The following is a 130009-nucleotide window of genomic DNA, read 5'->3' as shown; positions in this document are numbered from 1 at the left end:
GTTCAAAAATCAACATAAAAATACAGAGGAAAAAAAGGGGAGGGGGGGGGGGGGTCGTCTGTCTACAGGGAGCCCGGTACTAGCTCCTCTTTTGGCCTCCAGAAAGATGAGTTTTTAGGGCTGTTTTGAATGAGCCCAGCGAACTGCATTTTTTGAGGGATGGGGTTAGACTATTCCAATCCTGGGTGGCTGTGCTGTAGAAGGAGAATTTGCCCATGTTTGTTTTATGGGTGGGTGGTACCAGATTGTTGTTTACGCTCCCTCTAGTTCCGTGACTGTGGGTGTCACTAACTTTTTCGAGGTATTTATACAGTATGCGGGTATAGGGGGCATTTCGGGCAAATCTGCATTTACAATTTTGAAGACCAGTCCCATTTTTTGTTGTTTAACCCTGTCTTCCACCCTGAGCGAGCCTAGGCTGGCAAAGTGAGTGGGAGAGAGGTGGGTCATGGGCCCCAGTCCGAGAAGTAGTCGAATCAGTTTGTTTTGGGATGTTTGAAGCTTAGTCTTCAGTGACACTGAGGTGTTGGAGTACCAAGAGGAGCAAGCATAGTCAAAAAGGGGCTGAATCAGGGCCCCTGAGAGGGTCCTGAGGGTTGACAAAAGAGGAAACTCTGCCCATATGTTACGGCCAGCCGTATTTGTATTTATTATTATATATTTGTATTTGGTTTATTTAGGTAATTATGATGCTTTGGAATATTGTGGGATTATTTGTGGCTTGTTTTATATTGTTTTTCTATGTTCCATATAAGGTCATGAGTGGTGGTGGAAGCTGTGAGTCTGAGTCTGGGTGTGGTGCTGGTATGAGTGAGTGATTGACTTCCAGCTGTCCAGATTGACAGGTCCAGCCTCTGGCCCTGTTCCCCTGCTCCCATTCGTCGTCCCTTTGTCTCCGCCCAAGCCAGGGTTGGCTGTTCTCTGAAGCTCACCTACAAAAGCTCATTCTGCCCTGACTGTCATGGGGACTGGTCGCTCTCATTTGAAAGAGCAAGCAGAGATTCAATCCCTCTGTCTCCCCGAACCCATGTAGCCTGTTTGTTTGTTCCTTTGTCCTTCAGTTACTTTGTTTGATCTTTAGTTATCTTATAGTTAAACCTGTTGATTTCTGACCCGTATTATTGAGTTAGTTACTTTGTATATATTTGCCTATTTCATTCATTATTGTATTTATCTGTTCACTTGCCTTGTAGGGGTGTTTGGTCTTTTTTATTTGGTTTATCCACTTCCTTGTTTCTGTTGATTCTTTAGTTAGGAAAGTAAGTTTAGTATTGTATATTTTCTTTTGTTAGGTTTAGGTCAGGGGGTAATTTTCTTTAATAGGTAGACATTTTGCCAATGTAAACCGACACCCTGAAGTTTTTGGCACTTATGAAAAAAAAGACAAAAAGAGCTTGAAATCTCTGCACAAAAAAAGGAAAATAAAATCAATTCATTTTTGAAAGCGACTTTGTCCTCCATTATTATGTCACCTCCCCTACCCTAGACAGGGGGTCGTAACACCATATATCTGGTTCTCTGGTTTACTCCTTTGACCACCTTTGTTGCCATGCTTTCACCTGTCAGGTATTTGTCAAGAATACATCCCAAATAGGTAATCTCTTCTTTGCTCTTTTGCTCGATCTCTTCATCGACTTTGACCTTGAAGTCATTTACCTTCATTTTACTGAGGGGATGTTTGGTCCCAAAGAGAATGGATTCAGTTTTCCCAAGGTGTAGTGACAGTTTGTTATCGGTAAGCCAGGTACGGATTTTTGAGAGTTCAGAGCTGAGAGCTTCCTCAACTTGCAACTTGTCCTCACCCGAGATCAGGAGTGCCGAGTCATCAGCGAACAGGAACAGTTTGCAGTTACAGGCAGCATTCATGTCGTTAATGTATAGAAGGAACAGTAACGGCCCTAGAATGCTGCCTTGATGTATAGCTAGTAGGGGTGTAACGATACGTTTTAACAACGATTCGATACGTATCACGATACTTGGTTGTCGATACGATACATGAACGATACAGGTTAATTTAGAACGATACGATACGTTTCGATTCAGCGATTTAGTCGATACGATACATGAACGATACAGGACAGGTTAATTTAGAACGATACGATTCGATTCAATGATTTAAAATCGATATAGTAACTATTTATTTACCCAAAAATTCTGTGTGAAAAATAAATACCTGGATACTGGATATAAACCCCTCTTTCTCTTTTCTTCTTCTTAAAAGTACTTAGTATTGATATAATTGATTATTTGCATTGCAGAACGATTCGATACGATTATTTGCATTGCAAAACGATTCGATACGATTCAAAGTCAAACGATACGATATTTAGCTGTTTGCATATCGATATAGTAGATCGTTGAAAATTCAAAACGATGCATCGATGCAGTTACTGTATCGTTACGGGCCTAATAGCTAGCCAATATCAGAGATGTCCGCCTACTGATATGTCTGGTGGCATCTACATTCAGTGAATGGGCTTGGACGCCAGACAAAACCAGTAGTAATTACAAACCTACGCCTATAACCAATCCTGATACTGTCCCATGTAAAGGACCGCCCCCTAAAGTCTTTGCATTTCTGAATTGTTTCCACCCAGTTTTAACCAAAAACGTTTATAAAGGTTTTTGAGAATTTAGCTATTGCCTGCAAAACAATATTTTTTACAAAAATATATTCTAAAACTTTTTTTTGTTTTTTTCCCCGTTTTTCCGTTTGTCACAAAGAACCAGGAGAACATTTTCCAAAAAGTTGCTGCTCCAGTCACTTCAATGTTAAAAAATTAAGGGAAAAAAAAATCTAAGTAGGCTAATAATAGCTTAGAAAAGACTGGCAGTCTGTGAGGGTAAAAAAAAAACTCTGGCAGTTTAAGAGTTAAGCAATTCGCTGAATTTAGACCACCAGACGTTTCAGCAGGTGGAGATGAATGACTTATTACCTGACTAGCGCTGGTGGGGATATGTTTTATCCCAGCTTTTGGTCAGTTAATTAAATGGGCCTACATGCATTTCCTTTCAGGAAATATGGTATGATACAGTATGTTTGATATTTATGTTGTTTATATGACACTTTGGCAATTTAATTAGAAATGTTTGTTAAGCACATTAACCCTTGTGTCCCTAGATTAAAAACAAAATCGTCAAAATGAGTCACAGTTTGTCAAAATGTACCAAAGATTTAATAAATAAAATAGTAGATCTACAAGGTGTTATGTACCAACGCATTGTGAGCTTGTAGACAGGCTATTTTCTCCATTTGTCATACCACAAAGTATGCTGTATACAGTAGGGCTTAAATGTTTAAGAAAATGTCGTCGTCGCCCCCCCCCGTTTTCATTTTTTCTTTGAACAAATCGAACCCTGGACATGGGGAATCAATACTCAAATTAAGTTCCCATCAACATGCCAATCAGTCAAGCGGAGTGAACGCTCAATCAGTGAATCAATGATTCACTCAATCAGTTCAGCACCTCTTGATTGTTTCTGAGAAGTCCTCCAAAGCCCTAATCAATGGAGCAGCTCTCCTCACCCCAAACATCAAATGCTGCCTCTATCCCTGAAGCTCCTCCTACTGTATGAACTCTGTACTGTAACTGATGACTCGGATTCCCATGTCTGGAAAACGTTACATAGCAACCCTGATAAAGTCATAAATGGCAAAATGTCTACAATAGGAAAATTCAATTTGCACTTTTTGGAGATGGCGATAATACAACAGTATTTTTGTGACCTTGATCAACAGAGGTTTTACTTTCAACAATCTCGATTATACCTGCCAAATAAATACGATTAATTATTGCTACAGGGCTTTTGCAGTATCGGGATCCCATTCTCAGGAAAGCCGTCATTCCTTCCATCCATCCATCCCCCCCTCCCTACCTCCCTTTCCTTCCTTTCCTTCTGTCTTTTCAGCCATATGCTGCTGATCATTAAATGAATCTATTATACGTGACTATATATTGACCTTATTGTTATGTGCACAGCAGCAGCAATCAGGGGAAATTGTGTTTTACTGTTACAGACAATGTGTGGAAAATAATTGCTACAGTGTGTGTGTGTGTGTGTGTGTGTGTGTGTGTGTGTGTGCCTGCGTGCGTGTGTGTAAGAGAAAAAGAGAGAGAGACACTGTCTGTCAGTCTGTCTAACTGTGTGTTTGTGCTTTTAAATACTGAATGACCATCAATAGTGTTTCCTGGAAATGCTGCATGGTGTGGGTGGGGGATAGAGAGAAATGCCCATTTCATTTCATGGCCATTAGTCACTATAATGTGAGTTGTAAAAGACAGCAGCATCTAATGCCTGGCTTATAAAGACACAGGCTCATATTGAGCTCTATTTCCTTGCTTCAATCACATTACGTACATTTCTCTCTGTCTTTCTCTCTCTCTCTTTCTCTCTCTCACGCACGCACGCACGCACGCACTTCACCTTCCACATTTGCTGTCATGATGTAGACTGCTCCTCCATTACCACCAGAGATAATTGTGTGTGTGTGTGTGTGTGTGTGTGTGTGTGTGTGTGTGTGTGTGTGTGTGTGTGTGTGTGTGTGTGCGTGCGTGCGTGCGTGCGTGCGTGCGAAAGGTGATTTTTGTTCTGTCCTATTGATTGCTGCCCGACATTCCTGAGGTGTCAGTGTTGACCAAGGGCCCAGCTTCCTGCTTTGAGATTGAATCGAATAAGGAAGAGAGTTCAAGTGACAGTTCATATGAATGGCCTGTAGTTTCGCTGTTTTACCCCTGCTGGTGTCAGAAAGAAATTATCTCAACGCAAGCGGATGGGTTTTTGACGAACTTTAGACTTGATTTTCTTACCTTCAGAAACATTGTCATAAATACTATATGCTTCCAGTCGCTAGTTTAAAGTCTCCTTTCAATCATCATGATATGCGTTTTGGTAAATTATGGTCCCATTTATTTTAAAATTGATTATAAAGTTGATTATAAAGTACAAAAAAACATTTTCTACCAGGGACCCCCATACAATATTTGTGTTGTTAAAATATATATATATATTTTTTAATCCACGTTTTTCACATTTTCTTCAATATTTTTTTGAAAATAGCAGATCTAAGTTGTTTCTTTTGGACTTGGTTTTCCTAGACCCAGTTGCTTATTTCTCACGCAAAATCTGGCAACACTGATATAAAGATTTGCTACACAACGTATTGTTTCGCGGATGTGCGACCAGCACACACTCCCGACTGTAGTGGGCTGGAGAACACACACACATACACACACACGCGCACACACACACACACACACACGCACGCACGCACGCACGCACACACGCGGCACACACACACACACTGATTATAAAGTAGGCTATGCTCTAGGAGGGGCGGAATGATTTGATTGACAAGCTACACAACCAATAGCATTCATTCCCCGCCCCGCTCTTGATTGACAAGCTATACCCAACCAATACTGGTCTGGTTGCATTCTGCAGGATATGACGCGATATGACACGATATTGAAAGATGGCGGATTTGAAATTCCTGAACAATCGGCTTCATTTACGGTCTGTAGAAACCAATGGCGTAGCTTCGTCCATTCTTTATATACAGTCTATGGTGTTGACATGTCATCACAGTTTCATCTACGTAGGTTGCTGGGGGTTGTTATGTACAATGCATTTCCCAAAAACTATTTTTTTTAAAACCACGGTTCTAAGAAGCAATTCCTTGATGGAGCTGGTGACTCAATATCACAGTCATATAAGGAGATTGATTTTTGTTCTGGGCACCCAACACTGTAAAATCCTAAGTCTTCATTTAAAGTGTATATGGTATGGAACCAAAGGTTACCCTATACTGGTCCATACTAGACCATGGACCCGTAAAGGTCCACTTTCAGAGCTAAATTAACACTCAGGATTGTATTTGAAAATGTCTGACTCCCTCACTGCTGGAACAATGCACCAAATAATTGTGAATGATAGTAGGCTATTTGGGAAAATGTTCCACAGCAGTTTTCATACATTGATTGATGTTTTTATTGAGAAATAATGCACATACATGAACATATGGTATATTTGTACGTACCTGTCATGAACATATTTGTACATATCGTGTCGTGATATCTAATACTTTGATTATCTGACTTTACACTGTTTGTTTGTTTACTGTCGTTCCAGGCGGAAACACACGCACCCACCCGAGCACGCGCATGCATCCGTGTGCGTGCACACACGCGCGCGCGCATGCACACACACGCACGCACGCACGCACGCATGCACGCATGCACACAAGCACACCTCAAGACACCTCATTCCTTTCTCTAGTCTAGATTGATCAGAATCTTATCTATCTCCCTGACCTCCAGTTTAAATCAACAAAGGCATGCATGCATTCTGTCTGAAAACCAAGAGGGTGTCGTTTGCATCACAATTTCTCACATTTTATGATAATACATGTAGTTATTGTTTAACCACTTAAACCCCATATATATATATATATATATATATATATATATGTATATATATGTGTGTGTGAAAACAAAAGTCATTCAAAAGTAAAAAAGGAATGTGACTTTTATTTTAATATGTACATTATATCATTAAAATCATGTCAATTATTTGGGGGCCCACTTGCAATATCCTCACGGCCCACCAGTGGGTGAGAAGAATCTCTGCTCTAAATATCTTCATTTCAAATAGCTGTTAGCAGCACCCTGCAGTAGTGATTTTTAGTGTGATGGTTGGTTACAGTTTATAAGGCAGTATACACCAACAAGAAGTTGTATTTTAGTCATGGGGCCTGACAAGTTTCTTCTTTTTAGTTCCCCTCTTCACACTTTTAGAACTACCGGGAACTTTTATGTTGTGCTTTTGTCTTTTTTTTATGTTGCCATTTGATGTGTTTCAGGTCTACTACTTCTACTACTGTCATAAAATCTTTAAAAGTGTATTATTTAGTTCAGGGAACTCCATTTAAAGGTAGGGTAAGTGATATTTTTTGGTTAAAACAAAAAGGCTTTTGTGTTAAAAGGTTAAATATATATATTGTGATATTAATCGTTGCTATAGAGTGTATGTTCAGTACATGTTTTTATGAAGAGCTGGAGAGACATGGAGACGCCTGACTGTACTGAAAAAAAGACTATATAGCAATGAGTACTATATGAACTATCAGAAGTATTACCTTTAATATTCTTAAATATTCTTCACCTGTTGCTTTATCATTGCAAGAAATCTAGATAAAAGTTGGAAAGAGTATTTCCAATTTTCTGTACGTTTACTTACTACTCCACTAGGCTACATCTCAAAAGGCAAATATTGTACCTTTACTCCACTACAAAAAAAACTTTAGTTACTAGTTAATCTGTAGATTTTTGATTACAAAACATACAGTAACCACTTCAGCCATACATTTGGGCCAGCCGATCTACAAGCTCACAATGTGTCACGATGCAACACATTGTGAGCTTGTAGATCTGGTATTTTCAAAATATTTGTATACATTTTATACATTTGAAAACTTGTGAAATGGGACATTCTGCATAATGAATACTTTTTGGTACTTTAGTACATTTGATACCAATACTTTTATACTCAAGTACATTTTGAATTCCGGACTTTCACTTTTATTTCTACACTGCAGTACTTTACTTTTACTTAATAAGTAAAACATGTGAGTACTTTTTCCACCACTGGGAGTATCCCTTTAAACAACTCCAACCGCGACATAACGGAACAGTCCATTCTAGCCAAAAAAGGGAGACCCTACGTCCTACGACAGCTTTCTAACGCCTCCCAACACTGCACGCCAAATGTCAGCTTTTTTCAAACTAGGTGAATATTTTACATGCATATTTCCCCCCTAATTAATACAACTATATTCCGTGAAATTGAGACATTTGTCAATATAAATCCTTTTTTTTTAAAGGAAAAAGAGGGCCACCCCTTCAGGGCTATTCTATTTTTAGTATCAGCTGTTGCAATATAAAGCAGTGTTGCCATGTCCGCTTATTATAAGCGACTTTGGGCTCATTTCTCTGTAGTAAAGTTGCTTGTAGATATTGGTTAGTAGCGAGTTGCGTTTTTTTTTGGCCTTGTTTCTAAAGTGTGCAGTTGCTTATTTTGGGCTTGTTTCCTCATGTTGTTTAAACCAGTGGTTCTCAAACATTTTCAAGTCAAATATCCCCAAATTAAAATTGTCTGCACTCTGCAGACCCACTCGATCTGAAAACATTTTCTACCAGGGACCCCCATACAATATTTGTGTTGTTAAAATATATATATATATATTTTTAAATCCACGTTTTTCACATTTTCTTCAATATTTTTTTGAAAATAGCAGATCTAAGTTGTTTCTTTTGGACTTGTTTTCCTAGACCCGGTTGCTTATTTCTCACGCACAATCTGGCAACACCGATATAAAGATTTGCTACACAACGTATTGTTTCGCGGATGTGCGACCAGCACACACTCCCGACTGTAGTGGGCTGGAGAACACACACACACATACACACACACGCACACGCACACACGCACGCACGCGCGCGCGCGCACACACACACACACACACACACACACACACACACACACACACTCCCGACTGTAGTGGGCTGGAGAACACAAACACACACAGAGATGTGGAATAATATGGAATAACGTGAAGCAATTCCTTTTTACACACGATATATCGGTAAGTGGCTCTTTTTTCTCGTTTTCTTTTTTTTGCTGAGAGAGAAAGGATCGTGAATATGGACAGCTATGGCCATTAAAATCCCGTATATATATAGGCTACAGTACAGCGCCTCATAAAATCATCAACTTATCACCAGCATACACTGTATTATGTGAAGGCTTTAGATTACATTCACCTGATGATTCATTTCCACGGCAAAAAAAAAAAAGGCGCAGTTCAAGGCATTTTAGTTTGATTCAAGATAGAATATGGACGCCTAATATTCCATTTGCGGAAATTGCTTATTGCTGCAAAAACTTCTGAGAAAAGATGAAGCAACCGAAATCCGTTATTCAGGGGCGGTTCTATCTTTTTTTCCCCCCATACTGTCGCACACATAGAAACACGGGCCTTGCCTTTCCTTTATAATATATATATATATGGCCAAAGACATTTTCCAGAGGGCTGTGCAGAAACCTCACGCGTCTTCCTTAACCACTTAAACCCCAAATGGGTAACTGACTGTGGAGTCCCCCGGGGCTCAATACTAGTGTCTTTTCTCTTTTCTGTTATTGAGGGGAAAGCTTTTGCTGAAAACAGCAGATCGACAAGCTCACAATCGGCTTGTCCATCGGCTATTTTCCGCGAAAGCTTTCCGCACAATACCGATGCTGGGGTTTAAGTGGTTAACCTGGTATGTTATTATGGTGTTATTCGCCAATCGCAATGATCGACAGTAATCTATTTCTGTGGTTTTGTACGAATTTGACTCGCTGCTGTGCAAAAAATAAACAAATCGTGTGTGTGTGTGTGTGTGTGTGTGTGTGTGTGTGTGTGTGTGTGTGTATATTTGTATGTATGTATGTATGTATGTATGTATGTATGTATGTATGTATGTATGTATGTATGTATGTATGTATGTATGTATGTATGTATGTGCTGTATGCACTGTATGTATGTATTAATGATGTATGTATGTGCTGTATGTATGTATGTATGTATGTATGTATGTATGTATGTATGTATGTGCTGTATGTGCTGTATGCACTGTATGTATGTATTAATGATGTATGTATGTGCTGTATGTATGTATGTATGTATGTATGTATGTATGTATGTATGTATGTATGTATGTATGTATGTATGTATGTATGTATGTATGTATGTATGTATGTTACTGTTGAGGAAAATCTGTGGAGATTCTTCATGTATCAGATCATAGGATGAGATCATTCAGAAGCACCAGGCAGTCTACACACACACACACACACACACACACACACACACACACACACACACACACACACACACACACACACACACACACACACACACACACACACACACACACACACACACACACACACACACACACACACACACACACACAGAGGCATATTCATCACTATTAATAGCATAGTGAAATCACCAGATAATTTGGCTATTAGGGGGCATGAGGAGTCACAGACCCCTCTTAGCCTCTCATCGCAGCTTCATGAAAATGTCAGACCTTGTCAAACCCCGCTGACTGAGGATGATGAAGTTTCAGAAGACGATGACGCTGTTCTGACTTGTGAAACATCGACTGAATTAATAATTGCGTTATTAGGGATTTTGGTCACTTGAGCCTACCGTAGCACAATTGCACTGCTGCCTGAAACTGCCTGAAACCTCGTAAACCTATGTGCTTTGCAGAGAGGAATTCCCCTTAGAATGACTGGTAGATGTTTGGTTTCCACACAGGGAAAGGTGGAGCTTGGTTGAAAATCTCATCACTTCTTTAACTATTCATACCAGTCGGTAATGGATACCTCCCTTTACAGAGTATTACATGAAGGAGCTCTGAAAGAATGTCTGTGAAATGGCATAGCTCCTTTAAGTATGGGGTTATGAATACAAGCCGGCATTGGTCATTGGGCTACATATTTTAATAGCTGGAGTGAAGTGATGGGAAATGGGCCACTATACAAGTCAGAGATTCAAGCTTTGAGCTTCCAGTCCACACCTAAACATTTTGTCCTGCTATCAAGTGAATTTCTGTGGACCACTGCTACAGTAGATCTCCTCCTCTTGAGTATACTGCCGCATTTGATCAGATTAGGACTACAATGGAAACAAGTCCCCAGGACTTTTTGGGTTATGCTTTTAGCCTTAATGTCTTACTGTACCACGTGCTGTTTACATTTCTGACTGATAATGTATTCAATCAATCAATCAATCAATCAATCAATCAAAAAGATTAAAGATTTGAAGTAGCATTTAATCCTGAATTAACTTCATTTACAATGTCAGTTCGCCAATACCCTAAAACCCTTTTTACTGGTAGGATTCCATTGATTGTCTGTAGTATAGATGAAACATTTACATTTTTGATTTTCAAAATGGACCCATGATGAAAAATGTAATTTAAAGTAGCCTATCTCCTGCCAAATGGGAGCTCACCAGCAAAAGATCTGATTCAATGTGAGGAACCCACATAGTTTGAGTAAGCAGGTTGTGGGGTTTCACTGAATTGTCTGTACCAGTGGTTCTCAAAGTAGGGTCCAGGGACCCTCAGGTTTCCTTAAGGGGGTTCTATTTGGTTCCACACTCTCAGAGTTATGGAGGTCTTTGAAATTAAGAAGTTTGAGAACCACTGGTCAGTGGGCTGTTGCCTGTATTTCAGTGGCATTGTGTGCTATACTGGGAAGTGAATGTTATATAATGGTCTACTGAGACCACAAAGTCTGCATCACATCTTGTGCTACAGTATTCTGCCCGATATCTTGACACACAATAAAATCCTTAAAACTGAGGATTTGACTTTGCAATATTCTGAAGAAAACTAAATGGCATTCTCATTATATAATTGCATGTTTATTTTTTTAAAATATATTTTTGGGGTCTTTTCTGCCTTATTTATAGTGGAAAGTGGAGATGGACAGGAAACAGGGATTGAGAGATGGGGAGAGACATGTAGTAAAGATCGCCAGGAACGTGACTCGAACCCGCAATGCACTGTCAGGCTACTTTAGAGCCTAGGTGCCCGGAACGTCACGGTCCGGGCCAGGACCGTGGATGTTTTTTTAAAATAACTATTTTATTTCATAGTTAGAAGAAGTATTCATATAGAAACAAAGCACTTTAAGGACGACTTCACCCATTTTTAACCTATTTTCGTATAATTGGCCCATCACTAATGCTCTATGGTACAGTACCATTTTTGTTAGCCTCGTTCCCAGCCGTTACTCATTTCCGAGGAGAAAAGCCTGGTCACAACCTAAAGCAGAGAGTGATTATAGGTGCAGGACTTCCGTCATACATATTCCCCCTGGAAACTATCTTTTTAGAACAATCGCCAACACTCGTTTCATTCACAGAGAATGTAAACAGATTTGTAAAGCCTCCACGTCATTTCCTTGGGCGGTACTTCCGCCAAGTTCCGGTACTTCCGTTTAGACACTGAACCAGCTAGGTCTTGCCCAGCGTGCATTTTTATCTACTCGGTCGGTCTGTGTCTCAGAGGAGGGCTGTGGACAGTTCAGAAACCCTTCTACCAGTGACATCATTGATGGGGAATCCAAACTAATAGAAACAGCAGGCCTGAAAAGTTAGCATGCTATAATAGAAACCATTGTTCTCGCATAAAAAAAACCCCCAAAACATCTTGTTTGAAATGACCAAACCTGCATACCGATGACCGCGTGTGTGTGAGTGTGCGTGTGCGTGTGCGTGTGTGTGTGTGTGTGCGTGTGCGTGCGTGCGCGGGCGAGAATTAAACTAGGTGTAAGCCAATCTCTCACATTTGACAATTCAATCAATGTCTACTTTGTATGAAGAAGATATCAAGGACATGCGTGTGAGAGACAGCTCATTTTCCCTGGACAGCCACGTTATTCTTTAGATTAAAAAACAACAGCAGCATGTGGGAAGTGGCTAAATTATTGCATGCTGTGAAGTCAGGTGACATCTTTATCAGGACCGGGCCGATCAGAGAAGTTATGATGTGATATACTGGAAAGCCACCAGTCATGATGAAAACGTCATAGTTTATACACAATGTATCACACACATTTTCATGATTTCTTAAAAATCACTTTCAACTTGGCATCCCTACTTTAAGGCAGTACATTTTTGCCTCTTTCTTAGGTAATATTTGACAATTTGGCCACTTTTATAGTAGTTTGTTGATTGCTTTTGACACAGTAATAGTCTTATTTTTTGCCTCTGTACAGGCAAATCGCAGATTTGCTGTTTTGATAGTATTTTCACTATTAGTAAGCAGGGCTTAAGTGGTTAAATTACACTGTGGATTTTAAATTCAATTCATGAACTCGGGGTTCATAAATGATATTCTCCAAACCATATCGGGTCAGGACAAGGTCGGCTCTCAATTCAGGTCAAAAACCATCAAAATAACAGTTATGAGCTTTTGCTTTAACTGCTGCACTGAGATAAGGAACAGTTTGAACTCATTGAACTCATTGTACTAGCACATAGTTGCTAGTACAGCACAGCCTAGGGTGTGCTCCATGTTCCCCTGTTACATGAGCGAAATAACTGCTCTGTTCCCATGTGAACAGGGAAGACCCCTTATCCTTCCCTGTGATCAGCCGGTATTCAACAGCAGATTTAAACTGGAACTTTGTGGGTCCACAGTAGAGCCAGACCGCTGTCATTATAGGCACATTTTTTTCAAAAGTTTTCGATCATTTTGTTTTCATACACAAAATATTGGTCAAAACATCAGTAATCGGTTGTCTAGGTAGGACTATCCAAAATCGGGCCTGGCATCGGACTCCGAATTCTGGCATCGGTTAGGCTCTAGTCCACGGCTAACAAATTAGGCTACAGAAACTATAACTTAGATGGAAATCTTGGGTGGGTTATTTGACAACATAGTCCAGCTGATGAATCAACTCTCTTGGCAACTAGATGTACAAAGACATGAAGAATGAGTAAGCTGTAGCTGGTCCTGTTTGGCTTTCATGAGGAAACCCCATATCCTTTCCCACGACAGCCACAGAGTCGATAAGGCTACAGGACCACAAGCACGATGACTGATCAGCTGGCTGGCTGGAGGATGTTGGATGGTTACATGCAATCTTTTTCTGCATCCATGCTTAAAGGACGACTTCACCCATTTTCAACGTATCTTCATATAATTGGTTCTCGCTAATAATGCTCAGGATAAAATTGTACCATTTTATTTTTGTCTACTCACTCTATCTCAGAGGAGGGCTGTGGACACTTTGGAAACCCGCCTACCAGTGACATCACCGTGGTTGTTTTTTCAAACAAGATTTCAAATTTTGGATTTTTATTATCGCGAGAACAATGGCTTCCATTATATGCTAACTGTCCAGGAATAGAAATCCTGCAGTTTAAATGAGCTTGGATTCCCCATTGATGATGTCACTGGTAGGCGGGTTTCTGAACTGTCCCCAGACCTCCTCTGGGACACAGACCGAGTAGACAAAAATGATACCATATTATAATGAGCATTAGTGAGGACCATTTATGTGAAGATAAATAAAGAAAATTGGTGAAGTCCTTTCATCTAAAAATGAATTTACCAACTGGAGAACTTTGCTGTTGCTGGTTTCTGTCGAGTTTGGTTGTCACTTTAAGATGTCTTCTCCACCAAGACGAGGTTAAGAATAAAAGACTAAGGGCGCGCTCCCACCAAGAGTTGGCTGGCCGCTGTTAAACGCAGGTTGTGCGCGGCCACAGTTTTTTGCAGCCAGCGGATTCTAAAAAACGGGAGTGTCGCGCCTGTCACTCACTTTCAGGACCCACTGCCTAACCTCGCATCACCAGTCTTTCCACCTCGGAGGAAAGCCTGGTGTCTGTTACTAAAGACCCATATGATCCGGTCTAGGCCACGCCTACTGAAAAAGAAAAAAGAAAAAAGAATCCTGTTTCCGGATTGTCGCGATCCGGTTTTGCGGTGCCGCTTTGTTTTGGTTCCCCAATCCCTATTTAAATGGAATAGAATTTCCCCGTGGGATAATACGGATAATACAGACGCTAAATAGTCTCCGGAAAGTACAATCACATTTATATTTAAAAAATAAGCTAAACTACGCCGCATCAAGGATTTTATAGGACGGACCTATTTTGGGGTGAGACGTGTTTCCGGTTTGTCGCGATCCGGTCGCTGATGACGCGGATGACGTAGAGCTCCCGACCGGATCATATACCCGAAAAGGAATGGTGCCCAGGCTACCCACTGCCTGCTGCCTTGAGCACCATGTTGCTTCCTGAGTCTTGAGACAGTCCGCCTTCCACTCACCCGATTGGACAGAGGGAGAAAATCGGCTCCTGCCTCCAGCACTTTTATGCTTAGTCGCGGAGAGCAGATAAACGCAAGGTCTGCGCGACTGGCGGAAAAATCTGCTCTTGCGTGAATCAACGCATTTGCATTGACAATGCATTGGCAGATTCTGCAAACAGCGGCCAGCCAACTCTTGGTGGGAGCGCGCCCTAAGGGCGCGCTCCCACCAAGAGTTGGCTGGCCGCTGTTAAACGCAGGTTGTGCGCGGCCACAGTTTTTTGCAGCCAGCGGATTCTAAAAAACGGGAGTGTCGCGCCTGTCACTCACTTCGTAGCCCGCACTGCCTGCTGCCTTGAGCACCATGTTGCTTCCTGAGTCTTGAGACGGTCCGCCTTCCACTCACCCGATTGGACAGAGGGAGAAAATCAGCGCCTGCCTCCAGCAGTTTTATGCTTAGTCGCGGAGAGCAGATAAACGCAAGGTCTGCGCGACTAGCGGAAAAATCTGCTCTTGCGTGAATCAACGCATTTGCATTGACAATGCATTGGCAGATTCTGCAAACAGCAGCCAGCCAACTCTTGGTGGGAGCGCGCCCTAATGGGTCATATAGCATTCTAACTAAACCACCGATTACCAATGTTTTGACCCATATTTGATGAACAAGAAAACAAGTAAAATATGCACATGAACTGCACTATTTTATTTAACGACTTAAGCCCTGTTAAAGAAAATAATCAAAAATAGCCAAACCACGATCTTGAAGATTTCCTATTGTTGGAAAACTTTTGAAACTTAAAAAAATAGGGGTGCCAGTTTGAAAGTGTTAAAAAAATTGGGACACATCTGCATAATTACCAATAGGCTACCGATGTCGACGTCAAATGATGGCCGATATAATTGCCATTGCAAATTACTGGTGTGAAAAGCAGGACTGATGAGAGAATCTCAGTTCACGGTGCTGTTCAAGAGTAGTTTTTTTCATCTACTGACAGGCTGGCTTTATGAGTGATTGACTGAATGACTGCGATCAACTGGCTGGCTCTGAGCGACTGGGTGTCTGGCTGATAGCTTGAAGTAATAGAAAGGTTGGTTGGCCGGTCGCAACTAGCTGCATCATGTGCAGCAGTTTCCCAAACAGTGGGTTGGGACCCATGTTTGGGTCGCGGACCACTTTTTATGGGTCGCAAGTTAAAGGTAGGGTAAGTGATTTTCTTTGGTTAACATAAGTGTTAAATAGCTCTATATTCTGATAGTACTCATTGCTAGAGTGTTTGTTCAGTAACAGGAGTCGCTAAGTCTTTACAGCTGTTGAAAATGCATTTTCAGGTCGGGACACCAATTTTATCCAATCAGGATGGAGAACTCAGTAAGGATACAGATTAAACAAGTGAAATTGGAAGTGATGACACAAAGAAATGAGCAGACAAAATTGGAGCTGGAGCACTATAAAAATGAAGCTGATAAATGGGTAGGCTACTCTCTCCTGATTGGCTGACATTTTGTCACCTACCTGAAAATGTATTTTCTGTTTATTAAAGAGCTGGAGAGACGCAGAGACCCCTGTTACTGAACAAACACTATAGCAATGATTACTATCACAATATAGTGCTTTAACCTTTTAACAAAAAAACGTTTGTTTTAACTCAAAGAAGATCACTTACCCTACCTTTTAATGTCCCCTTTGTTTAAAATATGTATATACTGTATTATTTCAAAAGATTAAACAACGTTTAAACCAAAACAATCACAACTTTTCATCAATTAAAAACAATTAGAACATCTTTCAAAAGTATTTCATAAATAAAATCAAACAATCAAAATGTGTCCATAAATAAATAAAAACAAAACGTTTGAGAATTAGTGTAAATAGCAGATCTACAGGCTCACAACACGGCACGAAATGACGCATGGTGAGCTTGTGGATCTGCTGTTTTCACAATTTGGGTCCCGGGCAAACGTCTAATGTCTCTTTTGGATCTTTATTTCAGCTAAAAAGTTTAGGAACCACTGATTTACAGTATGAAAGGAAGTCTGATGGGGGAACTCCAAGAACACTCAAGACGGGCAAGGACAGTTATATATTGGATATTTATGTTTCAAAATTATGTTAACCACATTAACCTTGGTAACCTTGGCAAATTTTCAAAACACTTTTCTAGGGTCAGGGTTTAGCGAAAATGTTTGTCGTACAAAGAAGTGTACAGGGCTTAGTGTGTTAAAGGTTTCATGACGTTCAGTTTTACCACACATTAAAAGTCTTTGTCATGGTCCTTCAAACGTGTATAGAAAGTTTTAACAAAAAATTCCACTCCATTGATCCATGGCAGGTGTTTTTCTCTCACATTTCTAAAGCCTTTTCAACTGCAATGAAAAAAGAAATCTTTGCCTGCGGGTGTCGCTGGTGAGGGATTTTGCCTGTCAATCATCGCCTCTGCTCCGCCCCCCCCCCCAAAGGAAAGGATAGGGGAGGGGAGGGGCGAGGAGGAGAGTGGGCGGGATTAATCGGCTGTGACCTCACTGCCGAAGGGCCAAGCTCAGATTACTTTTCAGCCTAATTATTCAGAAAATCCCAGACCACAGAAAATCCACTGAATGTTCAAAGTTCAGATTTTTTGGGTGTAATTGAGGTCATAAAACCCCCCAAAAAACATAATAAATCACACCCAGTGTGAAGTGGGCGGTGTGGTCACAGTGGTCATCACAGTGATGGAAGTTCACTTAAAGAAAAGTAATATTGTGGACCAACCATTGTACACCCCTAACTTAAAAAAAACAACATAAATGTGTTTTTTTTAAGTGCATAGTCCTATTTATAGGGCTATGCACATGTGTCATGTTTCACTAGCCAATCACAGTCCTGAATAGACTGTGATTGGCCAATCACGGTGCAGGGTTAGGGGGGTACAATGGTGGCCAATCACAGCGCAGGGTTGGGGGGGTGCAATCGAATGTCGATGTCCAAACCTCACATATAGGGGCGGTTTCACCGCCCAAAAATAAAAAAAAAGTGAAAATGAATGTCATAGAACCTTTAAGAAAATGTACCCCCAGTGTGTGTTTTCTTTTAAAACATTTGTTTTTAACAAACACTGGTTGGTTGGTTGGTTGGTTGGTTGGTTGGTGGTTGGTGGTTGATTGACTGGCGCTGACTGACTGGTCGGTTGACTAGCTGGTTGGCTGTAGAAAGGAAGGAAGCATCTTCCTTCCCTCCATTGTGCAGGGCAGGAAGGGGCGGACTGTAGCCATCTGACAGCTGTTTCCTGATGGATGAAGGAGGGATGTGGGAGTGGTGCTGCTGGGCCTAGTTTGACAGTCTTTTCATCTCTCTCTAGTTGTGTCCACTTGCTGCTGCTGTTGTTGTTGTTGTTGTTGTTGTTGTCAAACTTTGCCTGTGTGTGTTTAATGAATAGAATGGGATGGTCAAGGTTTTCATATTTTGATATCACCCCTCACATTCTTCTTGTCAAATAGGTCTAGGTGAAAGCGCTTGCCGCTTTTTAAGTCTTTTACTGATAAATGAGTTTGGCCAAAGGAGAAATATTAAAACGATCGATTCAATAATAATAATGTCTCCTCTAATCAAACAAATGGCTAGCTTTTTTTAAAGTCTGGGTCTGTGCTTTGTGCGACACAGCATCATGTTCTGTTTAACCCTATTGTGTTATCTTTCATATTGCAATCCAATCATATCCATAACGTAAACTACTCCGGAGCGCAGAGCATATTAAAATCTTATTAATCAGTATGGGGAAAAAAATATCTATGATCATCCCTTCAATCTGGGATATACGATCCTTACACCAGTTGGCACGAGCCTGCTCTAGAAGGCCTTGACCATATAGGATGGAAGACAGTCAATGAAGTTTGTTAATGATGATTATTGTGTTTATAACACACAATAATAGCAATTGACATGAACAAATTCAAATAATTTAATTTAATTAATAATGGTTGCAGTCCTAATGCACCTGACCATGGCCGCATCAAGTAAATTATGATAAAATGATAAGAAAACAACCGTTATTAGGATAGATTACTTCCCATAGCCTGGAGGGACTATTACTCTGCGATTGGCTAGTTTGTTGTTAGACCAACTGGCTAACCAAAGGTCTAAGTTGATCACTCAACCAGTCATTCACATTTATAGGGTTAGCTCCACTGTTGTGGTCCAGCCAAAAACCTGAACTATTGCTTTAAATGTTGACATGTATGTGTCAAATTTCTTGCATCCCAGCTGAAAACCCTAAGACTGTGAGTGTCATTTCTTAAAAGACTGTGAATGTGAATACACAATTTCTTAAATCCTAAACAGCTAAATTGAGGGAGATGAGAGGAACAGAGTAGGTTAATATCAATTAGTTTGATAGAATGATAGATATGATATGATAAGGTACAAGGTATGTTTCGCTTTGATACTTTATGCCAACAATAAAGGACTCTCCCTCACCCCTTTGGTATTGTAGGTTATAGGTGTAGGAGTGCAACAGTTAGTTGAACAAACATTGCATTGCATTTTAATGCAAAAATAAGATTTTGGGGCAAAAGCAACATTTTTCTTTTTCTTTACGCAAGCTTGTTGCTCTGTTATTTTCACTAAAGCGGTTAATCAGACTATTCGATTAAGTCAATTGCAAAAAAGATTTTAGATTTTTTTTCACGTTGACTCAGAATGTAAAATATAAAACAAATTATATGAAAAATGTGCTTTTTGTTATTTAATATTAACCAAAAAAATAATATTAATAATCACTAAGAAAATAACCGATAGTTACAGCCCTGATTGTTGGCCATAAAGAGCTTAATCTCTCCCATCATGTCTGCCGATTGCCTCATCATCACCATGCTTGTGTCTGTGTTCGCTTCAAGCCTTTGTCCTCACTTGCCCCCTCTCTTTCACCCTTCTCTCCTTCTGCGAACCTCTCTGTGGTGAGAACGACAACCCTTTGCCATACTAGCAGCACGGTATCCCGTGAAAATGGGCGAGGATCCACAACACAAAGAACAAAAGCCCTTAGTCATGCTCCCTAGGAGATGTGATGACCATGTTGTATTTCTCAAGCTTTCCCACAACACAAGGACTTTCCCCTTCAGTCGTAGGTGTAGATTATGGTGCAAACGGAGACACTAAGATGGATTTTTATCAGGAAGCCTGCATTTCAGTTTGCAGCATGACAAACAAAGCCCTGACTCCAGTCGGTTTTCTACATCTACAGTAACCACTCATACCGTACCAATGTAGACACTTTTATTTTTGTTTTTAAAAAGCCATAATTACAAACTAGTGTAACCCATTTGTCTGAACCGTCATATTTCTCCACTGATTCTGTGGTTGTGGTGGGCTAAACGAGGAGACAGGGAGGAGTCCATGGCCTGGTTTCCTCTATGGGGACAAAACGGGGCTATAGCCAGGGCATATTCATTAGCCTGGGTTCAAATACTGGGACTAATTGAACTAGGCTGGGCTTAGCCTATTCATGTGGTTTCCAATAGGGCTGCAACTATTGATCTACAAGCTCACACCGCCTTGCGTTGCACGGCGTTGTGAGCTTGTAGATTGGCTATTTTCAAATCGTTTGCCTCTTTCTTACATTATTTGACAATTTGGCCAATGTTTGACCAGTTTGTATGCTATAGTTTGTTGATTACTTTTGATGCAGGTATCAACAAATCTTAAAAGTCCTTAAATTGTCACTTTGTTGTCATCTGGGGACCCCCCCAAAATCATGTGGGGACTCTCCTGGGGGTCCCGACCCACAGGTTGAGAACCACTGACTTAATCGATAGAAATACTTAATTAATCAAGACTATCGGTTGGCCTGGTTCGTTCCTGCACTGGAAACCAGGCTAATGAATAAGACCTGATAAAGAGTTGTTTCCTACAGGGACTAACGAGGCTAGCCAGGGCTAATTCATTAGCCTGCTTTCCACTACAGACAATTAGTGTAATTAACCCTAGCGTCCCTATTCTGGGGTGAATGGTTGCCTAAAATAGCCGATCTACAAGCTCACAACGCGTCACAATGCAGTACTCGAGTAAATGTACTAATAGTTATGGTCCACCACTGACTTATTGGATAGTAAGATAAGTAGTATACAATAGTGGATACTATTCCAATAGTTCCAATAGTAATAAAAAATGCTCTTTAAAGAAGTTTTCTTACAAAGAAAGTAGACAGACATTATGTACATTAAAGAAATTCTACTTGAAATCTTAATAGACATAATGTGTATACTGTAAGGTTCTGTGTCTGAAGGATGGTGTGTGGTGATGTGTTGTTTTGTGTGGTGTGGTGTGTGGTGTGATATACATTATCCAAGAGGCTTATGAGCCCTCTCGCTCTCACTCTCTCTTTTCTGTTTCTCTCTCTCTCTCTCTCTCTCTCTCTCTCTCTCTCTCTCTCTGGGTCTCTCTCTCTACTTTGATCCAAAAACCATGCTGTGGTTCAGGGTGTCCATAGTGATGAATAAGCAGCGGCAGCAGCAACAACAACAACCATAACACCTCTCTCTCTTTCTGTTTTTCTCTCCCTCTCTATCTGTCGCTCCCCCATCCTTCCTACCCCTGCTTGTCTTCCCCCCTTCCCTACTCTTCTCTCGCCCTCTCGCCGTCTACTCCCCCCTCTGCTCTCTCTAGTCTTCCCTACAGGTGCGTCTCTCTAGCCACCTACTAGCCTGCCCACCCACCTTTTACCACGGTTTGTGGCGGTAGGTAGGTAGCCATGGCAACCAGCGCAGTGCCTAGCGACAACCTGCCAACGTACAAGCTGGTGGTGGTGGGAGACGGTGGCGTGGGGAAGAGCGCGCTCACCATCCAGTTCTTTCAGAAGATCTTTGTGCCAGACTACGACCCCACCATAGAGGACTCCTACCTGAAACACACAGAGATAGACGGACAGTGGGCCATACTGGACGGTAGGTAGAGGTGTGTGTGTGTGTGTGTGTGTGTGTGTGTGTGTGTGTGTGTGTGTGTGTGTGTGTGTGTGTGTGTGTGTGTGTGTGTGTGTGTGTGTGTGTGTGTGTGTGTGTGTGTGTGTGTGTGTGTGTGTGTGTGTGTGTGTGTGTGTGTGTGTGTGTGTGTGTGTGTGTGTGTGTGTGTGTGTGTGTGTGTGCTACAAACCATGCAGAGATCCCCTCCCTAAATCGACAAGGTAGTCAAGACCAGGGATTCTCAACCTATGGGGTGGGTCCCTAAGGGATTTTGGGGGGTCCCCAGATGATTTGCTGAGCAACATTGTTTCACTCAAACCATAAGTGTATACAGGGGTATCTGCATTTCTGCGTCAAAAGTAATCAAAAAACTATACTATAATACATTTTCAAACATTGACCAAATTGTGAAATATTACCTGAGAAAGAGGCAACAATTGTGAAAATAGCCGATCTAAAGCTTGCATCTGTGGAACTGAGTCAAACTAAATGTATTGCCTCAACTCCTACTATTCCAAGTGATTGTCAGGGTAGCTATAACCATTATTTTATACTTTGACTATTCAAAAATAGCAGATATACAAGCTCATAGCACGGCGTAGTGCCGCGCTACGAGCTTGTATATCTGCTATATATTTTTTTTTAATCTTGAACATTTGTGCAAATCACACCCAAAATGATATGTATTTGGCCGCCGACCCCCATCTCAAAACATTTTGTTCCAGGAACCCCCAGAAGCAAAGATTTGAGTTAAAAATGTTGTTTCCAAAAATATATATACTCAAAGATTTGCACATATTTTCACAATAAAATAAGAAATAGTAAATCTTCTATTTTTGAATAGCCAAAAGTATAAAATAATGGTTATAGCAAAAAATCCAAAATGACCCAATGCGTTCCCGGAGTGAATGGGTTAACAATAACATCAGGAAGTTACAGGCAACCTCTAAGCTGACCTCTGACAATATGATGGAGCTACTGTATGCTGACGATTGTGCCCTGGTAGCTCCACACATCAGAGGCCTTACAAAACATTCTCTCAGCAGCTGTAACTACTAACTACACACCGTACATTGGGACTGACCATCAACACAGAGAAAACAGAAGCAATCTGTCAGTTGATTGCCGACTGCCGACCTTCCTCCACACCATGCAACAGCGTTCACAACAGAGGGGCAAACGTTGCTCACTGTTCCTACCTCCAAATATCTGGGAAGTCATAATATTTGACGCCTGCACAATGGATGATGAGATCCAAAACCGCCTTAAACAAGCCTCAACATAATGTGGTCGTCTATAAGGTTTTTCAAAACAGCAACCTCAATCCATACCAAAGCGCTGGTTTACAGAGCAGTATGCTTCCTGCTGAAACAAGGACAATCAGCGCACACAACACCGTGCAGCAAAGCGTGCAAAGAGCATGCTCGCAAAGCCCCCCTGCTCCCCTCGGTGCTGCTTTTACATGCCCAGTCTGCAACTTCAACTGTCGGTCCAGGATCGGCCACCAAAAGACTCACAAATAGAAGATGGTCATCATCGGTCATGATGGACACACAACCAGCAAGCAAGCAAGCTAAAGTGTGTTTGTACAGATATATAATATAATGTACATGTATTTATACTGTATACTGTATGTGTGTAGGTGGGTTGTGTGTGTGTTCGTTCAGTCAGAAACACTCCTGAGATAAGACTATGCCATTTTAGATGGTACGGGTGAATGCATGCCTGTGGGGTGTTCTGTATATGTGAAAGAGATCGATGAAGATTGTGTGCATTCATCATCTGTACTGCCTGGGTGCTAGAATTGGACGTGATGCATCTAGGGTAAAGGTTAGGTTAAAGAGAGATGGGGAGATGAATGCAATCAATGGAATGTTGACACCTATGCCGGCAATGGTCAGAGACGGTGCAAGTAGCATACCATCTGGGTGTTAGAACTGGGATTGTAGAAACTGGAATGTTCTCTCTTGTGTGTGAGCTCTCAACTTTGCAGTTATAGGATTGATTGATTGACTGACTGAATATTTTATTAGTCAGAAATGTAAACAGCATGTGGTACAGTCAGACATTAAGGCTAAAAGGATAACACAAAAAAGTCCTGGGGACTTGTTTCCATTGTGGTCCTATGTATTCAATTAATCAACATAGCATAAAAAAAATACACAATAATATGTGTCATCAACAAATACAAAACACTAGGCCTACAGTACAAAGGAGAAAAAGGAAAAACGGCAGCAGTGAATTTACCTCACCTTATGGTCTCCTGAGTCCTGAGAGATGTTTTTTTCAGGGCAATTTTTAAAGAGACCAGTGATTCACATCTTTTAATGGATAGTGTCAGGGAATTCCCTATTCTAGGAAGAGTTAGAATAGGGAAGAGAGAATAGAGACAAAAGTAACACATGCAGAACAGGTCAAATAATAGAAGGCACAGACAAATCAAATATACAAAGTCCAATATACTCAAGGGGCACGATTAAAACATTTGCAATGAAGAGTTGGCACTACAGAAGGCAGAAATGCTTCTCGTGCAGGTGGACAACATATCCAGCATGTAAAAATAGCAGCAGGTAGGCTGTATGAAATCACAGTTTCATGTGCTTGGTTAAGTGGCAATACAACACAGTGACGGGGCTCAGCGCTTGTTCAGCATTTATTATCAAACTGGTCAGACAGAGTACTATGACTCAGAGTGTCAGTTAACTCGACTAGAAGTGTAAAAATTGACAAATAATTGGGATTTTACTGTGTACCATACATTTATGTCTACACGTTTGTTGGTCCCTCCCTCCTGCTCCACAGTGCTGGACACGGCCGGTCAGGAGGAGTTCAGTGCCATGAGGGAACAGTACATGAGGACAGGTGACGGTTTCCTCATCGTCTTCTCGGTGACGGACAAGGCCAGCTTTGAGCATGTCGATCGATTCCACCAACTCATACTACGGGTCAAAGACAGGTAGGACAGTTAATTCCTACAGTTCCGTCAGATATCTGGGGTATGTTGGGGTGGTGGTGGGAGCAAAACAAAGCACATACAACATCAGTGGCAGCACTGACAGCAAGAGGAAGTGCGAAGAATCAGGTAAGCTTAAGTAGAGCGCCAATTTGGTCACCTGCTTGACACGTCACATACAGTACTGTACATCGCCCATACAGTATATTGCTGCATAATATGCATTATGCATCCATATAAACCTCTCGAATCTGCCTGGCTCGCAGGCTACGCATCATTCAAGTGAACTAATCGATTGAATTGATTTTAATAAAATAATCAATTTTAAAATATACAGTATATAGCCAATCTGCTTTGTACAAGCTCACAACGTGTCTTGATGCGATGCGTTATGAACTTGTAGATCAGCTTTTTTTTTTTTTTTTGCGCTACACCGTGACGCATGACGTAAGAATAAACTATGGATTAACTGGTTAATCGATTTTAACGATTATTTAGAACATCTATAAAAAATAATCCTGTTGATCTGTTTATATTAAAAAAAAAAATATATATATATATATTTATTTTTTAAACAAGTTTCTCGGTTATTTGATTAATTCAAAAAGTTATCCATTGAATTATTGCTACGATAGTCCTAGGCTAGAACTAACAAAAAAAATTCTGCCAGTGCATCAGTCCAATACCATTTGTGTCTTTCTCTGCTGAGATAGATAGTAAAACAAAGAGAGAGATGTTGCAAGAGCAGTGATTCTCAACCCTTTTAATTTCAAGGACCCCCAGTTTGACCCCCTATGCATTAGGCCATGGACCCCCGTACAGTTTCTTATTCTGGTCGCGGAATTCACATTTCATTTTCATTTGCTGAATGACCGGGAGGGTTTACCTGGCAGGTTCCATTTGTACACTCTCAGAGTAATAGACCTTTTACGGGTCATTTAGTTGAGGCCCCTTAAGGACCCCTGGGGGGTCCCGGACCCCACGTGCTGTAGATGAAGCACGATGAAGGTCACTGGAGGGATTTGATCCTAGTCGGGAATGGGATGTAGCCCTGGAAAATGGACCCGTACTGTACATTATGGTTCAGACAAAAACAGAAGTAGACACCTTAAACTCATTCAGTGCCATGCTTATTTATGGCATTTTGGCTCTGAGTGCCACAACCAAAATTCATTGTAAAAAAAAAGTGCTTAGGAGCCGAGATACAGCCTTTTTTAGTAAGTAGTTAAACAAAGAGTGAATGGAGCAGCAAATCTTCAAATCATCATATCTTGGGTTCTGAACAAAAAATTGGCCTGTGGCACCCAGGGCTATTTAGACGTCGGACGTCTTAGACGTCCTGTGGCACTGAATGAGTTAATTAACACCTTAATTTCATGGCAAATTTTACTAGCCATAAAGTTTGAGAACCACTGCCCTAGGGGTGACACGGCATGTATCCACTTTGAGAAACCCTACAGTAGGTCATTAAAGTAAGAGTACTGCAAATCTTCATGAGAAAACTAAAACCGTGTGACCCATTTTAAAGCTCATCACGTAACACAGTCTCATGCCTAGCCTGGCATGGCCAGACTAATATCACTGCTTAGATATTAGTCTGGAATCTCTGTGTGGAACCTGCATATCCGAGGGGCAAATAAATAAAATGCCTGTGGTGATAAACCCGCCCTCATATTTGGATACTGGGCCCTGATTGGTCCCTCACAACTTCGGAGGGAGAGAAATCCAATCTCTATTGAGAGGGGCCAGACCTAATCTGCCAAGGGCAATTATATTTTGCAATGGCAGATTCGTCTGGAACCAGGCTATCTCATGCCGGCGTTGAAACTATTTCCACAACTTGACGCGCAAGGATTTTTTTTTAAAAGACTACATTTAAGAATGTAAAGCGAGGCAGAGCGCAACAGAGCAGCAGTGCATTGATCATATATGGGTTGCTTGAAGAGGGTTCCAAATGGACCCTTACAGGTCTGTAACTCTGAGAGTGTACAAATGGAACCAGTCCATTTGGTTCCATTTGTGTTCCACTATCAGAGTTATGGGGGTCCTTGAAATTAAAAGGTTCGAGAACCACTGGTGTAGACCAGGAGGGCGAGTTTTGCCAGGAGGGGGCGTAACATGTGTGGAGAAACACGCTCCTTCCCAGGTCCGCTCCCCGCTGACCAGTTGCCCCAACGTCGCTAGTGAAGCGACAGAGATCACCCTGCCCTCCCGGCTTCCCACCCACGAACACAGACTATTGTGTTCGTTGGAGTGCCCAGCTAAGCTGGAGGCACTGTGGAGGAATTAACCCATTCAATCCGCGAACGCATCTGTGTCATTTTAGATTTCTTTGGCTATTCAAAAATATCAGATCTACAAGCTCATAGCGGGGCACCAAGAGCTAGAAACTTTACCCCTGTGCCACACAGATGCCTGATGAGAAAGAAATGTTATGCAGAAATGTCATTAACCCATGGTAGACAAAGAATACATTTCAGCCAATAAGAATGGATGTGTGTGTGCTCTTCCTTTCAGAGAGGCGTTCCCTATGGTGCTTGTGGCCAACAAAGTGGACTTGGTCCACCTGAGAAAAATCACCAGTGAGCAGGGCCAGGAGATGGCTGCCAAACACAGTGTAAGTAGTTGTAAGTAGACGTTCAAAATATAATTTGAACCTAGCTTTAGTCCGGAGAGGGAAACAAGACCCTTCATTACCGGCAAAAGAAATCCGACGCCATTCATGCCAAAGCGTCCACGTGAAATAAACTCTGCTCATAGAGGAGATAAGTCTCAGTTCCTGGAGGGCGAACGCTCGCTACTCCGACCACGGAACTACTAGCGACTTTAATAATAAGATCGGTTGCATAATAATGCATTGTATAATAATGCATTGTAGCTCAATGCAAAGTTTGCAAACTCTGTGCGCGAGAAGAAAAAAGGAAAAGATCTCTTGATGATCCCTGGAAGATATAGTCTCTTCCGGGTCATCCAGGGGTCACAAGTGACATTGTTGGTACAAATACTCGAAGTGCGCATGCTCAAAGGGAATATTCAGTGCTCTTTTATAGATGTTGTTTGGGTGAGAAAAATACTTGACATTGGCATTATTGATCAAACATTTATATTTCTGACGAAGTTTGGATGTGTGAACTGCAACTTTAAATCATTTGAGAAATTATAAAGATAACTACTGCACTGTAGGGTGCTTAGGGCATGGGCACAAGGTTATCTATATTTAGACTATTTTGGTGTATCATATCTTTTGTATTTGATGTTAATTAAAACAGTAAACACTGCTGCCTGCAGCAAGCAGCAGTGCAATGCGTACACAGCCATGTCATTTTGCTTCAACTAATGATCAATATAATAAATAGAATACCAACGGTTGCTTCAGTGGTTTTACAGACCTTTTTCGCCTTAAAGAAAAGCAGGACTGCAGGAGTAAGTGCTTATGATATTGATACGTTAAAGATAAGGCATATTATACACTTAGTTTTGTTTCAGAGAAAACATGACAGCTGACAGCTGGTGTTTAAATGAGACGAGCCACACACGCGCACATGTGCGCACACAGTCCCACGCTTTGTGCCTGCATTTTGAGCACACATGCAGCTGTAGCAATATTTATACCATGGACAATAAATGTATTGCGAGGCCTACCTCTGTATTGCATTTTGTGTCCCCGCTTGCGGCCAACCAGAGAGCTCTACCTCCTCTCAGCAGCCCTCTACAACTTTTTACCCTACGTGAGTCGCGACAGTGTACCCACCGGCCATTCAACAGCAGATTTTCGGCACCTGCACTTTCCAACACTTAACCGCCGCCGACGTCGGTTTGGTGGGGAGCCACCTTTAGTATACAGTATTTTCCACACAGCGCACGTTGCAGCAAAAACAGGTCCAGTTCTGTACTCAATCTGATAGATTCCTGTTTTTCTTACTTTATCCTCAATTACTGTGTTGTCCTGATCTCATGCTGGGCGTGACGTTTAACACATTGACTGCCAGAATTATTTCAGATTTTTTGCAGATACATGCCAGGGTTTTTACATTGAAAAAAAAAAAAGTACTCAGGAGCTGAGATACAGAATTTTTAAGTTTTAAGTTAACAAGGAAGTGGATAGGAGTCTAGATCTTCGAAAAATCATATCTCCTTGGTCTTTGGGTAAAAAAAAAAAATTTCCCCCCTTTTTTTTTTTTTTTTTTAAACGAGTTAACTCGATCTTGGCAATCAAGTGATGGATTTAAAAAACGAGTAAAAACGAGTTAACTCGTTCTTGGCAATCAATTGTGTGCAACACCCATCAACAAGGATGTTGATGTAAATGCCATGTATTGGACAATGATGGTGGGGGGGGGTCTATGCCTCTGCTTTTAATATCCCCTCTATTATCAGTAGTCACTCGTTGTAGTTTTTTTAATCACTGGTCAGACTGAATTAAATACATGCATTTCCTTTTGGGAAATGTAGGGATTGTCTGATATGTTTAAAATGTATGTTTGATAATTTCATTAAAAAATATATGTTAACCACATTTACCATGGTGTCCCTATTTTGGGCAACTGTTCAAAAACGTTTTTTTTAAATAGCTGATCTACAAGCTCACAATGCGCATTGTGAGCTTGTAGATAGGCTCTTTTTGCTATTTGCCATATGATGAAGGACATCGTATGACACAGTACACTTAAGTGGTGAACTGTAGTGAGATTCTGTGAAGTGCTTTGTTATGAGTTGTTTTCACGTTTGATTGATTGATTGATTGAATATTTCATTAGGCAAAAAAATTAAAACAGCACTGTTACATTTAAAATACTTTGTCTTAAAGGTCCGTTCATAAAAGTCCTTGCGGTCTTGTTTCCAATGAGGTCCTTGATATTCAATTCATAAATGATTATGACGTTATGATTTAAAATGGTTTATCTTAAAGGGCAAGACTTTGGAAGAGGTTTGGGTTGTGTAGTTACCTTGCCATGATGTAACTCCAAAGGTGGACAAGAAATCAAAAATAATTGCTCCAGTGATTAGAAATTGATCATTTAAAAAGATTTATTAGAAAGAAAACCCGGAATGGATCCGTGGATCCGGATCTTCAAATAGTAAAATCAACAGGAAGTAAATATTTGTATTTAAACAAAAAACAGTACTGGGTTTGGTGATGTTCTATATTGTCTGAATCAACTTTGTTTGTGTTCATTTACATGCTAATAGAGTGACTTTGAGAGCTGTTTCAGCGTACCATGTAAGTCAATGAGGAGCATATTTTTTATTATCAATTTCTAATCAATGGAGCAATTATTTTGTATTTCTTTTCCACCTTTTGAGTTACATCATGGCAAGGTAACTACACAACCCAAACCTCTACCAAAGCGGTCTTGCCCTTTAAGACACAATACTGATGATAATCTTTCCCTTCACGTGATGCTTTTCTTTCCTTCTTACAAAACGGCAACACATTCATTGCATACATTAGTTTTATTCTACCACGCAGGTCAGTTATGAACATATTCTTATATTTAGCAATATCCTGACAATGGCCTTTTGAACAGAACAGGGTTTGGGGATGGACGCATTATTATCCATATAGAACATGATGACAGAGAAAACTGCACAAGGCAACACAGGGAGAGAACACAAAAACAGGAACTAATAATAAGCAACAATCACACAATAACCGGACAATATTCAGCGGCCGAGTCAGACAGTCTCAACCAAACAATAGCCAAGTATTGTCTCTCTCTGCCTGTCAATAACTCTTTGTCTTTCCCATAACACATGGATGCATATTTTTGTCTCTCCAGATAACATATATTGAAACTAGTGCCAAGGACCCTCCCATGAACGTTGACAAAGCCTTTCACGAGCTGGTCCGCGTTATAAGGTAAGTCAACCTTTATAATTAATTATATTGTTAATTGTTTTGATATGTTTTTAGCACAACTTTTAAACTGTGATCCGATTGTTTTCCTGTCGTGTTCTTTGGCTTTAAATAATGCAGTGTCTTTTCTAAATGGACCGATCATTCCTTTCATGAAATTAGCTCAAAATTCACAATGCACAGTAAAATCCTTGATGTTAATTTAACTCTGAAGAGTGTGAAACAGTTTTTACAGTCTTTGGAGTGAGAGCAGAGCTCACTTTACTTTTCCATTGTGGCATCTTTGAGAAACAGATTTGAATGCATCAGATTCACTAGGAGTCTAAAGTGAAAGTGCTAAAAATAATGGCTACTTCTCTTACAGGGTGAGTGCAGGGAATTTTCTATTTTTTCAAAGCGAAAGGGAGAGGGAGTGAGAGGATGAGGAGAGAAAAATCCCAGAGTTATTTCCTGTCTGAACAGACGTGTAATTTCTGAAGAATTTGGTTTATGTTGATGTTCACTGTGTGGTCATATCCTGTCTGAAGTCCCACTACTGCCACTGCAAGGGGGGAATAACAAAACATGGAGTGGTTGTGTGCCATGGGGTTCACAAAACTGAGACACTCTTGATATTATACAACAGCTGAGCTGTGGTGTTTTGTTTTCTTTTGGCATTCTAATGTAGCAAAAGATTATTCAGAATAGTTTAGGCTTTAGGGTGATTTCTCATAACCTACTGTCTGAGTCTGGAAATGACTCTGCTAGCTACAATGTGTGAGACTGAGGAGAGTAGATTAGTGGATCCACATTGCCCCCTTGTGGCCATATTAATGAAACCATGTCCCTTTCTTTCTTTCTGTCTTTCTTTCTTTCTTTTTCTCTCTCTCCCGGCATCCATCCATCACCACAGACAACAGGTGCCAGAGCGAAGCCTAAAGAAGAAGAAGAAGATGAAGTGGCGAGGGGAACGCTCCACTGGGTCTCACAGGTTCCACTGTGTTATATTGTGACTTTCCTGTTCTTCTGTGTCCCTCAATGACATAAACCCACAGACACGCACGCACGCACACACACGCACACACACACACACACACACACACACACACACACACACACACACACACACACACACACACACACACACACACACACACACACACACACACACACACACACACACACACACACACACACACACACACACACACACGTCAGGGAACACTGCACCCCCCCTGCAGGCAACAACAACTACTGGAGCACAAATGGAAGGGAGGGACAGATGGACAGACGGATGGATGGATGGATGCACTGAAGGATGGATGGAAGGAAGAACGGAAGGAGAGCGAAATCTGTTTCCTACCTTGGAACGATCGCCATGTTTTCCTTTCCTGAATGGGGTGGAGCCCTCACCCCCATCCCCACTACAGGGAACTGCAGTGTTGCCGAGTTGGAAGTGTTTCTGTTTCTCTATCAAGTCTTTCGTCTCAGAAGCAGATTGGTGAGGAGGCGAGGAGCTGCACAAGACCACAGACTGGGTTACCGGAGCAAAGAGATCACGAACGCGCTGTTCTGTCGGAGACAGTCTTTGAGGAGAAGAGAGGGAATGGGGAGGGGGCCATGCAGGAGGAGGTTGGCGGAGGTGCAGTATTTTCAGGGATGTGTCCGTTCCACTGTCCCTGCTGTTCCTCCTTACCTTTCTATCATTTTGGGTGTGGAGAAGGGGGAAAAAAGAAAAGAAAAGCACCCATGTCAAACTTCTCAGTTGTCTGTTTTTGATCCACTGTGTTGAGATTGCACTTATTCCGCATAGGGGACATTTGAAGTGCAACGATGGATGGATGGACGGACGGAGGTGATGATGTCGTTCCCGGGGACCCATGAAAATGAATGTTTTGCCATTGTCAGTGGGTGACCTGTGAGTTTTGTGAGTGTAAACTGTACATTATGGTTGTGTGGTATTGAAACAAGGCAAGTTATACATGATGGGAAAAGGGCAAATGGTTAAAGGAAAGTTGCTTGATGCTGGCAAAACGGGTGAGAAAGAACAATCATATTGACCAATGTTGTTGATGATTAATTAATGGGGAAATGCCATTCGTCATTGTGTGTGTGTGTGTGTGTGTGTGTGTGTGTGTGTGTGTGTGTGTGTGTGTGTGTGTGTGTGTGTGTGTGTGTGTGTGTGTGTGTGTGTGTGTGTGTGTGTGTGTGTGTGTGTGTGTGTGTGTGTGTGTGTGTGTGTGTGTGTGTGTGTGTGTGCGACTGTGCGCGTGTGTCTTCAGGCCTCTATGTAAATCTAACAGGGCTACCTGGGCTGCGTTGTATTGGACATCTCAGCATCTTGTCTGTTTACACACAATTGTAGGATTGGATCTTTCCCTCCATATGTGATACAAATCAGAGCCCACTTATTGATGTAGTGCACAAAAATATGAATGATGGAGAGAGCAGCTTGCCTGTCCTTTCATTGAGAATTTAGCAGTAATCCGTACTACTTCTGCACTGTATGAAAAGGGCCCTGATATATTTTATTTCCAATGTTGTCTAAGCAGATAATCCCTTTTGTATGTAACAGGTAAATATTCAATGTGACTTTTGTTCTATACAGATTGTATCTGTATCAATGTAGGTCGGATGAAAGCTGTTCCAAGAAAGATTTAATTTAAGTTACATTCTTACACAACAAACTAATGAGGGCTACATGAATCAGACTGGAGAAGCTGTTGATTTGCACTGGTCACTCGCCAAATGTGATGTCCATTCATAGCAGGGCTGTATGAAAGAAGTCTGTTTTCTGTTGATGGTAAAATACTTAAAAGTGCTGTTCACAATAGCGTTGTTAGCCCATGATTAAGGATAACTCTGGGCTAACCCAAGCATTGTGAGGCAATGCTATCGCAAGGCTAACTTAGCCCCACTTTCACACTGCACCAGTCCATGACTATGTCCTGAAATGTTATGTTAATCCTCTATAAATCAGGAATATCCCTGCTATACAGCTGGGCTTTCTACCCCTGGGCTAAAGTAGGACTTATGCCACTTTGGAACGTGCCATTCTGTATATTCTGGTAGCCCAGGCTATCAGAAAATACTGTATGTATTCAATGTAAGTTAGTTTTTTAAGGGGACCACAAACTAAGCAACAAGACATTCAGTATGTATGTAGTCAGACAGGCGAATGGCAAGGTTAATGTAATAATAGCCTATGGAACAATGTAATAACCTATGAAACCTATGAAATGGCTTGTACTGTTAACACACTAAAAGATTTTGGGGATTTTGTCTGGAGGCATATTGTCACTTGAAGGAAGGAAGCTTTTGCACTTTTAATAGAATTTCTGACTTTCATATTGGCATGTTATTTTCTTTACCAATCTGCAAATGAAAGGGATGGCATTGAGAAAGTATTCTGAATGTAAAAAAAGAAAAAAAGAAAAGAAAGATGTAATAGCTAAATACGCAAGTAGAGTTGTAGCCCTATCTGCCTGTGCGTGCCTGTTGCAGTTGGGTTGGAGGGTAGGGGGGCTGTGGGTTTAAGGGAAGCATAAAGTACAAAAAGCCTATGTGAAGTTGTAAATTTATATTTGAATTGCAACGATTGAAATTCAACGTGGAAAAATGCTATGTGGAAGAAAATACATTTGAAGAATTGTAAAGAAAACCTGCAGCTCCTTTCTGGAAAGTGGATAATTGATTTTCAACAGAGGAATAGACACAGTACGGATCTAATTATATGTTGTTAAAGGGACTTTTAAACGATCAGAAGTTTAAATGAGACAGAATCAAACAAAGTGCCGCTTGTTTGGCTGCGAACCAACTGACTCTGGGGATATGGGGGGGGGGAATGTGATTAAGAAAATGTTATATCACATCATGTATGTTTGATACTTTTTTGTATTATTGATATGATTCTTGCAAAGTGTTTTTTAAACGACTGAATAATTTATTACTGTCCATGTTACCTCAGTGTGTCCCAGACCTGGTAAAAAACACAACATCTCTGTTTTGAGCTGCTCCTGGTATGTTGGAGTCAAGTCTGAGTTGTAATTATTTGCGAGCTTGTGTTGCAGTGACAATATCAGATCTACAAGCTCAAAACATGCGAGTTAGGATCTGATATTTTTGGTAAGCAACGCCGTCGAGCGACTAAGTATAAGTCAGGCTTTGCAGCAGTCAACAGTGGTTCTTAAATTATCGATCGGGACTCAAAATGGGGTTGCAAGCCTTCAGTCCCCACATGCCAAGTGAGTTATACTAAGCTTTAATGAGCCTGGGGAGTTCGTTGAAGAAACCAAATCACTCAGTTTGGGTCCCTTTTGTTAAAGGTTTTAAGAATCTATGATTCAGTCCCCAGGATGAACTCAAAAGTGAAAACCACATCTATAAACTTACCTGGGTTAAATCAATGTCCTTACACAGTAAGAAGATTATCAGTGTGAATGTAACTTAGAGTTAAACTCTGAGGATTTTGCTGTGTATCACAAACAGGCAGATGACCCTTATGAGGCTTATAATGGCTGTTGTATATTTTGGGGTAAGAAAGTATTATGCATCAATTTGCCACTGTCTATGATATAGCCTGCCTACTTAGAGAGCTAGTTCAGTTATCTTGACTAAAGTATAAATTGGTATTTTGAAATTGTCTCCGTTAAGATTGTTCATCTAAGCTGGCGCAATGACTAACTTGTGTTTCCCTGCTTTTCATTGCACTTCTGGCATACCAAAGCAGATGCTATATTGAATCATCTAGTATCAATAATTTGAACCAAGTTGCCAGTGTGCTTGGCAAGTTGAACCCTAGCATCTATTCTGGGGTTAACATGTAACATGCAGATCTACAAGCTCAAAACATGTCACAAAGCGACTTGTTGTGAGATCTAGAGCGACTATTTTCTGGCAAAACTATTTGTGTAGACTCTAGAGTGAAAACAGGAGGGTATGGAGCCCTTGGGAATCCAGTCAACTAAGTATAGGATTTAAGCATTTTAATTGAGTGTATGTCAATTCCCCCCCTTAAAATAAAATGAGAGGTGTCCAAGTAAAAAAACGCAGTCAGGTTGAAACCATCTGTCATATCTCCAAAAGATTATTCTCAGGCATATCAAAAGGCTCTTTTTAGGTAGTCACATGGACATTATAAATTATATAACTTATCATTATATAAGCCAGATCACTTCTTAAGCCTGTACAGGATAGATTGATAGATAGATACATCAGCTCACAAGGACTGTGTAAACTTTATGATTGGACTTAAAAAGCAAAGCTAAAGCGATTTTCATGGCAGTGGTGAAATGTTTTTGTCCAGGTCTGTTGTGTTCTAACTGGCTGTGTCAGACTGAAGAGCTAGACGAGGCGCAAACAACTAAATTATGGCCTTTCTATCTAGCCTCAGGGGTCGATTATATTTCAATAAAGAAATACAAGTATTGTGATTTCGAACATATTTGGCTGTGTTTATGTTTTGTTTAATAACTCTACTTTTGCTCGTATTTAATGTAACATTACATGGGTGAATGGATGGTTATACATCATTGTAAAGTTAATATCTGGTAAATGCTTGCATGTTTGACCTTTCGCAAGTGTCAGAAGTGTTCTGAGAGCAACTTTCAAGGTCCATTGGTTTAAACACTGTTGGAGTGATGAAAACTCAATTTGTCTCTGTTGATCTCCATCCCTATCTCCATCCGGAAATCTCATTTCCATTCAAATGGAAATGAGATTTCCGGAGGGAGGGTTTACCAGGCTACTCCATCGCAGTCCTGGATAGAAGTCAGGCTAACACAAGAAAAAAGGGCTGCTAACAGTGATTAATTTCTTTATGTGCCGATCAAAATGACATTGATAAGCAGTGGTGCATAAGACGATTTATACAGTAGATAAGTGAAGATATCTACATGTAAATCATAGACTGGATGTAAATATGTAGTTGCAATGCGACGCGTTATCGAAAACTGGTGTTTTCAATAGATTCATCGAAAACACCCGTCCTTGATTGATTGATTGATTGAAGCACTTTATTTTTAAAGACATGGAAACAGTACAGGGAAGTACAATTCACAATAATAGGTCCTCTAAACTGGATCGCTCATAAAAGCACAATGGCTTATTTAAAATGAGATCCCCACGCACTCAAATCATGATGACATATAAGAAAACAGACAGATATACACTACTATGCAGAACATCATACAAACAGCTTACAGGTTACTGGAATGAAAAACAAGAAATATACACAGACAGTTCGAGGAGAAGGAGGGGGGGGGGTTAGGTTAAGACTTTGACAGGGGCCAGTTTGGAATTGCAGCCTCCTGAAGGTGTTTTTTTTAGGGCTGTTTTGAAAGTGAGTAGGGTTTTACACTCTTTTACTCCTTTTGGTAGGGCATTCCACATTTTTGTTGCATAGCATGAGAAAGAGTTCATTCCCTTGTTTGTGCCAAATCTGGGTTGAACATGATCAGTGGAGCTGCCTCTGGTGTTGTGATTGTGGACTTCATTAATGTTTTTGAAGTATTTTGACAGGTACATGGGTATCCCAATGTTGTGGTGTGTATCTTGTAGACCAGGCCCATTGCAAGTTGCCGTACTCTGTCCTCAACCCTGAGCCATCCAACCCTAGCAAAATGAGCAGAGGTTAGATGTTTGAGGTCAAGAAGTAGCCTTACCAGTTTGTTTTGGGATGTCTGGAGCCTTATTTTTAAGGCCTTGGTGGTGTTGTGATACCTTGAGAAGCATGCATAGTCAAAATGACCTTGGACAAGGGCCCCTGTAAGAATACTCAAGGTATTCTTACTGACTAGAGAGTAAATCCTATACGTGTTCTTTGATTGACCTTTTTGATGACTCTTTCTGCCATTTTATCACCGGAGAGATTTGCCTCCATGATGGAACCCAGGTAGGTAATTTCCTCCTTTCTTGTGATAACATCACCCGCTTTGATTGAGAAGCTCTCAGCCTTGCTAAGGTTAACACTAGACCCAAAGAGGATGGATTCAGTTTTACCCAGGTGTAATGATAGTTTGTTGTCAGCGAGCCAGATGCAGATCGTATCTAGTTCAGAGCTGAGGGTTTTTTCAACCTACAGCCTGTCCCTGTCCGAGACCAGCAGAGCCTTGATTCTGGTGACTTGAAAAAAACACGGCCCCCTCACGTACAGTATTAGGAGGGCAGTATGAGTCACTAGAACCAAGGACGGGTGTTTTCAATGAATCTATCATGGTTAAAATGGAGTTTGAAGTTACAATGGGTTAATTGTGTTTATATAGGAAGGGGGCGTGTCTGATAAAATGAATATCAAATATCTAAATATTGAATCAAGCCACTTAAAAACTCTGGGGTGCTCAAAAGAGACATGATTGAAAGTGAAATATCCCTTTAAAAGTCATTAAATTGTAACTTCAGAAATCTGCAGATACCCTTATTTATGTACTTATGTAATTATTTTATCAACTGACATTGTATTTTGCACGTGGAGTGTCAGCACTAATGGTGACGTTCAGTTTAAAATACATCTTGGTAAAAGCCCTTCTGTCGGGGTGACATCTGTTGACAACGTTGAAAGGGAGTCGAAGCATTGAATGTTGGGCCAAAGAAACCGGCACTGTCTTTTCGACTTTTCAGTGAAAGTTCAGAAAAAGACGCCCTAGGATTCCCCAATTTCCCCAATATGACATCCTGCTGTCTTAATCTTAGTTTGCCCTATGTCAAGTATGGCTGCTTCTTGTACCCAAGCCGGTACAGGCGAGGAACCCAGGGTTTGGTGGATAGGGGTTATTGGGGATGAACTTCATTGGAGTTTTTCTGCTGCTTTCTTCTTTGACAGAGGGCCACACCCAATTAATTAGCCTCCTCAAATGCTTACCACTACAAAGGAGCAAGACACAAGGAAATAGTAAAGGGTTCACCATAGATGTGTTTTTTTCCCCCCAATTATTGTGGACTGTTAAAGGAGAATTTTGGACTAAAGTTTTCTTACCTTTTCTATGACGTTATGATATCTTAGGATGAATGGTACAGTAGAAAAATTTCATAACTCCACCCCTGAGCCGCCACAGCTTAAAAGGTGCGCGGATAGGCCTTAGGTTAGATCACATATTTTAATAGGGTTTTTTTTTTTTTTTTTTTAGATCTGACGTTCATAGTGACAGAACACTATGCAACCAAAAAAAAAAAAAAAAAAAAAAAAAAGTCTCGCTAGTTCACATTGAAATCTCGAGATTTCAATCTCGTCTAACGAGCCTTTTTTTTTTTTTTTTTTTTTTGGGACAGTGTTCTGTCACTATGAACGTCAGATCTCAAAAAAAAAAAGAAAAAAAAAAGGCCTATCCGTGCACCTTTTAAGCTGTGGCGGCTCAGGGGTGGAGTTATGAAAATTTTCTACTGTACCATTCGTCCTAAGATATCATAACATCATAGAAAAGGTAAGAAAACTTTAGTCCAAAATTCTCCTTTAAGTTAGACAGATCAATAATAAGCATGAAAGAAGTTAGAAACCTATTTAAAAAGCAAGTATAAACAATATAATTCCAAATTTGACCTCAATGAAGATGCTATTGTACGCATGTTTATGATAGAGTTGCCTCCGACCTATATGACGAAGTATAAATCAGGCTTTACGGCCTCCTGCGCAGCTGCGGTAGTGTAGTGATCACAAGATCCTCCGCCCTCCTGGTGGAGATAAAACCCATATAGATATATATAAAGGCTAGATGGCTCAAGGGGGCGTCGCAAGCGTAGCTCAACCGCGGCCATCTTGCAACAGTCATTCATAACATTATGTCTATGGTGCATATACTTTGAAATAACCATAGCGTGCTCAATTTTCATCCGATTTTCAAACGGTTTAGTGTGTTGTAAACACCAAAGATGTAGTTATGATACTGCATACTTATAATTATAATCATGTTTTTTTTAAATATAATATTAAGTATGCAGTATCATAACTACATCTTTGGTGTTTACAACACACCAAACCGTTTGAAAATCGGATGAAAATTGAGCACGCTATGATTATTTCAAAGTACATGCACCATAGACATAATGTTATGAATGACCGTCCCAAGATGGCCGCCATCTGGCAGTGGCAACGTCGTACTCCATTGGCCAGCAGCGCGGGTGAGTCATCTAGCCTTTATATATATCTATGATAAAACCAAGCAAAGCTAGTTTGGGGTCAATGCTTGATGTTTCAACAGGGGGCGTCATACTGCTGTTCTATGTTACAGCATGAGAGGGACTGTAAAACTGACCACTGCTTGTTATTCTAAGGTGATGAGATAGTAGTAAGAGGTGATATCCTGTAATCAGTTCATTTTCAAGAATATAATATTGATTCATTAACAATGATTTTGATCACACACACACACACACACACACACACACACACACACACACACACACACACACAGAGAGAGAGAGAGAAAGAGGGGGAGACTGGGCCTAGTTGCTAATCCTCTAAGTAATCACAAGGTTTGACTTGAACAGATCAAAGTTCACCTCGTCAACAGCAGTAGTAGAGGTACCGTATTTCTCTGCTAGAGAGGGAGACAAAGTGAGACAACTAATTCCCCAGACAAACTAGATGACATTTTTTGAGAGTGGCACAACTTTTGGAAGTGCTCTAGGCTTAGATTGTGTTTCCAAGAAATCAAGGTTGTCTAGTTCAACTTCTTGAATTTGAGCTGTCTTTTCCCCCTGTGGAACAATATCATCTGTGGATTATTTCCCATACTGCTCCACAACTAGAATGTAATGGATGGAATCTAGTTGAATCAGATGTCACATCTTAAATGCAAAGGTAGTCTTAATGTCTTAATATGCATTAGACTGGTGGTACTACTGTAGGTGACTTTCTAGTAATTCAATTCAGCTGCATTCAAAGTCTGGATAATAAAAAGTACTGTTGTGTACTAGCAAGGACAGTTTGCAAGGATTCTACACTAAAGTCCATTAATCTCCATTGACTTCCATTCAGATTCTGCTCACTTGGGTGCATCAAAACAGTGAGTATACATACTTTTGCTTTTGTCTGGTTCATGTAATAACTAAAGGAGATTTTGAGTGTTTGTAAATTCTCATATGGCCCAGAGGTTCTCATCCAGAATAAAAGTACAGCAAACAACAGGTTAGCAGTCTGCAGTCTGCATGTCTAAGTCAGTGGTTCTCAACCTTTTCAGGCCACGACTCCCCAAAATAATCATATTTGAACTGGGGACCCCCCACCCTGCATGACAAGCACTTGGAATGTAGGAGTTGAGGCATCCCATTTAGTTTGACTCCACAGATAAATATTGTGAAGATAGCACATTGTGAAGAAGCTCACAACGCCTCGCGTTGCGAGGCTTTGTGAGCTTGTAGATCGTCTATTTTCATATTGTTTGCCTCTTTCTTATATTATTTGAAAATTTGGCCAATGTTTTATAGTTCAGTTTGTTGATTACTTTTGATGCAGTAATGGTCTTTTTCTTTTCTTTCTATTACATATATTTTTAGGTATTAAAAAGGTCTTAAAATTAATTGTCTCTTCACTGTCACCTTGGGACCCCCCCAAAATCACGTGGGGACCCCCCTGGGGTTCCCAACCCACAGGTTGAGTACCACTGGTCTAAGTCAATGCTTAACCCAAACTAACCTCAACTCGTTAAAACAACTGTTCTACAATTCCACTGATCATAGGAACAAGAAGGACTGGAGACTGCAGCATCAGACATTAATGAGGATTCAGGGCAAAACTGCCACAGAGAGTTACTGAAATACCACTGGAAATTAATATGCAGGGGAAAAAAATTAACCTATAATGAATCCAGTGTTTTGGATTTTTAACATTTCAATATATTCTATTATATGAAGTTATACGGATAGCACCCTGAACTGAACATACTGTAACGCACAGTCAAAGCATACTGTGACAACAACTGTAAATATAACTACAAGTTAAATTAGACCTCTTGTACTAGAAATATTACCTAATATATATAAATGTCCCCAGCCACAATTTGGGACAAATTGTGTAAAGTAGCATGACATCATATAGAATCATAATATATCTCTGCTGTCCGGCAGAAACCAACTCCAAAATGTTCATTTTTCAGGAAATGACAAAAACAAAACAAAAAGTGGAGTTAGGAGGTTTTGTTCGTCATTGATAAGAACAGCTAAATGGATGGACCTCCAAGCTCACAATGAGGTTGGAGGTCAAAAGGGGGTGGAGCCTGGAGTCAACAAAACCAGCTACTCCACCCAGACTTTCGTGGATCCAATGGAGTCAGCTGGTTTTGTCAGAAGCGCTTTTTAATACTTTTAATTGGTTCAATATTTTTTTAATCAACACACAGACGTAAAGGGTGTTCAATAGCACTGATTTATGGAAAAGAATGCAAAAGCGGAAAAATGCAGTGCTGGTTTCTGCCGGACAGCAACGATATGCGTCTTTGGGTACTTAGAAAAGTGCAATATAAATTTAAGATATTATTATAATTGTTATTATATGATGTCTCTGTGTCCCATACAGAGACAGTATGCAGGTGCTGAGTGGACCCTGGGCTGACCTGGCTCTGCTCTTCAGACAGATAGACAGTCAGAAAGACAGCTCTCTACCTGTCTGTCTGTTAGTCCTGCTGCTGTTTCTGTCTGTCTGCCTCCTACTGGTACAACTGATTGTCTACCTCACATGGAAACTCAGAGAGGGTGGGCTCATGACTCCTGTCAATGTATTCACAAGATAAATGTGTAGATTACTGTACAGGCTTTGACATACCACTGCTGCACACTATAATACATGTCTGTATTCAGAGAAGCTTTGGGTAATAATGTCTCTTTACATTTAAACTTGACATTGTTCCACAGTTACCAGGCACTTCACTTAGAGCCACTTCAAAGTGCAAACAAACTTCTAGCGTTAGAAAATGTGTTTCCTGTCATGCCGAAAATAACTGACATACAAGCTCACAGCGCATTGCAGGGGCCCTCAATAATGAAGCACTAACCATGTAGAATGATGTCATTTCATTCTGTGTTGTTTTAGTCAAGTCACTTTTAACCACATCCTCTGTCAAACTTGGCCTTCCCTCTGTAGGCTTTCATTTCACAAAATACTGTTGACATGTTACCTCTAGTTTCTCTTCTACTCCAGTTAAAGGTAGGGTAAGTGATTTGCGTTGGTTAAAATAATTGTTAAATAGCTCTATATTCTGATAGTACTCATTGCTATAGAGTGTTTGTTCAGTATTAGGAGTCTCCTTGTCTCTCCACCTCTTTATTAAACAGAAAATGCATTTTCGTTTCAGTTTCAGTTTCATTTCCAATTTTATCCGACAGAGAACTCAATCAGGATATAGATTAAACAAGTGAAATTGGAAGTGATGACACTTAGAAATGAGCAGACAAAATTGGAACTGGAACTATACAAATTAAGCTTAAAAATGGGTACTTTCTCCTGATTGGCTGAGATTTTGACACCTACCGAAAAATGTATTTTCTGTTTATTAAAGAGCTGGAGACTCAGGGACATCTGTTACTGAAAAAAGCACTCTATAGCAATGATTACTATCAGAATATAGTATTTTAACCTTTTAACAAAATACTTTTTGTTTTAACCAAAAAATATCACTTACCCTACCTTTAATATAAACCACAATAAATACTTTAATATGACTTAAATGAATTAACAATTTAATTGAACTTAAAATGTGTCATGACTAACAAACTGTAAACACACCTACATATCTCCATTAATCTCCTCAGTCCTCATTGTCTTTCCTCTGTCTCTTAGTTGAAGCTCAGCTGTCAGACCTTTCACAGGAGAGAAGCACCACCATCTGGCCACTAAACAGAACGACACCCCCTAGACATAGAAATGGCACTGGGTGACAGTCACCCACATGACAGAACACACACAAGACACTTCATGAAGCTGCTACTTAAACTACTGGTGATGGTTGGTTGACTAAGGAAACCACGGAGAGAGATGTGTTGTTATAAAGAGGACCATAGCTTCTAATATTATTGGTGAAAACAGGGGTCTGATTTACCAAACCTAATTTGTTATTGAAGACACTTTTCCAGTTTTAATCTGTATAGCATCCAGCAGTGAGAATGTACTAGGGCTGGTAAATTAATATTTTAATTTTGAATATTCCTCGAATATGGGGGAAATATGTATATATATTTTCCATGCTTATTTGACAGGAACAATACAAAAAACAATGTATTATTGGATCCAAGCACTTGATACAACATTTTGTCCAATAAAAAAAAACACTGATCAGAAGTAGCCTATATTTCCGGGGGTACATGATACCCCCTTCTTCCCAGTCTAGATGTTATGCAAGCATTATTACATATAGGATGTAATGTGCCCATCAGTCCAATAGGTGGCAGTATTAAGCCTACTTTATACAGTGTAAGACTAGCCATGGCTGTGTGTAAATGCTGTCTGTCTGTCTGTCTGTCTGTCTGTCTATCTCTGTCTGTCTGTCTGTCTGTCTGTCAAGCAGTGAGGGTGTGGTCCACTCCTCTCACTTGTTCAACACAAAAAAAACTCGAACTCGAGTTTGAATTTAAATGTTTTTCATTCAATTATAAATGGTGGAAAATCAAAAGGGTCAGAGGTCAACGGTCAAAGTGGCAAAGTTGTTCCTCATAAGGGGAGCATATATGAAGTTTCAGGGCTGTAGCTTCAACAGGGAACAACAAAATAGGCTTGCACACTGACAAATGAACATTTAGGCTCTTTGGATGCAAAAAAGTATTTTACTTTACTTAACATGGTGAAGCAAAAGTGACATAGAGCGGACGTCCTCAAACCATCAACAACACTGAATGTAGGTTGCCCATGTTGGCTATAAGTAGGCAGTAGGCCTGTTAGAAGTAACCAATGGTAATGAAGCTGATCGAAGGCAATCACAGAGTGCCGCCAATCAGCCCATCACCACTGTTGAGGCCCAAGGGCCTGCATGAAAATGAACAAATAGACATAAATTACGTACATTTTGTCACGATGGATGTCTTATCATTATACATTGACATACCTCATACAGAGGGCCTCAAGGCCCTGAGGTACTTTTTAGATTGCAGACCTTCCCCTTTATCCACCTACAGAATTTCTTAATAATAAACATTGTGGCATTGCTACTTTAGGGCAAAACATCTGAGTACCACTTCTTGGGAGTGAATACATCTCAATCTCAAATTTTCTTCTGTTTACTTTAGAAAATGTCAATTTTTTATGTATTTAAAAATATATGTATTTAAAAATGCATTATTATTTTATCATTATTTTATTATATATGATAGGCTATATATTATAATGTGTTGTGTATTTTATTATAAACATTCTATTCATACATTTTATTTGATTAAATGTGTTTAGAGGAAACCACACCTACAAATAATGTGTCACATAACCTACTTGTTTTTAATCAGAGAATCAAACAAAAATGAAAAATGTATTACAATGTATTAATTTATCATAACTATTTTTAATGAATGATATACAATATATTGTAATTTAGTATGTTATATAACATTTTATGATAATAAAATTCTTACACACACACGGCTCATAATAACCAAATAATACAGTGGTTCTCAATCTCAACCTTATCAGGCCGTGACCCCCCCAAAATAATCATATTTGAACTGGGGACCCCCTCCCTGACAAACACTTTTTAGGAGTTGAGGCATTCAATTTAGTTTGACTCGGTACCACAGATAAATATTGGCGTTGTGAGCTTAGATTGGCTATTTTCAAAATGTTTGTCTCTTTCTTGATTTGACAATTTGGCCAATGTTTGACCAGTTTTTATAGTATAGTTTGTTGATTACCTTTGATGCAGTAATGCTCTTTTTCTTCTATTTTTTTTAGGTATTAAAAAGGTCTTAAAAGTCATTAAATTGTCACTTCACTGTCATCTGGGGACCCCCCAAAATCATGTGGCGACCCCCCCTGGGGTCCCGACCCACAGGTTGAGAACCACTGAAATAATACATTAGAGGAAGCCCCGCCCATAATGCGCTGACGTCACAGTGGTCCCTCCCGTGACCTCTGGAATGTGAACAATGCAGCAACTTTGTATCCAACTTTTTGTACTGGATTCACATCAAGCCCTCAGAACCGCAGTAGAACGGTGAAGCTGCCGTCGCTTGGTGGTCAAATCTGAGATTGCGGGACTTCTGCATTTAAAACGCTACTGCGCGTGCGTCCACCGTCTGAAACGCCAGTGCGCCTGCTCAATTGGCTCCAACGTTGGAGCCAATCCAGGAAGTACAGTAACTTCCGGGTGCTTCATGCGCTTGGGAGCAACTTTCATTGAAATGATTAGATGGGGGCGGGGCAGTCCGCCCTCTAGATATATTATAACTCTATGGTTCACATTCTAAAGCTGCAGGACTAGAAAATGGACGCGAGTTTTCACCATATTTACCCCGTAACGTCGCTCTCCCTCCAACTTGACTGAAGAAAGAAGGAATCGGATATATACATAAAAAAGAAAGTTTAACCCGAAAAAACAAGAAGGAAAAGAAAGAAGGAACGACTTTTTTTTCTGGAGGAGGGGATTTTTTTTTTTCCTTCTCTTTTCTAACTTTCCCGAATCTAAGACGTTTTTATTCTCATGCCATTTACATCACATGGTAAGTTTATGATCTCGTACCTCATATATGGTGTATATAAACTGTACATATGACTTGTTATCGGGGTGTAAAGTCATGTTAAGGGGGGTGTATTTCAGTGTTTGAAGCAAGGAATGTAAGTAAAAGAGACGGGAAAGCCTCAGGGTTGCCATGTCCGCTTATTATAAGCGACTTTGGGCTTCTTTTTCTGTAAAGTTGCTTGTAAATATTGGTAGTTGCGGGTTGCGTTTTTTCCTATTGTTGTTTAAACCAGTGGTTCTTAAACATTTTCATGTCAAGGACCACCAAATTGATATATATTTGTCTGCGGACTGAAAATATTTTTTGTAAGGATTTGTGTTAAAATATTCCACATTTGTCAAACAAATTCCAAGATTATTTTGAAAATAGCAGATCTATAAGGTGCGACGTGTTGTGAGCATGCAGATTGGCTATTCTCAAATATCCAGTGTATACAGTATATAGGTTTAAAGTGCTCATGATGTGTGCTTCTTTTGGGCTTGTTTTTATAGACCTGGTTGCTTGTTTCTCTCACAAAATCTGGCAACACTGGAAAGCCTCGGGTTTTCCAGTCCAACACAAACCAAGCTTTAGGACCATGGGGACCATTGCTTGGGTGTCGCTCGCTGGCCAAGAAAAGAACAGATCTACAAGCTAACAACGCGTCGCGGTGCGATGCGTTCTTAGCTTTGTAGATCTATTCATTTTTTTTGGTCAGCGACACCGCGGTCCGGCGGACTATACATTCTCTCTGCGTTGGAATGTCGGGACCAGGGTTGCCATGTCGGCTTATTATAAGCGACTTTGGGCTTGTTTTTTTGGTGAAGTTGCTTTTAAATATTGGTAGTTGCAGGTTGCGTTTTTTTGGGTCTAGTTTCTAAAGTGTAGTTGCTTATTTAGGCTTGCTTCCATTTTTTTAAATTATTTAAATAATAAAATATAATATTTTCATGAAAATGTTTTGTGCAAGGGAGCATTTGTGTTGTTATTCAAAAATAAGTTTGCCCTGAAACTAGCGTCATGTGAACCATGGCTAAAAAAAAATATTCCAAATATTCCACATTTTATTGTTAGAGTTTTTGTAGCCCTGAAACGTCATGTTAACCATGGCTAGAGTTTTTGATACTAGCAAATCTATTTTCAAATAGCCGATGCATAATAGGTTGAAAGTGCTCATGTGGCCTATTATAGTTGCTTCTTTTGGGCTTGTTTTGCTAGACCTGGTTGCTTATTTCTCTCACAAAATATGGCAACACTGGTCGGGACTGCTCCAGACCTCCTCCTCCAGCCTGCAGGCCCCAATCTGAGCCTTTACACTGTCTCATTTATTATGGGTTCTATGATAAAACAAATACTCCTTTTCCCTAGTAGGGCATCTCGTGTGTGTGTGTGTGTGTGTGTGTGTGTGTGTGTGTGTGTGTGTGTGTGTGTGTGTGTGTGTGTGTGTGTGTGTGTGTGTGTGTGTGTGTGTGTGTGTGTGTGTGTGTGTGTGTGTGTGTGTGTGTGTGTGTGTGTGTGTGTGTGTGTGTGTGTGTGAAAAGATGCCATTAATAAAATCATATCAAGAGAGGCTGATATGAACAACTTAAATCTGTGAGAACCCCATTCGATATTTTTTTCTTTCTTTTAATCTCAGGGACCCTAGTCCAAGAACATACAATTTTGGTCCAGAATTGCTTCACTGTGTATGTACTGTGTAGGTACATACAGAGGTAGCAGTGAAACTCTGATCAAAATAGACATTCCTTGTACCTTCTGTAGTTGTATTTAGCCTATACTTGTATGTAATTATGGTGAAGATTAACTATTAGAGCTGAGGACCTCCTGGAACGAGGACCCCTGGCCTGGGTGTCCACGGACCCTTTATTAAGATCCACTTAATTTAAATTAACCAGACAGATTACTTTGTCAACAGCCACACGCAAACACAACACAACACAACACAACACAACACAACACACTGTTCGGTTGTACCAGGCATGAATGGCTTCTTCTTTGTTATTATGCATGACTAAAAGGGAGAGAGAGAAAAACGCTCTTTGGAAAACAGAAATGGACTGAAAAGTGTGTGTCCATGATTTGTTGTGATTTTACCTTTGCCCATGCATAGATTAATTGTAGCTTGGCATTGCTGCAGCCATTGATGTGTTGTGCTCAGGTGTGAATCTAACACTCACAAGGTAACTTGACTGCCATTCATACAGGAGATGGCCTATGAAATACACACACATATATTGTCTAACGCCCTATTTTGTCGTATGTTGCACGAAAAATGGCAGATACAAACTCGATGTGACACGTTGTGAGCTTCTAGATCTAGGCTAGAGTTATTTTAGATTTTTTTGAAAAAACTAAACAAAACATTGGCCATTCCTGCTGTTGGCATTTCAGGACGTACCCTACCTCAGTGGTTCTCAACCTTTTCAGGCTGTGACCCCCCAAAATAATCATATTTTAACAGGGGACCTCCCAACCGCACTTGGAATCCAGGAGTTGAAGCGTTCAATTTAGTTTGACTCGGTTCTACAGATAAATATTGTGAATAGCAGATCTACAAGGTCTGCGAGGTGTTGTGAGCTGCGAGGCGTTGTGAGCTTGTAGATCGGCTATTTTCACCATTTTGATCTCTTTCTTATATTATTTGACAATTTGGCCAATGTTTGACCAGTTTTTATTGTATAGTTTGTTGATTACTTTTGATGTTCTTTGTTTTTTGAGGTATTAAAAGGTCTTAAAAGTCCTTAAATTGTCATTTCACTGTCATCTGGGGACCCCCCCCCCCAAAAAAAAAGAATCATGTGGGAACCCCCCTGGGGATCCTACCCACTGGTTGAGAACCACTGCCCTACCTGATAAGCACCACAAGCAGCACATGTTATGCCTTTGAAGGTGACTGACACCTTTGAATGTTGACCAGCACACCTGTTATGCAAACCAACATCACACCAGCATTTCTTTTCGAAGATGCTTTACATTCCAGTCGGTCTATTTTCCCCTTTGCGGCTTCACCTGTGAAACAATTTGTTCTATTATGATTCTGTCCCTGTCTGTGACACCACTTCAGAAAGAAAACCTGGAGGATGTTCAGGAGTGCAAAGAGAACAACAACAGTTTTATCATTGTGGGAAACCCTTGTTAAAGGTTATTTCAAGGCCTTCATGCTTTATTGAGGAAGTATAGTGAAAAGAGTCGTCTGCAAAGTGAGCAGTGAAACAAGATCTCAGATGGGAATTGAACCTACAGCGATGAGCTTGTGTGATCAGCGCATCAATTGGACAAGCAGCCCAGTCGCACAGGTTACCTCTAAATGCTGGCAGACTTAAGCTGTGGCTGCTTTGTTGTAATTAACCGGAAAAAGATCTACAAGCTCACAACGCGTCGCATTACGGCACGTTGAGCTTGTAGATTGGCTATTTCCGCTATAAAAAAAACTAAAACTATAATCGTTCATTAATCGTAATTAAACGTTTGAAAGAATTGTGATATTGATTTGAAGTCATATCGCCCAGCCCTACCTTGCTGTAATCTACTGCTGTGGTACAGTTGGTAACAGCAATAGAGCACCGAAGTCCTGACGTCACTCGTTCATCCCCAGGTTTGCGGAAGTAATTTCTCTATGGAGAATAACATTGGGTCATCTTAGAATCGTCTCATATAAGAATTGTGGTCCAAAAATAAACACCGCGTGTCGGCGTTATTGTCAGGGAGGAGGTTCTGTATAGTTTATGATAGTCAGTCACTTATATTTGATACAGTCTGTTTCTGGCGAAAATGTAACTAATTTGGCGGAAGTAACATTAGCGTTTTCTCACCGTCAGTTGATGCTTCATATCCATAAGAGTCAACCCGCCGTGGTCATTTGTTTATTTTTGGAACACGGTTCTTATTTGACGCGATATTAAATACGTCTATGGGATTCAGAACGGGGGTGGAAAACTGCGAACCAGGTAGACAAACAAAGGATGTGTAAATGACGTCAGACTTCGGCGTTCTATAAGTCGGAGGAGGTTCTCCTATAGACGAATCCACCAGAGCGCTGCCTGTAGCTGCGGTGTCACGGTGCGGAGCGGCTCCCGCTTGACACCGCAGTTATGATTGCCGCTCTGTGGATTCGTCTATACTCTCACAATGAAGTTGCTTTGTAGAATGTAGGGCTGCAAACTATCAGTTAGATTCTTAGCCTTGTTCTGTTGATTACTTTTTAGATTAATTGAATAGCGTGTTTTTTGTTATACTTTAAAAAAATATATATCAACAAATCAACGCTAATAAATTGATTAATCAGATCAACAGCTTAAGCCCTATTTACTTTATCGTACAGCTGTGTTGCACAAAATATTGAGAGTAGCTGATTTACAAGTGACACACTGTGAGCTTGTTGATGAGCTATTTTGCTATTTTTTATTATCGATTAGATCGATTAGTTAGTTTGAACTGTTGCAGCCCTAGTAAAATGTGAAAGTGGTTAGTGAATTTGAGGATACACTTCGGGACAAATAAGTAGGCCTAATTTTCTTAGAGGGTAAAGCCCAATTTAGCCTATACCTATATACCTAGTAGTATGACCTGTAACTCGCCAAATAGAGCTCATCTACACCCTCACACGATGGAGTAATCTGTATGTATAAATTAAACTTGAGGGTTTAAGTTACACTTCTGTTATTGAGGGCTGGAAATCTTCAAAAGAAGATCAGTAAGTATAGAAATAAGTGCAGGTATGTGAGGGAGCATGCCACAAAAGCAGAATTACGAAACATTTCCTAGCAAAGAGCTTGTGTGTGGTTGTGTGTGTGGATGCCTTCCCATTTTAGACTACATATGTATTTTATTCCGTGTATTTTAGTCGTCGGCTGCCCCATGATGCAATGGCTGGTATGGTTTAACTTGTACTTACTTGTGGAATGGAATGCTCTCTGGTCAGACGCAGTGCTCCAAGCATCCAGCTACCAGAATCAAGGCAGACACCCATGGAGTTCAGAGTCAGTGTTGTAGAGGGTCTCACATCACACAGGGCTCCAACTGACTCCACATTTTGCACACATATTGCTCAGTGCTCTGGCTATTGGGATAGCTGCTTCCCGCACCGTTAATGTACTTGCACGATGTACAGTTGTACCCCAGCGCCGGAAGTACATCGCATCATAATGCGATATACGTCACATTTTTGCAGTTTACACAGCGCATGTGTGGATAGACTCTTTCCCAGTAAAAACAGCAACATCATAACACGGCCGGCAGCCTACAAACATTTCACTTAAATGTCAGAGCTGAAATCGACATGTAAATATGAGATAAATGCATTAATGTGTAACTGAAATCAATCCAAGAGATCGCCGAGAGTTAGACAAACTGGCTAATAGTAAGCTAATAATTTTGCACTTATCTGTTTGCAGTCAATCGTGGTAATGTCCGTGCTCTAGTGATGTGCGGGTCGGGTTTTTTCATGACCCGCCCCGCCCCAACCCGCCACGGAACCCAACCCGCCTCAAACCGCCCCGCGAACCCATATATAAATCTATGGCTCAACCCGCCCCGCTTGTAACACCATACAATTTCCGGGGCCGTGACAAAGCCATTGAGTGCGAACCTGCTCAACAAAAAGACTTTCAATACATTATAAAAGAAATATGATATTTTTGCCAAATTGCCCAACCCTATGAATAGTTATATCAGCATGCCCATATATGGGCAATTGGGCATATACTGATGACATCAGGTATCTCCATATATGGGAATAAAAGAGACAAGGACTGACAGACACAGATCTCCATATATGGGCATCAGTCAGATCGGCAGTGTGACGTAGGTGTGAGGGTAGCGTAGCGGCCCGAACTTCTAGTCGCAAGAATGGAAGCCCAGGCAACCCATCTCATGGTTTGGGCAACAGTGTTTTTGTGGAGCTTGATGCACCCCCCCACACACACACACCACCCCTCCCAAAAATCTGTTTGTCTCTGAAAAAGTCTAATCTGCAACAAACAGTGAGGGCTGTGTCCTTGTTGAGAAACGCCCCAGAGGAGATGGGACGATGGAGTCTGCTACCGATCGTCTTATTTAGACAGGAGGATCTAAGACATGTTGGCTTCTTGAGTCCCAGTTAGTTCAAAGGCTTCCTAAATTGTCTACCTGGGTCTGGGTGTCATGAGCCCATTCTTATACTGCCTGCACCCATTGGGCATTCAGCACAGATAGATAGACCTTTATTGACCCCGCAGGGGAAATTCAGTTGTCATGGCAGTACCGCAGTTAAGAAACACAGTTCAGATACAGAAAAAAAACAAGATACAGCCAAGAGTAAAAGCATAAAAAAAACAAGTGATACTGTATGAGGCTGTATTGAGCTGTAGAGTGTGAAACAATTGTAACTAGACTAGTCGCAATTCTGGGAAATTGCAAAGTGTGGTTGCGCCGACGCCGGTCGCGGCCGCCGGGACTCGAGGAATACGCCTGGAGGAATACCGTCGGAGGCCGCGCGACGTGCGATTCGAATTCGGGAATTCGTGACACGTGACGTTTTGATTTGAGGAAATAGGCCCCTCACACTAAAGAAACAAGCCCCTCCCACAAATGTAGCAGGCCAATGACATCATCATGTCACTCCTGAGATCACTTGCTTTTCTTTTTGAGAGAACTGATCCCTCCAAAAATCATGTTTTTGTGTCAAACGGTTACATGTTGCGCATTTGTGGCGCCCCCTATGGATCAAAGTGGAAATACTTTTGGGGATTTGTTGAGTAAACCATCCTCGACATGAGATTCAAATTTGGGATTGACTAGACGTTTCGTTCGCGTTTTTTGTAAAACAGGCCCCTCCCGCTAACTTTGGAATCCAATTACGGCCGAACGGTATGGACTATCAAAATTCCGCTTGGATATAGATCATGGATCCATAGATCATGTGTACCGATTTTTGTGAGATTTGGACAAAATCTGTAGGAGGAGGAGCTAAAAGTGTGTTTTGAAGAAAATTCAAAATTGTGGAAAATCTATCCAGACGGAAATGGGCGTGGCCTATATGGGGAATTGCGTCGTGACCCAAGGAATCCAGGGGGGGGGAAAAACGTTTTTTATTCTACGACCTACGGTTCAAGAGTTATAGGCCAAAAGGTAAAGTGGGCTGTTATAGTGCCACCATGTGGCCGACTGGTGTGATCCTTTTTTTTAATAATTTTGCAATAAACTATTAACCTCCCCTCCAAGTCTTGTAACTGTAGCCCTTACGGTTTCCGAGAAAAAAATACTTGAATGGGAGTTTTTGCAATTCCCATTAAAGTGGATGGGGAAATTTAATGCACTAATAAATCAATATAAAAAAATCTATCCAGACGCAAATGGGCGTGGCCTATATGGGGAGTTGCGTCATGACCCAAGGAATCTAGGGGGAAAATGATTTTTATTTTACGACCTACGGTTCAAGAGTTGTAGGCCGAAACGTAAAGTGGGCTGTTATAGCGCCACCATGAGGCCAGTTGGTGTAATTATTTTTTAGATAATTTTGCACTGGACTATGAACCTCCCCTCCAAGTCTTGTAACTCTAGTCCTTACGGTTTCTGAGAAAAAAATACTTGAATTTGAGTTTTTTCATTTTCCCATTAAAGTGGATGGGGAAATTTAATGCACTAATAAATCAATATCAATTAAACTGTGTAACCAATCTCTGAATGATAGCCATGGATTCACGGTGAGGCCGGTGATTTTGACATATGGCACAAAATTGGGGGAAAAAAACTGGGAGGAGATGCGCGGCAAAATAAAGTTTATCTAGAATAAAGTCGGTAGAGTACTATAGTCTGGTTGCCCATTCGGGCAACCACACTAATGAGGCATGTCACTCTGTCTCACCAGAGGGTGCAGAAAACATCAGAACTCACTTTGGCTGAACACCCCAAATGAAAGCAGGATTTAATTTTGTATACTGTCCACCGTGGTTGATATTAGGGCTGCAACTAACTACCCTTTATTTTCTTTGCGATTATTCTATCGATTACTTTTTCGATTAATCGAATTTTTTTTATAATATAATGTTTTTAATCCGTTGGCCACACCCAATATTTTACAAGACAATTAGAATTCCAGTTAGCACGTGACTGTCAAACAATGGTTGGTTTGTTGCCAAAATGGCAGCAGGTAGTGTAGACACACTTAACAGCCACAGCCCAAATCGACAAGCATTTGGTTGGTATCTAGTGGTTATTTCCCACCCTGGTAGGAAACCAGAATGCTGCTTGGGATTCAACATTGAAGACCAAACATTTGTCCATCTGCCAAAGTGGAAACTTCCCTTGTCTGATGGAGAGAGGCAGATATTTGAAGCTTACAAGATCTCAACCAAGGGTTACTTAGATTATTGAAGTAAAAATGTACCTTTGAATTAAGTATTTAGTTAATTGCTCTGAATAGCAATTAACTAATTGGCATTGCTGCAGCCAGCCATGTGTTATAATAGTTATAAATAGATTATAACTCAGCAAAGTTTTGCACATGTTGAAAATAGCTGATCTACAAGCTCACAAAGGGTTGTAACGTGCCACATTGTGAACTTTATAGATTGCCTATTTTCACAGCACTGTCATACGATGAAGTATAGAATAGGGCTTTTAAGTGGTTAAAACTTTGGAGGATGGTGGAGGAATGAAATGTTATTTCCCTTTCCCACTTTCCACCTAATATCCTACTGGGGGAAACGTTGAGTAATGTTATACTATACTCTGTTTCACATCAAAGATGCATTGTTCAGCAATGGACTGTAGCTTGGCTTCTGGAATTCATCATACATAGTTTAGCCTACTGCATTTGTTCTTGCAGTAAGTTGCACAGATACTAAAAGTGGCCATTGATTACCCACTCAAAGTTGTTGACATAAAGCCTCTCTGTGTTCCGGGGCATTCTGTTTAGCCCAGCAGGTTACAGGCACATGCCTCAATCATGTTTATACTGCAAGTAAAAAAAAGCCTGTAACAATCCTAATATCATCCCCAGGGTAATTTTACCTTCTCTCTCTCTCTCTCTCTGTTTGTCTGTCTATCTATCTGTCTGTCTGTCTGTCTCTCCCTCTCTCTTTCTCTCGCTGTCTCTCATTTTTCTATATTTCTTCTCATTCGCCTTCATACCATTTAGGGCTCAACGATTTTTTTATTGAACAAATCTGGATGTATCTTATGTACCTTAAATCATATATAATTTCACAAGATATATACAGATCTGCATATATCTAACTATAAGGCAGTTGTGCAATACTCTCGTTGACTTAGCATGACACCTCAGTGAACATAGAATGTGACAGCAAGAAAAGTTATAGATAGATAGATAGATAGATAGATAGATAGATAGATAAGGCAGCACAGCAGTTAGAGTTCCAAAGGTACAGATACAGAGTAAGGAAAGTACTGTCGGTTAAAGTAATACATAGGCAAGAAATAACAATAAGAAGCACCAACAATAAAGAACAACAGTATACAAAAGAAAAAACAAGTTAGCAAGTCATTAAACCATGGTATTATTTTTCAGATGGACTTTTCTTTCCAGATCAGTCCTGAAAAACGTGAACGATGCTAGGTTTAGTTTTCTCTGAAGTTAAAGTATTTTATTACAGTGTGACAATTTGCCTTAAGGTCATTACACACCGGCGATTATGCGAACATACGCAAAATTCGGACTCGTTCCGAATAAATAAAAGACGCTTTTTCGCTTCGCTTTTTCGCTCCGTAGAAGCTTGCATTGACTTTATAAGGTTTTAAAAAATATATTATTCGCATGAAAAAATCGCCCCCGGTGTGTAAGGAGCTTTAGTGTGCACATGTGCACGAGCACTATTGCACATCATGTGTGCATTGCGATGTCGATGCTGCAACGATATATTTTGCAGCCCTAGTCCCATACAATAAAGCATAAAAATTCCACCAAATTAATCTGGAAAATGAGGTAAAACAAACTCCGACTAGCCAGATATCACTGTTGCACTGTGGGTGCGTGTGAGCGAGCGAGTGCTGGCCTCCATGTGAGGACAGAGAGGATGGGGACATGTAGCTGTGTTCCAGGCCGCCCTGCCCTGCCTGGAGAGCGAGTGGTGCTGCTAGCTTGCGTTGCCATTGCCAAGGCAGAATGCGGAGTATGTTCCTCCAGATAAAATGCTCAGGCAGCGTTTGACATGTCTGGTTTCACACTGACCGGCTGACGTAGGTAGAGAGCTAGCTTGTTTGACCCCCACCACCACCTACCCATTCCATTAGAACAAGGCCATGCATTCTTACATTTTTATGCCCTTTTTCCCACATTATTGTATGCACCAGAAAGATGTTATAGGTTTGTGGAGATTTATCAGCTGTACATACATACATGCATACATACATACATACATACATACATACATACCTTGTTGACCACCGTGGATGTATATGTAGATGACATTCACCGTGGAAGTGGCCAATGTTTAGCTCTATTATAGATTCTATATGATTGAATTTGTGCTCATTAAATGATTGTGTCATGAAGGGCAGAAAGTAATTTCTTTTATAATTAATATTTATTTGTTCTATTGCCACAAAACCCCCCCCAAAACATCGGTATGGGCCCAGAATGTCCCAGTGCATTTATTCAATGTATCATTGACAATCACAATCTGATCAAACAATCAAATTGAATGTGGACGCAGGAGTGAAACGAGACTGGCATGGTCTCTGCAGATTCTGTCGCTAAAGACAGGACAGAACAAGAGAACAATGTGGTGGAACAGAGCATAGATGGCTGCATTGGAGCCTTCTGTTTGACCTTGAGGGGCTGATTAATGTACCTTATTTGGACTCAGGAAGCCCCTATTCTGCACCCGTCAGCTGAACCATGTTTGTTGACTGTAGCTTGAACCAGCAGGTTGACACGTCCGTCGTCCTTAAAGGGATACTTCACTCTCGGGCCGGGGACACATTTTAAAAAAATATTAAAAATAAATGAAAAAAGTTATGGAAAATTCATGGCCCCCTCACACATTAGTAGGACACTGCGTGTCGTGAGGGGGCCATGAATTTTCCATAACTTTTTTCATTTATTTTTAATATTTTTTTTAAATGTGTCCCCGGCCCGAGAGTGAAGTATCCCTTTAAGTTTGGGGCGCGGGGGGGTTACGGACATTAATCTAAAATACATTCCTGTTTTCCCAAATTATTCCTGTTGTTTTTTCTGCTGTCCTGAATCAATTCTGGGTCTCAGCTACAATTAAATGTCAATGTTATATTGTCTTGGGCTGAGCGCCTCCTTTACCACTTAATACTTTGTCGTCTGATGAATAGCGAAAATAATCGATCTACAAGCTCTCAACGTGCCACATTGCAACCTGTTGTAAGCTTGTAGATTTTCGCTAGTTATGAACATTTGTGACACATTTTTCCCCATAATGACAGGCAAAATAGGGATGCCAGGTTGAAAGTAGTCAAATGAAGCACAAGCCTAGTAATGATAAAAAACAAGCTGTTGAGAGCCTGTATGACCACAATCACCGCATGCAAACCTGCAGCTTTTAACCTGCTATCTCCATCTTCCACAGGAGCGGGCTGGAAGCGTCATCATGGCTTGGGGCCACGGGGCCCCCGTAACCCCCCGCACGAGGGGGAATGTGAGCCCTGAAAAGCACACCATGGGACACCTGTAGTGCTCCTATCATCAGGGAGAGAGAATCAGGGAGACACGACCTGCACGCCGACACGAGGGGGCCAGGGGAGGCTCGGAGAAGGACTCCCAAATCTCAAGATCCATTCAACTGCAGACTGTTATCTATCCGGGTCAGACAGGTCTGCAGGGAGCGTCATAGAGTGGGAAAGAAGAAGGGCGTGTCACTTGGTGTGTGTGTGTGTGTGTGTGTGTGTGTGTGTGAGAGAGAGAGAGTGTGAAAGTGTGTGTGTGTGTTTGCCTTGGCCCCCCTTGGCGTAGACACACACACACAAGCACGCACACACGGCGCTCTTGTCGGGGCCAGAGGAGGCGCCATGAGGCCCAAGACGTTCCCGGCTGCCCCGTACGTGGGCAACACGCGCCAGCGTCTCCAGGAGATCAAAGAAGGGCTTAAGCAGCCGGCCAAGCTGGTGAGCCAAGCTCTCCTCGGGGGCAGCTCCCGGAGCGAGGGGGGACGAACGGCCGACTGCAAGGGAGGCAAGGAGGCGGCAAGCAGGCAGCAGCAGCTTCGACCACCCCAAAAGTTTAACAACTACCAGAATGCCCTGCGGGAGATCCGCAAGTCCCTCATGCCATTCGCCAACGAGTCGGGCCCCTCGTCCTCGGGCCACCCGGCAGGGGTCGGGGAGGTCAACCGGCAGATGCTACAGGAGCTGGTCAACGCCGGGTGTGACCAGGTGAGAAAAAAGAGTGTGTGTGTGTGTGTGTGTGTGTGTGTGTGTGTGTGTGATGGGAATTTAAGTGTGCATTTATAGGTAATGTTACAATATGTGACAGTGCGCTCCAGTGAGTTTATGTTCTTTCCCGTATGAATCTATGTGGACTGTGGAGTCTAGGGGTTCTAATCGTCTGTGATGTGTCAAGGGAGGGCAATCTCTGCACAAGTGACTCCTACAGGCTGGGGGGTGTTGAACAGTGGGGGTTGTTAAACTGGAGAAGTGGGATGGAGACGCTATGTCCTCCCGGTGGGGTCTTACCAGGTCAGCCAGTAGAGTTCAATAGAAGTGGGAAAACCAACATTTGTGGGGAAGGCTAATACGTTCTGTGCATAACTGTAGTCTCAGGTGTCCATTTGAACCGGAAACACAAGTAAAGGTGAAGGGCAGGAATTTCATGGAGTTATACTGTGTATCTAAAATGAAATCATTCTTATCCCTTAACCCGGGAAACCGGGAAAGTATCTGTAGATTTTTTTTTACTCTAACAAGTGGCCTTGTCCTTAAAACGATGAAAATTCCGGGCCTGTCAAGGTGTCTACTGCTGAGCCAATCAAATAAAGCTATGGAAAAATGAACCAGAACAGGAAACACAACTTCAAGCTTACAATTTGTAGATCAGCCATTTCTGCTATTTTTGGAAATAAAAAAGTATAGTAAGTGTTTAATCATACTAATCTATTTCAGCGATTTTAAGAAGAATCGAAGACTTTTTTGTTCGTGGCGATTCGTTGATATATAAGGAAAAGAATGATATAAAAAACCTTGCTTTTCCTTGCCCAGCCTGTGTATCCACATGGAGCTGAGAGTGTGTATGCACATCACGGAGCTCAGATGGATGGAGTGGAGCTGGTCATGGTTGTGTAAGCACACCCAGGCTATCTGGCCATTGGTGGCTGGCATAACTACCGAGGAATTTTTTAATGAAGGCCCTGAGCGCCATATGGTCTCACAATGCAATACAATACAACCGCTCCCTGCCAAGTGTGTACAGCAGCGCAACAGTTACATAACGCAGGGCCCAAAAAACGCTCACATGTTGAAATATCACACAGACCGTCTTCACGACCTGCTGTGAGGCATTTCCTCTCCTTTCATCCACATTGATTTGAGATATTTCACGGATGATCTTAATCTAATCCTGAGTCAGTCACAGTGAGTGAGCCAGTTGGGCGTTGTTGACTTGCTCAAAGGGGACTTTGACGGAACATATGAGGACCTTTTCCTTCTGGGGAGCATCAATCATTTTGACCACTTGGCCACTCTTGTCGTTTTGGGAATGTGCATGCTGTCATACCATCTTTTAACCACTTAAGCCCTGTATACTTCGAATGATAAATAGCAGAATTAACCAATCGACAAGCTTGCTATTTCCGCTATTTTTTTGATACAAAATAAAATAAATTGAAATGTATGAGGTTGTAGATCTGCTATTTTTGCTGAATGTTCGCTCCCCCAAGGGTTAGGATTCAAGCTAGGGATCAATAGACTGTGTGCATGATAGTAGTGTGCCAATCGAATGAAGCTATGGGAAACTGATCTGGAACAGGAAATGGATATGCCACATTCTGGAATAGGGAACTACAATTCGAGTCTATTGTATCCGTAACTCTGAGATTATACATGAGTCTACACATTACATGTGTAGACTCAGAGTTGAATTAACACTTCAGGATATTATAGTAAAATAGCGTTTAGTAATTCTTAAAATCTTGAGTGATAAAAAAAAAAGGGGGCAGTACTAACTGGATGCTGCTGGTTGATATTAAAGGGCTTGTGTACGTCAGCGGTTAAGTTCTGGAGGGCTGGCCCGTGGCCCGGGGACACACAGGCCCTGTGACAGGCTCTGGCATGTGAAACATGCTGTGCTCAGGCCCATGCACAACACTACCCAGAAATCCTTCCCCTTTCTCCTACTCAGTCTCAGCCTCCGCTTCAGAGCTGGAGAGAGAGGTTACACACACACACACACAGACACACACACACACACACACACACACACACACACACACACACACACACACACACACACACACACACACACACACACACACACACACACACACACACACACACACACACACACACACACACACACACACACACACACACACACACACACACACACACACACACAGAGAGTTCGTTCCAGGGAGGGATAACCGCTTCAAATTGATTTAACTTCTGCCACGGGGGGGGGGGGGGGGGTGTTTGGATGCTAGTAGTCGGATGGATGCGTGTTCGTCAGTGTGTGTTTGTGGTTGAATGCTGGCAGTCAGATGGATGTGAGGTCGCTGGTCTTTGCGATGGTTAACGAATAAGTTAACGGAGAAAACGTCACTAGTACTGTTTGATGATAGCCTGACACTGCCAGGTTTGTTCGATCTTCTCTCAACGTCTTCCCCGCTATGCAAAATATGCATGAATAATGACCTCGAATGACGTTCTCTGCAATACTGTTTACAAAAGGGACACGGTACATACGTTTTCAACTAGCTTTGCGGTGATTTTCCTCTTACATAACCACCACAACAAAAGAAACAGCCGTAATCATCAAATGGTCATGGATGACAAAATGCATTAATTCATTTGATAGTTTTCTTATAAGATAAGTGATAAAACCTTTCCACACAGTTCCTCTCCGTGAGGAGAAATGCATGAAAAAAAACCCAAAGACAATGATGGATGGCAGTAGAAAGCCATTGTGGGCTGCATGTCGTGAGAGCCATATCCTGGGCCGCAGTGTTGACCTCCATTGGCTGTGAATGGAGCAGAGTAGAGCAGTGGTGCTCTGGTCAATCCAAACAGGAAGAGCCCATTCAATGGCAGCAGGGTGGAACAGTTCCTCTACCGCCCGTCGCGTCGCCACCGAGAATGTCGTCTCTTCTCCCTGTCTCTGTCGCTAACATCGTCTCTGTCTGTCTGTCTGTCTGTCTGTGTGACTGTCTGTTTAGGGCTAATTTATACATTGTCACATAGGTGTGTCACTGGGCAAAAATAACAGATTTGACGTAGTCGTGCGACAAATTATAGATAAGTCTTCTTTCCTGTCTGTTTGTCTGCCTCTCTCTCTCTCTTTCTTTCAGTAACATTGTCTTTTGTCTGTCTGTCGGTATGTCTGTCTGTCTGTCTGTCTGTCTGTCCAGGTTACATTGGGTCTGGTCTGTCTGTCTCTGTTGCATCATCTCTGTTGGTACTGAACCATTTGCGTATCAAAATATCTAATTGCGATTGCAAGTCAATTTGTGATTTTTATCTGAAGGCAAGCTTTAAGCTACTTGTAATGTCAAGAAAATGGACAATTGTCAGAAGTAATGTAAAGTATACATTATATGACAGTGAGCTAAACATGCAAAAAAGAACATGGTACTTTTAATATGTATCTAACAGTTAAATTAATATTGTAGTTTGATTCAACCAAATATTACCTAAAACACTAGAATACCTTGTTTAGAAATCCATAACCATCCCCTCCTTTATGCAATCAATTGCAGCCTTTGAGATTTGGAAATTGCAGTAGTTCATATTGCGAATTTGATTGTTTTTCGATTATTTGTGATAATGTTTTGATTAATTGTTCAGCCCATTTGTGCATTCCATGCCCCGACTATCTTTGGTTTTATGTACGTGCAATTGTGCATGTCTGTATGGATTTCCTTTATGTGTGTATTCATGCCTTTGTTTTTCTCAGACTATTCTTTGCACATTTGTATTTATTTTTCAGTGATATAGTCATATGGGAGGAGCAAGGCTCACTGGACCAGTGGCTCCCAAACCTTTTAGCCTGTGACCCAAAAGAGAAATTTGATGTCTCCCCTGGACCCAAACTAGTGAAAATAGCCGATCTACAAGCTTACGACGCGTTGCTTAAAAGTTAATTTGTGGAATTTATTGTAAATTCTTTGAATTTTGTTTATGAAAAATTGTTTGAATTTCTTTTTAATGTATGAAAAAAAGGGTGATATTTACTCGCAACCCACAAAAATCAGTCGGCGACCCACAATTGGATCCCGACCCCCTGTTTGGGAAACAGTGCCATACACGCTGGGGTCATTATGTTCATATCTTAACACATTCCCTGCCAGAGGTTTTTTTTTATTTTACTTCCCCCAGTGCCAGTGTTTAATTTTTTTTTACACAGGAGCCGAGATACAGGATTTTAAAGTATTAAGTTAACCAAGGAGTGAATGGAGCTAGAAATCTTTGGATCGTGATATCTCTGGTTCTGTGTGGATAAATTGAAAAAAAAAAAGACAAAAAAAAAAAAAAAAAACTTTTTTATTTTTTTTTTGAAAAACGGTTATACTCGTGGATGGATTTTTTTGGCAGTAAACGGGTGTATTTTTCATCAACGGTTATACTCGTGATTGGCAGGTAAAGTGTTAATATCAATATCAATATAATATCTTTACTGTCGGGTGGAAACCTCCTATCTCCATATTTCAACTTACGTTTTTTTCTTCTCATAAATTAATGCCCTACTTAATCATACAATAGTGTCGCACAAAGGTATGGGTTTGAGAGACGAGTTGCTAAATGTGTGATCAACAATTTTTACTACCTTAACTACTTGCTACTTGTGTGTGTGCGTGTGCGTGAGTGCGCATGCGTGCGTGCGCACAGGGGCCAGCAAACAGACCAGTCATTCTGCAGAGCCTGGATCCCCTTTTTTTTATTGCCACATTCCAGAATGCTAATGGCCGCGGCAAAACGGCCCCCCGTTGAAAAGCCCCCCGTCCTTCCTCCCAGGGGCGGCCCTGGGCCCCCCCCTGGGTCCGGCTCTCTGTTCTGTTCCCCCTCTTCTCTGGAGACGCAAATTACAGTAAGACGTGGCCCGTTACATAATCACCTTTTTTTAAAAGGAAATGTTCTGTAGGGAGGAGAGGGGTGTGTCTTGGGGGGGGGGGGGGGGGGGTTCGGTCCATCGCCTCAGGCCCACTGCAGTACAGGGGCAAAGTGCGGCAGGCATGGCCGGCTAGCCGGACAGGGAGGAATGCGACGCACACACTAAGCATATTAAAAGGCACCGATGCAATGTGTGTGAGACAAACAAATATGGCGGCGTTTATGTAACTCTGGGGTCGACAGGATGTGGCTCGGGGGGTACAGTGTGTGGATGGGTGGGCGGGACCATGTACGTTTGCTGTCGTCTCGCTCTGGCCACATGACTGGACATTCCTAACTCTGCTCTGTTATACATGATTTAAGATGTTGTACTGGTGGTGTGTTGTCATGTGCCAAGATTAGCTGATCTACAAGCTCACAAAGAGTCTCACTGTGACACGCTGTGAGCTTGTGGATCAGCAATTGTCAGCATACAACAAAGTACACATCAGGCCCACACTGGTGTCATTATTACCACTGATGAATTGATTTATGATGTAGAAGAGGCCAGTGCCGTCAGTTCAGCAAAAGCTAAGGTATGGCAAGGTTAGGGTTGCCAAATTCCCAGAGATGAAACCTATCGCGCCGGATTTTTTTGGGGGGGGTCACCCCGAAATGCATAGAAAACTATGCATTATACCTATATCACAATACAAACACAATAGACTTACACCTGCATTAGGCTACTAATCAGAGATTATCACATAATAAGGGCTAGTCAGAGAAAAGGCAAACTGGAGAGAGAGAGACAGAGAAAGAGGGAGGGAGAGGGGGAACAACTGACAGACAGATGGACGGACAGAGAGAAAAGACAGACATACAAATAGCTTGAATTCCTGCTTCCTGGGCTGTGGAATGTTGGGAGAGAACATCTGTCGCCATGACAGCCGGGTCAGGGCTGGAACGCACCGCCAGGCCCGTCCACAGGCGACTCCACCCAGACACACACATAGGCATGCCATGCATACGCATATAAACTGAAACACAAACTGAAACACACGGCACACCCCTCAAAGCACAACACACATGCATAGATGCACACAGTGCCAAGAGAGGGAGGAAAACAGAGGGCTATACTGTGTGTGTGTGTGTGTGTGTGTGTGTGTGTGTGTGTGTGTGTGTGTGTGTGTGTGTGTGTGTGTGTGTGTGTGTGTGTGTGTGTGTGTGTGTGTGTGTGTGTGTGTGTGTGTGTGTGTGTGTGTTTTAATTCAACCACATGAACCCTAACGTCCTTGTTCCAGACATATCATAATAGACAGACATTTGACCAATCTGCTATTTTCAGCTTAGAGATTTGGTGTAGAGAGAAAATAGGAGGGGGTCAATTGGTTAACCCCTGGTTAACTTAATAAACAAAATGCTCTTTCTTTCCTGTATGTGTGTGTGTGTGGGGGGGGGGGCGGTTACACTGTACATTATGGTCTTTTGCACACACTCACCCACTCCTACACACCCAAAAACCAACACACACACGTGAACCTACTGTTTCCTGCCTTTCAGAGCTGAAAACATTGGCCGCTGTCTTAAACTACTTTTTTCTTTGACCGGTTCCTTCCCTCCAGGGCGCTTAGGTGTCCCAAGCGTTCGAATGTGTGTCCACAAACGTTTGAAACTTGTGTCCCAGATGTCTGAATGTGTGTCCCAGATGTTTGAATGTGTGCGTGCTCCGTGGCCCAAACATTTGGGCAGAGACCAGTGCCAGCAAATCTATTCTCCGTCCCCTGCTGTGTTTTCTTATTTTATTCCTTTCTCAGCACTTTTTCCACTAGAAACTTGGGTCATTGATATGGTCACAGGAATAATGGGATGCCGCTGTTATAATGGCACTGCAAATGCTGGTTGCTCATAATAACGGTGTAATGCCGGGAAATAGTTGATGTGCAAGTTCATAATACATCACGGTGTGATGTGTTGTGAGCTTGTAGATTGGGTATTTTCAGCACGCAACATGCAGATCGCTCTTTTCTGATTACATAAAAACGTATACTGTTTTTTTAAACTCAGATTTTATATACATGTATATGGTATACGATCTTTAGTTTTCTTTATTGCTTACAGTTTAAATTGTAACCCCTGTATTGTGATCGTCTGTGATCGTCTGTGGAAACCTCACGTGTCCAAAACTGTTACTTTTCAGGATTTGAATTCAAAAACGGTAAAAGTAGCAGATCTGCTTATTTTGATGACTTTGTGTGACGCTGTAGTATGATCAAGTAGGGCGTTAATAGACGGAAAAAAACACAACAAGTTAAAATATGGAGATAGGAGGTTTCTGTCCGACAGCAACGGTATCACAGCACCAGATTATTTCCAATACACAGCCCTAACCCATGTGTGGTCCTCTAGTCCATTGGTTCTCAAAGTGGGGTCCGGGGACCCCCAGGGGTACTTGAGGGGGTTCCAGGGGGTCCCCAGCAAAATGTGTGAATATAGCATCACAATCATTTTAAACTTTTATACTTTGGCAATTCAAAAATAGCAGATATACAAGCTCATAGCGCGGCACCGAGTGCAGCGCTACGAGCTTGTAGATCTGCTATTTTTGAAAAATCGTGAAAATGTGTGCAAATCTTTGAATATATATATTTCTAAAGCGAACATTTTTAACTCAAATCTTTGCTTCTGGGGGTCCCTGGAACAAAATATTTTGATGGGGTCCACGGCCAAATACATATAATTTTGGGGGTTCTTGACATGAAAAAGTTTGAGAACCACTGATATAGAAACATACGTTTTTCAGAATACTGTTGAGATTTAGGAGACATGTAGAATCCATGGCTGCCATGGCTGTCTCAGCACGCGCTTGCTGTTGCGCCGCTGGCCTGCAGGAGCACACATGCAAGCCTGCATGCCTGCAGAGTGGCAGCAGCCGGCCCGGTGTCTGAGTTGACGTGTCTGTGTGGTGAGGTCATATGCCATTCATAGGGATTTCCTCATCTAGGTGTGGGAGAGAACGAGAGAGGCCTCTCTTTAGTTTATAGTGTTGGGTTCACAGCCTTGTTTATGTTGTTGGTGGTACGGCTGTCACGATCATGACACTTTAGCTGACCGTTCATTGTTATACAAATAATTGCGATTTATATATTTTTGGGCATTGAACATTAGAACTTTAGAACATTAGAACAAAAGCTATATAAATAAATGTTACATTTCTGTTTTCCGTTTAGGCTTTGCAAACCAAATTTGCACGCAGACAAATGTTATTAAAAAAGCCATGAAGCCTATTATGCCTACAGTAATGTTATACTTATGGGGCTAATAGTGATAATAGCTGGTCTACAAGCTCACAAAAACTTTCAAACATTTCTCAACATTTTTTAAATGTTTTGCCATTTAGAATTTCATCTAAATACCTAAACTATCGACGGAATGGACAGTCAGCAATGTTGAAATAATGTGGAAATATCATGACATTTGTGTTAATTTCATCCTGCTGTTTTTACCACAAATTAATGGAAATCATTCTAACAATTATACTGAATAATTGCAATTAGCTCAAATAATTGTGACCAGGCAATTATGTAATAATTGTGACAGCCGCCCAGTTGTTGTGGGAGGCTGTTTGCAGCCTAGTTGTTGTGGGAGGCTGTTTGCAGCCTAGTTGTTGTGGGAGGCTGTTTGTTTGCATGCTCGCTCACTCACCAGAGTGAAAAGGACAGGAGGAGAGATTCAGAAAGCGAGCAGAGGAATTTGACTTGGCAATGTTTGTGCAGAAGCAGTCGGCAAGTAAAGTTGACCACTTGTACAGTTTGTGAGTGTGTACTGGCACACATTGTACTAGGACAATATGACCTTATGTAGTGTAAATAGAGTAAAGGGACATGGCAAGACATGCAGTAGCTGGGCCAGCTATACATATACGGTATCTGAATGGCTTCCTGTTTGAATCCCCTGCTAGTTCACCCATGGCCACTTTACATCGTTACAAAGACGGTAAGAACACAGAGAGGCTATGGAGTGAACCATAAGTATAGCTGCAGGTTTGACTTTGTTTAATTTAATACATATTCGGCCTTGAATTGTTCAAATTAAATTAAAGTAATAGTAATAGTATGTAAGGTAGTAAAGTCCTCCAAATAAACTATTCCTGATCTAATCCTTTGTGACCATAATTTTTTTTTTTTTTAAATCTATGGCTATTCTTTTGTTAAGCTGAATAGACCCTTAGTTTAGGCGATAACCCCAGATCACATTTTGTATTCTTGTATAGAAAAGTCCAAAACAGGGTTCTTGAAAGGTACATATCCGATTGTGTTAAAAAGGCTTCAAGTGGTAATGGGTTTCATTCCATTTCAACACACCACCATTTAGTAAACAAGTAAAATAAATAAGCAAATACTAATATATTTGTGAAATTGTCTCAAGTATCAGCATCATACATATTGGGCCCCATTTTGGGCGGCGCGTTACCCATTATCCCTAAACTTCTTTGCCATTTTTTACTATTTTGAAAAACATTTTAAAATAGTTCAAATAGCCAATCTACAAGCTCACAACGTGTTGATGTATATCGGACTATTTGAAAATGTTTTTCAAAATTGTAAAAAATGGCAAAGAAGTTAGGGTAAGGCGCCGCCCAAAATGGGGCCCCTTATCATTTATAACTATTATATAGCTCTATAAGAAAGTTGAAAAATAAAATGCTAGTACTGTATGCTACGATAGTCTATCGATTGGCTAGATATCATTAAAAAAAAAAAAAATCTTTATTTAAACTCCAGTTTCTCACAATGTGATCCAGATGGGCTCACCAGCCTCTTGCTAGTGGGTCTACCCTTAAAAAAACAACAACAAAAAAAACTAGTGTCCAGGGTTGATGGAACAAATTCCTCATTTGGATTCCAGGTTTGAAAAGCCTTCTAATCGTCCTTGCTTTAAATGAACGGATTGACCAGTGGAATGATTGGCATCATTTTAATAAAAGGGTGTAAACTGGCTGGAATGTTCTGCGAGTATCGCCCCTAGTGTTTTTTTTCCTTCTCTTGATCATAAATTGCCTGTTCTGGCTGGCTTAGGGCCTTTGTGGTTAACCAACATTTTTGAGATAGGTGACCTACATACCTCTGGTCTCTTCCAATGACCCACCTGTTGAACCGCAAGATTCCAACTGTGGGATGAGCACCCCTGGCCCCCACCTGTGTGGTGGCATCTGGGAGCCAAGTCTAAGAAACATTATATGCTTCCACACCAGTAAATTACTGTTGTTAAACATCTACATTATACAATATCCTTTTTTAAAGATTGCTTATAGAAAATACTGAGTTGGGCAGTTTAGAGAGGTCTCCTGGGTCACTGACACTATCTTTAAATGTTCATGTTTCTTCTAACTTATAGAGTGTAAGTCTAAAACGGCTGCAACTGTATTATTACTGTTAAAATATACAGACACGGCTGTGTTGTATTTTCTATTCTTTAGAATATACTGTACAGATGCAGCTGTGGCAGAAATCTCACTTTTTTAACAGTAGAGATTCTCAAGCAACAACGTTCACCCGGTTTGAGGATTAGCTGAGGTGCTTGAACTTACAAATAATTGTAAACTAAGAAAGTAGTGTGGCTACAGTCGTTGTAAACGGCGCGTGGGGGCTTGTAGATTGGTTATTTGGGGTATTTTGAAAACTTTATGAAAAAAGATCTTCACCAAAAGTGTGGAAATCTCCAAATCAAACCCAAGTATAAAGACACTTTGATAATCAGGCACAGTTGAAGGGCTTGAGCACGGAGAAGTACAGTATTTAATTTTAAGGGAGGGGTGCATCTATTAATCGAATTAGTCGATTTAAAAAAAGAATCGATTAGTTCATAAAATAATCGACTAATCAATCCCTATTTTGGTCATGCCATTGAATCGATTATTTGATCCATTGAAAAAGTGATCAATAGCATAATCGCTAAGAAAGCAATTGATAGTTGCAGCCCTGTTTGAGATTTTGGTTGGATGATGATGTTGTGCTGTGTGTGGGCTGTGAACATGTTCGTGGCCTGTGTTGTTTCTATGTTGTTATGACGGGTACAGGAAGTCACTGGTACATGACCCCAACTGGAGAGGATGCAGGTGCATGGACGGCCACTGGGACAATGTTTTTAAATCCTCCTCATGTATGTGTGTGTGTGTGTTTGGGTGGTACACATGTGTTTATGTATGTGTATGTGTTTGATTTATAGAGGGCCTGTGTTTTTTGTTTGTGATATATTGGAGTACAAAGGACCCCAATGGAAACGAGCCATAGTGCTTTCTTGGGTTTAAAATCCTCTTCAGACCTTGTATTGAACTGTACTTCCCTGTGCTTGTCTTTGCAAACTGTTAATAAAGTATTCAATCAATCAATCAAGTTATTATAGTCATAGTTTTAGTCATCATAGCTTAGTTTTTATTTAGTATTTTATTTCGTTTTCGAAGGAAGTCGGCAAACATTTTATGTCATAGTTTTAGTCGACAAAATTAACACTGATTGGCCTAAATCATCACACAAGTTACACAGCATTACAATACGGTACCTATTCGGTACCTATACTAGTATCGGACGTGGTGGTACCGGTTCTAGTATATTACTCAACCCTAATTTTGGGCCAGTATTTCTAAATATCACATTCCCTTCTGTCTCCTAACAGGAAATGGCAGTGCGGGCCTTGAAGCAGACAGGAAGCAGAAACATTGAGGCGGCCTTAGAGTACATCAGTAAGATGGGCTACCTGGACCCCCGCAACGAACTCATCGTCCGTGTCATCAAACAGACCTCGCCAGGTAAACGCACACGCACGTGCACACAGCACACACACACGCACAGCTCTCAATGCGTCGGGATGTGACACATTGTGACCTTGTAGATCAGCTTTTTTTGGGGCTATTTTTGAATTGTTCATGATTATAATTGATTAAACCGATTAGTTTGATGAACTGCACGTCTCTATTGCATGTTGTAAGTAACCTAACATTAGTCATGATGAAATCTTCCTTGTCCCTTCAGGAAAAGGTGGCATGCCAAACTCCATGGACCACCGACCCCCACTGGAGGCTTCAGGGGAAGCAGGTGCCATGCCATCATACCACCAGATGGGCGCGCCCATGTACGACGGTGCAGCAGTAGCGTATGGTCCTGAGGGACCCTACATGGGCGCTCCCCCTGTCATGAACTACATGATGCCCCCGTCTGGTGCAGCACAGGGTCCTGCCATGGGTAACCCCATGGGCAGGCCCCCCAGTATGGGTGCCTACCCCCCAGGTATGGCTCCGCAGAGCAACCCAGGAAACGCCATGTACCCGCCTTCGGCTCAGCAGAAGGCTTACCCTGGCAGCATGGAGCAACATGGGCCCATGATCAGCTACAATGTCGCTGGCCAGCCCCTGCAGCTCCAACCCCAGCCTCCAGGGGGCCCGGTGCCAGGTCCCCACTACGACTACAGCCACCCCCGGCCTCACATGATGGAGCCCTCGGGCTATGGGGTCAAGAGGAGCGCCTCTTTCCAGAACAAGATGGTGCCTCCTCCCATGCAGAACGGGCCGGGAGGTGGGGGAGGTGCAGGAGGAGGCGGAGGGTACCCCGTCAACCTGTACCTGCCTCCCCACGCCCACTCACATCCGCGCCAAGCCAGCCCCACCTCCCACCAGGTCCACATGATGTCTCGCTCCCCTGGCGGGGCACCAGGGCCTATGGGGCCGGACTTCCCTGACCTCCCCCAGAGCCTACTCACCCCCTCCAGGGCCAGCCTCAACCTAGACCTGTATGAGCACCACTGGGCCGGGCCTCCGGGACCCGAGGGGGCCCCTCCCGCCAGACAACCCCAGCCGCAGGGCCCGTTCAGGGGGGAAGTTCGAAGCGTGCCCAGCCGAACCAACTCCTTCAACAACCGTCCGGCCGGGCCGCCCAACAGCGTCCGGCCCGCCATGGCGGTAGCGCCACCCACAGCTAGCAAACAGGATGCCTCTCTGGGACCCCCCAACACCATCACAGCAGTGACCTCACCTCCCATCCAGCAGCCTGTGAAGAGCATCCGGGTGATGAGGCCCGAACCCAAGACGGCGGTGGGACCCTGCCACCCCGGCTGGATGGCTGCCCAAGCTCAGGCCCAGGAGACAGCTGAACCCCTGGCCTACATGCCAGAGGAGCCTTACACCCTGGAGCCAGCTCAGGAGCCTCGCTGCCCGCCGCCCCCATACCCCAAAACGCTGCTCATGTCCGGGGCAGCCGGTGGAGAGGCTGGGGCCATGGAAGTGGCCGGAGCGATGTGCGGAGCTCCCGAACTCGTCGTGGTCGTCGGAGGCCCCACTTCCAGAGGCGTGCACGCCGCAGGTGGGAGTGGAGGGAGCGGGAAGGGGGAGGAGAACCAGCAGCACGTGAAGGATAAGACGAAGGCGGCGAAGGGGGAGAAGACGGTGAAGGACAAGAAGCAGATCCAGACGTCGCCGGTCCCTGTGAGGAAGAATGGCCGTGACGAGGAGAAGAGAGAGTCACGCATCAAGAGCTACTCCCCGTTCGCCTTCAAGTTCTACATGGAGCAGCACATCGAGAACGTTATGAAGACTTACCAGCAAAAACTGAACCGCAGGCTGCAGCTGGAACAGGAGATGTCCAAGGTGAGAAGACCAGATAAAAATCCAAATGCTTTTAAATGATATACAGGCAGCTTCATTTGCCTGTGACAGTTTTGTGACTATTGCAATTTTTACATCACAAGCAATTTATGAATGTGAGGAACACGGGTTGCAGACCGTGTCTAATTAAGGTATTCTGGTCAATCTGGTGCACATCCTCTGGCCTGCTTATCCAATCCAATATTCAGTCAAAAGAGTCTCACTTTTTTTTAATACAAAGAGTTTACAATTGATGTCTCATCAATTGTAAACTCTATGTATAAAAACAAAAAGATGAGGGAGGCGTATATAAGGCAATGACAGTATTCTCCCTCGTGTTTTTTAGACAGGGATGACCTATGTCCTCCAATGAATCACTGGCTGCATTTGTGTGAACATGTCCTTACTGTGTGAACATGTCCATTACTTTGACCTCTGGTCATCTGACCGCTATTCAGAGAGATTTTGAAACATTTTGAAAAGAGACCAAATGCGTCACAGTTAGTACCAGACAAGTTAGGTAAGAGGCAGATTTTTTACGATAAATGTTGGGGGTCCTGAGGTCAGCTGGCGTCGTGCTCTTTCTACATCAGGAGTTTTTTTTTGTTTGTTTGTTTTTGCTGTTATGGACTGGAGACAATGAGCTGACATGAGCTGCTGTAATCTTCTCTGATTATTTGCAAGCGTTTCTTCTTTGCCTGATAAAACATGATGACATGATGCATAACAGGTCTCAAGAATCAAGAAGGTTTTATTTGCCACTCACTCATACATGTACTGTAAGACAGTGGCTCTCAAAGTGGGGTCCTTAGGGGGTTCCAGGGGGTCCCCAGCTAAAGTATTTAACATAGCATCACAACCATGTTAACCACTTTTTATATTTTATATGTGGGCTATTCAAAAATAGCAGATCTACTTGTACATCTGCTATTTTTGAAAATGTTTGAAAGCTTTTGAAAATGTTTGAAAGCTATTGAAAATATTTGGAAAACCTTGAATAATTTAGATTTTTTTAAACATAAATCTTCTCTTCTGGAGGTCCCTGGCACAAAACATTTTCAGATGGGGGTCCGTGGCCAAATACATATCAATTTAGGGGTCCTTGACATGAAAAAGAACCACTGCTGTAAGAAGCAGAATGTTATGTTAGAGCATAATAAGATAAGAAATATGATTAAAATGTACAGGCAAGACCCACACTCTAAACCTTCTGTAAAAGTAGCTTAACCTGCCGATGCAGAAAGGCTTAAAAAACAGAATAAACAACAAAAAACTAAAAGCCTGTACAGCCTGGCGGACAACCGCAAGCTGCAAGAAGTGTGAGCCGTGCTGGAAGCCAGATTCGATCCAGGTCTGATCAACCGATCCAGATGTACTACCAGCCTGAGCCACCAGGGCGCCCCGTTTGCTAGCACGTCCTCCTCTCAACCCCTTTCCTCTCCTTAATTCCTCCCCCTCCTTCCTCCTAGGCCGGCCTATCAGAAGCAGAGCAGGAGCAAATGCGGAAGATGCTTAACCAGAAGGAGTCCAATTACAACCGGCTGCGCCGTGCCAAAATGGACAAGGCCATGTTCGTCAAGTTCAAGACTCTGGGAATCGGCGCCTTCGGTGAGGTGTGCCTGACGCGTAAGGTGGACACCGGTGCCCTCTATGCCATGAAGACGCTACGCAAGAAGGACGTCCTGAACCGCAACCAGGTAATGGGATGAAATGCAGGAAGAAATATTCGTGATGAGTAATGCCCATTTTAAAAAAAACACTGCACCTTTTTCTGATATTAACCAATTTCGTCCCTATTTTGGGCATTTAATTCACTATTTACCATACAACAAAATATAAAAGGGTAAGCGGGAGCTTACCGTGGCGGCATGGAGCATGGAACAAGAGCTTAATAGGATTGCATTCCATTACAAATAACTGTTTCTTTGCCCCAGGTGGCCCACGTGAAGGCGGAGCGGGACATCCTGGCGGAGGCTGACAACGAATGGGTGGTGCGCCTCTACTACTCGTTCCAGGACCGCGACAGCCTGTACTTTGTCATGGACTACATTCCCGGTGGGGACATGATGAGCCTACTCATCCGCATGGGTGTGTTCCCGGAGACGCTGGCCCGCTTCTACATCGCCGAGCTGACGCTGGCCATCGAGAGTGTCCATAAGATGGGCTTCATCCACCGTGACATCAAGCCAGACAACATCCTGATCGACCTGGACGGACACATCAAGCTGACTGACTTCGGCCTGTGCACCGGCTTCCGCTGGACGCACAACTCCAAGTACTACCAGAAAGGTGAGGGCGGGTCCCTAAGCTCACGTTGTTTATTAAAATGTATATATTCAGTGTACGCTATAGGGTTGGGAAATAGATAATGGAACGTCGACTTTGAGGAGGCCGGGTTGAAAGTGGTATTTAGTATTTAACCAATGAAAAGTATTAACAAGAGCTTGTTATACAAGGTTTCCACCTGACAGCAACGATGTGTAAAATCAGGCGTACCCGGACATTGCAGCTGAAAAGCTTTAACACACACACACACACACACACACACACACACACACACACACACACACACACACACACACACACACACACACACACACACACACACACACACACACACACACACACACACACACACACACACACACACACACTGGGTCTCATATATCACATTTTCCCACAGGAGTATCAAGTTTTTGGTAAAACGCAGTGCTGATTAATAGTTTCTATAATTTCATGAGGACAGGTACACAAATATTGACAAAGCTATTGATAACGTGGGCCCATTGTCCCCCCCCCTTTGTAGCACAAAACATACAGTATATTGCATATTATCTTTGTATGTAATACCACTTTTTCTTCTTCTCGTCCTCCTCTGCAGGAAGTCATGTCAGACAGGACAGCATGGAGCCCAGTGACTTCTGGGATGACGTGTCCAACTGTCGCTGTGGTGACCGGCTGATGACACTGGAGCAGCGTGCCAGTGCCACACGGCAGCACCAACGCTGCTTGGCTCACTCCCTGGTGGGAACGCCCAACTACATCGCTCCCGAGGTGCTGCTTCGCAAAGGTGGGTGGCACGGAAAGACCAGAGTATGCTTATCTATATATATGAATGCAGTGTTCACCGGTTCTCTGCCCAGTTCTTCAAAAATCAATCTCAACTTCATGGTGTGGTAACTCATTACATAAATATAACATCTTAATGATACTTCAGCAACCATGGTTACAATGACAGGTTTACATTACAATACACACAGTCCAAAAAACCCAAGAAACACTAAACAATGTGCAGTGTGTGTTAGCTGTAATCTAGCCTCGATCTCCAGGCTTTTATTTTCCTTCACGTTTTGCTCAAAAATAAGAGCCTGGACCAGCCTGTTGACGTTCCTGGAATAGGAAGTGGGTGATTGTCCCAACCAACCGCAAGGTGCAGTGGGCGTCGCTCCAAATGTTGTGACGTCAGGGCTCTCAATGCTGCACATTGGGGAGGAGGAGGGGCGCAGATCGGTGAACTAATGGGATCCGGCGGATTCTCTCTTCGGAGATTTAAACCCACCCCTCTAGACAGGATATCAGACGCGCTAGGGCAGCCTAGCTGTAATCAAAAAGCAGATTCCATGAGATGTTTCTTTAATTTATTTTAAAAATCGGATTTACTTGCTGGCTGTATGAGTTGTGATTGAAGGACTGTGTCTTTTGTGTGTCCAGGTTATACCCAGCTGTGTGATTGGTGGAGTGTAGGAGTGATCCTGTTTGAGATGTTGGTGGGCCAGCCCCCCTTCCTGGCACCCACCCCCACCGAGACCCAGATAAAGGTCAGTCATAATGCGGAGGCGGGAAGGTAGAACTGTCACTGCTGCACCTTCGTTGTGGTGACTGGCCGACTGGGTGATCGACTTGACTGAATTTTAATCTGAGACTTAAGACACAGGAGAATGTATCTCTACTTTAACCACTTCAACCAAAAATGAAAAAAGAATAAGTATAAATAAATAATACAATTTTCAAAAATATAGAAATTGATCTATAAGCTAACGTTGCGTCACGATACAATGCGTTTTAAGCTTATAGATACACAATTTTTTGTGAGCTTGTAAATCTGCTATTTCTTTTAAAGTGATAAAGGGTGATTGTTTTGTTTGTTGGTTGATTGGTCAATTGATTGAATTAATTTATGTCTAATAAAAAGGTCAACAACAACAACAGAATATCTTGGCTTACAATGGTGATACAGTACATGGTAATGTATTGCTTTCAGTTGTCATTGTTGTCTTATCAGAGATTACACCTCGTTGGTGGGTGTTTACTTAATGTTAAACTTTGCACTTAATATCATACTGTATACTTAGTGTTACAGTGTGTACTTAACGTAAAATTATGTACTTAGTGTCAGATTGTGTACTTTATGTATGCCTATCTATGATAGTGTTACAGTGTGTACTTACATTGAATTATGCACTTACAGTAGCGTCAGATCATGCACTTGGAGTTGGATGTAGTTATGTTACGTATGTATAATAGTGTTACAGTGTGTCATTTTCATTAAATGATGTACTTGGTGTCCGATTGTGTACTTGGAGTTGGGTGCACTTATGTATGCCTATGTATGGTAGTGTAATTCTGTGTTCACACTGAAAACTACAAAGCTACAGGCTACAATTCATTTTCAATGGCAGACGGCGACATGAAGATACGAGTGTAGCCTTGTCGCCCGCTACAAAATAAAGTTGATCTGGCTTAAACTTCACACTAGCAGCTACAAAGCTACAAAAGGAGAAGTGTGGTTTAACCATTTCCACATACCTTCTTTCGCCACACAATTCCGGCTTGTAACGGGGGAAAAACTAATTATTTCCATCAGTAAGTTCCCTGTTATTTTTAACCCAAGCCTTTATATTTTTCCTCACTCGTCGGACGCACGCTTGATGGTGTCAACGACTGTGTTGTTCAACACTTAAAGAGCGACTTGGCGGCAGATTTGCTGCTTTGCTTTGTAGTTTTGTATCTTTTGTAGCTCCCAGTGTGAACACAGAGTTACAGTGTGTACTTAAAATTAAGTTTTGTACTTAGTGTCAAATCGTGTACTTGGAGTTGGATGAAGTTGACTGTGTATGAGCCTCTTCTTACCACTGTAATTTGTGTACAGGGCAACTCCAGTATGACTGGAGCTGGAGCCAACTTTCCCTGGATAAAGTAATGATCAATGAACTATTACAATAGTAGTTTTAAAATACAAAATTACTATAATGACTTTTTGGTTATGGGGGGTATGGCCGACTGTAAGGATTTAATGAAAAGTGGATAAAGGGGTCAAATAACACCATGGTATTCTTGATTTCTGAATCCAAGTACCCTCTTTACCGGTCTACAACATTTTGCTTAGAAAACTGGAAGAGAAAAATAGCTGGCATATGATGCTATGAATGAAGAATATGACATGACATTACAGATTACAGACTCCTTAGCACTGTAGGTGTGGCCATACCATTTCAATAAGTATTTTCAAAATAGAAAATTATAACAGCAACTATTGCTTTCTGTTCCAACAACAGTTGTGCTAGTCAAGCTTTTGATTTAATTTGGTGTCACACTTTACCTGCAGATGTCTGCAGGTTGTTAAAATATATATACGTATACTTTCTCTCACATACCCGCTGTATTACCTACCCCTAGGGGTACACGTTGTCGTTGGACGTTGCTGTAACATTATGTGTGCCCCCACCCAGGTGATCAACTGGGAGAGCACGCTGCAGGTTCCCCCCCAGGTCAAGCTGAGCCCCGAGGCTGTCGACATCATCGGCCGACTGTGCTGCTCTGCCGAGGAGAGGGTGGGCGGAAATGGCGCCGGAGAGATCAAGGACCACCCCTTCTTCCACCAGGTGGACTTCTCCAGCAACCTGCGGCAGCAGCCCGCGCCCTACCGGCCCAAGATCGCCCACCCCATGGACACGTCCAACTTTGACCCCGTGGAGGAGGACGGGTGCGGGCCGGGCGGCGGGGCGTGGAGCGACAGCGGGGACAGCATGAGCCGTGCCTGGGACGCGCTCTGCTCGCCGCACGGCAAGCACCCGGAGCACGCCTTCTACGAGTTCACCTTCCGCAGGTTCTTCGACGACAACGGCTGCCCCTTCCGCTACCCGAAGCCCCCTGAGGCCGCACCGGCCCCCGCCGGGGGCACGGGGGGAGTCGGCGGCATGGGAGGCCCAGAGGAGGAGGAGGAGGAGGGGGAAGAGCAGTTGGAAGAGGAAGAAGAGGATGACGAGGAGGAGGAGGAAGAGCAGGGGGAGGGGTGTGAGCCTGTGTATGTCTAGGCAGGCCAAAGCTGATTGGCTGGCTTCATCATGAGTCACGGGTGTCCACTTACTTCAGTTCACGACATGCCCGATCTCCCCTCCACCATCCCCACGTACCACTGTCTTTGCGTGTGTGCGTGTGCGTGTGCGTGTGTAAAAATGTGTGTTTCAGACAGAATGGTGAGTGTGAATTGTGAGAACAGGTTGACATAAAACATCTGTTTCATAATTCAGACACTGCTGTGCAGAATCTAAAGTGTGCGCAGAAAGACAACATCGACAGACTCACTGCCCCTGATCCGGGACCAAACTGCAACGTACTGCGTGGAGCTGGACAGGTCGAGGGTCAAGGCCTACGTGGTTAGGAAAACAATGATAATCTTAAAAACAGGTCAAAGTCAGCCCAGAGTCTTATGTCCGCGGAAATGTTGAGGCTCTACGGATCCAACAGGTTGTTGAGAAGTTTAGACGAGGTTGTTGTGAACCAGGGGTCTTTGGTGTTTGGTGTCGTGTCCCCATTCCTTCCACCCTGGGTCTTACATTTGACTGAAACACCTATGTGGTGACCTTTGACACAGGAAGTGACACATGGAAGTGCTTCCTGTTTTTAACTGAGCTGCTTTACACTCAGAGAGAGACTGACGGACTTGTAATGTGAAGAGTGGATTCAGTTTACGGCCTTTTGGAGGAGGTGTGTGTATGGGGGGAGGGGGGGTCATTAAATGTAACCTCTTTCACAGCTCTTCGGAAATAAGCTACAAAATACGCGCATATGCACGCCTCCATGCATACACACACCCACTCATACACACCCCTAGGTTGTATCCCCAGTATAGCTCGTCCATCATTATCAGAGTGGTCCGATAAGGTTGGTTTCTGCAGGTATTAACGGATATATTTGATGGTCATTTTCAGTGCTCTTTTGGCAGTTACATGAGGTTTCTGTCAGATTTAATGGGCAAGCAAATACTCTCAAATCCTCTTACACTTTATCTACTCACAGAGAAAAAAAAGTTGGTCACTGCCACCTTGTGGCAATATCAGTAGGGCTATTTTTACAATCCATTCATAGCCATAGTGTGATTTCCAAAATCTGTGTTAACAGTTAATCCGGTTTTCAGAATCACAATCAAATAAACCAAACAGGGGTTCTTTGGTTCACTCTTGGAGACCTGTATCCACCTCCTTTCATGGTGCCATGATGTTGCGTTCATTGTTTTATATTTTGATGTGTTGTGAAATTGCCAGACTGACGGAGTGTTACGGTGGTTGCTTTTATTGTGTTCCGGACAAAAGTTCTTGTTGCATATCCTATATCTTGAGAATGCCAGCAATGGCACCCACTAGAACTGACCGCCAGCACAGGGTATAAAGTTAGGAATATTCCAAAGGTCTGTCAGGGCCGTCAAAGATGCTACGGTTTATAGATCATGTAGTAACTAATGGGGTTCCACTCTGTTGCCATAGGGCTCAGGATAACACTCCTTTGTTGGCACCCCATCATTTCAATGCTCACTACCATAAAACCTCAACACACACACACACACACACACACACACACACACACACACACACACACACACACACACACACACACACACACACACACACACACACACACACACACACAGTATTACACATTCTGCAAGGTTGGATCCCATTGACGGTGAACACACACAGGTTATAACTTAAACCAGTCTCCACTCCTCTTGTGGTGACAGTTACAGTATGTAAACATGAATCAAAGCAACTTGTTCTTACACAAACAAAATATGTGATAGTATGACTATGTGCAATACAGAAAAGACATTATATATAGTTTTCTAAACACCTAATATCTTTCTGGGCGTTTAATACTGAAACACGCTATGTAAAAAATATAATGGTTTATATATATATATTGCCTTTCAGTTACAACATGACCCCATGCTGCTTATTATTGTGATTTAATATTATTATTTACGTTATAATTGTTATTATCCTTTTTACATGTACACTTCTTTTTTTATTATGCTACAAGAAATGTTGGATCAGTTCAGTTGCCAAGTGTGCTTGTGTCTTGGGAAGTGACAAGTTGTGTACCTCTCTAGTAGTTGAATGTCATTAGAAAATCTGCCACTTTGTAAGGCCTCATTTATGATGTTGTCGCTTGCCAAATGTGTCTTTATGACAAATGACACTCTCGTGTGATGGAGTATAAACTAACGAGATCAGTGTTTTGATGAAAGATGGTAGACTCCTCCCCTTCTGTAATCAGGCTGGCCCAGATTGGGGGAGAGGGAGGAGAATGGGGTGGGGACTGAGACAAAAAAAAGGAGAGAATAAGTTACAGACAAATAAAAAAAACAACAACAGGCAGTTAAAAGAAGAGCATGGCAGTGTTGGTTTCATGAAATGTGTATGAATGAAAAGCTTTCTCTATTTTACAATGCCGGATCTTTTTTTTTTCTATTGTCAAAGAGTTAAGTGTTTTGGTACATTCTTTTTTTATTTATCCTAAAGTGACCACAAGTTTATGAGCGTGTTGATGACTTCTGTGCCATGTCCTGCATCGGAGCCTTGTTGCCCGGACAGACTACGCTTCATAATCGCCCGTGTTCTTTTTCGCTTATTGACAATCAGCCAATTATATTGTTCTCTTCGAGTCAAACTGAGCAACGTTTTGTTTGGTCTTTTTAATATCAAGCAATTCCAGCAGTATTCTGTATTTTGACTGGATGATCGGGAGGGGTAAAGATGAGGTAATTTAAATTACTTCTTCTGCCACACGTCAACACTCTAAATTGAGACCATGTAATTGGTAGAAAGATAAATCCGTATTGGTGTTCATCAGACAAGTTACAATATTTTTTTTGTCCTTTTTTTGTCTTTGTATTGAAATGCATTGTTGTTGTTTTCTTCTGGTTTACTCTACATGTGCCTTGTGTGTCTTTAGCACAAACTTACCACCCTCTTGTTTTTAATGTGATCATCTTAGTCTTTCTCAAGTGGGCGAAAGGTTTTGACTTTGCCCGCACAGGGCCACACACACACACACACACACTTATGTTCACATAAGGGAGAGCATACAATAACACAAATGTTAAAGGAGTAGTTCACCCAAAAAATTACTTATTTTCTATTGCACACCCCATCCAATTTTTTTTTTGTCGCATTCGTAAGCCAATAATTTGATACCGTTTCCTACCGGCTAATGCATCCTAACAAATCCATGAATTCAAGGCTTCATGGGGTGTGTAATTGATAGAAAATAAGTATTTTTTGGGGTGAGCTACCCCTTTTAAAGGTGCAGTAAGACTACATTCACAGAATCATGGCATATGTCTTCATGATACATTAAGCACTCAGTCCTCTATGGGTATAAGTAACTGCATCTCTGCCATATATGGCGGCTGTCAATAATAGACAGCACAATACTTTTGGCCTCCTTTTTGGACTTCCCAAGTTGTTGAAACCCTCTATCAACCAGCCTGTGCGTATGTGCTAGGCAGTAGGCAGGCTGCCAAATATATACATACACACACACACACACACACACACACACACACACACACACACACACACACACACACACACACACACACACACGTTCACCTGGAGGGACTACTCAGTGACAAATAGCTTTATACGAGAACAAAGCTTTCTGTGGCAGTTCTCTGGAGTGTGTGAGGTGCCTCCTGGATGTGGTTTTGTTTTTCTTCTCGTGTCTAAAGGTTAGTGAGTGATGACTGACTTGGTATTCTACACCGTAAAAGTATGAGTGTTAACTTAACTCAGAGAGTGCACAATTACGGGTCCATTTGGTTCCAGGTGTACACTCATTTAGTTGCAGACTCATAAGGGTCCATTTGGTTCCATTTGTACACTCTGAGCTAAATTAACACTGAGGACTTAACTGTGTTAACTGACTTTCTTACTTGTGTAGGCCTATGTTGCTTTTTCACTTTTGTATTGTTACTCTAGGGAGTCTCATATGTGCCATGATGCTCCTTAATGTATGATACACTTCTGTTATTCTTGAATATATATTTATACAGATATACATGTTTTGTATCTTTATCCTCCTTTTTTCCCCATTTCCCTTGTGCTAATATTCAAACATCCATGTCTGCGCAGTATTATAGATGTAATTTGGACAACTATATCTCTTTTTTCATATTATGTATGAACAGAATTTGTAAAAAATGCTTTCACTGTCCTCCTGTGTAAAATATATGTATAAATTAAATTAACCAATGTGGACTTGGGTTTCATTTTATTGAGACATGGTGAATGAATAGCCAAGATTTTAATCAAATGAATATAATGAACAGTCAATTAATTTGTGACTTGGCAGCCCAGTATAACTTGACAGAGTTAAAAGAATAAATCCGATCACATCAGTCAACATTCTGCAATTTATATTTTACATTAATAGTAACTTAAAAGAAGAAATGTCTTCTACTCATCTCTACATTATTGAGCATAGTCTGTAGGCCTAATGACAGTTAACCCACACTGATAGTTCTGTAAATCTTTGCTGACTTTTGTTTTGTCTTGTAATATTACGTAACATGATAGTGTTGCCATGTCCGCTTCTTATAAGTTATAAGCGAGTTTGGGCTTGTTTTTCTGTCAAGTTGCTTGTAAATATCGGTAGCTGCGAGTTGCGTTTTTTGGGCTTGTTTCTAACTTGTAGTCGTGTATTTGCTTATTTGGGCTTGTTTCCTAGTGTTGTTTAAACCAGTGGTTCTTAAACATTTTCATGTCAAGGACCCCCAAATGAATATGTATTTGTCCACAGACAAATTCATAGTGTTGTTCAAATGTTTCAATTGCCGTAGCCTAGTCGCTTCTTTCGGGCTTGTTTTCATAGACCTGGTTGCTTATTTCTCTCTTAGAATCTGGCAACACTAACACGACAGTATCCCATAGCCTGAACGGATGGTCGCGCTATGATTGGCTAATTGGCTGACACAGACACTAGTCATGTAAACTGGGATCAGTTCACTTTGGAGGTTGCTGATCCGGTTAGGGTCTTGAACGGATACGGAAACTGATTGTATTTATGTGCAAATCACCAGATATGGTAGGCGGGTTCTAGATCGGATCATACTGGTTAATTCGGAATGAAAACAATCAGTGTTGCCATGTCTGCTAATTATAAGCGACGTTGGGCTTATTCTTCTAGAAAGTCGATTGTAAATATTGGTTGTTGCGGGTTGCGTTTTTTTTTTACTTGTTTCTAACTACTTCAAAAACGTCAATGACATCCACAATCACAACACCAGAGGGAGCTCACCACATTCAACCCAGATTTGGCTCTAACAATGGATTAAATTCGTTCTACTGCTATGCCACTAAAATGAGGAATGCTCTACCAACAGTCATAAAAACATGTGAATCCTTACTCCTTAAAAACCGCTCTAAAAGAGTAAGGTGAGATCCTCTGCTGTTGACCCGCTGTTGACAAAAACGACAACGTAAGGAGCGCCGGCGCTCGTTACGTATCCTTACGTCCGACTATGAATGATACTTAACTTGCGCAGAAATTGTCCACCTCTACTGCTACGACTTCACCTACTAGAGGAAACACTAAGCCCCTCTGGCTGGCTGCATTGTATCCAGATCTGATGTGGAGTCAACCTGGGGTACCTGCACACAGGATAGGATTTTGTAATAACACAGAATGAATAACATGCTCTGGCAAAGTCGATTGTGTTGTTGCATTATGTTGTGATGAGGTGCAGTGTTCAACCAGGTCCTTTTTCCTCCCTCCAGCTGCAAAAACAGAATTCAATTGATGTCACAGACCAGTGGTTCTCAACCTTTTCCAGAAGGAGCGAGTGCATTCTCCGGCAGCGGCAACAGCCGCGGAACTTCCGCGGTAACTGCCGGTGGAGGAGCGGCAGCTCCCGGCAGTGACTGCCGGCGGTGGAGCGGCGGAGCAGCGGAACTGCCGCGGAAACTGCCGGTGGAGGAGCGGCAGCAGCGGAACTGCCGGTGGAGGAGCGGCAGTCAACTTATTTTTTCCGCCGATAAAGTATAGTTTTGGACCATGACAGAGGCGCGCCGAATCAGCAGACCTTGAGGCCAAGGAGTCGTGCCCGAGCGCCTCCAGGCGCGAGTGCCCGCGACGACCGGCCGATGGTCTGCTATTCGACTAAGCGCCGTCCGAGTTATGTACCGATAGGCACAGAATCGTAAATAATATTGGTGTGGACTGCGTTACACAAACGCAGCACACTCCCAAAGCTCGCGCCGCCGGCAGCTCCGCGGAGCTGCCTCGGCAGCAGCCGCTGCCGGAAAATGCACTCGCTGTCCCTCACCTTTTCAGGGCATGACCTCCCAAAATAATCATATTTGAATTTAGTTTGACTCGGTTAACAGATAAATATTGTGAAAATAGCAGATCTACAAGCTCACAACGCGAGGCATTGGGAGCTTGTAGATCTGCTAGTTTCAAAATGTTTTCCTCTTTCTTATATTATTTTACAATTTGGCCAATGTTTGACAATTTTTTATAGTATAGTTTGTACATCTAATTTATCTATAAATTATGCAAATACCTGTGTCTGTAGGTGTGTGTGCTTATCTGTCCTTTGCGTATCTCGAGAACTGTGCGAACAATCGACTTCAAACTCGCATTGTGTGTTGCCAAAGACCTGAGGGAGTGCAGGTAAGCAACTTCATTGAAATGAATGGGCGGGAATTCCCGGTCCCCACTCTAGATAATATGCAACTATATGGTATGCACTAAGTACTCGGGTACAATGAGTATTGCATAACTGAGGTTCTTGTGTGACCAACGGGTATTGCCCATGCATTTCTAATTTTGGAGACATTGACAATGCCTCTCTGCCAATGACACATGCGAGGTGACGTCACTGCCAATATAAGAGTGAGCGAAAGGGATTAAGCGTTGCAGTTTGCATAGTTTGTTGCAGGTAACAGTATCCCAGTAATATAATATCAGAAAACTCAAAGTAAGAAAACATGCAGATTTTTGTGAAGACCCTCACTGGCAAGACCATCACCCTGGAGGTTGAGCCAAGTGACAACATTGAGAATGTCAAAGCCAAGATTCAAGACAAGGAAGGTATTCCCCCTGACCAGCAGAGGCTGATCTTCGCTGGCAAGCAACTGGAAGATGGTCGCACCCTTTCTGACTACAACATCCAGAAAGAATCCACCCTCCATCTTGTGCTGCGTCTGAGGGGAGGAATGCAGATCTTCGTCAAGACCCTCACTGGCAAGACCATCACCCTGGAGGTTGAGCCAAGTGACAACATTGAGAATGTCAAAGCCAAGATCCAAGACAAGGAAGGCATTCCCCCTGACCAGCAGAGGCTGATCTTCGCTGGCAAGCAACTGGAAGATGGACGCACCCTTTCTGACTACAACATCCAGAAAGAATCCACCCTCCATCTTGTGCTGCGTCTGAGGGGAGGAATGCAGATCTTCGTCAAGACCCTCACTGGCAAGACCATCACCCTGGAGGTTGAGCCAAGTGACAACATTGAGAATGTCAAAGCCAAGATTCAAGACAAGGAAGGCATTCCCCCTGACCAGCAGAGGCTGATCTTCGCTGGCAAGCAATTGGAAGATGGACGCACCCTTTCTGACTACAACATCCAGAAAGAATCCACCCTCCATCTTGTGCTGCGTCTGAGGGGAGGAATGCAGATCTTCGTCAAGACCCTCACTGGCAAGACCATCACCTTGGAGGTTGAGCCAAGTGACAACATTGAGAATGTCAAAGCCAAGATCCAAGACAAGGAAGGCATTCCCCCTGACCAGCAGAGACTGATCTTTGCTGGCAAGCAACTGGAAGATGGACGCACCCTTTCTGACTACAACATCCAGAAAGAATCCACCCTCCATCTTGTGCTGCGTCTGAGGGGAGGGCAGTAAATTATTCCATAATCTTAGCTTGTCCATTCTTCAACGTGTCCTGCGTCTGAGCAGAGGACAATCTTAAGATTCCATACGTTTGTCATCAGTGCCCATACCCTAGGTGGGGTTGGCGAAACGCCCTTTCTGTGTAGAGTTTGCATGTTCTTCCCGTGTCCCCTAGGGTAGGTACCCTCACAAAAACATGCAGTAATCCTGGTCTCTCTATGCTGCCTCCCCCTGGTCAGCTGGGGTGCCTGATGGGGGGGAAAGGAACTGGTTGGAATAACGTGTTCCTTCCACGCGCTACGTCCTACCGGGGAAACTCCCTCCTGTCAGGTGATAAGAAGCCGCCTGCTCACTCCTCATGCGTTGAAGGAAGCATGAGCTCAGTTTGGGGCTCTTCCCAGGCTGGCAAAGGGAGAGTAATGCCCAGGATTACAAGCTTATGCTTTTGCACTGGGTGAAAAATGGGTTTCAGAATCATGGGATAAAAAAAAGAAAACAATATTCCATACGTTTTGTCCCCCTGAACATGAAGCGTTATGAATCCAACATGACAGGAGGGCCTGGGGAAAGATGCCTGATAATTAATTACAAAAACAAAAACAAAATTAAGTTTACAGTCATTGGCTGAATAAAATTAAAAACAGCTGGCCAGTAAAAAAAACGTTTTAAAAATCTATTAAAAAAAGTACAATATAAAAAGAGGTGGGTGGGGTGGCTCACCAACTAAGAGTGCATACCATGATGACAGTGTCTGATTCAAACTGAGGTCAACTTCAGGAAGAAGAAAGGACTAGAGCCAATATCCGCTCTTTGTGACTCACGAGGCGCCCGCCAAAAAAAACAATGTGTGCCTCTCAAAATCCAGCCCTACGTCCAAGTTGTTAGAGGTGGAAGCAGGTAATGCTGACTAACAGGGCTCTGGTAAAACTGCATAGACACTAATCACCTGTGCAGTGGAGATAAATGAAGATTACAGAGACATTGAACAAGTGCGGGTCTAATAGATAATGACACCTGGATCCCATGTTGATCTCAGACGTATTCATGTGTCTTTGCCGCGTTGTTGGTCATCTCTGACGGTGGTTCTCAAACAGTGGGTCTGGACCCATTTGTGGGTCGCGGACACATTTTCATGGGTCGCGAGTAAATACCCCCTAACAATTGTTTCAATGATTTCAAAAGACTAAAAAATATAAAAACACAAAAATCTTTCAGGAATAAAATCAAATTCATGTTAATATTAAATATTAATACAAAATACTAATTACTAAATAATGAAAGGAATCCCATGAATACATAAATACAAACTTTTAAGTTTTGAAAATAGTACCTACAAGCTCACAACATGTCGCATCGTGACGATGTGACGTATTGTGAGCTTGAAGATCTTAGCTCACAAGACTAAGACAAAGAAAGCATGGATTAAATAAAATCTCCAGACTTAATTTTTTTGTATGACTTCATGTCTGATTTGTGAAAAAGTGTGAAAGGAGCCCTCCACTATAGGCCCATTTCTAAAACATTAACACAATTTATAAAATGATGTTTTAGTAATATTGTTCTACATACTTCCAACCAAGTGAAGAAATCACAGATTGAGGCTTTAACCTTTGCTTTTATTTGAAATATCCAAGACTATTAAGATTTAATGGAAGATGCTTCTGAACATATTTCTAGTTTGACCATTTAGTTCAAATAGTCTAATCTTAAAATAATAACCAAAAATAGCCTATCTACAAGCTGATGCATTGAGAGCTCGTAGACAGGCTATTTTTGCTGCGCAACATGCTTCCATATGAGATATGCTGGCTTCTATGGTCAATAAAAATGACTGAAATCAGTCGTGGCGACTGAGAACTTTGATCCCTGAGAAAGACAGGTAGAAACACAGAGATAAAGTTAAAGAAAGACATCAGATTTTATACAACCATTAAAAAAAACATAGATTTCTGCAGAGTAACAGTGTTTGCGCTTAGGGACATGGGACTTCAGTGATTTCAGTGGGAAGAAAAGATGCGAACCAAAGAAAATATCACAGAAGGGGACATTCCTAAAAAGACAACTCAAAGGTGAGATCCTATGCTGTTGATCCACTAACTTACAATGTCACTTCACGAGCGTAAAAATTGTCCACCTCTACTGCTACGACTTCACCTACAAGGGGAAACACTAAGCCCCTCTGGCTCGCATTGTATCCAGATCTGATGTTGAGTCAACCTGGGGTGAAAGCAATCCGTATACAGCGTGTTCGCATTAGAGAGAGATACCTGCACACAGGATAGGATTTTGTAATAACACAGAATTAATAACATGCTCTGGCAAAGTTGATTGTGTTGTTGCATTATGTTGTGATGAGGTGCAGTGTTCATCCAGGTCCTTTTTCCTCCCTCCAGCTGCAAAGACAGCATTCAACTGATGTCATAGACCAGTGGTTCTCAACCTTTTCAGGGCATGACCCCCCCCAAAATAATCATATTTGAATTTAGTTTGACTCGGTTAACAGATAAATATTGTGAAAATAGCAGATCTACAAGCTCACAATAAGAGGCATTGGGAGCTTGTAGATCTTCTAGTTTCAAAATGTTTGCCTCTTTCTTATATTATTTTACAATTTGGCCAATGTTTGACCATTTTTATAGTATAGTTTGTCTATCTACTAATTTATCTATATATTACGCAAATACCTGTGTCTGTAGGTGTGTGTGCTTATCTGTCCTTTGCGTATCTCAAGAACTGTGCGAACAATCGACTTCAAACTCGCCGTGTGTGTTGCCAAAGACCTGAGGGAGTGCAGGTGAGCAACTTCATTGAAATGAATGGGCGGGAATTCCCGATCCCCACTCTAGATAATATGCAACTATATGGTATGCACTAAGTACTCGGGTACAATGAGTATTGCATAACGGAGGTTCTTGTGTGACCAACGGGTATTGCCCATGCATTTCTAATTTTGGAGACATTGACAATGCCTCTCTGCCAATGACACATGCGAAGTGACGTCACTGCCAATATAAGAGTGAGCGAAAGGGATTAAGCGTTGCAGTTTGCGGAGTTTGTTGCAGGTAACAGTATCCCAGTAAAATAATATCAGAAAACTCAAAGTAAGCAAACATGCAGATTTTTGTGAAGACCCTCACTGGCAAGACCATCACCCTGGAGGTTGAGCCAAGTGACAACATTGAGAATGTCAAAGCCAAGATTCAAGACAAGGAAGGTATTCCCCCTGACCAGCAGAGGCTGATCTTCGCTGGCAAGCAACTGGAAGATGGTCGCACCCTTTCTGACTACAACATCCAGAAAGAATCCACCCTCCATCTTGTGCTGCGTCTGAGGGGAGGAATGCAGATCTTCGTCAAGACCCTCACTGGCAAGACCATCACCCTGGAGGTTGAGCCAAGTGACAACATTGAGAATGTCAAAGCCAAGATCCAAGACAAGGAAGGCATTCCCCCTGACCAGCAGAGGCTGATCTTCGCTGGCAAGCAACTGGAAGATGGACGCACCCTTTCTGACTACAACATCCAGAAAGAATCCACCCTCCATCTTGTGCTGCGTCTGAGGGGAGGAATGCAGATCTTCTTCAAGACCCTCACTGGCAAGACCATCACCCTGGAGGTTGAGCCAAGTGACAACATTGAGAATGTCAAAGCCAAGATTCAAGACAAGGAAGGCATTCCCCCTGACCAGCAGAGGCTGATCTTCGCTGGCAAGCAATTGGAAGATGGACGCACCCTTTCTGACTACAACATCCAGAAAGAATCCACCCTCCATCTTGTGCTGCGTCTGAGGGGAGGAATGCAGATCTTCGTCAAGACCCTCACTGGCAAGACCATCACCTTGGAGGTTGAGCCAAGTGACAACATTGAGAATGTCAAAGCCAAGATCCAAGACAAGGAAGGCATTCCCCCTGACCAGCAGAGACTGATCTTTGCTGGCAAGCAACTGGAAGATGGACGCACCCTTTCTGACTACAACATCCAGAAAGAATCCACCCTCCATCTTGTGCTGCGTCTGAGGGGAGGAATGCAGATCTTCGTCAAGACCCTCACTGGCAAGACCATCACCCTGGAGGTTGAGCCAAGTGACAACATTGAGAATGTCAAAGCCAAGATCCAAGACAAGGAAGGCATTCCCCCTGACCAGCAGAGGCTGATCTTCGCTGGCAAGCAACTGGAAGATGGACGCACCCTTTCTGACTACAACATCCAGAAAGAATCCACCCTCCATCTTGTGCTGCGTCTGAGGGGAGGAATGCAGATCTTCGTCAAGACCCTCACTGGCAAGACCATCACCTTGGAGGTTGAGCCAAGTGACAACATTGAGAATGTCAAAGCCAAGATCCAAGACAAGGAAGGCATTCCCCCTGACCAGCAGAGACTGATCTTTGCTGGCAAGCAACTGGAAGATGGACGCACCCTTTCTGACTACAACATCCAGAAAGAATCCACCCTCCATCTTGTGCTGCGTCTGAGGGGAGGGCAGTAAATTATTCCATAATCTTAGCTTGTCCATTCTTCAACGTGTCCTGCGTCTGAGCAGAGGACAATCTTAAGATTCCATACGTTTGTCATCAGTGCCCATACCCTAGGTGGGGTTGGCGAAACGCCCTTTCTGTGTAGAGTTTGCATGTTCTTCCCGTGTCCCCTAGGGTAGGTACCCTCACAAAAACATGCAGTAATCCTGGTCTCTCTATGCTGCCTCCCCCTGGTCAGCTGGGGTGCCTGATGGGGGGGAAAGGAACTGGTTGGAATAACGTGTTCCTTCCACGCGCTACGTCCTACCGGGGAAACTCCCTCCTGTCAGGTGATAAGAAGCCGCCTGCTCACTCCTCATGCGTTGAAGGAAGCATGAGCTCAGTTTGGGGCTCTTCCCAGGCTGGCAAAGGGAGAGTAATGCCCAGGATTACAAGCTTATGCTTTTGCACTGGGTGAAAAATGGGTTTCAGAATCATGGGATAAAAAAAAGAAAACAATATTCCATACGTTTTGTCCCCCTGAACATGAAGCGTTATGAATCCAACATGACAGGAGGGCCTGGGGAAAGATGCCTGATAATTAATTACAAAAACAAAAACAAAATTAAGTTTACAGTCATTGGCTGAATAAAATTAAAAACAGCTGGCCAGTAAAAAAAACGTTTTAAAAATCTATTAAAAAAAGTACAATATAAAAAGAGGTGGGTGGGGTGGCTCACCAACTAAGAGTGCATACCATGATGACAGTGTCTGATTCAAACTGAGGTCAACTTCAGGAAGAAGAAAGGACTAGAGCCAATATCCGCTCTTTGTGACTCACGAGGCGCCCGCCAAAAAAAACAATGTGTGCCTCTCAAAATCCAGCCCTACGTCCAAGTTGTTAGAGGTGGAAGCAGGTAATGCTGACTAACAGGGCTCTGGTAAAACTGCATAGACACTAATCACCTGTGCAGTGGAGATAAATGAAGATTACAGAGACATTGAACAAGTGCGGGTCTAATAGATAATGACACCTGGATCCCATGTTGATCTCAGACGTATTCATGTGTCTTTGCCGCGTTGTTGGTCATCTCTGACGGTGGTTCTCAAACAGTGGGTCTGGACCCATTTGTGGGTCGCGGACACATTTTCATGGGTCGCGAGTAAATACCCCCTAACAATTGTTTCAATGATTTCAAAAGACTAAAAAATATAAAAACACAAAAATCTTTCAGGAATAAAATCAAATTCATGTTAATATTAAATATTAATACAAAATACTAATTACTAAATAATGAAAGGAATCCCATGAATACATAAATACAAACTTTTAAGTTTTGAAAATAGTACCTACAAGCTCACAACATGTCGCATCGTGACGATGTGACGTATTGTGAGCTTGAAGATCTTAGCTCACAAGACTAAGACAAAGAAAGCATGGATTAAATAAAATCTCCAGACTTAATTTTTTTGTATGACTTCATGTCTGATTTGTGAAAAAGTGTGAAAGGAGCCCTCCACTATAGGCCCATTTCTAAAACATTAACACAATTTATAAAATGATGTTTTAGTAATATTGTTCTACATACTTCCAACCAAGTGAAGAAATCACAGATTGAGGCTTTAACCTTTGCTTTTATTTGAAATATCCAAGACTATTAAGATTTAATGGAAGATGCTTCTGAACATATTTCTAGTTTGACCATTTAGTTCAAATAGTCTAATCTTAAAATAATAACCAAAAATAGCCTATCTACAAGCTGATGCATTGAGAGCTCGTAGACAGGCTATTTTTGCTGCGCAACATGCTTCCATATGAGATATGCTGGCTTCTATGGTCAATAAAAATGACTGAAATCAGTCGTGGCGACTGAGAACTTTGATCCCTGAGAAAGACAGGTAGAAACACAGAGATAAAGTTAAAGAAAGACATCAGATTTTATACAACCATTAAAAAAAACATAGATTTCTGCAGAGTAACAGTGTTTGCGCTTAGGGACATGGGACTTCAGTGATTTCAGTGGGAAGAAAAGATGCGAACCAAAGAAAATATCACAGAAGGGGACATTCCTAAAAAGACAACTCAAAGGTGAGATCCTATGCTGTTGATCCACTAACTTACAATGTCACTTCACGAGCGTAAAAATTGTCCACCTCTACTGCTACGACTTCACCTACAAGGGGAAACACTAAGCCCCTCTGGCTCGCATTGTATCCAGATCTGATGTTGAGTCAACCTGGGGTGAAAGCAATCCGTATACAGCGTGTTCGCATTAGAGAGAGATACCTGCACACAGGATAGGATTTTGTAATAACACAGAATTAATAACATGCTCTGGCAAAGTTGATTGTGTTGTTGCATTATGTTGTGATGAGGTGCAGTGTTCATCCAGGTCCTTTTTCCTCCCTCCAGCTGCAAAGACAGCATTCAACTGATGTCATAGACCAGTGGTTCTCAACCTTTTCAGGGCATGACCCCCCCCAAAATAATCATATTTGAATTTAGTTTGACTCGGTTAACAGATAAATATTGTGAAAATAGCAGATCTACAAGCTCACAATAAGAGGCATTGGGAGCTTGTAGATCTTCTAGTTTCAAAATGTTTGCCTCTTTCTTATATTATTTTACAATTTGGCCAATGTTTGACCATTTTTATAGTATAGTTTGTCTATCTACTAATTTATCTATATATTACGCAAATACCTGTGTCTGTAGGTGTGTGTGCTTATCTGTCCTTTGCGTATCTCAAGAACTGTGCGAACAATCGACTTCAAACTCGCCGTGTGTGTTGCCAAAGACCTGAGGGAGTGCAGGTGAGCAACTTCATTGAAATGAATGGGCGGGAATTCCCGATCCCCACTCTAGATAATATGCAACTATATGGTATGCACTAAGTACTCGGGTACAATGAGTATTGCATAACGGAGGTTCTTGTGTGACCAACGGGTATTGCCCATGCATTTCTAATTTTGGAGACATTGACAATGCCTCTCTGCCAATGACACATGCGAAGTGACGTCACTGCCAATATAAGAGTGAGCGAAAGGGATTAAGCGTTGCAGTTTGCGGAGTTTGTTGCAGGTAACAGTATCCCAGTAAAATAATATCAGAAAACTCAAAGTAAGCAAACATGCAGATTTTTGTGAAGACCCTCACTGGCAAGACCATCACCCTGGAGGTTGAGCCAAGTGACAACATTGAGAATGTCAAAGCCAAGATTCAAGACAAGGAAGGTATTCCCCCTGACCAGCAGAGGCTGATCTTCGCTGGCAAGCAACTGGAAGATGGTCGCACCCTTTCTGACTACAACATCCAGAAAGAATCCACCCTCCATCTTGTGCTGCGTCTGAGGGGAGGAATGCAGATCTTCGTCAAGACCCTCACTGGCAAGACCATCACCCTGGAGGTTGAGCCAAGTGACAACATTGAGAATGTCAAAGCCAAGATCCAAGACAAGGAAGGCATTCCCCCTGACCAGCAGAGGCTGATCTTCGCTGGCAAGCAACTGGAAGATGGACGCACCCTTTCTGACTACAACATCCAGAAAGAATCCACCCTCCATCTTGTGCTGCGTCTGAGGGGAGGAATGCAGATCTTCGTCAAGACCCTCACTGGCAAGACCATCACCCTGGAGGTTGAGCCAAGTGACAACATTGAGAATGTCAAAGCCAAGATTCAAGACAAGGAAGGCATTCCCCCTGACCAGCAGAGGCTGATCTTCGCTGGCAAGCAATTGGAAGATGGACGCACCCTTTCTGACTACAACATCCAGAAAGAATCCACCCTCCATCTTGTGCTGCGTCTGAGGGGAGGAATGCAGATCTTCGTCAAGACCCTCACTGGCAAGACCATCACCTTGGAGGTTGAGCCAAGTGACAACATTGAGAATGTCAAAGCCAAGATCCAAGACAAGGAAGGCATTCCCCCTGACCAGCAGAGACTGATCTTTGCTGGCAAGCAACTGGAAGATGGACGCACCCTTTCTGACTACAACATCCAGAAAGAATCCACCCTCCATCTTGTGCTGCGTCTGAGGGGAGGAATGCAGATCTTCGTCAAGACCCTCACTGGCAAGACCATCACCCTGGAGGTTGAGCCAAGTGACAACATTGAGAATGTCAAAGCCAAGATCCAAGACAAGGAAGGCATTCCCCCTGACCAGCAGAGGCTGATCTTCGCTGGCAAGCAACTGGAAGATGGACGCACCCTTTCTGACTACAACATCCAGAAAGAATCCACCCTCCATCTTGTGCTGCGTCTGAGGGGAGGAATGCAGATCTTCGTCAAGACCCTCACTGGCAAGACCATCACCTTGGAGGTTGAGCCAAGTGACAACATTGAGAATGTCAAAGCCAAGATCCAAGACAAGGAAGGCATTCCCCCTGACCAGCAGAGACTGATCTTTGCTGGCAAGCAACTGGAAGATGGACGCACCCTTTCTGACTACAACATCCAGAAAGAATCCACCCTCCATCTTGTGCTGCGTCTGAGGGGAGGGCAGTAAATTATTCCATAATCTTAGCTTGTCCATTCTTCAACGTGTCCTGCGTCTGAGCAGAGGACAATCTTAAGATTCCATACGTTTGTCATCAGTGCCCATACCCTAGGTGGGGTTGGCGAAACGCCCTTTCTGTGTAGAGTTTGCATGTTCTTCCCGTGTCCCCTAGGGTAGGTACCCTCACAAAAACATGCAGTAATCCTGGTCTCTCTATGCTGCCTCCCCCTGGTCAGCTGGGGTGCCTGATGGGGGGGAAAGGAACTGGTTGGAATAACGTGTTCCTTCCACGCGCTACGTCCTACCGGGGAAACTCCCTCCTGTCAGGTGATAAGAAGCCGCCTGCTCACTCCTCATGCGTTGAAGGAAGCATGAGCTCAGTTTGGGGCTCTTCCCAGGCTGGCAAAGGGAGAGTAATGCCCAGGATTACAAGCTTATGCTTTTGCACTGGGTGAAAAATGGGTTTCAGAATCATGGGATAAAAAAAAGAAAACAATATTCCATACGTTTTGTCCCCCTGAACATGAAGCGTTATGAATCCAACATGACAGGAGGGCCTGGGGAAAGATGCCTGATAATTAATTACAAAAACAAAAACAAAATTAAGTTTACAGTCATTGGCTGAATAAAATTAAAAACAGCTGGCCAGTAAAAAAAACGTTTTAAAAATCTATTAAAAAAAGTACAATATAAAAAGAGGTGGGTGGGGTGGCTCACCAACTAAGAGTGCATACCATGATGACAGTGTCTGATTCAAACTGAGGTCAACTTCAGGAAGAAGAAAGGACTAGAGCCAATATCCGCTCTTTGTGACTCACGAGGCGCCCGCCAAAAAAAACAATGTGTGCCTCTCAAAATCCAGCCCTACGTCCAAGTTGTTAGAGGTGGAAGCAGGTAATGCTGACTAACAGGGCTCTGGTAAAACTGCATAGACACTAATCACCTGTGCAGTGGAGATAAATGAAGATTACAGAGACATTGAACAAGTGCGGGTCTAATAGATAATGACACCTGGATCCCATGTTGATCTCAGACGTATTCATGTGTCTTTGCCGCGTTGTTGGTCATCTCTGACGGTGGTTCTCAAACAGTGGGTCTGGACCCATTTGTGGGTCGCGGACACATTTTCATGGGTCGCGAGTAAATACCCCCTAACAATTGTTTCAATGATTTCAAAAGACTAAAAAATATAAAAACACAAAAATCTTTCAGGAATAAAATCAAATTCATGTTAATATTAAATATTAATACAAAATACTAATTACTAAATAATGAAAGGAATCCCATGAATACATAAATACAAACTTTTAAGTTTTGAAAATAGTACCTACAAGCTCACAACATGTCGCATCGTGACGATGTGACGTATTGTGAGCTTGAAGATCTTAGCTCACAAGACTAAGACAAAGAAAGCATGGATTAAATAAAATCTCCAGACTTAATTTTTTTGTATGACTTCATGTCTGATTTGTGAAAAAGTGTGAAAGGAGCCCTCCACTATAGGCCCATTTCTAAAACATTAACACAATTTATAAAATGATGTTTTAGTAATATTGTTCTACATACTTCCAACCAAGTGAAGAAATCACAGATTGAGGCTTTAACCTTTGCTTTTATTTGAAATATCCAAGACTATTAAGATTTAATGGAAGATGCTTCTGAACATATTTCTAGTTTGACCATTTAGTTCAAATAGTCTAATCTTAAAATAATAACCAAAAATAGCCTATCTACAAGCTGATGCATTGAGAGCTCGTAGACAGGCTATTTTTGCTGCGCAACATGCTTCCATATGAGATATGCTGGCTTCTATGGTCAATAAAAATGACTGAAATCAGTCGTGGCGACTGAGAACTTTGATCCCTGAGAAAGACAGGTAGAAACACAGAGATAAAGTTAAAGAAAGACATCAGATTTTATACAACCATTAAAAAAAACATAGATTTCTGCAGAGTAACAGTGTTTGCGCTTAGGGACATGGGACTTCAGTGATTTCAGTGGGAAGAAAAGATGCGAACCAAAGAAAATATCACAGAAGGGGACATTCCTAAAAAGACAACTCAAAGGTGAGATCCTATGCTGTTGATCCACTAACTTACAATGTCACTTCACGAGCGTAAAAATTGTCCACCTCTACTGCTACGACTTCACCTACAAGGGGAAACACTAAGCCCCTCTGGCTCGCATTGTATCCAGATCTGATGTTGAGTCAACCTGGGGTGAAAGCAATCCGTATACAGCGTGTTCGCATTAGAGAGAGATACCTGCACACAGGATAGGATTTTGTAATAACACAGAATTAATAACATGCTCTGGCAAAGTTGATTGTGTTGTTGCATTATGTTGTGATGAGGTGCAGTGTTCATCCAGGTCCTTTTTCCTCCCTCCAGCTGCAAAGACAGCATTCAACTGATGTCATAGACCAGTGGTTCTCAACCTTTTCAGGGCATGACCCCCCCCAAAATAATCATATTTGAATTTAGTTTGACTCGGTTAACAGATAAATATTGTGAAAATAGCAGATCTACAAGCTCACAATAAGAGGCATTGGGAGCTTGTAGATCTTCTAGTTTCAAAATGTTTGCCTCTTTCTTATATTATTTTACAATTTGGCCAATGTTTGACCATTTTTATAGTATAGTTTGTCTATCTACTAATTTATCTATATATTACGCAAATACCTGTGTCTGTAGGTGTGTGTGCTTATCTGTCCTTTGCGTATCTCAAGAACTGTGCGAACAATCGACTTCAAACTCGCCGTGTGTGTTGCCAAAGACCTGAGGGAGTGCAGGTGAGCAACTTCATTGAAATGAATGGGCGGGAATTCCCGATCCCCACTCTAGATAATATGCAACTATATGGTATGCACTAAGTACTCGGGTACAATGAGTATTGCATAACGGAGGTTCTTGTGTGACCAACGGGTATTGCCCATGCATTTCTAATTTTGGAGACATTGACAATGCCTCTCTGCCAATGACACATGCGAAGTGACGTCACTGCCAATATAAGAGTGAGCGAAAGGGATTAAGCATTGCAGTTTGCGGAGTTTGTTGCAGGTAACAGTATCCCAGTAAAATAATATCAGAAAACTCAAAGTAAGCAAACATGCAGATTTTTGTGAAGACCCTCACTGGCAAGACCATCACCCTGGAGGTTGAGCCAAGTGACAACATTGAGAATGTCAAAGCCAAGATTCAAGACAAGGAAGGTATTCCCCCTGACCAGCAGAGGCTGATCTTCGCTGGCAAGCAACTGGAAGATGGTCGCACCCTTTCTGACTACAACATCCAGAAAGAATCCACCCTCCATCTTGTGCTGCGTCTGAGGGGAGGAATGCAGATCTTCGTCAAGACCCTCACTGGCAAGACCATCACCCTGGAGGTTGAGCCAAGTGACAACATTGAGAATGTCAAAGCCAAGATCCAAGACAAGGAAGGCATTCCCCCTGACCAGCAGAGGCTGATCTTCGCTGGCAAGCAACTGGAAGATGGACGCACCCTTTCTGACTACAACATCCAGAAAGAATCCACCCTCCATCTTGTGCTGCGTCTGAGGGGAGGAATGCAGATCTTCGTCAAGACCCTCACTGGCAAGACCATCACCCTGGAGGTTGAGCCAAGTGACAACATTGAGAATGTCAAAGCCAAGATTCAAGACAAGGAAGGCATTCCCCCTGACCAGCAGAGGCTGATCTTCGCTGGCAAGCAATTGGAAGATGGACGCACCCTTTCTGACTACAACATCCAGAAAGAATCCACCCTCCATCTTGTGCTGCGTCTGAGGGGAGGAATGCAGATCTTCGTCAAGACCCTCACTGGCAAGACCATCACCTTGGAGGTTGAGCCAAGTGACAACATTGAGAATGTCAAAGCCAAGATCCAAGACAAGGAAGGCATTCCCCCTGACCAGCAGAGACTGATCTTTGCTGGCAAGCAACTGGAAGATGGACGCACCCTTTCTGACTACAACATCCAGAAAGAATCCACCCTCCATCTTGTGCTGCGTCTGAGGGGAGGAATGCAGATCTTCGTCAAGACCCTCACTGGCAAGACCATCACCCTGGAGGTTGAGCCAAGTGACAACATTGAGAATGTCAAAGCCAAGATCCAAGACAAGGAAGGCATTCCCCCTGACCAGCAGAGGCTGATCTTCGCTGGCAAGCAACTGGAAGATGGACGCACCCTTTCTGACTACAACATCCAGAAAGAATCCACCCTCCATCTTGTGCTGCGTCTGAGGGGAGGAATGCAGATCTTCGTCAAGACCCTCACTGGCAAGACCATCACCTTGGAGGTTGAGCCAAGTGACAACATTGAGAATGTCAAAGCCAAGATCCAAGACAAGGAAGGCATTCCCCCTGACCAGCAGAGACTGATCTTTGCTGGCAAGCAACTGGAAGATGGACGCACCCTTTCTGACTACAACATCCAGAAAGAATCCACCCTCCATCTTGTGCTGCGTCTGAGGGGAGGGCAGTAAATTATTCCATAATCTTAGCTTGTCCATTCTTCAACGTGTCCTGCGTCTGAGCAGAGGACAATCTTAAGATTCCATACGTTTGTCATCAGTGCCCATACCCTAGGTGGGGTTGGCGAAACGCCCTTTCTGTGTAGAGTTTGCATGTTCTTCCCGTGTCCCCTAGGGTAGGTACCCTCACAAAAACATGCAGTAATCCTGGTCTCTCTATGCTGCCTCCCCCTGGTCAGCTGGGGTGCCTGATGGGGGGGAAAGGAACTGGTTGGAATAACGTGTTCCTTCCACGCGCTACGTCCTACCGGGGAAACTCCCTCCTGTCAGGTGATAAGAAGCCGCCTGCTCACTCCTCATGCGTTGAAGGAAGCATGAGCTCAGTTTGGGGCTCTTCCCAGGCTGGCAAAGGGAGAGTAATGCCCAGGATTACAAGCTTATGCTTTTGCACTGGGTGAAAAATGGGTTTCAGAATCATGGGATAAAAAAAAGAAAAAAATATTCCATACGTTTTGTCCCCCTGAACATGAAGCGTTATGAATCCAACATGACAGGAGGGCCTGGGGAAAGATGCCTGATAATTAATTACAAAAACAAAAACAAAATTAAGTTTACAGTCATTGGCTGAATAAAATTAAAAACAGCTGGCCAGTAAAAAAAACGTTTTAAAAATCTATTAAAAAAAGTACAATATAAAAAGAGGTGGGTGGGGTGGCTCACCAACTAAGAGTGCATACCATGATGACAGTGTCTGATTCAAACTGAGGTCAACTTCAGGAAGAAGAAAGGACTAGAGCCAATATCCGCTCTTTGTGACTCACGAGGCGCCCGCCAAAAAAAACAATGTGTGCCTCTCAAAATCCAGCCCTACGTCCAAGTTGTTAGAGGTGGAAGCAGGTAATGCTGACTAACAGGGCTCTGGTAAAACTGCATAGACACTAATCACCTGTGCAGTGGAGATAAATGAAGATTACAGAGACATTGAACAAGTGCGGGTCTAATAGATAATGACACCTGGATCCCATGTTGATCTCAGACGTATTCATGTGTCTTTGCCGCGTTGTTGGTCATCTCTGACGGTGGTTCTCAAACAGTGGGTCTGGACCCATTTGTGGGTCGCGGACACATTTTCATGGGTCGCGAGTAAATACCCCCTAACAATTGTTTCAATGATTTCAAAAGACTAAAAAAAATAAAAACACAAAAATCTTTCAGGAATAAAATCAAATTCATGTTAATATTAAATATTAATACAAAATACTAATTACTAAATAATGAAAGGAATCCCATGAATACATAAATACAAACTTTTAAGTTTTGAAAATAGTACCTACAAGCTCACAACATGTCGCATCGTGACGATGTGACGTATTGTGAGCTTGAAGATCTTAGCTCACAAGACTAAGACAAAGAAAGCATGGATTAAATAAAATCTCCAGACTTAATTTTTTTGTATGACTTCATGTCTGATTTGTGAAAAAGTGTGAAAGGAGCCCTCCACTATAGGCCCATTTCTAAAACATTAACACAATTTATAAAATGATGTTTTAGTAATATTGTTCTACATACTTCCAACCAAGTGAAGAAATCACAGATTGAGGCTTTAACCTTTGCTTTTATTTGAAATATCCAAGACTATTAAGATTTAATGGAAGATGCTTCTGAACATATTTCTAGTTTGACCATTTAGTTCAAATAGTCTAATCTTAAAATAATAACCAAAAATAGCCTATCTACAAGCTGATGCATTGAGAGCTCGTAGACAGGCTATTTTTGCTGCGCAACATGCTTCCATATGAGATATGCTGGCTTCTATGGTCAATAAAAATGACTGAAATCAGTCGTGGCGACTGAGAACTTTGATCCCTGAGAAAGACAGGTAGAAACACAGAGATAAAGTTAAAGAAAGACATCAGATTTTATACAACCATTAAAAAAAACATAGATTTCTGCAGAGTAACAGTGTTTGCGCTTAGGGACATGGGACTTCAGTGATTTCAGTGGGAAGAAAAGATGCGAACCAAAGAAAATATCACAGAAGGGGACATTCCTAAAAACTAAAGACAACTCAAAGGTGAGATCCTATGCTGTTGATCCACTAACTTACAATGTCACTTCACGAGTGTAAAAATTGTCCACCTCTACTGCTACGACTTCACCTACAAGGGGAAACACTGAGCCCCTCTGGCTCGCATTGTATCCAGATCTGATGTTGAGTCAACCTGGGGTGAAAGCAATCCGTATACAGCGTGTTCTTATTAGAGAGAGATACTTGCACACAGGATAGGATTTTGTAATAAGACAGAATTGATAACATGCTCTAGCAAAGTTGATTGTGTTGTTGCATTATGTTGTGATGAGGTGCAGTGTTCATCCAGGTCCTTTTTCCTCCCTCCAGCTGCAAAGACAGCATTCAATTGATGTCATAGACCAGTGGTTCTCAACCTTTTCAGGGCATGACCCCCCAAAATAATCATATTGGAATTTAGTTTGACTCGGTTAACAGATAAATATTGTGAAAATAGCATATCTACAAGCTCACAACGCGAGGCATTGGGAGCTTGTAGATCTGCTAGTTTCAAAATGTTTGCCTCTTTCTTATATTATTTTACGATTTGGCCAATGTTTGACCATTTTTATAGTATAGTTTGTCTATCTAATAATGTATCTATATATTACGCAAATACCTGTGTCTGTAGGTGTGTGTGCTTATCTGTCCTTTGCGTATCTCGAGAACTGTGCGAACAATCGACTTCAAACTCGCATTGTGTGTTGCCAAAGACCTGAGGGAGTGCAGGTAAGCAACTTCATTGAAATGAATGGGCGGGAATTCCCGGTCCCCACTCTAGATAATATGCAACTATATGGTATGCACTAAGTACTCGGGTACAATGAGTATTGCATAACTGAGGTTCTTGTGTGACCAACGGGTATTGCCCATGCATTTCTAATTTTGGAGACACTGACAATGCCTCTCTGCCAATGACACATGCGAGGTGACGTCACTGCCAATATAAGAGTGAGCTAAAGGGATTAAGCGTTGCAGTTTGCATAGTTTGTTGCAGGTAACAGTATCCCAGTAATATAGTATCAGAAAACTCAAAGTAAGAAAACATGCAGATTTTTGTGAAGACCCTCACTGGCAAGACCATCACCCTGGAGGTTGAGCCAAGTGACAACATTGAGAATGTCAAAGCCAAGATTCAAGACAAGGAAGGTATTCCCCCTGACCAGCAGAGGCTGATCTTCGCTGGGAAGCAACTGGAAGATGGTCGCACGCTTTCTGACTACAACATCCAGAAAGAATCCACCCTCCATCTTGTGCTGCGTCTGAGGGGAGGAATGCAGATCTTCGTCAAGACCCTCACTGGCAAGACCATCACCCTGGAGGTTGAGCCAAGTGACAACATTGAGAATGTCAAAGCCAAGATCCAAGACAAGGAAGGCATTCCCCCTGACCAGCAGAGGCTGATCTTCGCTGGCAAGCAACTGGAAGATGGACGCACCCTTTCTGACTACAACATCCAGAAAGAATCCACCCTCCATCTTGTGCTGCGTCTGAGGGGAGGAATGCAGATCTTCGTCAAGACCCTCACTGGCAAGACCATCACCCTGGAGGTTGAGTCAAGTGACAACATTGAGAATGTCAAAGCCAAGATCCAAGACAAGGAAGGCATTCCCCCTGACCAGCAGAGGCTGATCTTCGCTGGCAAGCAACTGGAAGATGGACGCACCCTTTCTGACTACAACATCCAGAAAGAATCCACCCTCCATCTTGTGCTGCGTCTGAGGGGAGGGCAATAAATTATTCCATAATCTTAGTTTGTCCATTCTCCAACGTGTCCTGCGTCTGAGCAGAGGACAATCTTAAGATTCCATACGTTTGTCATCAGTGCCCATACCCTAGGTGGGGTCGGCGAAAGGGCCTTTCTGTGTGGAGTTTGCATGTTCATCCTGTGTCCCCTAGGGTAGGTACCCTCAAAAAAAAAACATGCAGTAATCCTGGTCTCTCTATACTGCCTCCCCCTGGTCATTCGGGGCGCCTGATGGAGGGGAAAGGAACTGGTTGGAATAACGTGTTCCTTCCATGCGTTATGTCCTACCGGGGAAACCCCCCCTGTCAGGTGATAAGAAGCGGCCTGCTCACTCCTCATGCGTTGAAGGAAGCATGAGATCAGTTCAGGGCTCTTCCCAGGCTGGCAGAGGGAGAGTAGCGCCCAGGATTACAAGCTTAGGCATTTGTACTGGGTGAAAAATGGGTTACAAAATCGTGGGATAAAAAATAAAAAAGATTCCATACGTTTTGTCCCCCTGAACATGATGCGTTATGAATCCAACATGACAGGAGGGCCTGGGGAAAGCCTGATGCCTGATAATTAATTAGAATAACAAAACAAAAAAAGGTTTACAGTCATTGGCTAAATACAATTAAAAACAGCTGGCCAGATAAGAAATATTTAAAAAATCTGTTAAAAAAAGTATAATATAAAAAGAGGTGGGTGGGGTGGCTCACCAAGTAAGAGTGCATACCATGATGACATGCAGTAACATTTCTTGGGTCTGATTGAAACTGAGGTCAACTTCAGGAAGAAGAAAGGACTAGAGCCTGGTATATGTGCTCTTTGTGACTCACGAGGCATCCGCCAAAAAAACTATGTGTGCCTCTCAAAATCCAGCCCTACGTCCAAGTTGTGAGAGGTGGAAGCAGGTAATGCTGACTAACAGGGCTCTGGTAAAACTGCATAGACACTAATCACTTGTGCAGTGGAGATAAATGAAGATTACAAAGACATGAACAAGAGCGTGTCTCTAATAGATAATGACACTGTCCAATAATGGACCTGGATGGATCCCATGTTGATCTCAGACTTCATGTGTCAGTCTTTGCCGTTGTTCGTCATCTATGACGGTGGTTCTCAAACAGTGGGTCTGGACCATAGAGGTATAATATAGGGTCTGGACTGGACCCATTTGTGGGTCGTGGACACATTTTCATGGGTCGCGAGTAAATACCCCCTAACAATTGTTTCAATGATTTCGAAAGATTAGAAAAAAAATTGAGTTAAAAATGTTCGCTTTAAAAATATATATATTCAAATATTTGCACACATTTTCAAGATTTTTCAAAAATAGCAGATCTACAAGCTCATAGCGCGGCACTCGGTGCCGCGCTATGAGCTTGTATATCTTCTATTTTTGAATAGCCTAAAGTGTAAAATAATGCTTTTTAGCTCAAATCTAAAAATGACACAGTTCCAGGTCTTAATGGGTTAAAGAAAAGTAATATTGTGGACCAACCATTGTACACCCCTAACTTAAAAAAAAACATAAATGTTTTTTTTTAAAGTGCATAGTCCTATTTATAGGGCTATGCACATGTGTCATGTTTCACTAGCCAATCACAGTCCTGAATAGACTGATTGGCCAATCACGGTGCAGGGTTAGGGGGGTACACTGGTGGCCAATCACAGCGCAAGGTTGGGGGGGTGCAATGTCCAAACCTCACAAATAGGGGCGGTTTCACCGCCCAAAAACTAAAAACACAAAAATCTTTCAGAAATAAAAACAAATATATGTTAATATTAAATATTAACATATGGGTCTGGACCATAGAGGTATAATATAGGGTCTGGACTGGACCCATTTGTGGGTCGTGGACACATTTTCATGGGTCGCGAGTAAATACCCCCTAACAATTGTTTCAATGATTTCGAAAGATTAGAAAAAATCACACCCAGTGTGAAGTGGGCGGAGTGGTCACAGTGATGGAAGTTCACTTAAAGAAAAGTAATATTGTGGACCAACCATTGTACACCCCTAACTTAAAAAAAGTGCATAGTCCTATTTATAGGGCTATGCACATGTGTCATGTTTCACTAGCCAATCACAGTCCTGAATAGACTGATTGGCCAATCACGGTGCAGGGTTAGGGGGGTACACTGGTGGCCAATCACAGCGCAGGGTTGGGGGGGTGCAATGTCCAAACCTCACAAATAGGGGCGGTTTCACCGCCCAAAAACTAAAAACACAAAAATCTTTCAGAAATAAAAACAAATATATGTTAATATTAAATATCATTACTAAATACTAATTATTAAAAAAAAAAATTGTATGTCTTCATGTCTGATTTGTGAAACAGTGTGAAAGGAGCCCCTTACATATCTACAAGCTGAGCCATTGAGAGCTTGTAGACAGGCTATTTTTGCTGCGCAACATGCTTCCATAGATTAGAAGATATGCTGGCTTCTGAGTTCTATGGTCAATCAAATTGACAGAAATCAGTCATGGTGACTGAGAACTTTGATCCATGAGAAAGACATGTAGAAACAAAGAGGTAAAGTTAAAGAAAGACGTCAGATTATACATATAACCATTAAAAAAAACATTGTTTCTGCAGAGTAACTAGTGTTTGCGCTTAGAGGCATGGGTCTTCAGTAGGAAGAAAAGATGCGAACCAAAGAAAATATCACAGAAGGGGACGCTCCTAAAAAGACAACTCAAAGCCCAATTCATATAGTTGCCAAATAAACATCCTTTTTTGTGTCCATGAGTTGATGAGTAGGCTACCTGTCTGTGTGACCTATCCATAAGAAATGTCTATGAAATTATTGTGATTAAGCTTACAGGTGGCTGCAATTTGGCCCCTGTAAAAAGTTAAAGCCTACCCCCCCAACTGTTCACTGTACATATTTATATTTTTTTGATTCCTACCCGTTTCTATGATGTTTACAGTACATTTGTCTGTCATTAAATGTTTCAATGAATTGAGTTCAAAGGACCCCAATGGGTCTTGGGTTTAAAATCCTCTTAACAGACCTTGTATTGAACTGTACTTCCCTGTGCTTGTCTTTGCAAACTGTTAATAAAGTATTCATTCAATCAATCAATCAATCAATAGGTTTAAAGTGCTCATGTTGGCCTATTCGCTTATTTTGGGCTTGTTGTCCTAGACCACCTGGTTGCTTATTTTTCTCACAAACTCTGGCAACACTGAAAATGAGGCTCAGTGAGTACTGGGAAAGCCTGGTGATTACGAAGTATTGAGGGTTTAAGTCGTTAAATGTCAGAAAACACATTTAAAATGAATGCAATATGTAGTGGGGGTCCCTGCTTCATCTCTCTCTCAGCTAAGGGGTCCTTGGCCTGAAAAACATAAAGACTAGAATAGAATAGAATAGAATAGTTTGTGCCAAGGACCCCCATACAAGATTTGTGTTGTTAATATGTTTAAAAAATATTAAAAATTTTGAAACTTCATTCAAGATTGTTTGAAAATAGCAGATACGGTTATATATACGGTCAAATACCCGATGCATATAAGGTTAAAGTGTTTAAAACGATTTTGATGCTTAGCTGGGGACCCCCTGAAGGACCCCTGGGGGTCCCCGGAACCCACAATGCTCCAAGGGGTGTTGGAAAAAATCAATTCATTACACGTAGCCTGCAAGTTAGTTCTGGCAGACACTCGAGAGGTTACATGCATGCTCATTCTATGTGGCTGTTTACAGCGTCATGCAAGATCCATACGTCATACTCTGACGTGGCAATCAGCTGTCCAATTGGGCGGGTATTTAAACTCACTTTCATCAGAGGTTCCATCCGCTTGTTTTCTGGTTTGTTGTCATGCGGCGTTTGCTCCCACCACCACCCCAGCACCACCAGTAGGCTCTGCTATTGGTCTGTTCCCCATGGGGGGTTGTTATTATACATCTATCTCCCTGCTCTTAAAGGTTAATGATGGTTGTCTTAATTGTGCTGAGCAGGGAGAAAAAATGTAGCAGAGCCTGAACGCCAAGATAAAATATTACATTCGCACTTGTATTCTCATTCTGAAATATTGTTTCAATATATTCGGTCTATAATATTGGTTCAATCTATTCGTGAGTTATCTGACAGAAATGTAAAAATCGCGATTCTTATTATCAACAATTCAAAATCAATTTACAATTTCCAAAAACAATTTTTTAATTTGTAATTTTTTTGATGGTAAAGGTTACAGGAGCTCTTACTCAATGGTGTGTGTGATATGAAATGTAAGTCATATATATTCAAGGGCTTTAAGGGAAAAAATGAAACTCCAGTCACTTTCACCTCTCACCACGGTTGGATTTTTATTTTTATTTTTTTTATTGGCTCCGCCAGGCTGAAGGCATGGTGGAGAGTATGTTTTTTTTTTTCTTGTTTTTTTAAAATTAATTAATTAATTAATTAATTAATTAATTAATTAATTAATTAATTTATTTATTTATTTATTTATTTATTTATTTATTTATTTATTTATTTATTTATTTATTTATTTATTTATTTATTTATTTATTTATTTGTTTATTTGTTTATTTAATCTATTTCTCTTTTCTATTCATTGTTGGCCTAGCCTGGGGAGGAGTAGTGTTAATTTAATTACCATCATGTGCATCCTCCGATTTACATGGAGCTAAAACCTCCTGTCCCCATTTTTTGTTTTATTTATTGTGCATTACATTTTTATATTAAATATTCTGGCCCATGTAATATTAAATATTCTGACCCCATGCTGCAGGGATGCAACGTCCCGCGTCTGCAGGCCCGCGTTTGCGGGACGCAACGTCTGCGGGCCTGTTGTTCTCTCACACCCTCATTCTTCACCCTCATTCTTCTCAAGACCTCGTTGTTGTTCTCTGTTGTTGCCTTCATCGCGTTCTTCTCTTGGACTTGTTGAGGTGATTGAGGTGGAGCAAGTTCATCCTCAGGCCCAGGTTCAAGCTTGGCCTGAGGTGGTGATTGGGGTGGAGTGCTGATGATGGTTGAATCCTCTTCTGAGGTGAAGGTCCCTGCATCTTCAGACCTAGGTTCATCCTGGGCTTGAGGCTTGATGCTTTCCATCACGTGAGGTGGCGATGGAGCAGGTCCATCCTTCTGGGCTTGTTGAGGGGGAGCAGGTTCAAGCTGGGCTTGAGATGATGAAGGGGGTGGAGTGCTGATGATGTTTGAATCATCTTTTGGGCTGAAGGTCCCAGCAAAAGTGTCCCTGATTCTTTCCATCACTACAGTGAAGGCTTTCTTCTTTTTAGGTGTTTCAACTAAGGCGCTGAAGGTCACTGCATTTTCAGCAGCACAACTTCCATCCTGGGTCTGAGGTGGCGATGGAGGTGGAGCAGGTCCATCCTCCTGGGCTTGTTGAGGTGGAGCAGGTCCATCCTCCTGGGCTTGTTGAGGTGGAGCAGGTCCATCCTCCTGGGCTTGTTGAGGTGGAGCAGGTCCATCCTCCTGGGCTTGTTGAGGTGGAGCAGGTCCATCATCCTGGGCTTGTTGAGGTGGAGCAGGTGCATCCTCCTGGGCTTGTTGAGGTGGAGCAGGTCCATCCTCCAGGGCTTGTTGAGGGGGAGCAGGTCCATCCTCCTGGGCTTGTTGAGCAGGTTCAAGCTGGGCCTGAGGTGGTGATGGGGGTGGAGTGCTGATGATGTTTGAATCATCTTCTGAAGTGAAGGTCCCTGCAGTTTCACTCTTTAATTTTCCAAAGAAACGCTTCTTCAGGAACTGAGGGGCTGTTTCTCCTCCTGTTCCCTTCTCCTTGCTGGATCCAGAAGAAGCAGCAATGTCTGTGCTGCTGCTGCTGTTGTTCTCAGCTTTGAAGAAACGCTTCACCCTTCTCAGTGTAGCAGGATGGGCGTTGGTTCCCATTCTACCCACGGCCCATCCTCCGCCCACTCATCAGTGGGCTGATTGACAACAGTATTAAAGCCACGCACCTCCAAACACAGTTAGCTGTCTGTCCCCACACTGCTCATACCATTCTTTCCAGGCTGGCCTGTTGGGCTCGCCTGTGTGTCTGCATCGCGCATCAGCGCAGGTATGTCTCTCCGTCTTGCTGTTTATGCTATTGTTTGCTATGCTGCGTAGGGCATGGTCTTGAACTTGACCATGACCGTTTGTGTCTTTGTAGCCCCGGTGTGTCTACCCAGCTGGTTGATGTTTTGCACTGGGCGTGCGTGTTGCTTCATGCTGCACAACTGGTATGTGGTGGTCCTCCTTCTCCGCAGTATAACCAATTAATTCTATGTCATAGCGGCACTATAATAATCATGGCCTTTATATTACTACAGTTATTCCTACCGGTGTCCGCCGCTGCAAGCGGGCCATCACGGCTTCCGCCTTTGCTGAATAGCGGTACGTCACTGTGTGTCTCTCTACTCCTGTCTTAATGAACATTAGTATTATAAATTGGTAGAATGACACGGCCACTTATCGTTTCAGGCACTGTGATACCACCTGCTGCTCTGCTGCTTTTTGATTCATCCACGCCTGTATTACAACCCCTTCCTATTGACGCTCCTCGCTGAGGTTCTCCTCTCCCCGTTTCTAAACGGCGTGGACCAACTGGCTCAGCTGAGCGCACACCCTCATACGGGTTTAGACTAGAGTATTACTTACCGACGCAAATGTCCCCACTCAGGCTTTCAGCCAGCCTTATTGTTTATTTGTTTATTATTTAGCGTTATTGCCTTTTCGGTTTATTTGCTTATTCTGTGTATTTGTTTATTACTTATTTGGTTATCTGCTTTTGTTTATTTGCTTATTATTACTTAGTTTGTTATTTGTTTATTACTTTTGTTTATTTGTTTATTTTGTTTATTTAGTGCTTTATGATTATTGTTTCTTTTGGGTGAGACTAGGCCTACAGACGGCATTCCATTATAATATAATAATATATATAGGATATAGTAAATATATATATATATATATATGTTATATTATATATAGCTCCCCTAATCCAAGTCCAATGTTAAACTATAATTGTCCGACACCACTAAAACCTACTCTCCGTCTTGCAGGCCTTTTGCTGGGGACCTCTTGGTGTGTGGAAGCAGGTGGCGGCCGCCCAGTCGGGTTGTGGTAACCCCCCCCCCCCCTTTGCTGTGCTTTGAGTGTGAAACCGTGTGCTGTGCCGGGGTGCCCTTCCTCTGGGTCGGTCGGCCTGCTCCTCCTCCCCCTTCCCCCCCAGCATCGGCCCTACCGGCACCTAGGTTTTATTATTGATTGCATTGTTACTTTGTTTTAGCTATTAATTGTTTTGCCCTTTTATTATTGATGCATTTACTCTGTTCTTAATTATAATAAAGCTTTTTGTATATTTGCTATAGCACTGTTTCTGCCTTTTAATTATTTGATCTTATAACGAACTTGTGTGAGGAGCAATCTTTGTTCAGGCGATTGGTTTACACTGTAATCATTTCCTGGGGTGCAATTCCCCAGGTGGCGTAGTTGGCTATAATACATATTTACCCATACCGCCCTGCTACAAATTGGCGTAGTTGGCAGGACGTACAGATCAAAGGCAGAGACGTGTTTAGTTTTATTTTTGTATTTGTCTGTTTCTGTTAACTTTTTTTTTTTTGTTTTGTTGTTAACTTGTGTTTCTTTTGTTTAAGGCAAAGCAGAGCAGCAGTGGGTATCAGTGGACGTGAGAGGACCCATTGGTCGCCTGAACGGACTCCCTGGTTTCCGCTTCAGAACCTGGGTGGTGTATTCAATTTGGTCGTAATTCTTGGACATTTTCTGTCACCGCTATGGAGGCGGAGCTGCATGAGCTCAGGGAGCTGGTAGCACAGCTAAAGGCAGATCATTGTTCATTGAGGCAGGAGCAGAGAGATACACAGCCAGGTACTAATATAGTTCCCTCTGACGTGTCAGTCCCACCTTCTCCTGTACCCCCGTTGGGTGGGGCCAGGGTTATTTCACCAGGAAGATTGGTCTTTGTGCCGCGAGATAGAAAGTGCCCATATTTCAGTGGCAAGTCTGGTATAAGTATAAATGAATGGGTGGAGGAGACACAGGCTTGCATGCGCACTCGCTATCTCTCAGCCATAGACCAAGCTTTCTTCCTATTTGACCATCTAGAGGGACAGGCACGAGAGGAGATAAAATATCGCCCTGCTGCGGAGAGGGAGGATCCCAATAACATCATTGGCATTCTAAAAGACCTTTATGGGTGTTCACAGTCCTACGTAGTTTTACAGGAGGCATTTTATAGCAGAAAACAGCAGGATGGAGAGACATTGCAAGAATTCTCTCTCGCTCTGATGAGCTTGATGGAGAAGGTCAAGCAGCGGGCTCCGGCCAGCATGTTTAATGCAGAGGTTGTGTTGCGGGATCAATTCACAGAGCACGTCATGGACCGAGCCCTTCGACGGGAGCTGAAGCAGCTGGTACGCTGTCGTCCCGCCATGACGCTGCTGGAAATTAGAGAGGAAGCTGTTCATTGGGAACGGGCAGGCAGGCCCGTTTGTACAAAGCGTGGCAACGATTCCGTTCCATCGACGCATGGTACCCAGTATGCGATTCACGGCAGGGCACACCCGGCGAGCGGTGACTCGCCGCAGGGTTCAGAGTTGGGGGCGATAAGAGAGATGCTAAAATGGCAACAGGATCAATTGAACCAGCTAATGCAGGTTATGGCTCTCTTACCAAGTACTCGTCACCCCCCCCGTGCTGGTCCTGTGATATGCTGGAGGTGTCAGCAACCCGGCCATTTAGCCAGGAAGTGTAGGGGTCGACGGGTTCCCCTCTACCCTGTACAGATAGCAGTCCCACCAGAGCCAGTAGCTCTTGCTACTCAGGCCACCATCACAGCACTGCCAGGCCATAGCTTGTCTGACTTGCAGACTTTACAGACTGGGGACGCGGTCATCCAAGAGGTTCTCGGGTACTGGAGGCAGGGGACACGTCCAAATCCTACGGAGCGTAAACAGCTGTCAAAGACAGCGTTAACACTGCTTGGTCAATGGGACCGCTTGGTGGAGAGGGAAGGCGTACTCTACCGTAAAGTTTTCCGCCCGGATGGAGCGGAAGAGTCATTCCAATTGGTCTTGCCTATCGTCCTGAAGGACAATGTCTTGACGCAGCTACATCAGGAACATGGGCATCAGGCAGTCGAGCGCACCACCGAGTTAGTGCGTCAGCGCTGCTATTGGCCCGGCATGTCCGCTGATGTGGCCCGCTGGTGCCTGGAATGTGAGCGGTGTCAGGTGGCAAAGGACGCCCGACCGCCTGCAAGAAGTTACATGGGTCCCTTACTGGCTTCCCAGCCCAACGAGATTGTGGCTGTTGACTTCACAGTGTTAGAAAATTCTCGGACAGGGTTTGACAATGTTTTGGTTATAACCGACGTGTTTAGTAAATACACTTTGGCGATCCCCACTAGGGATCAACGGGCATCCACTGTTGCTCAGGTCCTTGTAACAGAGTGGTTCTATAAATTGGGAGTCCCTGGGCGCATCCATTCTAGTTGGGGCCGAAATTTTGACGCGTCTCTATTTCAACAGCTGTGTAGCCTTTATGGAATTGAAAGATCCTCCACTACTCCGTACCACCCTGCTGGTAACGGTCAGGGCGAGCGCTTCAATCGAACTCTACATAACCTCTTGCGCACTCTGCCCTCTTTCCGTAAGAGGGACTGGGTCGATTATCTTCCCCAGATGCTATTCTGCTATAACACCACCCCCCATCAGGCCACAGGTGAGACCCCTTATTACTTACTGTTCGGGCAAGAACCGCGTCTACCTGTGGACTTCCTGTTGGGGAAGGTCCCGGAACCGGTAGCGGGTAGTGTAAATGCCTGGGTCATCGAACATCAGACCCGGCTTCAGATAGCTTTTGAGGGGGCCCAGGACCGTTTGACGGTTGCGGCAGACTGCCGAGAAGCACATCATGGCCGCAGGGTAGTCAGAGCTCCCAGGCCCGGTGGCGCCATGTACACCATGGCACCGGTGAGCGAACCAAGCAGAGTGAAGCATGTTCATCGCACCTTCCTCAAACAACGGGTTGGGCGAGAGTCTCCGGTCGGGACCTCCCCAAATGACCAACGGGTCGAGAGGTCACCACCCTTGGTGGGCGAAGACCAGAACGAGGGTGACTGGTTCGTTCTTCCTTCAGAAATGCCCCAGTCCCATCTGGCTTTGCCTGCAGATCCACTTCTAGCGGGGGCTCCCCTGCGTCCCTCTGGCCATCCAGACTACGCCTCGGTTGGGCCTGTGAACCCAGATGAGCACCCTACTGCACTAGCAGTTTTACCTTCGGGATCCTCCGTTTCTCGGTTGGATGAACCACCCGGCAACAGAGACAGTGATCCACAGATGAGTCCAGAGTGTGGGGAATCTTGCGATGATGATTCGGTCCCCATTGTGCTGGTGGCTCTTCTGGCCACCATTCCAACCCTTACCATCTCCCACAGGCAGTAGAAAGGGGGCTTAATGATTCCCCTAGTTTGGCATTGAATGCGGTCTCGGCCTTGTATAGACCCTGGAATCAGGGTTTGGATGTAACTTGTCATCGTCGGGCCGACGATGCAATTGGGGGGGATGGATTGTAGCAGGATGGGCGTTGGTTCCCATTCTACCCACGGCCCATCCTCCGCCCACTCATCAGTGGGCTGATTGACAACAGTATTAAAGCCACGCACCTCCAAACACAGTTAGCTGTCTGTCCCCACACTGCTCATACCATTCTTTCCAGGCTGGCCTGTTGGGCTCGCCTGTGTGTCTGCATCGCGCATCAGCGCAGGTATGTCTCTCCGTCTTGCTGTTTATGCTATTGTTTGCTATGCTGCGTAGGGCATGGTCTTGAACTTGACCATGACCGTTTGTGTCTTTGTAGCCCCGGTGTGTCTACCCAGCTGGTTGATGTTTTGCACTGGGCGTGCGTGTTGCTTCATGCTGCACAACTGGTATGTGGTGGTCCTCCTTCTCCGCAGTATAACCAATTAATTCTATGTCATAGCGGCACTATAATAATCATGGCCTTTATATTACTACAGTTATTCCTACCGGTGTCCGCCGCTGCAAGCGGGCCATCACGGCTTCCGCCTTTGCTGAATAGCGGTACGTCACTGTGTGTCTCTCTACTCCTGTCTTAATGAACATTAGTATTATAAATTGGTAGAATGACACGGCCACTTATCGTTTCAGGCACTGTGATACCACCTGCTGCTCTGCTGCTTTTTGATTCATCCACGCCTGTATTACAACCCCTTCCTATTGACGCTCCTCGCTGAGGTTCTCCTCTCCCCGTTTCTAAACGGCGTGGACCAACTGGCTCAGCTGAGCGCACACCCTCATACGGGTTTAGACTAGAGTATTACTTACCGACGCAAATGTCCCCACTCAGGCTTTCAGCCAGCCTTATTGTTTATTTGTTTATTATTTAGCGTTATTGCCTTTTCGGTTTATTTGCTTATTCTGTGTATTTGTTTATTACTTATTTGGTTATCTGCTTTTGTTTATTTGCTTATTATTACTTAGTTTGTTATTTGTTTATTACTTTTGTTTATTTGTTTATTTTGTTTATTTAGTGCTTTATGATTATTGTTTCTTTTGGGTGAGACTAGGCCTACAGACGGCATTCCATTATAATATAATAATATATATAGGATATAGTAAATATATATATATATATATATGTTATATTATATATAGCTCCCCTAATCCAAGTCCAATGTTAAACTATAATTGTCCGACACCACTAAAACCTACTCTCCGTCTTGCAGGCCTTTTGCTGGGGACCTCTTGGTGTGTGGAAGCAGGTGGCGGCCGCCCAGTCGGGTTGTGGTAACCCCCCCCCCCCCTTTGCTGTGCTTTGAGTGTGAAACCGTGTGCTGTGCCGGGGTGCCCTTCCTCTGGGTCGGTCGGCCTGCTCCTCCTCCCCCTTCCCCCCCAGCATCGGCCCTACCGGCACCTAGGTTTTATTATTGATTGCATTGTTACTTTGTTTTAGCTATTAATTGTTTTGCCCTTTTATTATTGATGCATTTACTCTGTTCTTAATTATAATAAAGCTTTTTGTATATTTGCTATAGCACTGTTTCTGCCTTTTAATTATTTGATCTTATAACGAACTTGTGTGAGGAGCAATCTTTGTTCAGGCGATTGGTTTACACTGTAATCATTTCCTGGGGTGCAATTCCCCAGGTGGCGTAGTTGGCTATAATACATATTTACCCATACCGCCCTGCTACATCAGGAACCGGCGGGGAGCTGTTTCTCCTGTTCTCCCCTCCTTGCTGCTGCTGTTCACTTTGTCTGGATCTGTGCTGTTATGCACTTTGAACAGACGTTTTTTCACCCTTTTCAGGAAGCCTGCTGTTTCTCCTGTTCCCCCTTCTTCACTGGATCCAGGAGATGAATGATCTGTGCTGTTCTCCAACTTGTAGGACTTTGATTTGAACATTCTGTTCACTTGTAGCTCACTTGTAGTTAAGGATAGTATAAGACCACTCTAACATACAGCTGACTTCACAATGAGTTCTGGTGGTCTGTCACCTACCTTTTAAAGACCAACTCAATCAACAAAAACCAAGTGGATACCATGGTAACAGTGAGCTCCATCAACGAGACGTCACGTCACCAAAGGCGCAGCGCTATCACTCAAAGACGGCCTCGGGGGCGTGTTTGTGTACAATGGGCGTGGCCGCCGGATAGAGTGCGGTGGGTTTCTGAAGCACGCTTCGTAGCAACTAGTCTGGGTCTAATGAGTTGGAAATAAACGAATTATCTGTAGCCTATGCTATTTGAACAATGACATGCAAATTTAACATGAGCAAAACATTTTTCGCCATTTTTTGGGGGGGGGAAAAAAACATCATTCAATGGCTGCAAACTTAGAAGAGCGGACTGAAAAGACGATAGCATCAAAACAAATGCGTGTTCTACATGAATTAATTTATTATTTAAATAAACAAACCAGTGGTGGAAAAAGTAGGTACTCAAATGTTTTACTTAAGTAAAAGTATCGTAGAAGTACTGTGTTAAGTAAAAGTACGGATTTTAAAATGTACTTGAGTAAAAGTACAAAAGTATTGGTAAATGTACTTATAAAGTACTGACGCATTGTGAGCTTGTAGATCGGCTATTTTCAAATAGCCTCGGTATAAACTATGGCTAAAGTGGTTAATGTATGTTTTATAATGTAGGCCTAATAAAATTTATATCTGCAAAGTAGGCTGCTACTACAAAGTAACTATAATAACTAAAGTTTTCAAATAATTAGTGGAATAAAAGTATAATATTTGCCCCTGAGATGTAGTGGAGTAGAAGTAAAAGTATATAGACAATTATTGAAATACTCCAGTGAAGTACCAAATTGTACAGTACTTGAGTAAATGTACTTATGTACTGTGAGCAGCTACAATGACTTTTACACAAGTTTAATCAGAGTTTTATCAAAGTTTTGTATATAAGTTTAATTCCAACCCAAAGGGTGTGTATAATCCATAGCATTTCATTTACATGAGTATTTTGGACATGAGCACATAAAGGACACAAAGCTGCCTGCATGTGAATAATATAGCCTAAAATAGTGTGTTTAATAATAATAATAATAATAATAATTAATACATTAATAAATGAAAGTTGGGGGGGGGAAATAGTGGGAAAAAAACTAACAAAACCAAGCGGTCGTTGCCCTGACAACTTTTACCACCAAATCACAGCGCGGCTGGGACGGCCACGCGGGCCATGGGATGGTAAACTTCCAGACGCGGCGTGCTGTGCGTCCAATAGAAACAGGCCAGAGCAGCGTTGCCATGCCTGTTTATTATAAGCTACTTTTGGCCTCTTTTTCTGTAAAGTTTGTAAACATTGGTAGTTGCGGGTTGCGTTTTTTTGGGCTTGTTGTCATGTCATGGACCCGACCCCCCATATTGATATGCTTTTGTCCCACCTAACTAACCCCACATCTGAACATGTTTTGTGCCAGGGAGCCCCATCCCAGATTTATGTTGTTGGAATGTTTCAAAAATATTCCAAATATTCCACATTTTATTTCAAGTTTTTTTTGGTTTTAATTAGCAGATCTACAAGCTCACAACGCGTCGCATGTGAGCTTGTAGCTCGGCTATTTTCAAATAGAAAATGTACTAGTATCGAGGTTTAAATTGCTCATGTGGCCTGGGCATAGGGCCTGGGGCGCTTCCTTTGGGCTTGTTTTCCTAGACCTGTTTGCCTATTTCTCTCACAAAATCCGGCAACGCTGGGCCGGGAGCTCAGCCGCTCTATCCATCCCACAATGCAGCGCGCGCGTGGCGCGTCATTGAAGAGAGACGGACGGGGAGGAGGAATCATCATGGCGGCGGTCGGTGCACCAGAAGTGATCTCACAGCTGGAAAGCGCTGCCAAAGTTTTAATGGTGAGAAGTTGACCGTCGTTTCGCGCGTGTCTAGCAGAAGTCGGTGTCCAAATGTGATAATAATAATAAATACATGATTTGGACGCGTTTCTTTGACGGGGGGGTGGCGGACAGATGCGTGGCGCAGTGCCTCCAGTCCTCCTCCTGTGTCTCCATCCTAGCATCCATCCTGCTTTAGAAACACCATGTGTGTCACGATGTGGATCCATTCCTAACTAACTATATGTGGGAGGAATATTACGGAATGTCAGCCAAATGGGTCCATTTGGTTAACGTTCTGTACACTCTAATCGTTACATGAAATTGACACTTGAGGATTTTTTTTAAAACTGTGTGACTGAGAGATAGATGAACAGTTAACCACTGAAACCCCATATGGTTGAGCAGAGTCCCTCAGGGTTCTATTCTAGTGTATTTTCTGTTTTCTGTTATTGTATGGATGTGGATTCATTACACCAGGGGGGTCTTCAACGTTTTTCAGCCCAAGGAGGACCCCCTAGCTGAGAGATAGATGAGGCAGGGACCCCCACCCTACTGTATATTGTATAAAAGATTCAGCTTTTTCCCATAGATTTCATAGATAGTTTCATAGACTTGATAGTTTAATAGACTTATTTGACAGCACATTGTCACCAGTGCATGTTGGATTGATGTTAGTGTGTGTCTTCAGACATAACCACTTAAACTGTACTTGGTCTGCTCTTTTTTCCCTCTACACCAAACCTCTTATGTGAGGCATTGTGAGCTTGTAGATCTGCTATTTTTTGGCTAAAGTTCTCCTCAGAATAGGGATGCTAGGGTTCAAGTGGTATAATGTAAATACAGTTCCTAATACTATCACACAATGATTTGGTGGACCCCCTATAGTAACTCTGAGGAACCCCTAGGGGTCCCGGACCCCCAGTTGAAGACCCCTGCCCGGTACAGAATGTCAGCCAAATGGGTCCATTTGGTTAGCATTCTGAACTATCCGCATTAAATGAAATTGACACTTTAGGATTTTTAACTGTGTGACTGAGAGCTAGATGAACAGTTAACCAATTAACCCCATAAGGTTGAGCGCAGTCCCTCAGGGCTCTATGCTAGTGTATTTTCAGTTTTCTGTTATCGTGGGGAAAGCTTTAGCTGAAAAAAGCAGATCGACAAGCTCACAACGTGTTGCAGTGCAACGCATTGTGAGCTTGTCGATCTGCAATTTTCTGCAAAAGCTTTCGCCACAATACGGATGCTGGGGTTTAAGTGGTTAAGTGAGCATCATGTGTTGACTTGTGCTGTAGCGTTATTATTACACTGTAAAATACTCAGTGTTCATTTAGCTCTGTGAGTGTGCAAATGTATGACAGTACACTGTCAGTGTAGAAATGTATGTTATTACATGTTATTACACTGCTCACTGTTAATTCAATTCTGAGGGTATAGAGCATCGCAGTTCCCGCCCACTTCCTGGTTTTTCGTGGTGCCGGAAGGAACAACTCAATGCATTTTTCCCATTGACATTTCCAAAAATATTTATATCTATTAATTTAAGCCTCGAATCAAGCCATCATGACATGACATGAATCATGACCATAAAACGTTTTTTTCTGTGATTTTTTTTATTTTATATTTAATTATATGATATACTATATTTAATAAATACCCTTTGTTTTGCCGTTTTCAAAAAAAACAACAACACAGAATCAAACGTTTTATGGACATTATTCATGTCATGTCATGATGGCTTGATTCGAGGCTTAAATTAATAGATATAAATATTTTTGGAAATGTCAATGGGAAAAATGCATTGAGTTGTTCCTTCCGGCACCACGAAAAACCAGGAAGTGGGCGGGAACTGCGATGCTCTATACAAATGTAACCAAATAGACCCTGAAGTGCATGGCAGAGTCCACACACTACTATAACGATTGTTATAGATGTATTAACCATGCTTGGTGCAGTGCGCCTTTACACCTTCATTTGTACTGTTTTATAGTTTATACCCTCTAGGCTTAATTAAGTGGACCTGAATTGGCTCTAAATGGATGAATACATTTGCGACCGAAGAATACGCAGCATATTCATAATCATTCATGCAGTAGAAGGAGAAATAAGTTGTGTTGAAACAAATTGTATATGTAGTGTAAATTGCAGTCAGTGGTGTGTGTTGAACTATAGATGTTATGGCACGTATAAAACTTTGTGTGTGGGGGGGGGTCTAATTTGTTCCCAAATCAATCGATACTTAAATCAAAAGTTTGCACTTTTTGACAATATTGGTCCAGACATCGGTGCCGGTGGTTTAGGACTCTCCAAAATCAGGATTGTCAGGTCGGGCTCTACTGCCGTAATATGTTGTACCTGTGTCGCAAACAATTAGTTTATGTCTGTATATTTGGGCTTTTGTGTATAGTTGAGTGTATTTTTCTCTGAGAACACAATAGGACCTTAAAAGCCTGTCATTTTGTGTGCCTGTGTGTGCCTACGAATAGTATAGAAGACGTGCTGTATTTGTTTGTGTGAATGGGTCTGCCTGGGAAGAGAAGACCTATAGAATATATGTTGTTCTTTTCTCATAAGAAGATCACACATGTTAGCACACAACAGGAGATTGTCCATGTCAGACATGTTGTCATCCACTGGAAGTACTCCGTTTGGTTTAGGCGAGGGGTGATGGAGTGTAGAGCGTGCACCAGAAAGAACAATTATACTTTGGTTTAGTTCGTCAGTTAAACACAGATTCAGAATCTTCAAAAACTTGTCTATCATTCACCTAAAAGTCAGAGACTATATTGGCTTGTAAATATGAAAAGAATGCCTACAAATATCAAGTTAGGTATTCCTGTCCGTTATTTCACATGGATTACTCACTGTTGTTAAAGGTCAGCTGATCACGTTAGAACCATCTTTCATATCATCATTTAGTACCTAGAAGAAATAAGAATCCCTTGCTATCATGCCAAGTCCAAATAAAAACAGTTAACCACCATATCCAATTTAAATTATCTTAGTTTTTAAATAAAAACCTCCCGTTTCTTCTTAGTGGGTGAGTGGAAGTGAGGGAGGTGTTGCTATGGAGATATGTATTTTTATTCATTTATACTACGTCTAGATGTGTAGTTGTGCATAGGAGATGTAGCGTCTTCCAGGGGTGTGAAAGTCGACAGAAGTGACGCATTATTGCATTTATTATTGACATTCTTTTCGTTATAGGCCTTTTTGCTCGTATGATCCCTGGACATTGTCCATTCGTTGTCAATTCCCCGGACAATGACACAGCTCTATTCATTCACAGGCTCAGTCGGACAGTACACTGTCTTTGTACTAGGGAGCTGGCAGGATGAACTCCATTTAATGTCCAGCTGAATGGGACATTGGCGTTCTAACCTACAGCCCCTCCGAGTGATGTCTAGATAAGTTTTAGGGTTGCAGACAGTAAATAAATGTGTGAAAGCATCCTTGCCTCTTGTGTGGTAGAACTCTTCCACAATCTTCGAATGCTACATAGAGTCACGAAAGGAAGCTGACAGCTTTTTGTTTGTCATTTCATAGGACCACAATGTAAACAAGTCCCCAGGACGTTTTTGTGTTATCCTTTTATCCCAAATGTCTGAGTGCACAAAATAAAATATTGTTAAAAGATATTTTCAAATGTCCATTTTCGCTAAGCAACAAGCTAGATAGGCTTCGACTAGGATTTATTTATCCGCCTGTGAGACCATTACCTTTATTTATATTTATATGTACCTGCGTATGTATTTCATGTCATTGTTTTTGCCTATTTGAGGGAAAGCTTTGAATGTTCTGTCCAGTGCAACAAAACATTTTCATTGGTAGCATCAGTACACCTTACATTTAGCAGGTCTGTCTATGTGTGCTTACGTGTGGGTGCACTTAAATGATACAGTATTATATGCTGCTGTGCCTACCGGTATATGAAAAGTTAGGCCCAGTGCAACCAACTAAAAAGTTAGCCGTGCGTGTGAGTGTCCCACGTTAAAGCGGCATATTATTGAGTGACTGTGTCAAAGTGCATGTGTTTGACTGTGTAAAATAAGTATACTGTATGTATTATATAATATATATATATTGTGTGTGTGTGAGCTTGTTTGTATCATTGCATGTGTTGTTGAGAGTGTGAGGCTGGGCCTGGGGTGTCGCTGTTCCGTGCCTGTGGTCCTAGCTCAGATAAAAGAGGCCTTTCTCTCCCTGCTGCCCTCAGCCAGAGAGCTGCTTTCACTGCAATTAGGACTGGAATGTGACTTTCCTACTGTGCTCTACTATGGCTACCCTCCTTAATATAAAAGTGTGTGTAGGTGTGCATCATGTGAACTGCGCATACACGCTCTGTCTATGTTTATCTTGTACAGTGTTTGCTCTTTGTATTTTATGCAGTGAGTGTATGTATTGTGCACAGTGCACACTACAAGCATGTTTGTTGCTCTGTTTTGTGTACATGTCATTTGTATGAGTGTAGGTGTCTTTTATTGATAGTTTAAGGATGTTTAAGAGTCGTGTTTGCCTTGTTTCCACTTGGAAGACTCTACCTATGTTGCTATACCAGCCTCTCTATAGTCACGTCAGTGTACCATACATTTGACATATATAGTGTATATTGTTTAGTTGGTTTCTAGCTTCTTTATACATATTATTGAGTAAATACAGTCGTTGTAAACTGTTTAAACTGTGTGTGTGTGTGTGTGTGTGTGTGTGTGTGTGTGTGTGTGTGTGTGTGTGTGTGTGTGTGTGTGTGTGTGTGTGTGTGTGTGTGTGTGTGTGTGTGTGTGTGTGTGTGTGTGTGCGTGCGCCAATCCAGTCTTTACGTTTTAAGGTATAGCAGTACCATATTATAACAATTAACCTTTTCTGTGTGGTGGTTGTGTGTGCTTTCACAGGCCCCGCCGTCCATGGTCAATGCAGAACAGAGACAGCATGCTGAGCACATATTCCTCTCCTTCAGAAAGTCCAAATCGCCCTTCGCTGTCTGCAAGCACATCCTAGGTCAGTGGTCATTGCCCTGTTTTAAAACGGGTCAATAAAAAGGTTCTTCTCGATTATTTGATTAATCAAAAAAAACGAATCAATATAATAATCGCTAACAATAATCAATAGCTGCAGCCTTACTGTAAGGTCTCTGTTGGGAGATCTAAGAAACTCTGCTGGGGAAAGTTTGACCCCCCCCCATCCGCTAAAACATGGGGGCCCTTTGATGAGATTTGATGGGAGCTTTTCTACAAAGTCATTAGTGCGTGAATACACGAAGTCGGAGTGTGTAATACAAGGAGACGTGATGTGTGCTTAATTGAAGCAACTGAAAGGCTGGCAGTGCAGTGGAGCCAAGGCGTGTCGTGTGGCACAGAGCAGCACAACATCCTTCACAACACATAAAAAATGTAAACGATAGAATGACCTGTTGACTTAGGCTTTGCCCTGGAAGTGTACTTTAACACATTGAGTGCCAGGGCTTTTTTAAAACAGGGTACAGTCGGTGCCTGGATTTTTAACAATTTTTTAACCTTTTTCAAGTAGTCACAAAATATTTTCAGTGATCACCGTCCTCAAGGTGATCCCCTCATTACACACATAGAGGTCTCGTACAATCGGGGGAAAAAAATTAAAAACATTAGGTAATCCGCTCCATAGTTGCAGCCAGTTGAAAATAGTCGAAAATAGTCAAAAATACATATTTTAGAAAAAAAGTACACAGGAGCCGAGATACAGGCTTTTGAAGTCTTAAGTTAACCAGGAAGTGGATTGGAGTCTAAATCTTCGAAAAATGATATCTCCTGGTGCTGTGAAGAAAAAAAAAAAAAAATAATTAATTTTTTAAAAATATATTTTTCCCAAAAACGGTCATAACCGTTTTTGGCACACAATGCATGGCTTCTCAAAAACGGTCCGGACCGTTTTTGGCACTCAATGTGTTAATAATAATAATAACAATAATAAACTTTATTTGTATAGCACCTTTCATGACATGAAATGCAGCTCAAAGTGCTTTACAGCTAATTTAACAATAAAGCAAAAAAGAAAAGCAAAAGCATAAAACAACATTAAAATAATAGCAAAAGTCAGTGAATCAGGCAATACAGTGAGGACATGGATAACAACACAGAGATTTAAAAATCAACCAAAAAATCTACTAAAAGCAAGAGTGAAGAAGTAGGTCTTGAGCTGTGCTTTAAAGCTATCTACAGAGGCTGCCTGTCTTAGGTGTAATGGGAGTTTATTCCAAGCCGTCGGCCCGTAGAAGCAGAACGCTGCTTCACCGTGTTTTTTATGTGTCATTGTAGGCACCTCGAGCAGGTCAGCACTTGAAGACCTGAGGGGGTGGTTTGGAACATGACTGTCCATGACATTAACCCAAGCTAATATAAAAAAACTTTGAGAATTTATTGCTCCTACTTGATTTTTCTTCCATACAAAATATTTATAAATACTATTGCTTTTAACCACTGTTCCCTCCCCTCCCCTCCTCCCTCCACCCTCCCCTCTCCTCTCCAGAGACCAGTAAGGTGGACTATGTGCTGTTCCAGGCTGCTACAGCCATCATGGAGGCTGTGGTCAGAGAATGGATCCTGTTGGAGAAACCCAGCATCGAGTCACTCCGAACATTCCTCCTCACTTACGTCTTACAGAGACCCAAGTAAAGCTTCGCTCATTGTGCCAAAAAAGAACCGATCTACAAGCTAATGTCGCAAACTCGCAATGCGACGCGTTGTTACCTTGTTATAGAACTTTTGCTCTAATTGGTGAAGTAATTATAAAGTGTGCTGCGTCCGTCACCACACCAGGGCATGAACACAAGCAGCCTGTATAGTGTGTCCTCACCACTGAGTTAACCCATTAAGACCTGAAGCCGATTCTACTAATGTCTTCTAAATCCCAATAGTATTCTGAAAAACGTATGTTTCTATGTCAGTGGTGCTCAAACTTTTTCATGTCAAGGACCCCCAAAACGATATGAATTTGGCCGCCAACCCCCATCTCAAAACATTTTGTTCCAGGGACCCCCAGAAGCAAAGATTTGAGTTAAAAAATGTTCGCTTTAAAATAATATATATTGAAAGATTTGCACACATTTTCCAGATTTTTCTAAAATAGCAGATCTACAAGCTCGTAGCGCGGCACTCGGTGCCGCGCTATGAGCTTGTAGGTGTGCAAATACAAAAATAACCTCTAATCGTCCGAGTGGAAAAGAACTCGAGTAACAAGGAACGAGTTGAAGCATGAGCCATTTGTTTGTCGGCAGAGCTGTGTTGTTAACTACACAGCTACTCTGTGGGTGAAACCATGCCAACGCTGATTATTCTGTGATCACAGTTCACCATAATTATGATGAATCTTGATTGAGGAACAAAATGACGTGTTCTCAATGAAAATGGGTGGTTTCGTCCTGAGTTTCTAATAGGTCTGTACTCTAACATTATTGATTGTGGACGCTCGAGTCACGGGTTAATTGTGCAGCCCTTTAATTTATCTTTTTCTCTTCCCTCATTATTATAACCTCTAAATCACCAGTCATTCTTTTCTGTTACTTCGTTCTTTCCATTCCTTCTCCTCCCCTCTGTCTTTACCCTGCGTTGTCAAACAGCAGTTCCTCAAACCTGTTTACCTCACTGTAATGTTTACCGTAGATTACAGTGATTCTCAAACTTTTTAATCTCAATGACCCCCAGTTTGATGGCGTTAGGCCACGGTCCCCCATTTCATAATATTTCTAACTCTGGGACTTCAGTCTACACTGTAGAATTGTACAATTGTGTGAAATTTTTAATTTTAATGGACCCGTATGGGTTACATTTACAACACTCTGAGTTACAGATCCGTAAGGGTCCATTGATTGATTGATTGAATCCTTTGTTGGCAGTTTGCGAAAAAAGCACAGGAAAGTACAGTTCAATACAAGGTCTGCTAAGAGTATTTTAAACGCAAGTAAGCCTCTATGGCTTGTTTCCATTGGGGTCCTTTGTACTCAATTCATCGAGTACAAAGGACATAACAATCAATCACAGTCGTAACAATCAATCATTAAACTGGGGAACCCCCTCAAGGACCCCTGGGGGACCCCAGAATCCATGTTGAGGCCAGTGGTCTAAAATGTCTCTGTCTCTCCAGCCTTCAGAAATATGTCCGTGAGCAGATCCTGTTGGCGGTGGCGGTCATTGTGAAGAGAGGCTCTTTGGACAAGTCCATTAACTGCAAGAGCATCTTCCACGAGGTGGGACAGCTCATCAGCAGTGGGAACCCCACAGTGGTAAGAAAACCATTCAAACTCACTGCTTAACCACATGACATGAACCCTAGCATTGATATTCTGGGTGAAAATAGGCAAACGTTTGACGAAAATAGCTTGCCACGTGTCGTAGATGGGCTATTTTCAGCGAGACATTTGGTCAAGGGGGGAAAAAAATGGGGGGCATGGGGCCAAGGATATAGACCCCTGGGGGACCCCGAGTTAAAGTGGTTAACTCGCTCTTTACATTGTTTTCAGTCTTTTAGAATTTTAAGCATTTATGGGAAATAAATGCATTTGTTTATTTTTTATTGAAAGCAGCAATTAAGACGAGTAAGAAAGTATGAAACAATAATTTGATATTTTTTAAGGGGTTGTAAGTATATTCTATTCTGATCCCTGTTATAGAGTGCTTGCTTTGGTTTGTCTTCCAGTCCTTTCGTAAACAGGAATTTTATCCAATCAGGAGAGAGAACTCATACAGGATACCAGAGGTGGGGACTTGGACTCGAGACTCGACTTGACTTGAAGTCCCGATTTTGATGACTTTAGACTTGCTTGACCAAATCAAAAATAGACTTGGACTTGCTTGGGACTTGAATGCCAAAGACTTCAGACTTGACTTGACTTGAACGCTAAAGACTTGAGACTTGACTTGACTTGAGCCCTCTTGACTTGAAAATTCAAGTCTTTTCAAGTCACTTTCAAGTCACTTAAGCAAGCCAAAAATGTTTAAAAAGTGTGCATCAACTATAATGTTATTAGTCAGAAATCCCGGCCGTCAGTGACACCTAGTATAGTGTTGCCAAAGCTGCTTATTTACCCTAACTTTTGGACAAACTTTGGCTTGTTTTTGGCTTGTTTTTGGAAGTCGGTTCGCTTGTTTCTCTCCCGATACTTGGCAACACTGGCCCACATGTTGCACGTTACCAAACAAACAACACACCGGCTTCACTCCTGCCGTCGCTGCTGGAACTGAAGCCAGGTGGAATAAAATGTCAACTCCAGCAGTTATAGCTTTCGGTTTTAAAGATTACAAGGTGGAAGACAAGACGAGAAAAGCAGTATGCAAGGCAAGACCTATACTTCACATTAACATTACGGCGTGCTAAGAGCAAACTACAGTATAACCAGTGGTGGAAAGTAACTAAGTACATTTACTCAAGTACTTTACTTAAGTACAATTTTGACTTATTTTTTACTTTACTGAAGTATTTGCAATTTTCAGTACTTTACTTCTACATTACAGTCATTTAGCAGACGCTTTTATCCAAAGCGAAACTACTAATCACCAGAAGTCCTAAGTGCATTTTCTGCAAAAACAAGCAACCAAGAGTATACCTAGCGCTAAGGTAAAAGTGCAATATATCAGCTACCTACTTCTACTCAACTACATACATATCAGAGGCAGATATTAGCCTACTTTTACTCCACTACAATTATTTGAAAACTTTAGGTACCAGTTACTTTGTAGATTTTGGTTATTAATACAAAACATACATTGACCACTTCAGCGCTATATACATTTCCTCTTCTACCCCGGATTTGAACGCGGTTTCCAGTGCAATTGCTGAAATTTCACCATTGTGATAATAGATGAATTTGTGTCAGATCCTGTGTCTAGGTGAGACATGGCCTTTGACATTATCTAAATGTCTCAATAGAAGAGCAGGGAGACCAAATACAACCACCCTGATTGTATAAGTTATATTGTAGTAACATACTCTACCATACAGATTGTACAAAATTACATTATATTCATTAAAAAGGGCCCTTTTAAACCATGTTCTCAAGGAGGAAATTTAAAGTACAGTATCTGCGTTCTGTTGGCCTGGAAGAAACCTTGTTTTAAAACAAATGCAAATTGTGAAAAATGCTCATGATTTATGTAAATCTTTACATATCTTGAATTAACATTTTGACTTGTTTGGGACTTGAAACAAAAGGTTAGGACTTGTGTGGGACTCGAAACAAAAGGTTAGGACTTGTTTGGGACTTGAAACAAAAGGTTAGGACTTGTGTGGGACTCGAACCAAAATGCTAAGGACTTGTGTGGGACTCGAAACAAAAAGCTGAGAACTTGGACTTGACTTGGGACTTGGCTGTGTTGACTTGGACTTGACTCGGGACTTGAGAGCAAAGACTTGAGACTCGACTCGGACTTGCAACATAGGGACTTTGTCCCACCTCTGCAGGATACAGGATAAACTTGGAAAATAAAATGGTTTATGTCTTTATTTTTTATTTACGGCAAAACATACATTTTATACCTTTTAATATGTTTGATGTTTGAAAATTCTCAATCAAACTGATTAGTTACCAATCATTTTATGAAGTTTGTGAGGAAGCAGACTGGGTGGAGAACACTCGTCTTGGTCCACTAGATGGCACTAGCTCTCCAAGAGGTTAGACTGATGCCAGGGTTGGACGTTCCCAGCTGTCACCAGGCAAACACTGATGCATTTAACCAAAGATTGATATATTGACATGATGGCCAATTCCACACCTCGCCAATACTACAGAATGGTACACAAATGGGTCTCTGAAGTGAGCGTGGTAACCCCTCGTCTCACAAACGTCCTATGATCAGTGTTGCTAGATCTCACGAGAGTGTGTTGCAGACAGGTCTCAGAGATAATTTATTTATCCTGATTTGTCTATCTGAAAAAGACCATTTTAATGTCAGAATGTTCAGAACATAATGTGACTTGTGAAGAACGGGCTATTATTTACTTCAATGACTATGGGGCAAAATAATCTGTGAAAATATGTGCTCATGGTCACTTCAGCATTGGAATGAAGAAACTTGTGTCTTGCTTCTGGTCTTCTAATCTAAACCCACGTGACACAGGTAAAGGAAATAATTAGTCTTTGATTTAATAGCCTCTGTGGCAGGTAGCCAGCCATCATTTTGTGTTCTTATTCTAATCTAAAAATGGAGTTGGTTGGTAAAATGGTTAGCGTGGCCGGTGAGTTGAGCAAGCCACTAACCACTGTGGCTGCTGGCCAGAGAAACCAGCCTCCTGCCACTTCCTCATGATGGGAACCTGATGCAAACTGCTGATGAAACACGTTTGCTTAAATTATTGCTTTCTTTGGTGTACACGGCAAAATCCTCAGTGTTAATTTAACACTAAAGCTGTTAGAATGATTTTATTTGACTCTTTAGTGTTCTTTCATGTGTTTGATGTTATGGTTTGAAGCACTTAGTGAATTGTGTTAGTATTATTATGTATGTAAATACGGTGTCATGATATGTTTCTTGCTTGGTGACTCCTCAGCCAAGTGGGACCTTAGTTGAAGTAGTGGTATAACCTGTGTGTGTGCACTGTACAATAATTACATAATCAATCAAGGCAAACAGAAATGTCATTTTACTCATATGTTCCGATGTTCAATGTCAAAAGCACAATGAGATTGGTAATAGTAATTAACAAGTAAAGTATCATGCTGGTGACAGCCTTATGTGTATGTGTGTTGCTCTCTATAGCAGACGCTGGCCTGCTCCATCCTGAACGCTCTGCTCAGTGAGTTCTCCAGCTCCAGTAAAACCAGCAGCATCGGACTCAGCATGGAGTTCCACGGCTCCTGCAAGAGACTCTTTCAGGTCGGTCCTCTCTCCTCTCCTCTCCTCTCCTCTCCTCTCCTCTCCTCTCCTCTCCTCATCTCCTCTCCTCTCGTTCTGAGCTTGCAGATCGGCTATTTTTGGCAGAGATTTGGTGTAGAGCAGTGATTCTCAACGTATCACCCCAGTGTGATACGCATTAGGTCACAGATACCTTTTTCTTTTTTATCTGGGACCCCAAACACTGTTAAATCCTAAGTGTTAATTTAACTCTTGAGAGTGCCCGCCCCAAAGGCAACCAATTGGGCTCAACATTGAGAACCTGTCATTTAGAGGGAAAAAAGGAGCAGACCAAGTACAGTATATAGCTCTGGGAGAACCCTAGTCAATTAAGTATATAGGGTTTAAGTGGTGAAGAGGAGTT

The 130009-nt window shown here is 42.3% G+C and overlaps 3 protein-coding genes across 3 annotated transcripts in view; all 3 read left to right on the top strand.

Moving 5' to 3' along the window:
• The first annotated feature begins 8440 nt into the window (after positions 1-8440).
• mrasa (muscle RAS oncogene homolog a) lies at positions 8441-36027 on the top strand. The gene is made up of 6 exons (XM_080456561.1): positions 8441-8641; positions 21514-21791; positions 24609-24762; positions 27277-27376; positions 30540-30619; positions 31509-36027. Exons 2-6 carry the CDS (start codon positions 21599-21601, stop codon positions 31606-31608), a joined length of 627 nt encoding a protein of 208 aa, XP_080312687.1. The 5' UTR covers positions 8441-8641; positions 21514-21598; the 3' UTR covers positions 31609-36027.
• Positions 36028-45966: 9939 nt separating this feature from the next.
• Positions 45967-82588, top strand: lats2 (large tumor suppressor kinase 2). The gene is made up of 9 exons (XM_080412777.1): positions 45967-46222; positions 57760-58561; positions 70097-70229; positions 70453-72059; positions 73526-73753; positions 73991-74345; positions 74938-75126; positions 75768-75874; positions 77786-82588. Exons 2-9 carry the CDS (start codon positions 58199-58201, stop codon positions 78368-78370), a joined length of 3567 nt encoding a protein of 1188 aa, XP_080268903.1. The 5' UTR covers positions 45967-46222; positions 57760-58198; the 3' UTR covers positions 78371-82588.
• Positions 82589-117729: 35141 nt separating this feature from the next.
• LOC308106093 (exportin-4) overlaps positions 117730-130009 on the top strand; it is a 61553-nt gene continuing 49273 nt past the window's right edge. Inside the window, exons 1-5 of the mRNA XM_080457120.1 lie at positions 117730-117808; positions 122680-122785; positions 124289-124430; positions 125903-126041; positions 129511-129627. Of these exons, the coding sequence (XP_080313246.1) occupies positions 117746-117808; positions 122680-122785; positions 124289-124430; positions 125903-126041; positions 129511-129627 (567 nt within the window). The 5' untranslated portion in view covers positions 117730-117745. The remainder of the gene's footprint in view (positions 117809-122679; positions 122786-124288; positions 124431-125902; positions 126042-129510; positions 129628-130009) is intronic.

This window comes from Gymnoscopelus braueri (assembly GCF_963280865.1).
Source record: "Gymnoscopelus braueri genome assembly, chromosome: 18".
Taxonomy (NCBI): Eukaryota; Metazoa; Chordata; class Actinopteri; order Myctophiformes; family Myctophidae; genus Gymnoscopelus; species Gymnoscopelus braueri.
Note: the sequence above shows the minus strand (reverse complement) of the source record. Positions and strands in the feature narration are given on the sequence as shown.

What these genes read in the sequence shown, in the direction of transcription:
- mrasa (XM_080456561.1), top strand. Translation starts at nt 21,599, where the DNA reads ATGGCAACCAGCGCAGTGCCTAGCGACAACCTGCCAACGTACAAGCTG. An exon ending in ATACTACGGGTCAAAGACAG is followed by an intron (nt 24,763 to 27,276) that starts GTAGGACAGTTA and finishes TCTTCCTTTCAG; the next exon opens with AGAGGCGTTCCCTATGGTGC. An exon ending in GAGCTGGTCCGCGTTATAAG is followed by an intron (nt 30,620 to 31,508) that starts GTAAGTCAACCT and finishes CCATCACCACAG; the next exon opens with ACAACAGGTGCCAGAGCGAA.
- lats2 (XM_080412777.1), top strand. Translation starts at nt 58,199, where the DNA reads ATGAGGCCCAAGACGTTCCCGGCTGCCCCGTACGTGGGCAACACGCGC. An exon ending in TGGAACAGGAGATGTCCAAG is followed by an intron (nt 72,060 to 73,525) that starts GTGAGAAGACCA and finishes CCTTCCTCCTAG; the next exon opens with GCCGGCCTATCAGAAGCAGA. An exon ending in ACGTCCTGAACCGCAACCAG is followed by an intron (nt 73,754 to 73,990) that starts GTAATGGGATGA and finishes TCTTTGCCCCAG; the next exon opens with GTGGCCCACGTGAAGGCGGA.